The 144,179-nt window shown below is 43.0% G+C and overlaps 2 protein-coding genes across 8 annotated transcripts; one reads left to right on the plus strand and one right to left on the minus strand.

The window, feature by feature from the left end:
• Positions 1-7,618: 7,618 nt before the first annotated feature.
• Positions 7,619-55,359, plus strand: LOC126995595 (major facilitator superfamily domain-containing protein 6-like). 7 transcript variants are annotated; one of them, XR_007750447.1, is made up of 14 exons: positions 7,621-7,784; positions 8,179-8,231; positions 17,071-17,147; positions 18,509-18,892; positions 28,237-28,504; positions 28,982-29,136; positions 30,622-30,809; positions 32,169-32,305; positions 33,841-33,953; positions 35,499-35,750; positions 36,041-36,181; positions 37,006-37,153; positions 46,591-46,639; positions 54,895-55,359. XR_007750447.1 is itself a non-coding variant. In XM_050855282.1 (13 exons), the coding sequence occupies exons 3-12, from the start codon at positions 17,090-17,092 to the stop codon at positions 37,143-37,145; spliced, it is 1,836 nt and encodes a 611-aa protein (XP_050711239.1). In that variant the 5' UTR covers positions 7,622-7,784; positions 8,179-8,231; positions 17,071-17,089; the 3' UTR covers positions 37,146-37,153; positions 46,591-46,862. The 7 variants fall into 7 exon arrangements, 6 of the variants coding, with proteins under 6 accessions (XP_050711240.1, XP_050711244.1, XP_050711239.1 ...); XM_050855282.1 differs by lacking the exon at positions 54,895-55,359 and having other exon boundaries at positions 7,622-7,784; positions 46,591-46,862; XM_050855284.1 differs by lacking the exons at positions 7,621-7,784; positions 54,895-55,359 and adding an exon at positions 7,802-7,875 and having other exon boundaries at positions 46,591-46,862.
• On the minus strand, positions 42,336-103,236 carry LOC126995596 (cytoplasmic dynein 2 heavy chain 1-like). The gene is made up of 69 exons (XM_050855288.1): positions 102,820-103,236; positions 101,924-102,043; positions 101,612-101,760; positions 101,094-101,261; positions 100,155-100,293; positions 99,430-99,556; positions 98,752-98,902; positions 96,963-97,650; positions 96,483-96,639; positions 95,928-96,120; positions 95,555-95,782; positions 94,621-94,853; positions 94,174-94,270; positions 93,563-93,771; positions 93,184-93,394; positions 92,760-92,993; positions 92,030-92,229; positions 91,357-91,553; positions 88,165-88,370; positions 85,217-85,414; positions 84,835-84,969; positions 84,220-84,410; positions 82,980-83,103; positions 82,469-82,606; positions 81,831-81,947; positions 81,612-81,704; positions 80,484-80,677; positions 80,096-80,234; positions 79,497-79,799; positions 78,859-79,175; positions 78,448-78,567; positions 74,450-75,583; positions 74,038-74,143; positions 73,613-73,753; positions 73,149-73,300; positions 72,685-72,829; positions 72,317-72,448; positions 71,904-72,068; positions 71,486-71,626; positions 71,062-71,253; positions 70,086-70,199; positions 69,651-69,759; positions 69,120-69,262; positions 68,371-68,568; positions 67,969-68,183; positions 66,974-67,075; positions 66,620-66,751; positions 65,058-65,267; positions 61,307-61,520; positions 60,580-60,737; positions 60,357-60,450; positions 59,946-60,082; positions 59,611-59,696; positions 59,048-59,211; positions 58,775-58,933; positions 58,045-58,284; positions 57,712-57,867; positions 56,444-56,563; positions 54,162-54,366; positions 53,122-53,282; positions 52,252-52,488; positions 51,888-52,125; positions 51,147-51,349; positions 50,746-50,869; positions 49,337-49,434; positions 48,725-48,934; positions 44,647-44,846; positions 44,210-44,411; positions 42,336-43,817 (listed from the first exon to the last, which is right to left on the minus strand). The coding sequence occupies exons 2-69, from the start codon at positions 101,967-101,969 to the stop codon at positions 43,662-43,664; spliced, it is 12,795 nt and encodes a 4,264-aa protein (XP_050711245.1). The 5' UTR covers positions 101,970-102,043; positions 102,820-103,236; the 3' UTR covers positions 42,336-43,661.
• Positions 103,237-144,179: the final 40,943 nt, after the last annotated feature.

Consider the following 144,179-nt stretch of genomic DNA (forward strand, 5'->3'; position numbering starts at 1 on the left):
CTATACCCAGGGTTATACAGGCTGATTCACACGACCCGTTCGTTGGTTCTTGAACTGGCAGGCCGCCGACTTGACGCTTTCAAGATTTCTTACATCCATCCTAATGCAACCGTTCACACGACCGAATAAATAAAATAAAAATAAAAAAAAAAAATCCACGTGAACCAGTGGCAGAGCAATTTTCTCTACCCAGAGTTGACGTGAACCCGGACCTCATATGGACAGCTATAATGTATTTCACTGAAACTAACTCACTTAATTCAAAGCCCGCACACCTTCACCCTCCCCCATATCAGTTTACTAGCTCATTGTAGGCATGTTAAGTCACCACCAACTCTCAAATTGTGACTCACCATATATTGTGCACAAGTCGAGATGTAACTACGACTATTTATAGATATGCACATGTAAGATACAATAACACATCACCTTTAGGTCCCTTTCACACGAGCAGTTTTTGCCGCTCCGGCACATGCCGCACGGTTTAGCTTTACATTGACTCATGGGTGCATTCACACGAGGCCGGGGCGGCATTCTTGCCGCTCCGGCAGCCGCACCCTGCTGTACTGCCAGCCAGGGGCGGATCCAGAAAATCAATTTGGGGGGGGCCCGATGGTAAAATTTCATAAGTTAGCGACAGCCTCAAAACAGTGAAGACCAATGGATAGTGATGGCGGTTCTTTGCTTAAAATCCGCAGCTCCCGAGCAATCAACGTATATGTGACAAATGAAAGAAACAATTCAAAATGTACATCCGACCATTGAAAAGGCAGATCTGAACTCGACTCTGACATTGCCAGCTGCTATGAGAGGGGTAGTCCAAGCTCTATCCACTATGTCCATGTTTCGCAAGACACCAATGTCACCTACGGTAGAAAGAGTGCCTTATATGATCTTGTTGTAATGCGTCTTAGACTAGGGAATAAATACAGCTGGGAGGTGAGTGGTGCCCAACCCGAGTCTTGTGCTGTGTGCGCCAGGCCGGGAGGTCACACTCTACATTATGTCCTTGAGTGTCCTGCCATAGCCTGTTACCGTCCACAGGGTATAAGTGATGTGCCTTCCCTTGTCGCCTGGTTCATTAATCAAAACATTGTTCCTGACATAATTAAGGAGTAGGCTACCCAAAGTTTGCTGCCAGGTGGTAATTTAGGTAATTGCATGTGTACCTACTCAGGAATATTATCAGTATTTACATTCTAATTCCTTTTTCTGTTAACTAACCTCAACATGTTTTTATTTTTGTTCAATGAAGATTTTTATTTTTTGTAACTAGCCTAGTCAGGGGTTTGTCTGCAAGACCAGCCATTCCCCTTTGTTGTATTTTACAACAATAAATATTTCAATTCAATTCAATCATCACCATACGAGCATTCGAAGAAAACTAAACGTTTATTTCGATATGTAAGCAGCAAGAGTGATCATAATAAAGGTCATATATAAATTACAAACCAAACCTTTACAAAAAAGTTAATATGTAAAATTAGACATAGCTGAAGATCAAAAAGAATTCTTATAGGGCTTCTTTTACATGGGACTGAGGTAACACATTTGCGAATATTGGCTGATCTAAAGAAATATATTAAAAAATTCCCAAGTATTCAACAAGTGACTCATTAAGCAAAGAGTAGTCGGCGTTTTTTTTTTCGCCGAATTTGCCGAACTCTCGACTGAAATGGGGATATCATAGTGGACACAGAGGAGGGCAAGTCCGTTCAGGCGCTCTTGGCCGACGGTACTCCTCAGATAGGTTTTCAGCCTTTTCAATGCTGAGAAAAACCTCTCGGCTTCCGCGTTGGAGACTGGAAGCGTCTACAGAGTTTTCAAGAGAATGGCGAGATTGGGGAACATGCTGGTGATGGCGTGTGCCTGGGCTTCTTTGATAGTTTGGAAGACCAGAACAGATAATGCCCAGAGCCTTCACGAGTGTCAGGGATTCGATGTCGAGCTCGTAGAGCTTCGCCGCTTGAAGCACAGACGCAACATCCGTTTCGGGGCCTTTGAGTTGCTTGAGCTAAAGTGCGACAGACACTGTGTCGTCGCCGAACCGACTCTTCAATTCAGTCAAGACGTGGTTCACGAACGGAATATACACCGCCCGGCGGTAGTACTCCTCAGCATTCTCGCACGGAACATTTGGTCGCTGGGTCTGTCGTCCACAGAGTCGTGGCACAGGGATGGTGTCATGCGATGACCCCACCTCGACCAAAAGCTCTTCCGCTTTCATGAACACGTCGTGGAAATGATTCTCTGTATTTGCTCTGAAATTGGCAAAAATGGTCTTGATGCCACAAATCATGGCATAGGCTGACACCAGGTCGCCATCATTTCTCTGAAGAGTTCGGCTCGGCTCGAGAGTATGCGCCAATATACACTCCACTACAACCAGTCCAACGAGAAAGCGGGGAACACGTATGGCGATGAGGAGCCCAGCGGTGGCGTCAAATTCTACCTAGAGAAAAACAGCGATGACAGGCAGAAATTCAACGAAAACCAGCACTGCGTCATGCCTCTCAATCCACCTGGTCGACTTGAACACAGCGCACGGGTATCAGGTGCAGTCGGTGTTTTGACCGTCAGAACGTTGAGATGAACCAAACAAGGAACATTGTTACCAATTAAATTTTCTCGCGCCGCCAGTGTTACCAAATCCCACCCGACAAATCCGAGTGTTTAAGAATATGCAAAGTGTGACAACCCGAACATTAGTGTGCGTGGGGACTGTCGTTGTCATTGCCGATTTCGTGAGATTTAAGAATATGGCCGTTAGTGCAAGCCACTATCATCATTCGGCACTTCGAAGAGGAAATAAGGGAAGACTTCCTTGCCTTTGTGCACGCCCAAGACCTCACCGGTAAAGGTTTACGGCCGTATTCTTAAATCTCACGAAATCGGCAACGACAACGAGTCCCCACGCACACTGATGTTAGAGTTGTCACACTACATATTCTTAAACACTCGGATATGTCTGGTGGGATTTGGTAACACTGGCGGCGTGAGAAAATTTAATTGGTGACAATGTCCCTTGTCGTTTGGTTCATCTCAACGTTTTGACGGTCAAAACGCCGACTGCACCTGATACCCTGCGCGCTGTGTTCAAGTCAACAATGGAGGAAACTAAGCGATATTCTTCCCAAAATGAAGTTGCTCTACTTCTGGAGCTTGATAGAGACACCGAGGAGAAGTACTTGACAGAAGAACAGATCATGCAATGATAAAAAAGAAAAAGGAGGATTGGGAAACTATAGCATCACTCTACAATGCCACTGGCTGATGAGGCCGCGGCCACATAGGGAGCGAGAAAGCTAGGGAGAGCGAGAGCGCCAAGGGGAGCTTCTGTGGCTATACGAAAAACAAGGCGAGGCGAGGGTTGTCACGGCAACGAGGTCCGCAAACTGCCGCAAACCAGTATAGCCTCGCACCCATCCCCGTCTGCTCGTCGGAGCAAACGAGGGATGTGAAATGTTTTTATAAATAGTTCCGTGCTTGAATTATTTGACGTTTTATGAAAAATCTGTATACACCATCGTGTTCAGGAGGCTTTTCTGTACCCTCAAAGACGTTGTGAACATGCAAATCAGGCACAAATTAACACGCCCCACAATATTTGTGAGAAGGGATGACGGACCCGACAAAGTCTCCCGACAATTTGGTGCCTTGATCGGTACCAAGTACGTACGGTCCCAGAGAATACACCCTTCGTGACTGTCGGAACTGGTAGCCACGGGCACGATGGTTGTTTAAGAATATCATTATCGGATGTGTGGGGACTGTGGTTACATAAGTTTGATTTAAGAATACGGCCCTTAAATTCACTTTCTGCTAAATCTTGTGCTATAATATTCAATATACGATTCCGTAACTTAAATACTGAAAATAAATATAGAAAATCCTGAGTTCTCCAGAAATGCAACAGAAAGGTACCAGTTTTCGTTTTGACTCTCAGAAAGTGGACATTTTAGCAGATGGGGGGGGGGGGGGTCGTCCGACACCCCCGGTCCCTCTCTCCCCTGGGTACGGCATACTACGGCCCTATACGAGTATATAGATTGTTAGATGAGTACAGGGCCCATAAGAGCGCGGGGCCCTGGGCACGTGCCCGTTGTGCCCTGGCCCTGCAGCAGAGTGAAAAATGACATCCAAAGCAAGTATAGACGGTGGCTGAGTGGACAGAGTAACAGCACCACGTTCAGAAGGACGCGAGTTCAATCCCCGACCGGTGCCACCAAGCTGGGATTTTACAGCCGCCGCCGAGTGGCTCAAAACAACCCACATGCTGTCCAGAAGGCCACCTATCAACCCGGACTCTAGATTCTAGGATTAAAGATGAGCTCCGGGAGGGCAGCATGAGCCAATGCAGGATGGCGCCACTATAAACACTCGCTTGCGCCAGAACGGACTGGGCTGACCATCAGGTCCCACCGGGAAGAAGCCTTGGGCCGACCATCACTCCCCACCGGGAAGAAGCCTACCGGCGCTATAGGCCGCGACGTAAAAAAAAGAAAAAAAAATATAGAGGTTATCGTCACTCATAGAACGTGAAGAACCAAATTTTGAAATGAGCTTTTTTATTTGGACCTCTCGGATGTTTTGTATGTTATTAACTACTACAATAAAATAAAATAAGATGTGGATTTTTTGTTATATACCCTATGAAGCAATTGTTGGTGAATAAAAAATATAAATAGAAATGTTCACGGCATCTCATCCTGGACGTCTCGATAAGCTCCGCCCCTTCCTCGAGCCTGATTAAGCCCCGCCCCATCCTCGTTGTCTGCCCAAATCAACGACTTCACACACCTCATTCCCACCCTGTTTCCTGACCCCAACATTCATTTTTACGAAAAACTGAGACCACCATCATCTTCCTGAGAAAATTCTGCATCACACTAGAATAAAATTGTAACCATAATGTAAAATTACACATACGAAAATCAGAGTTAAGTGAACTATGGAGTAAACATTTTCTTGCACATATTTCCCTTCAACTCCTTAGTACTCAGCTAGTTTTCGTCGCATCACTTTTTTAAGCACAGATCCTAAATCTGCATGCTTTTCTGCTTCTGATGATATATGGTACGTCCCGAGGTAAAAAATATGCATAGGGTCAAAATCGCCTTCGAACATAAGCCGCGCCGTGACAGCGTTCAAGCACATTGGCATATTTTGTTTACTCAAGTCAGACTCGCCGCTCACGCACAGCCCCAAGGCCACGGCTTGAGGTGCGCGGCGAACCTGACTTGAGTAAACAAAAGCCGATGCGAATGAAGGCCGTCACGGCGCGGCTTATGTTCGGAGGTGATTTTGACCCTATGTATATTTTTACCTCGGAACGTACCCTACACCATCAGAAGCAGAAAAGCATGCAGATTGAGGATATGTGCTTGAAAAAGTGATGCGACGAAAACCAGCTGAGTACTAAGGAGTTGAAGGAAAATAAGTGCAAGAAAATATATATTCCCTACTTCATTTAACTCTGATTTTCGTATGTATAATTTTACATCATTGTTACAATTTTATGCAAGTGTGATGCAGAATTTCTCAGGAAGATGATGGTGGTCTCACTTTTTCGTAAAAATGAATGTTGGTGTCAGGAAACAGGGTGGGAGTGAGGTGTGTGAAGTCGTCGGTTTGGGCAGACAACGAGGATGGGGCGGGGCCAAGCGTGAAGGCTATAGGAGTTGCCAACGAGTGATTTCCTCCCGCCTGTATGACGATACCTTCTCTATACTTGCCTTGATTACATCAGACACCGAAAAAATTTCAATCTTGCCTGAGGATCCCGTCCACCTCCGCATAGTAAAACCCAAGGAACCATGGAGGATTTTTTTTAAAGTTTGGAGGACAGCGTCCAGAGCTATCTAGCGGCGGCCAGCTTCGCTCCCCAGCTCTCTAGCTTTTTAGGGGTACATAAGAACATAAGAACATAAGAACGCAGGAGTCTGCAAGAGGCCGGTAGGCCTGTACGAGGCAGCTCCTTTGACCATAAGCTCCCGTGTATCTAACCCCACCTAATATCGCTGTCCATGAATTTATCTAGTCTATTTTTGAATGTGACAATTGTATTGGCACTCACCACATGACTGCTAAGCCTATTCCACTCATCCACCACCCTGTTAGTAAACCAATTTTTGCCTATGTCCCTGTTGAATCTGAATTTATCCAGTTTAAACCCGTTACTTCGTGTCCTACCCGGTTCTCTTACCAACAAAACCTTATGAATGTCTCCCTTATTAAAGCCCTTCATCCATTTATAAACCTCGATCATGTCTCCACGCACCCTTCGCCTTTCTAGAGAATGCAAGTTTAACTGTTTGAGTCTTTCCTCTTATGGCAAGTTTCTCAACCCCTGAATCATCTTAGTCATCCTCCTCTGCACCGATTCTAACATTTTGATATCCATTCTATAGTAGGGTGACCAGAACTGAACCGCATAGTCAAGATGAGGTCTAACTAATGCTAAATATAGTTTAAGGAAGACTTCGGGGCTTCTGTTGCTTACGCTCCTTGAAATAAATCCCAGTACCCTATTAGCTCGATTTCTAGCTTGAATGCATTGTGCCCTTGGACGGAGATCAGAGCTCACTAAGACCCCTAAATCCCTCTCGCACCCAGACCTACTTATGAGAGTGTCATTTAAGCATGGGTATCTTAAATATATTTTATGTTTTCTCAATTCATGGGTATTTCATATATTTTAGTTATCATATTTTTTTTGGGGGGCCCGGGCCATCTAGCTCCCCACCCCCGTATCCGCCCCTGCATATGCCTACGGCCGACGACACATTCCGTATTATAGTTGTAGCACATTATAAGCGAGTCAGTTTTGTACCCACTATCCGTATACACTCGAGATTTTCTGGGGGGGGGGCGGAGATTTTTTTTGGGGCTCGGGCCCCCTGGGCCCTCCCCCCTGTATCCGCCCCTGCTGCCAGCAAGACCGCAGCGGCAGAAATGCCGCACCATGCCGCCACACAACGGTTTCGGTGGATGTGTTGCTATGGCCGGGCGCCTTCAGACATGCGGTGTTTGCCGCGTGCGGCGAAGTTGCCTGTCAACACTGGGAGGAGGGGCACGTACGCGATTGTCTGCATCTTTGGAAAAGCTGGTATGCACTATATTTTCCATCTTATGAACTTTCAATTAATATATATTGAAAATGTAGGTGTCTTACATATTAATTCTGTAAACCTCTGTACAACAAACATCTGCATTTAAATTTCAGGGTAATGGCTAATTTAAATTATTATGACACGAAACTGCTGATCTCCGAGACTGCAAGACGGCCTTGTTTGTGGGATCCCTCAAGAGAAGATTACAAATATGACTGAAGGAGATACCGAAGCAGATGCGGCAGACACCGTACTTGACCGTGGATATCCAGGTGCCATGCGGCTGCCGTCCGGCATGTGCCGGAGCGGCAAAAAACGCTCGTGTGAAAGGGGCCTTAGATTATACATAGCTAGGCTACATGTCTATCTATCTATCTATATACAGATAGACTGATGGACAGATAGATAGTTTGATAGCTAAATAGATCCACATTAAATTTGACTACTATTTCAAAGAGGTAATGAATTTTTTTTAGTGTGTCGGCGCCTCGTCCGAAGCCTTGGTGTGGCACAAGGGGCCCCTCCCGAGTCTCCCCGTCTGGCAACACTCGCCCAGCTGGTGAGGGGTCGGGGGCGGGGCCTGGCGGGCGGCGCCGCAACAGTTCAAGTTGCAACAATTTAGCAGCAGAATCTGGCGGCGCAGCTCATCAACCCTCAGCGGCGCGGGGCCAGGTCAGTCACCGTCAGTGTGCCGGCGGTACCCTTTATTTTACTGTTATTGAGGCGTTTTACGGTGTCATTTGAAGCGTGCAGGTTCTTGGAGGTAATAGTGGCTCGAAGAGAGCACAGAGGGAATGTTGATAGAATCTTAAGTGTAAATATATGCGTTGGTGTCAGGATAACATAACAACCCCTCGGCCCCAAGTCTGCGGGTTAAGATATCCGCCTAGTTTGGAGAAAGGGTCGCCCAACCATGTGTCAATGACGAGAATAATAAAACTGGATAGGGTGCAAAGCTCCCAACGCGGCGCCCCCAAGGCAACGAGGAGCTGGCCGTACAGGGGGCGAGGGGAGGGCGGGCACTCGATATGCTGACTCACTATGTTTTTGCCACTTGGCCTTACAGACTCACGCACAACTCTGCTTGGGGCGTTGATTAATTGGCTACGCCTCCCGAAGGTAAGATGTGTGCTTGAGTTGTGATGAGGCAGTGGGAGTCAAGTGTGTCAATTCAGGGGAAATATGATTGAGGCATTTAAAATCTTGAAAGGCTTTGACCATGTTGGGGGAGATGAAGATTACCTTAAGCTGGCTGCCCCTAGGCACTCCAATCTTTTGACCCGAGGTCATTCCCTCAAACTGGAAAAAGCAGGACATAGAACGCACAAAAGAAATATGTTCTCGAGAGTGGTGAATCGGTGGAGGAGGTTGTGAGTAGTGAAAGTGTTAATGCATTTAAAAACAAATATAACCGGCATGTTCATTGCCAGTTGAGAAGAGGCAACCCTTATGAGTGACACTAGCTCCCTTGCCTCTTATGCCATCACTAGGTAAGCAATTACTAGGTAAGGTGAGAAGTGGACTGATATCCCATAGGGTGGCAGCAGGGTGTGAATCTTTGTGTGTGTGTGTTGAGGGGGGAATGTTCATTGCCTCTACAACAGAGGGAACAACACTGAGGCAATATTTGCCCATGTGGGCTTGGATAGCCAGTAGGGTGTTTGATGTCTGGTGGTAGGAGGGGGAAGGGAGAGCGGCAGCAGGTGTTGACAGGGCCAGACTATCCTATACGCCAACTATGCCATGGCGTAGGGCCCCGGACATTGATAGGCCCAAAGACAGTATTAACCTCTTAGTGACAGGATGGGTCTTTCCAGCTGCCAGGTAAAGGATGGGTGTTTTTTTTCCAGCCTGTCTTTCATGGGTGATATTTGAACTTATGGTAGGGATTGATGGGTGAGCCTGCCTCTCTGGCTGACACTGAAACTCATCCCCTAAGCATATGATAATTTAAAGTATAATGTAAAATAAACTTCAATTATATTACTGTCATGTAATTGTATATATATTCGAGGGCTTATGAACTTATTGAACAAATAAGAGATGATGTATAATGATATGTCTGCAGAAAAGCTTAGGTGGGGAAGGCTTCAGTTAGATTAACTGACAGCGAGGATAGGGGATAGTGAGAGGGAAAACTTGTAGAAATGGTATATGCGTTACATGACATGATGTGATATCTTCATCTCTGATCCCACTGTTTCAGCACTTTTCCTAGGCATATGTATGAAAAAAATTGACCATATGCCACAACTTCTTTGAATTTTAGTCTGAATAGTTGCCTCAGAACACCTGAATAGTTGATCAATGTGAAGCAAGTGATATCTCAAGATCACCCCCCGTGTTGCTTACCTCATTTCAGCAGGGAGCGCCACAATAGTTTTTTTGTAAAATTTAATATAAAGTCACTGGTACCCCTGTAATCTTATCTGATTAATGTTATGAGCACCCCAAACATCTGTAGCACCAGACCCTCGCAGCTGGACAAAGAATGTCCGGGGCATAGAAAATCTGAATTACTTTGAAAGACTGAAATCACTGAATTAGTTTTCAATTTAAGCTTGTCTGCTCTGTTATGATATGTTAGAATAATGGCGGATCTTTCATAAGTGTGCAATTTTTCCAACAGACCTTTATGTTAGACTTTTCAATTCCTCTGCTAGAGGTCATCAATATGAAATAGCTCATGTTAGAAATCAATTGGAACTGAGGAAGAGGCATTACTCTTCCCAGATTCACTAGTTGCTTTCCATTGTCCGTCTTCATTCAAATCAGCACCTGCTAACCACCTTGGGGACAAACTCTTTGGGTATCATTGTTTGGACTTAAGCTTAGGTTTTATCAATATATTAAATTCTGTTATTATTTTACAATCTGGCGCCACTAAACACTCACCTGCGCCGCAACGGGCTGGTCCATACCATCAGGCCCCTCCAAAACAAGCCTACAGGCGCCGTTGGTGAAGATATAAAAAAAAATAAGTATTTAGTCAATATATATGATGTTGCACATGCTTTCTAAGCTGGCACATTAGCATTGTGTTGGCTTCCTTGTACCCTCACTGACTGTGTGGATTGAGGGGCCAGGAAGCCCACCAGGTAAGAATACCAGATAAGCAGTCCCCAACAACTTATTTGGTGATGGTGGTGGGTTCTGGCTCTCAGCACTCATGTCAAGCCACTCATGTTTGTATTACTTTGGGTTGTTTGCCAATATGTACTCACCATGACAATCATTACTTGCATCAGGAAAATAAATACTCAGGAAAATTGAGCCAGACTATGAAAATTGACTCTGCTTTGAAAATTGTGCCAGGGTATGAGAATTACATACCTTTTTGCCATTGTTTCATTGTTAATTTGTGTTTTAGCAATACTATATAATTTTCACACCCCATTTCAATTTCAAGATTAGGTAATAGTGTATTTCCTGTTATGAATGTTGTGCTGCACGCAAAATTGCTAACATACTCTCGAGAAAAACGTTCATGCTTGTAATTCAAAGAGAAGTTTTAAATCAGCAACTTCTTATTTATATAAAAGTATGTGAACTGTCTGGATCTGTGTTGAAAAAGCTGTTGATGAGGTGTAGTAATCAGTAAATTTATTGTAAAATTATTAGAGAGAGAGAGAGAGAGAGAGAGAGAGAGAGAGAGAGAGAGAGAGAGAGAGAGAGAGAGAGAGAGTATCTTGGTAAGTTTCTTGTCTTCTCTCTTGTCATCTTGTCCTTGTAAAGAATTACTCTCAATTGAATGCTCCTTAATATCAGTTGTCCCTCTTGAATCAGATTCTTAGCAAAGTCCAAAAACATGCGGTAGCACATCTTCAGGGACGGTCAAATAGTTCAACATTTGTTTCTGGAAAAAAAAAGTTTTGTAGGAAACTCTTTCTAGAACCTCAGATAATACAATATTCATGTATTTAGTTACAAAGTTTTGATACTTTATTTTATGCCCTTGAAACTTTTTTTGACGTGTTTTGTCACTGACTCGCACGGTAGATGACTAGTACAGAAACAACATTTTCTTGTGTATCTTCATATACAGAAAAATCTTCAGGGGCATAGAAAATTATTTTTATACTTTTCTTGAAGCTAATTAAGCCATGTAATGCACCTCCATTGGATCCCTGTTATACTCTGACCATTTTACAGTCATATTATACAAAGAGGATTTGGAGAGAATAAGGTCGGTATTACAAGACACTTTCGCTTCTCACATCATCTTTTTCTAACGGTCAAAGAGGGGGTCAGTTGGGTTCTCATGTGTGTTTCTTCAGGTTCAAAGTACAGAGGAAGTGTCAAACTACCACCAGGGTCCTAAAACTACTACTGGTAATGCCCACAACTCCTGCGAAAGCCTTGTCAAATAGGTGTTCTTGGGTGACGAAATGTCTTATAATACGACCCTAACAGTCTTGTGTTGAGAGTTGCCCACAATTGAACAAAGCCAGTGAAGTGCATGTAGGAAGATGTCATGTTGAGCTTAGAGCTTAAATAAGGTAATGAGGAACTTAGGACCAAGCTAAAGAATCTAGAGTTTCTAGGCTATAGGGTGCAGTTGGCCAAACCTAGATCACCCTAACAAAATATGAAAGATCAAGTTATACAGGAAATGAGTGAGCAATATGAAAGAGAATCGGAAAACAACAACAACCTGACATATAACCTGCCATAGCCATATCAAGTAAATGAAGGAAAGAAGGGATTGGGACATTGCAGTCTGTATCAACCGCTTGTAATGAGGAACTGCAGGTCATAGAGGAGGCAGTCACAGAAACCATAAGATTAGGAAAGTCAAGGGAAGGGGACAACCCCAGACCCTGACCACTACTGCTTAAGGTAACAAACACCAGGGCAAGCAGCATGTGCTAAAGCAGAAAAAAACACAAATCAAAAATGTTTTAAGCATTTCTCCAAAGCACCAGACATGACATCGAAAACATAGAGAAGCTGATGACTGCTGAGTCTACAGCTAAAAACCAAGAGTGAAGCTGGTGAACATGGCAGGTACATATACAGAATATTACCCAAAAGAAAAGGGTAAATTTTCAAATACGATATACAAATATATGTAAGAAAGCCTTCTATATACAGTACCCTTTCGAGTATCGCGCTATCCGAGTTTCGTGGTTAGTCCTAAATTCTTACCATCCCGACTTTCGCGCATTATCACCCCGAGTTTCGCGCTGCTTTGACACGTACGGGTCACGTCTACTTACCATCGGTGTCACGCACGCTACCTTTAAAGGTAGTATCACACAGGACGTTTTCCTCCTAACATTGTGGCTATGGCAAGAGAGAGAGAGAGAGAGAGAGAGAGAGAATGGGTCGTTTTGAAGCCGCAGTTGAAGGCGCTACCTTAATTACGATTGGCTGACAGTTATGAAAACACGTTTGTGATTCGCTGGGATTCCGATGACGTCATCGCAGACGCTCACCCAATCAGCGGCTTCACTGCCTTGAGGCGGTGTCACAGTGGCCGTTTTCGTCCAACCGTTGGGCCCGTACGCCCAACCGGGAGCGAGTTCACGGTTATCCGTAAGCTTGTGTCACACAGGGCTTTTTCCTTCCCACCGAGTTGGCGCCAGCTAGGGCAACCGGCAACTCCAACTTTTCCGGGTGTGCGTCACACACGGCCAAGGTCTGTAGCCTATCAACTTGGCGTCGTCTGCTAAGGTAAGGGCTGGCGCGGCTTGTGCTGCCATTACCCAAGTTATGGACTTGTTGCTGCAGTTAAAAGGAAGGAAGAAACAGTTTGGGTGTGGCATGCCTGTGTTTCCTCCATGCCAGTTCTCATTGTCACCACTGTGCATGCGTGGCCAACCCACCCATCTTGAATCAACCACATAAACACATGGATCTAATAACAACACACACACACACACACACACACACACCATTGCAGATGTTTCTGACAAACAGAAACGACTTCACCATTACTTGTGTGTGTTAGAACGTATTTGGTGAGTGGCTCACATGAACCAAACCTAGCTCTTGGCAAGAAGAGAGCAGTCATCTTTAAACTACTTTCTTCTTGCCATCGGGTATGTTTGGTTTATATGAACCACTCACCAAATAAGTTCTAACACACTCTAGGAAATGGCAAAGCCATTTTTGTTTGTGAGAAACATCTGCCATGGTTCATGATGAGTCTGGTGTGTGTGTGTGTGTGTGTGTTGTTACTCGATCCACGTGTTTATGTGGTCGGAGTCTAGATGGGTGGGTTGGCCGCTCATGCGCAGTGGTGACAATAAGAACTGGCACGGAAGAACCACAGACACGCCACACCCACAACAGCTTCTTCCTTCCATTTAATTGCAGCAACAAGTCCATAACTTGGGTAATGACAACACAAGCTGCAAGAGCCCTTACTTTAGCAGACCACACCATGTCGATACGGGGCAAGTGCTTTGTTTACGTTGTGGATGTGGAGATGGGCAACCGACCTTGGCCGTGTGTGACGCACACCCGGAAAAGTTGGATTTGGCGACTGCCCAAGCTGCCGCCAACGCGGTGGGAAGAAAAGGGCCCAGTATGCCATCAGGTTACGGACAACCGACAACTCGCTCCCGGATGGGCGCACGGGCGTTGCCAATAGCCACGACGGTTAGAGGAAAATGGCCAGTGTGACACTGCCTTAAGGCACTCAACGAGGTCAAAGTGTCATATTACTCCAATCGTCATGAAATTTTTATGGTTTGAGTGCAGTACTTTACTGATCATTCACCTACAATATCAAGATGATATCTTAAAAAAAAAAAAAACAATAACTTTTTTTGTAAATTTACTACCCATTTAAAATGGGGTGAGTTTCTGTGTTTTTAATCCGATTTTAGTTTTCTTTATATTCAATTAAAAAATGAACATTCCTCTACTTCTCCAAGTTAGGTAATCCATGGATTCGAAAAGTAATAGTACTTATTAATTTTTTATTAATGTACTCATTTTCCACTATTTTTAATGTTTACATCCTCCTTGTGACCAACCAATACAGTCTAGAAGGAAAATTTAACTACTAAATGTTGCTGTTTTACTACACTATCCAAAACTGCAAACAGATTTAAGATCGGTTAAAAACTTTCAGATCTCAGGAATTTTGAAGGAAGGCAATGCACGTTTGAGATACGGGCATTTAAAGTTTTCCTTACTTTGCCGCCCTTTAATCTTTTTGTGTGCAGTTTTTTTGGCCAACAAATCTCGCTCTTTCATAACTCATTGTATTCTACATTAGTATGTGGTACAATGTTTCATTCTGATGGCCACTGGTCCCCTTCTTTTGAAAAAAAATATTATCCACACATGGTGGGGGTGTCATGAGGAGCCACCTCACTCGTTGTTGCCAGCTTTTCAGTGTGCACCTGCCTCGTACTCTTCACCTGCTTCTCTCTTTCTCTTCTTGCTTTTACTCTTGCATACTGCATTTCTCTGCATTTCCTTGTCTTTATTCATCAGTGTATGTAGTGTGTGGGAAATCCGAGGTGGAGTAAGAGACTTGATGCCAGGTATCCAAAGTTGTGTTCCAACATGGTAGCTTGACAGGCAAACCGCGCTCTGAATAATCCACAGAACTTGTCCTTTGACACTTTCCTCCACACTTTTGAATGAAGCATTTCGTTGGGATTCTGTGTCCTTCCCTTCAGGCGCTTCTGTAAGAGGTCAGGATTTGCGAGGTCCCTGTAGACCATCTTGATGAGGTTTAGTGATTCCTGTGGTATCTTAGTGAGTTTACAGTACCAATGTATTGTAAAAAGTATGATTTGAGTTACGGGGCTTTAAAGTTACGTAAGTACATATTGATGTTCCTCGTCCATGAATGGCCACACTGTGCTGAATATTGTTAGAACCAGGTATTGTAATGTTGCTGTCTTGCTATTTAGGTGATCTTGAGTCATGAACATGGCACCTGAACCCACTTCATGTTGAAGTATTACTCACTCAAAGGTGAGGGTGTCAGGGAGCCACCGCCTCCCTCATTGTTGCCAGTTTTTGTTTGCATCACTTGGTGTTAGAAACTATCTGGCTGGTAGGATTTGCTTCCTTCCTTTTCTGTTTTAATCTTCTTTCTTGGTTATGATGATCTGTCAGAAGCTCTGTCTTTCCTTGTCTTGTATTTGTTTTCATATTTTTTGTTTTTATATTGTATGATGAGATGGGCTCTTCTCTCTTGAAACTGAAGTAGAAGGCTGTGGTAATGGTGGTGTTGATGCAGAAGCATCAGGAACAGCAGTCGTGGCAGCAGGGAGCGAGTGAGAGGTGGTGGCGAGTCAGGCCTCGCTGCTCCATGTGGAACACCTGTCTGTCTCTCTTCATTATCTACTCGACCATGGCGTGCCTTCTTCAAGCAGGCAATCCTCTTGACAATGGCAGCCTCTCTTCTTGGCATTTGAACTGGATGAAGCCAGCATCATCAGCAGTTTTGTCATAAGAGGCAAAAAAGGCAGTGTGGATATAGAGCGTACACACCTATGTCCATCCTCAGCGTGACAAGGACACGCACTGATGAATTCTGGTGAGAGCTACGGGACAGTATTGCCCCGCGCGCACAGGAGAAAGTATCAGACACCACCACAGAGAAAACTATTCGTGTCTAAATACTACAGTGTTTTTCCTACAAATTTTTTTCTAAAGGTATCTTCTGCCTCACGTGACCTTGACTGAGTGTGCGGGGTGATTTAAACAGTGATTTAACCCGTAAGCTGCGGGACTGAGATTCTGAGTGCGTCGCCTAGTGCGGCTATATCAGCGAGAGATTGACCTTCAATAAATGATATCTAAGTTACATAAACGTGTCATAAATATTACAATACACATATCTGTAGCTCGAAATGTGTTGTATCCTGCATATTTCTTAGATTTTTCTATCACAAAAATGTTTTTCTGGTAGTATCTGAAGCCGCGGCGGAAACTTTTTGGCGCCTGTTTGAAAAGCCCGCTTCCAGAAGGCTTACAGCAGCTTACCGCTCAGCCGCCCAGAAGGCGTACAGCAGTTTGCGGGTTAAATGCTCATTTAAACTCGGTCGGTAAAAATTCTTCCTGTAATGTTTTCTGTATGCCTTTAGGGTGATCATTGACGAAGTTTCTCATTTTTGATAATTTTTGCATTTTTCACCTTGGTCGGTCTCCTTAAGGCAGCGAGGCTGCTGACTGGGTGAGCGCTGGCAATGACGTTGTCGGACTCCCAGCGAATCACAAGCGTGTTTTTGAAGCTCAGCCAATCGTAAGGCTTCATCTGTGGCTTTAAAATGACCCGTTCTCTCTTCCTGTTTTCTTCCTTTTTCCAATGTACGTATTTTGAGATAACAAGGGAGTATAGGAGGAAAAAAAGTAAGCTCCAGGGGGCAGCATGAGCCAATTAAAATGGCACCACTATAAACAGTTGCCTGCGCCATAACAGGCTTGGACTGACCATCAGGCCTGGATGGATAGTCCACCGGTGCCACAGCCCACATGAAAAAAAAGAAGAAAAAAAAAATTCCATGGGTCGGAACAGATAAGCACTTTTTCAGTGTTTTCAATACCTCGAGTTTCGTGATCCTCGAGTTTAGCGCTATACCTTCGGAACGAAGCGAGCGCGAAACTTGAGAGGGTACTGTAGGGAAAAGTAATTATAAGCCATGATCATTTTCTTTTTTATGGGCAGGCTACTGTGAAGTGCAAAATATATTTACTAGGTACACCAGCCATATGCAGAGAACATAATTTACCTGATAACTATGCTACATATGAACACTAACAGCCTTGAAAAAGATGTTATTGATGTAAATCTGGAATGTTAGAAGAAAAATCTAGTCCGTAAAACCTATCTCCAGACTAGCTCGGGAGCTTCTATAAAGGCTTGTTCCACCCACCTATCATGTCAATTCATACATTCATACATAACTACTTCTCATGTATACTCGGTCTTTGAAACTAAAATTACATTAGTACAAAAATATAGCTTTGATTTTTTTTTCCACAGAGCTTTAGAAGTGACAGAAATGAAGGTGAACAAGAAACTGCTGCCTTTGAAGGCCCATTACTTTTGCTTCTTAGGATGTAAGTAATAAGTATTTTTTTACTTATAGTTGTATTTACCTAGTTGTGTTATGCAGAAAATCAACTCTGCTCATGGAGTTTTATCAGTCTTGATTAGTCAAATTTAGGTTTGAACTCATGTAAGGTTTTGGACTGGATGATCTCCTTGCTCAGGGTATTTCACAGTTTAGTAACCCCCCCTCCCCCTAATTCATTCTCTCTCTCTCTCTCTCACCCAAGCACTTGTAGTCTATAATTTCCTTCCATGTCCTTTTATTGCTCATGCACCCACCTCATACAAATAGCTTTTTTCTGTTATGCTGTATTTGCTGGCATTGAAGATGAACCCCAGTTTCAAGTGCTATATTTTGAAAAAAAAGAAAAAAAGAAAAAAAAGATGACCTTCAGCAATTTTAAGGATAGGTTGTGTGTGTTTCATGACATGTGTACCATATACAACTGGATCAGCACCACATTGCGATATATATACCATACAATACACACATATACCATACCATAATAACAGCACCATATGGAAGGTGACTTGGAAGCTCTGAATGTTTGTTTACCATTGGTGAGGTCTTTGTTTTGACTGGTAGCACCAGCTGATGACCAAAGCCAGGACATGTAGAGAGTGTGGTTAAATCCCCTGCCATCATTAGAATATACCGAATGTGTTACTGGTTTTACTACAACATTTTTATTACCTCATGAACATGACAAACTACATACATATGGCAATAAAATGATACCCTGTAGTCAGCAACTCCCACACCATCACCAACACTAAAAATATAACACTGGCTCTTGAGAGTTTTCTGCAAAGGTGTATAGGGTCTGTCAGACTGTCACAGCCTTTTAACATCTATTTGATCTGTACACTTCCTATAAAGGCCTTGGTTATGCCTACAGGTAATGCAGTATTTGGCATCTAAGATACATGCTTATTTTTTTGTTTTATTTTGAGAAAAAAAATGTATCTGCAATGCTGGCAAATACAGTAATTGTGTAGTACCATCATTACCCTGAACATTGCATTATATCACTTCTCTTTTTGCTTTTCCCCCAATGATGGCAGTGCCTACTTTTTCAGTCTTTCTTTGAACAGTAAATCTCTTATATTGGGGACCATCTTTGTTGGTGCTCCTGTGTCTTCTTCCTTGTTCACTTTTGTGTTTTGCTCATTCCTGTCTTGCCACCTATATACATATCTGCTTCATGCTCTGCACTGTAACAGAGGCAGTGCAGACAAATTCTTCTTGCTCAGTTTCCTCAGCCCTTAATGCTATGTCCATTGAAGGTCTATGATTTAGTACCATATTTTTTGTTGTTGTCTAATGTTGTGATAAAATTATATAATGCACTCTGCTCCTGTGCTGCAGGTGTTTCTCCAATCCTGCCGTTCGTAGTTGTGGTGGGGCAGCATCTTGGCATCCCTGTCTCCGTCATGGGTATTGTCATGGCAGTGTACTACGTCATGGTGGTGTTGATGAAGCCTGTAGTGGCTGCCCTTGCTGACACATACCCCTCCTACAGGCGTCTCATCTTCCTCGCTAACCTTGGAGTCATGGTGATCAGTTTCAGCTCCATTTACTTTGTGCCCCCATTGAAGGGTCTCCCGAGGGTGCAGGGCCGCCTTGTGCAGCCACAAAACATGAGTGGACCCTCTCCTGCCACTGCCCTGGTGCCTTTGATGGAGGAGGACAGTCTGCTTGGTGATGGTAGTGGTGCAGGGCCATCCTTGCTTCTGGCAGCTCCTGATAATGGTGAGTATGTGAAAATTACTGTCGTCTGACCATGCAATAGCTTCATAATTGCCAGCCAGTACCCTCCCTGAATGAACATTGAGCTCGCAAGTGATGGATCTTTGAGTACGGCTGAAACCTCAAAACCACACACAACCGCCGACTAACACCTGGTACACATTCACTGCTGGGTAAAGAGGGGGTACAGGTTAAATGAGACAGCCCATCCATCTCCACTTCGCCCGGGAATAGACTGCATTGGCTATTAGTTTGCAATGGGGATGCATTACCCTTTGTTACCAACTTTTTACAGTTTTTGTTTCACCTACCACAGTACTGTGTATGTAAAGCACTTATTTTAAGACCAGAAGTAGAAATAGCCACACCTTCAGCAATAATACCCATCTAACATCAATTTAAATTATACTAGAGATGCTAGAAGGCATACTACACCCATGAACAAAATATTCAGGAAACAAACTCTCAAATATTGCTTTTACTCAGTATGGGGCTATTCATGGGGTAGATACAGGCCCGCATACATTTGGCACTCAGTAGTCGTAATATACCATAAATAGACACAAACCATAAAATCTACAAGCAATGGGTAAAATATATTTTTTCTTGGCCAGTAGGCACCGTGTATGAACGTTTTATTTGGCTATAAACAATAGCCTGTATTCTGGAATCCCAAAATGCGTAGAAAAAATCCCGAGTTCACTTAAAAAAGTACCTATTTAACAGTTCTGTGGGTGGCAGAGTGTAGTGCTGCGTGCATAGCCAATACTGTCTCTTGACCCTGGGACCTCTTGGTTGTGAGCCAAACCACTGCACTATATATGTGGGTGTGGGTGTAGGTGTGGGCGTGCATGTGCGTGCGTGTGTGTGTGCCTGTACATCTTGTCTTATGGTGTTACAATCCTCTCTATTGTTTGGAACTCAAACTGTGGCTGAGTGGTTAGTGTGCGGGCCCCGCATTCACTGCGTGCTGGACGACGCGGGTTTGAATCCGTATGCTACCACCTGGGATTTTTCAGTCACCATCGAGTGGCTTAAGACTACCCACATGCTGTCCTGCAGACCACCCATCAACCTGGACTCTAGAACAAACCATCCAAGTGAATCAAGAATGAGTTCTGGGGGGCAGCATGAGCCAAGAATAAATGGCGCCACTATAAAAATTGCCTGCACCATGATGGGCTTGGGCCAACCACCAGGCCCCTGAAGAAAGCCTAGTGCTATAGGTGAACACGTAAAAAAAAAAAAAAAAAAAAAAAAAAACCCTACAAGATTGCTCTTGCCAGTGGGTCATGGATCATTCAAGGAGTCAGTGACATTTTGGTCTTTGGTCCATACCTTTTCATCTTTGATCCAATAGATAATTGCATTATTTGTTGATATATGTGGGGAGGCAGTGGCTGAGTGGTCAGCGTCCTCGGGTGGTGTCTTGCCCACTGCGACAAATAAGCTAGAAATTTTTCAGCCAAATCTGGCGAGCACGAGCTTTTGCTGGCACGGGATGGCTTGCTCATGAGCTTTTGCTCCTGGGTTTAGCTCACTGTTTGGACGGGGAGCAGCTTGGCGAGCCACGAGCAGGCAGTCAAATGAGCTCTTTGGTGCACTGATATGTGAATAATATATATTGCCTAGTGTATTGGATCCGTATACCCATAATATTAGAGAACTTATTCACATACTCGTTTTATGTTTGATGGTATTGTGAAAAGTAGTGTTGGTTCTTATTTTGATTTCTGGATTCCTAACCAAGACCAAGACCGCCCAGCTGAAATAAATACTCGCCATGGCCACCTTCGCTCATTGGTCCTCCGGTATTGTGCACTCTTTAATGTCTTCCTTCTTCATTCTGTAGTAGTTGTAGAAAGAAGTCTCATCCTCCAGCCTCATCTCCTTCACGAGATTGTTGTACACACCATGGGTCTCCCTTCTCTTCAGCCATGACCGAACCCAGACTCGTCTTTTCTTCTACGCTCGTTGAATAACGGCAAGTAATGGCGTCACAGCTGCACACTTAGCCGTAATGTGAAGTGTAGATGTAGTAGGCGTCATGGCTGAGGCTCTGTTTACAATGTTGCTCGTCGCTCGCCGCTCATCGCTCGTCGGTGTGAGGACACCAGTGACTTGCTTGCGAGCAAAAGCTGCCAGCAAGAGCTCGTGCTCGCCAGATTTGGGTCCAGTGTGATGCTTCTGAAGACCACCAATCAACCCGGAGTCTAGATTCTCTCAAAGAAGATAAAAAATGAGCTCCAGGGGACAGCATGAGCCAAGCAAGAGGGTGCCATTGTAAACACTTGCCTGTGCCATAATAGGCTGGGGCCGACCACCGGGTCCCACCAAGAAAGCCTATTGGCGCCAGTGGTGGGCATCGCTAACCGAAAAGTTAGTTTCGCTAACTGGTAATCCACTAACTAAGAAGTTAGCTTTGCTTATGCTAAACTGCTAAAATTATAAAGAAATTAATGGAAACTAATGTTAACTGCTAACTTTTTCATATGGATTTAGCTTCAGTTTAGTATTTTGGCTCTAAAACCCTTAAAAACAGACCTAGTGTCCTGAAATTTCAATATGTTGTAGCTTAAACAAAAAAGTTTTCCTAATAATTGTCCAATTACCCTACTTTAAGGCGTAATTTACCCAAAAGTGGAAGCCTTGGAATTATTGCGCCATGTGGCTCAACTGGTGCTATATCTGCCCACAATGGACAAGAACAAAACTGTTAGCGGAGAAGGAACTACATTTAGTGGAAGCTAATTGGTCTGCTAACAGTTTCCAAAGTTAGCGAGAACGCTATTCAGATGATGAAAAAGTTAGCTTCGCTAATTAGCGGTTAGCAGCGTAGCGAAACCGGGCCCACCACCGATTGGCACCATAGGCCAAAACAAGAAAAGCAAAAAGTTGCCCCATAAGTTTTCACTTCCTCCTACATCCCTCAATTGCTTTCATGGTGAAGGGTTTAGCATTAGCATGCCAAGCTTTGAATTCATGGGCCTTGGTTTGAATCTCAGCTCAGGCACTCGGCTCACAGCTCACCCAGCTGTTCATTCTCCCCTTATAAATAGGTAGCCTACTGGGGAAGGTAAACTGTGGTAACCTGTATGTTGTATTGGCTGTGTCCTGGGGTGGTGGGCTATTTCCTGCCCCAAGCTCAAGGGTCAGTGAGAGGAAGATTAGACTACAGCGCATGCCTGACTTGGTCTCTACAGAGCACATAATGTCTAGCTCCTTTCCCTTTAAGAAATTACTGATTTCTAGCCTTGCTGAGGTTTTGCCATTTACATTCACATATGATGCTTTCAATCCTTTTACACTGTTGTCTGTCGTGTGTATGTGTTTGTATTAGTGTTCATATCTGTGTGTAAGAGAGAAGGTTGGAATGAAGGCTTTTTTTGCCTTGTTTACTTTTGATTTTTGCTTGCCAAAGTACATATTTTAGCCACTAAAATTTGAAGTGACAGCTTTTGTTCCTCAGCTCTGCCCAGAGAAAGACTTCTGTCATCCACAGCCTGGTAGGAAGCAAGAGGCCATTCATTTATCAAGTCTTTAATGATATCCATCTAGCTTTATACTAAACATACTAGAGTGGGGTATGCTAGGATAAATGTAATTGGTTTTAGAACTTCATATACGTAATAGCCTTCATTCATTTCCTCGTGCATTGAAGTACATCTATATATTATGGGCAATTCGTTGCAGGACCCTGACCAAGACCCAAATTACCACCCAGTATGGTAAAGATCGGTTTTATTAACGTTCCCATATTGTTTCTTACTTTTTAACGTACTTGTCGGCGCTTCAATTGGTCCACTTCCTTGTGGTGATAGTATCAGTTCCAGGAAAGTGGAGTGTTGAAGGGAGGGCATCTGTCAAAGAGATAATATTTGTTGTAACATTGCTGTCATTCAGATTTATTTTGATCTTCCCACTCACTTCACAAAAAATTTCTTATAATCCAATCACTGCATGAAGTAGAACTCTCACCCATCAGCTAACTATGTCCTGTGATATGACTCAGGAGACTATTTGTGGCAGATGATGATGGATGAACTTTCCGAGGGAGACTTAACAGATTATATTGCGCTTATTTTTCCAGCCTTTAGTCAGAAAACTAATATGGTAATTAGCATGGTTACACTAACAGAACTCTCCCCATGGCCTTTATTGTAGTCACTGAAGTAATGTGATCATAGTAAGGAAAGGTAACCAATTGTGTGAAGAAAATAACTACAGCTAAAGTAAAAGTAAAATTGCTTATCCACCCCACTCTCATGGTTTTGACCAAGTGATTGGGAGAGAACTGAGGGTACATTATCCCTCAGAGCCCCCCTTCCCAACCCTGGGGTTGCGACCCCACTTCCAAGTGGGGTCACCAAGCGTTTTTCCTGGGATCTTCAAGACCTCAAAATATCAAACATGGTGTTATATTATAATAACGCATATACAACTAAACTAGTGGGGTCGCAGTCATGTCTAGAGATGCATGATTTGGGTCGCCTGAAAAAAAGGTTGGGAACCACTGCCTCAGAGGAACCCCAAAGCAGGAGTCACATAAAAACAAGAAAACAGTGCCATTGAAGAGAAGGCATTTGTTACATAGGGCATTGCAAATTTTTACCTGTTTAGTCATATTTACATATATGCTCTACATATGCTATATGTATGGATAGTATATATTAGCATCATACCATGAAGTTTGTGTGAACAAGGTCCTAGTGAGGAGGCTGGTATGAGGCTTCAGGGCAGCTGATAACTAATCTAAAGTATTCATGTTCTCATGCACCAACTTCAAGGTACTTTGTGCATTATAGTTAAATTTAAATATAATCATAAGCTTGATTTCCCTTTACCTTTGTTAGCTTCTTTTTGAAGAAATAATTGCAATTTTTATTGTGTTTTATTATAATATAGTTTGGTGTTAGTAATTGATTTATATATTTTCAGCATTATGTGTTGACACGAGTTAATGCAATGGTGTGTATGTATTTTTTTACATGATTTTTGTTTGTTTGTTTGCCAGCACTTCTGTGAATGTGGCACCACATTGTTTTTTGAATCACGGACTCCTTGAAGTTTACTGTTGCAAGATGCTCTTTGTCATGGCATCCCCACATAATATTTTGTCTAGGTATGACACTAGGGTGTTAGCTTGGATGTAGAATAAACTGAGTTGCATGTACCTGGCAACACCATGCAGTATGCTGAGGCTGAATGTCAAGGGAAACATCATTGGTCAACATGGCATGATTCATCAATGTGTCAGCTGAGGCATATTGTCTTGTCAGGTTTACAGTCTTGTGCTTAGATAGTTTGCATTTTATGTTAACCCTTGCATGGCCTAACATTGGCATTCTTCTTGATTATAGGAATGTCTAAGACTCGCATGGAAATTTATGGGGAGCAAATGTTTGGCCTGGGGAAATGAACTACATACTTGCAACTTGAGTTTGTGTTACATATGTAAGCAGGATAGGTGTTGTGTGTGTGTGTGTGTGTGTGTGCGTGTGTGTGTGTGTGTGTGTGTGTGTGTGTGTGTGTGTGTGTGTGTGTATTTACCTAGTTGTATTTACCTGGTTGTAATTTTACAGGGCCTGTGCTTACGCTCGTGTGCTCCCGTCTCTGTATCTGTACTTGTCTGCTTTTTCCTTAAAGTTGTGCACACTCTTTGCCGATACTACTTCCTCACTTAGTTTATTCCAAATCTGTATGTTTCTTTGCGGGAAGCTATATTTTTTTTGTCTCAAGCATTTTCCTTTTTTCAATTTTTTAATGTGTCCTCGTGTGTTGCTGGTGTTTCTTACTACTCTTAGTAGTAACTCCTCATTATCTACTTCCTTCATTTTATTCCACAATTTGTAAATTAGTATTAGGTCTCCCCTTTCTCTTCTTTGTTCCAATGTTGGCAGGTCCATTTCCTTTAACCTTTCTTCATATGACAGTCCCTCCAGTTCTGGAACCATCTTCGTTGCCATCCTTTGTATTCTATCTAGTTTTTTCACGTGTTTCTTCTTATGGGGAGACCTCACCGTTCCTGCATATTCCAACTTTAGTGTAATCATAGTGGTAATCATCTTTTTCATCATATCTTTATTCATGTAGTGATATGCTATTCCTATATTTTTTACCATTCTATACGTATCACCGAATATCCTATTTACATGACTCTCAGACTGTTGGTTATCTTGTATTGTCACTCCCAGATCTCTCTCTTCTTGAACTTTTAATATTTCTCCCTCTCCCATTCTATATGTCCACTTTGGTCTCCCTTCACTCTTTCCCATTTCTATTACATGACATTTCTTCACATTAAACTCCATCTCCCATTTTTTACTCCAATCCCAAATCTTATTTAGGTCCTCTTGCAGAATTTCACAGTCTTTACTATTTCTTATGTCTCAGCAATTTCGCATCATCTGCAAACAAACTCAGGTAACTATTTACGTTCTCCGGCATATCATTTATGTACTAGGAAAAGTATTGGTGCCGGTACCGATCCTTGAGGCACCCCACTATCTACATTTCTCCATTCTGATTTCATGTCCTTTACCACTGTTCTCATTTCTCTTCCCTTTAGGTAACTTTCCATCCAGTTTTTCGTTTTCCCTTTCAATCCTCTATTTTCCAGCTGCCATAATAGTCTTGTATGTGGAACTCTGTCAAAAGCCTTCTTCAAGTCCAAATACACGCAGTCTACCCATCCATCCCTCTCCTGTGTTATGTCTGTCACTTTTGAGTAAAAGCTTAATAAGTTTGTTACACATGAATGCCCTTGTCTAAAGCCATACTGTTTTTCTGTAATTATATTCTAGTAATTTTGTCCATTGTTTCTTTATCACTTTTTCACATATTTTACAAACTATACTGGTCAATGATACTGGTCTATAGTTCAGAGGTTCTTCCTTTTTCCCGCTTTTATATATACGGACCACCTCAGCCCTTTGCCATTCCTTCGGTACTTTACCAGTTGATATTGAGCACTTAAAATATCATATACTGGTCCGACCAGCTGATTTCTGCATTCTTTCAAAATAAAACCTGAAACTCCATCCGGTCCTATTGCTTTCCTCTCTTCCAGCTCCTCCATAATTTTATATATCTCTTTTTTAGTTACTATTACTTCCTCCATTTGAACATTCATCTTGTCATCTTGTGGTTCATTAAATTTTGATTCTTTTGTAAAAACTTGTTGAAACTTCTTGTTTAGTTGCTCAGTTATGTCTTTAGGATCTTCAGTTATTTTATTTCCATCTTTCAGTCTTTCTACTTTTTCCTTTGGTTTGATTTTTCCATTTATAAATCTATAAAACAATTTAGGTGTGTGTGTTTGCGCTCATGCAGTACCTCCTAATCTACATTCCACTTATAAAAAGGGAAAACTTGATCTCTGAGTATATATCAAGGGTGTAGGGGTCAACAGGTATGCCAGTTTCTAGTCCAAGAATGAAAGCTGGAGTTTGGAAAGTCAAGAGTTAGTGCAGCTTTTGGTTTCTTGTTGCAACAGCCATATGCTTGCCACAAAAGGGTGTGTTTTATTCTGATTTGAGAGTGTGTTATGTGTACGGTTTGTTAATGATGGATTCTTGATGGCAGTAAACCTCCAGCTGTTATGTAATGAATGTAGTTAAATGGGCCTTGAAAAGAGTTATCAGTTGCTGGCATTAGGGAAGCATCAGCCCGTACCAAGCACTCCCAACATGTGACTGATAAGAGGAGTTATTATTGCCATTGTTTGTGATGCTGTCCTTGAGATATGACCAGTTCATGCCTCCAAGCATTATCAATTAAGTGCTGTATATATCTCTTAATATCTGATCATTTATCCTACTGCCACAGACATAAGAGGCTTTTGGGATTTTGTTGAATTGAAATACATACCTATATATGTTCAATCCATGATTGTTTGACACACACACACCACACCACACAACACAACACAACAAACAAACACAACACAACATGCACAGCTCAGTACAGCACAGCACAGCACAGCACAGCACAACACAACACAACACAACACAACACAATACAACACAACACAATACAACACAACACAACACAACACAACACAATACAACACAATACAATACAACACAACACAACACAATACAACAAACACAACACAACACAATACAACATCAACACAACATGCTCAGCACAGCACAACACAACAAACACAACACAACACAACACAATACAGTACAGTACAACAAACACAGCACAACATGCACAGCTCAGCACAGCACAGCACAACACAATATAATGCAACACAATCCAACACACACAGCACAACACACTACACAACATGCACAGCACAACACAACACAGCACAGCACAGCACAGCATAACACAGCACACAACAGAACATGCACAGCATAACACAACACAACAATCACAGCACAACACAACACAATACAACACAACACATAACAACACATTACAACACAACACATTACAACACAACACATCACAATACAGCACAACACATTACAACACAATACAGCACAACACAACACAACACAATGCAACACATTAGAACATAACACAATACAATACAATACAACACACCACAGTGCAACACAATACAACATAATGCAACACAATGCAACACATCACAATGCAGCACAATACAGCACAACACAATGACATGCAATACAACACAACTCAACACAATGCAGCATAATATAACACAACACAATGCAACACAATACAATGCAATACAACACAACACAATGAAATACAACACAATATAATGGAATACAACACAACACAATACAACACAACAACACAACACAATGGAATGCAACACAATATAATGGAATACAACACAACACAACACACTACAATACAACACAACACAACACATTACAACACAACACAACACTTTACAACACAACTCAACAGAACACAACACAACACAACACAACTCAACACAACACATTACAATACAAAACGACACAACACAACACATTACAACACAACATAACACAATACAGCACATTATAACACAACATAACACAATACAGCACAACACAACACATTACAACACAACACAATACAGCACAACACAACACAACACATTAAAACACAACAACACAATACAACACAACTCAATGCAACTCAAAACAATACAACAACAACACAATGCAACACAACACAATACAATGCATCATAATACTACACAATACAACACGACACAATGCAGCACAGCACAATGCCATACCATACAACTCAACATAATGTAATGCAATATGACAACACAACACATCACAATATGACAACACAACACAATGCAACGGCAACACAACACAAACATTAACTACACCACTAATAATTCCTTTTCTCTATGTATCAAGGTGGCGAGTGTTATGTGGCTGTGGCCTGGGACTGTGTGGCTCGCTGCGGTGAGCCATGGAGCTGCCTCAACTCCACTACCACCACCACGCCAACCATCACCGTGACTCTCCGCTCCCATGACCAAGATCTCCACTTCAGGGGAGGAGAAGCAGCACCTCCCTTCCCTTCCTCACCAGAGCTAGGGCAAGAGGAACAGCTGGGTCCTCACAGGGTGTACATGTTGGAGGGGACAGGGGTGTCAGATGCCCTGTTCCCTGGTAACTTGAGGTGTGTGTGTGTGCTCTACATGGTAGTTTTGTTGTAGTGTCATGCTTTTCTTTGAGTTTTGAAGAGGTCTGCACCATTATGACACACAACCCATCTGCTTAGTGGTAGGAGTCTGGGTTTTCTGAACTCTGTAGTGATGTATTCTTGTAACGTGTTTTGTTTATGATGGGTGGGTTTTCCCTCCCATGACAGTATGTGATTTTGGTAAGGTTACTTTCTACAAGTCTTCAAGTTTTAGTAAAACATTCTCATTTTTGTAAAAGTAGATTGTTTGGCTGCAAATTTAGTACATAATAGAATTTTTCTTCCATCCTCAATTTGATTCATGTAGTGACCCCCTTTACCTCCTCTGATTTATAAAGTAACTTTATTTTCATTTCATTGTAAATGTCAAAACTAACATTTCTACCTGATGTTAAATGTAACCTTTCCTTTTCTTTTCTCACATTTCATATTTTTTTTCTCACATTCTGGCAGCCTGGAGTGTGGGAGTGGGAAGTGGAAGGGTCCAGGATGCTCAGGGGTGTGGAGTCACTGGCAGTTCTGGGTGTTTTTCCTGCTCCTCATCATTGGACAGATTTGCTTCAACGTCTCCATCTCTGTTACTGATGCCATCATTGTGGACACGATTGGTGCGTCATGGTCAAAGAGGCAGAATGGAGGGTAGTGCTTGGGTAGTGTTACATGAAAAAGGGTAAAAGAGAATAGAGTTCTAGAGTGATGAGGGATCAGGAAAACAAAATTAAACTTGTCTTGGTGGGCAGGGTAGGATTGGAAGGACAATACGAGGAAGGATGGAATAGGATAGTGTTGAGGGAGTGGTGAGGCTTGAAATTTTTAATTTTTTTATTTTTAGGCCAATTTTTATTATTTAATTATATGTTAATTGTGGTTGCTCCGAGATGGGTCTGTGCAATTTTTAGCGGAATTCAAAGAATAGTTTTTCAGTTTTTACATTTTTTGCAGTTTTTCCACCCTTAAAAAAATTGGAACTAGTCGTAAAGTTTTATCCAATTTACATGATTTTTTAACACCGTATACAACATTGTATTTCTTGCATTTGTAACTAATGTTCGAAGATATATAGAGGAAAAAATTTGGCCCAGAAATTTACATCTTTTTACGCTCTTTCCTTTGGTCAAAAAACTTTTTAGATACGTTCAAAACTTTTTAAGTTATTTCGCTTTATGTGCGAGTAACTTTAGAATCGAGAAGAAGCCACTTTTCTAAATCGTGATCTATATCACTTTGTATCAACGGTGCTGGAGGCTGTATAGGTCTCGGAGAGTTTTCTGCATAAAGTATTACTCCCAGGCATCTGGTCCCCTTCTTTTACAAGGATATTATCCATTCTTGATGGGGGTATCAGGAGGATAGTTCTCTCTCTCTCTCTCTCTCTCTCTCTCTCTGGATGGGCAGTAACAGTGGTAGTGGCAGTAGTAGTAGTAGTTGTAATGATGGCAATACAGTAAACCCCGTGATATCGCGGTCCCGGTATTTCACGTTTTTCTCTTGTAAGATCTATTAATTTTGATATCACGTATATTTTCTCCATTTTGCCGCATTCCACGGCATTGTTTATGAGTTTAAATCTCGCCCGTCACGATAGAATGGCCGTACGTACCGATTCAGCCAGTCAGAGCGTCGGTATTGTTTTCTAGGCCGGTGATTGGCTGTTGTGATCTAGAAGCATCTCGCTGCTTCGCATCTCGCTGCTTTGCGTCTCGCTGCTTCGCATCTCGCTGCTTTGCATCTCGCAGGGAGAGAAGCTGTTCACCTTGTTCTGTCTCAGTTCTGCGTGTCTCCCTACAGTGTATGGTGTGTTTCTTTTGTTTTAAAACTGTGTTCTAAGACCTTAAAATCTTTTTAAAAGTACCGTAAAAGTTATAAAAACATGCCTAGGGTGTATTTAAATAGTATTTCTATTTCACGGATTTTCACTTATTACAAGTGGGTCTGGAACATAACCCCTGCGATGGAGGGGGGATTACTGTAGTGATAACTTGGTATATTTTGTCGTGCATGGTAAAAAAAGCATATCTTCGTATTTTGTATTATTTGTAGCTAGGAACATGTCATTGCATAGTATTATTAATGACATTTGTTGGATCCTACAGGTGAGGATGGAGACTATGGCATTCAGCGGGCATGGGGCACCGTGGGCTGGGGACTGATGGGACTTATGAGTGGGCTGCTGGTAGACTTGTGGTCAGGCACCAGTGTTACCAAGGACTACTTGCCAGCCTTCCTCCTCTGCCTTGGTCTGGGATCTTTTGATGTGCTCTTCTCAGCAGCCACTATTAAGGTAAAGCTTAGTGTGGCAAGGCTTTGATCATCTGTTATGTTTTTTCTGTTACTATTCAGGGAAGACTTTGATGGGGTGGTTCTTTGACCCTATGACTTCTGTTATTTGTGTTGTGCATCAGTGGGTTCAGTACATAGCCCTATGTGATTAGTAGGGTCCATTATATACACCTCTATGAGTTTCAGAGGCCGTGTTATTTAATTTTTTTTTGGGAAATAACTATTTAACAAAGTGTCACATAAGGATGATAATTTGGCAGAATATGTTCTGGACCATGCCCTGTTTTTGTCAGTATGCTCTATTAACAAGACGTGGATAATGGACTGTATTGGCTATACAGGCAGCACCACATGTGGCCACTCAACTCTAAGCTGTCCTTTCCATAGAGTTCAAGTTATAGACTGGAGTGTGTCCGAGGCTGTCTCAGGGATACACGGCCATGGTGCTGCCATCGCTCCAAGCCGATGATTGCACACACTTCACTCCTTCCCGATTTAATTTTTTCTCCATGTCAAATAATAGTCAGGAAACTGGGTAGGAGTTTAGTGTGTGCAGTCATTGGCTTGGAGCGGTGGCAGTACCAAGGCCTTGTATCCTGGAGGCAACCTCAGATGCACTCTAGTACAGAACTTGAATTCTATGGAAAGTACTGCTTTGACAATTCACCGACTGGCCACGTGTGGCGCTGCCTATATAGCCAATACGGTCCATTAAGGCGCTTATAAGAGGCAGGTAATAATCAAACTTGCAGATTAAGTATTTCCTGCAGTGAGCTGATAAACATTGCTGTGGAGACATCATTGTGCATCTGTGCTGGTGGCCAGCAAGATGTCATTATTTTTAATTGTATTTATATATTATTTTGGGTTTACATTCTGCTTATGGTGCTGATAAGCTTTCTTGGTGGGGCCTGGTTGAGGCCCAGCACCTTTGGTGTTGTGTTCACAGCTGGGGAGCTTGGGCATTAATATTGGAAGAAGTATATGTTGGCCTCCCAGTGAATGCCCACAAATGCCTTCTTCACAGCAACGTTTGTTAGCTTTGCAACAGGAAACACTTAATCTGCTGGGTTTTATCATTACATGCCTCCTATACGTGCCTTGATTATCCACATCTTGTTAGTGATTCATATTGATGAAATTAAGGCAAAATGAAACATGCTCTGCCATATTATCATCTTTGTTAAAAAGTTATTCCAGAAAAATTATATAACATAAAAGTAAAATTCTGTACAAAGTTTTATGGTTTTGGGGCTTGAGGTATTCACTGTTTCCACTAACTTAGTGGTCTTGTGCCCCTAGCAGCTGGGGAATTGGAGGGTTCACTGTACAGGCACTCCATTGTACCGCCATATTTCAGGTTCCCAAGATGACTACAGAACACAATGTACTTAAGAAGGTGTGGCCCATCGTCGGACAGCCTTGTTTCTTTGTCTTCTGCATCTTTGTCATCTTTGGTGGGATGTTTGATGGGACCGTGGCCATGTATATCTTCACGTGAGTATGTATGTTCTGTTGCCAATCAGTCTTAAGCCCAGGAGATGGTGTGTCACGTGCAGTGTGGATCGAGTGGGATGTAACAGTAACCTTTAAGAATTGCCAGTGCATCTCAGTGTGTCCAGAAGGGTGGAAGGGGATGGTGAAGTGTCAACTTACTATTGGTCCATGTGGCACCTAGCCTCACCCCCCGGCCCATACTCCCCCATGGAGCTGGATAATGGTTAGTTTGATTTAAGCTCATTTATATGGATGTATATCTGTTGATTGTCTCCCTCCTCCCTCATGTTCTAAGTGTTTTAAGTTGACAGTGTGGCTCATAAGTGATGGCTAAGCCATATATAAATCATGACAGTATTATAAGTTATTGAGTGTCAAAATTAATTTAAATACCTGTGAAATAATTGAACAAACATATGTTCTTGAACGTACGGTTTGCTGATTGGTGACAGTTCAAGACCTCAGGAGGAGCAAAGCTACCCTTCCACAAATATGGTGGGGATTTGACTCCCAAGATCACCAAGCGCCGCCTAACAATCTTAGAAGTTTCGGTCAGCTTGTCTTGTAACTCCACAGTATACTGGAAAGCAGACCGGTCATCGTTCTAAAGGTTATGGTCCTCCCAAAAATCTTTAAGCACCAATAGGGGGTCACATTCAGAGGTTGAAGAGTCTGTTTTACCTGTTTCCTCAGTGTATTTGGAGGATACTTGCGTTGTAGGAGACCGTCTGAGTTCAGGTAGATGAACAGAGATCCGTACTTGCAGTGCTCTTCCTCCCCAGAGTTTGCCTTGGCCCTAAGACCACTAAGAGTGTGGCAACCCCCTTGAAGGTGGCCAAAATCTTCTGGGGTCACATTCAGAGGTTGAAGAGTCGGTAGTACCAACAACAGGTGGACTCGCTTCATCTGGCTACTGCGAGTTTGCACCACATTGACTTGAAAAGACCTGGGGTCTGGTGTGAGAGATGGAGCTGATCTGCCATCAAGCGAGGATGACGTTGCTTGCTGTTCTTGGCGGGTGCACCATCTGTGGCAGGCTCATTGGGGACGTTGGGAGGCTCACTGCAAAGAGAGATTGGGTTCATAGGGTCCTGAGTACCTGGGATGTTACCATTGAGCATGCTGGAACACTTCATGGGTCCCCTTACAGCATTAACCCAACCCTCGTAGTAAGGACAGATTTTTCATTAATGGCTGCTCCACATAATTTATGCAGTTTAGCAACACAACTGCCCACTCCTGCTCTCATCTCACATACACTCATCCATTTATATATCAAAGAGCCAAGGAGGCATCATACATCCCAGTCTCATTGCCAAACTAATCCCAAAGCTCTTATTCACTGCACTACCTACTAACATACATGCAGTTGCTTATTTGTGGAAGGCCCTTATATATTTTGATAAGCTACTTTACATGAGGTTCTTCTGTCCTTTCCTTTTTTTTTTTCAGATCCATAAATGCAATCTACAACTTTCTACTATTCCCAAGTTACTTGCTACTGTCATTTTTATATCTGTCCCCCTTGAACTCAGGCTGCAGGAGAGCATGGCAAAGGGGACCAGCACCGTGAAGTACTTGAAGTTGCTGCAAGGGTTGACCGTGTTTGTGCAGTGTAGCGTCGAAGCACCCTTCATGTTTATCAATAGTGAGTGGTGTGGGTTGCCCTCTTGCTAGCACTGTACTAGTATATGTTGACCTCCATCCTTTGCATGTTTGCTGGTGCCTTCCAAAATTCCCAGTAACCTTGGTGACATGTCCAACATTCTTACCTCAGCAGCTAACTTCTGGCTTGTTCCCCTTTGTGTTCATGTGAATACAATCTTATTTCTGTATTCTGTCAAATCACTCCGGAGTCTCAGATGATTACCGGCTGGCTTACCTATTGAAAGAGCTCAGAAGGCTGGTTAATGAGTGTATCAAGTGAGTAAGGTTGAAACACACCTTGGGCTCCATGCCTTTTTACACAATTTATCTCCTACTGAGATAATGAAACTATCTGGATAGAAAGGAAGGAATGTCTGGATATAGAGAGATGGAAACTCTTCTGCTGTGGCCATCCCCTGGTGGGAGCTCCTAGGAGCAGGCATCAAAGATGAATGAATGAATGAGATTGTGAAACTAAAAAGGTGATATTTTATGTCATCTTAGCCTAACCTTAATCTTCGTAGGTGGGCAAGGCTGACTTGGGCTCCAGGCCTGGGATACATGTGACTAGCATGAATAGCTTGACATAGCTACTGCACTGTAAGCTCACAAGATCCAGTCTGTCAGGAAAAAATAAATGCAGTTTTTTTTTTCCATCCAGATTACTCGTAAAAATTCCTTCCTTATCATCCACATTTCTCATTTATCTGAAAGGGCTGAATTAGACTAGGTTGATGTAAAACATTGCTTTGGCTGGCCACAAAAGTGCTCAAGAAAACTCACAGATACCCAAATCTTTAACTTGATAATATCTACAGGCTACTCCACGGATAATCAATTAGTATGTTGATGTTAAATCTGTGAATGTTGAGGTTTGACTGTATATGGCTCCATCAATTACATTTAAGCAGGTGGGACCAAAATATCACATCAGGGTGGATGTGGAGACTGGTGTGTGCACAATAGCCAAACCTGTCCAGTCTGACACCTCTGCTGTATGACCCTCACTTTCAAGCAGTGATTGAACAATAGGCCATGGCCACAGTCAGACCTGTTCCAGAGCAGAGGGTGCTAAAACTCTTTGGGTACAATCAGGCCACCTTTGAAATTTGACCTTGGCAACGTACAACGTTGGTTCCATTTGATACAGTGTACCTTAAAGGTACACTGTGCAAACATTGGGGTGGACAAACCACCTGTCTGCAAAGGGGTAGGCCTGCTGCTAAGTACTTTTCTGTTTGACTATGTGATAAAGACTGATTGGTTATGATACTGCGACTGTGCAGAGTTTCATATTGCAGCCTATAATTGAACCATCTTGCTTTACAACTAACAAAAAAATACTATCATGAACAGAAAACATATAATTCCTTACAAACTTTAATTCTTTTGACTTAGTATCTGGTAAAAAAAGTCCTCATCTATCTCCTTTTCTACATCACTTCAGCTGTTAACTTTTTACTCAAAATTATGAAATATTTTTTTGCTAGTGCTAGTTTAGAAAGAAAATCAAGAGATTGTATATTACTTAAGTTTCCTTTTCCAGAATATTTCATGGATGCAGTGGGGCCCCAATACGTCCTATCGCTGGTCTTCTTCCTCTACACATTCCGGCTGCTGGGCCTGGCCATGGCTGGGGCATATGGTCCTGTGTGGGCCACGTTGGTTGTTGAGCTACTTAATGGGCCTTGCTATGGTCTTGGCTACACTGCCATTATAATCTATGCATCCAAGTTGTCTCCACCAGGCACCAGCAACACTGTTCAGGGTTTTGTTAGTATCTGCTATGAGACCGTAGGTAAGCATTGCCTGGCAGTATATAAAGTTTGTTGCTGAATATTTTCCAGAATGGTTTGATTTGTTTTTATGGTCTCCTCCACATATGGCCTCATAACAAAGAGGGGAGTAGAGAAGGGCTTCTATGCAGAGTTGTGTTACTTTCAGTTAGTCCTCTCGGGGGCTTAGCAATAACTTTTGTTTTAATTATAGATTGTTGTTCCCAGTGACGAGCTAAATACAGTTTTGTAATATGCAAGCAAATAAAGTTTCCTGTGCATGGATCAATGCAGCTCCTTTTTGATCTTACAGGTTATGGAACAGCATCTCTCTTTGGTGGGTTGCTGTTGTCTAGCCTTGGCGGCCCTGGGATGTACTTGGTGATGGGCAGTGTCTCCGTTGCTGTCTTCCTCCTTCATGTGCTATCCCTCAAAGTGTTACCTCCACCTGATGGTAAGATGATAGAGTGAAGGAGTAGTTTCATAATTAAATAAACAAAAACATTCTTGACAACAGGGGTCTGTCAAACATTCCACAGGCATTACTATATTTACCTCTGTTCAGTAATGTGTAGGGCACCAGGGTTGGTGCATAACGTATCTTAACTGTGCGTAACTGTGTCAAATTATTTTACTATCCATGAATGCGGAATGTGTCATGTTATCCTTTGTATACATCTAACTAGTCTTTAAAAAAAAAGGTTGGTGCATAACACGTATCATAACTGCACAGAACTGTATCAAATTTTTTACTATCCATGAATGCAGAATGTGTTGTGTTACTTTTTGCATATATCTAGCTAGTCAGTTGGAGGAAGAAAAAAGAAAAAAAAGAAAAAAAAAAAAATTATATACCCTTATGAAAGGAGCTCCTCTATCAAAATTTCCAATGTCTTACTTCTGATGCATTGTGTGACATATGGGACAAGCATGGACATTGTAATCATGAAGGATTAATGTTGGGATTAGTAGTAATTAGCAGGAGTATCATTCATTTTGTGACTGGGATTCTATAAACAATTGGTCTAAGTTGCTCACAGCTGCCCACATTCAGTTATGTACAGAAGTGGTCATGAGCTCCCCTAATAGCTCTGTATCCTACCAAATAACCCTCCCTGTGCTTGAATTACAACCTGTTCCTGTATCCAAGCATGGGAACGGTTTGATATTTTTGGTGTGGTGGAGAGGCCAGTCCCTTAAATTGTCAATTTGGTAAGTTGGTAAGGCTTTTACCCCAATTGTGCTGACTTGAGAGATTTTACTGTACTATGTTTTCAGAAAATAGTGAGGAAAAAAAATCCATTGAAAATGAAGCAGAGGAGGAGCTGAGCCCAGACCCGGTGGCCGAGGGAGTGCATGAGGGCAGTCCACTCGCTTTCAAGATGGAGGGGGAGCAGGAGTGTGTCCCGATGACTTAAGGAACACAGTGAGTCTGGTGCATTATGTGTACTTAGCTGAGACAGGGCAGGATGTCGGAGAGAGGTATACAGAGGATGGAGGTAAGCAGTTTGCAAGTTCTGAAGAGCAGTCAACTTAAAAATATCGATAGAAGATAGAAAGCAACATTGGGTGAAGGAGGGGGGGTAACCCCCCCACCCAAAATACATACTTCATATGAGGGAAGACAAGGCCCTTGTATATGGATAGCATCTGGGAGGAGGACAAAATTGGTTGAGGCAATGTAGATTGTAGAATGCCTAACCTCAAGGAAACTGATTTAGCAAGAGATAAATATGAAGTTTTCAGTAAAGATTTTGAGTTAAGCTTAGGTTGAGAATGTTTATTGTGGAAGAAGGGGATAGTGTTATTGAAAAATGAGAGATAGTAGTTTGGGAGATTGTGTCGAGTTAACAGGTGAAGAAATTGTGTTTTTGAGGCATTGAAGGACACTTAGCTCCTTCTGCTCCATTCAAAAATGATAGCAAGGTTTGAGTTTAAGTATTCTGTAGCATGCAATCTTGAGTCCTGTAATTGCTGTTGAGAAAACATTCTGTTAACACATCTACCGTGTTTGAACTTCCTGCCGCCTCCTCCCTGTTGTGTTTGGTTCAACTCGGTGCAGACTCAGTACCACGTGAGCCACTGACTCGATAGGAGGTGTGTAGCTTCACTCTGATTGTGAGCTGCCACTGAGACAGTAAAATTCGTGCTCCTCCTGTGGTACACTACGCCATAGTCTTGTTCTTCATTCTTTCAAAACACTTAGTCTTCACTACTTGTTGACTCATTACAAGATATAGCCTATCTTATGAGATCTTGTGACACTTTATTCTTAGTATTACTTTATCCTACAAAATCTTCTTTCTTCTTCCTTTCCTTGCGTCATCCCTCTCTATACCTTTCTTTTTCCGTCATGCTAATATTTTTACATTTTTCTTTTCCCTTTTTTTGGCTGTACTGACTGACTAACTGACTAATTAATTTTCTTAATGACTAATTACCTAAGTGATTAACTTACTGTCTTGCTACTGCCTGAATAAACAGTTAACTTTCTGATTGACTGACTGACTCGCTTATTTACTAACTGATTGACTGACTGACTGAATAAATGAGTGACTGACTTCCCAGTGAACTGACTCAATAAATTATAGACTGAATTCTAGATGTAGGCTGATGCTTACTAACTGACTAACTGAAGAAAAAGCTGTTGAGTGACTAACATTTTAACTTTATATGTTGAGTGACTGACTAGCTGACAGACTGACTGACTGACAAACTGATTGACTGACTGAATGACTCACTGAATGACTGATTGACTCACTAAAGGTATATATAGCTGAACAATAAGACAACTAAATTATTAGGTTATTCTCTAACTCAATGAATGACTTACTGACCGGATGACTGACTGAGTATCAGAAAGTCTACCTAAAAAAGCGAAAAGATAAAGATTCTGAATTATTTACTGACTGAACCGTTGACTAACTGATTGACTGAATGCCTAATTCATCTGTGACTCAGCAGCTCCGCCTCCATGTGTTAGCATCAGGCAGTTCAAGGTGATGGCTAGTAGATACAGTAAAGAGTCAACTAATCTGAAAGCAGTGGCTCTATGTTTGTTTGGATGAGTGCTTTTCTTATCTACTGGCACCCCAAACTACCAGACACGTATATGTACAGGGTACATAATATCAGATATTATTATGGGTAGCTTATGGCTATTTTACCTTCCATAAATGCATAGAATTGCCTTTTGGCAACTTTAAATGTTGATCTAGTAGGCTTAAATCTATTACATCTCATCCCAGACTCATGCCATTTTGCGACTGGTTTACAATTTCAGTTTATTGCATTGTGACAGTGTCATGCATTTTTCACTCATCACTTTTCACAGTTCTTTTGTTGTTTTGGGGTGGCATATTGGGTTGCCAAGTCACTTTGCAAGGCAGAATCCATGCAAAAGAACATCTCCCTTGTGTGATCTTTTTCTTGAAGGAGATTCTAGTGACAATCCTATCTACAGGATAATGAAAAATGCAGAATAAAATAAAAATGGATAATTTATAATTTATTATTTAACATATGATAATGGTGTAATAGATGTTAACAACTCATATGCTTAGACTATGTATATTCTGTATACTCGTTGCTATATTGAGGTGATGTTTAGTAAAATCAGATTCATGGTGTAAAAATTTCCTGAAATTATCTTTTTCTGTGTTAGATATTACATAAACCCTCATACATTTGCAGAGGCTGCTCAGTATTGAAGAAGCTGACAAACTGCTTGTGTGCACTAGGTAGGGTGACATTGTATTTAGATGACCTGGAAATGTAGTTAGTGGTGGTGGTAGTAGTGGTCTACTACTATAGTCGGTGTCATGTAACTTGGCGTAGAAAAATTAGCAAAGGTAGTACCGTATTTCCCACCACACACTTTTTTTCCAAAAAGAAGAGTAACAAAATCACCTTGCGTCTTATACCCCGATGGTTAGGTTTTGGTTGGCCACGGGGTTATTGTTACCCAAAACACTTCCGTTTGACACAATAGTTCTCAGATGTCCCCGGAATGAAATATTCCATATTTTGTGGCGTGTAACACGCACTTTTTTCACTAAGAAAATGCCAAAAAGTTACCCCTGCATGGTATATGCTGAAAGTACAAATTCTGATTACTTTTAATAATGACCTGACCTGAGTCAGGTCATGCTCTGACCAAAGCCCTGACCTGACTCTTCTTTCTAACCCTCCCTCCCCACACCCTTATTTCATCCTCTCTATCTCACCTTTCATGAGAGGGGCTCATAACCAGAGTGAAGCTACACACCTCCTCTCGAGTCGGGGGCTCGCGTGGTATTGAGGCTGCGCTGAGTTGAATCAAATGCGTCAGGGAGGAGGCGGCGAGAAGTTCAACCGCTATTTCACAGTTTAGTAACCCCCCCGCCCCCCCCCCCCAATTCTCTCTCTCTCTCTCTCTCTCTTGCTATAGCCACAATGTTTGGAGGAAAACGTCCAGTGTGATACTGCCTTTTAAGGTAGCGTGCGGACGCCGATGGTAAGTAGACGTGACCCGTACATGTCAAAGCAGCGTGAAACTAAGCGTCAGATATCTTATTCACAATTTTTTTGAAGATGACAATGATCCAAGATTCAGGAGCGTTTCTTAGGTAAGAAGGTAGCGTTATAATTGTATCAAAAGATCCTTATAACCAAAAACTAACTAAAATTATTACAGTGTCCCCCTCAAAATACGGTTTTCCAATAGTTGGGTTTTTTTTTATGTGGATTTTCATTAAAAATTTCCGACACGAGCAGGAAATTAAAACTTAAAAAATCTTCTATGAAAATCAGTATAAACGAAATGGAAACCGTATTTATTTGAAGGATGACTACATTTGAAGGATGACTATATTCTTTTCTTGAACACAACATTGAATAATATTTACCTGTTTCTGACACCTAACTATTGCCAAGAAACATCAGAATCTAACGCAACGTTGGTCTGTAGCCTCAAGGCCCGAGGCAGTAGCGCCAGCCATTTTGAGGGTATCAGATACCTTAAATAGCATATTTTTACTGCGCAAAGCAGGTGATGTCACTTACTGTGACTTTGTGAGCTTTCATATTTATCTATTTGTTTATATTTCATGGTGGCAAAACTTAAATTATTAGTTTAATTTTTACCAGTGACACGAATTTGTGACTTTTTCACAATAGAATTTCACTCTAATAAGTGAATCAGACCCCACAAAAATATTACCAAGATAAGCACATACTTTGATTTAACTCTAGGATGTCTCATGGATCATTAATAAATAAAAACAAAATATCCAGATAGGCCACTCTTTAGCCTGTTACCTTCAATGGCCCCCCAAAATAGTCCCTGCGCCAGGTTTGTACCCCACATTTTGGTGATGTTAGGTGCGCCTATTACAGTATGACAAATAGATACGTCACTGGATTAGAGTGATAGACCATATTTGTTTGCATAGTACAAGAGGTGACTAGAGGGGCTTCTATCCATACATGCATACAGCATATATGCAAGCAAAAACACAATAATATGGTCCTTTAAATATGTCAGGGCTTTCCTGATTGGCTAGATTCCTCTTTTGCCCTCATGAAGGCAGTCTTATTAATCACGCATGCTCTGGTGCTACAATGTTTCTATATTATTTGATTAATGCTCACGTTGAATGTAAAAGACAATGTCTGATGACACCATTAGGCTAAAGAGGGATTGTAGGTTCCATACATATAAAAATTTCTCTTAACCCCTTTACTATGGTCGGGCCAAAACAGTGCCCCACGCCGCATCAGAGATCGCTGCACGCGCCAAATTTCAAATGTCGCTATTGAATATAACAAGTTTTCAGCCATAAATGTGACATAATCATCATGTATCATATATGAAAACATGCAGAATTAAATGGTGCACATAAGGAAACTCACTGCTGCTGGGCCAAAACAGCGCCCTGCACCGTATCCGAGATCGCCGCGCGCATCAAATTTCAAATGTCGCTATTGAATATAACAAGTTTTCAGCCATAAACTCAACACAAACATCATTTATTATATATGAAAACATGCAGAATTAAATGGTGCACATAGAGAAACATAAATTAATTGATAATTTTGAGATGTAAGCATAAATATAGATAAAATAACTCGTATATTGGCTAAAGCGAGCTAGGACGCATTATGAGCGTCCTCAGATATGGTACGGGGCACACAAGGACGCAGTATACGCGGCCTCGTGTTGAAGGGGTTAAAACAATGAGTAAAGAATTATGACATATAATTACAGAGCAGCTCTGAAATGCTATTCCATTTTGTACATATTGTCATTTCCAATATATTGAGTCACTATTATCACTATTATTACTATAGTCTATCGACTCTAACTTGAGCCCTGTGGCTTGGCCCGGGGAACCCCCATTGTTTACACATTTAGCGGTGATCTGCGCATGGCGATCTGTCTCACTGTTAGTCTGTACGTTATCTATTTATGTAATGTATATATATATATATATATATATATATATATATATATATATATATATATATATATATATATATATATATATATATATATATATATATATATATATATATATATATATATATATATATATATATATATATATATATATATAATATGACTGCATGGTGTTATAAATGGCTTGGGATTTGAGGGAATGACAACGACTCTGTAAACCTTCCATTTCACTTGGCAATGTGGCTCATGCGACGTTGCCGCCTGAAGGACCTTGGCAACAGGCGCCAGGCCGCACCATTCACCCTTTCGCCACCTTGGAAGTCTCACGTAAGTCTCACTCTCGCATCCTGCACAGCCAAGCAAAAGATATTATATATAACATAAATAAGAGAGAAAGAGAGAGAGAGAGAGAGAGGGGTGGGGGGTTAGCAAGCTCCTCTGAGGAGAGTCATGGGGTAATGTGGCAGTAGCGTGGCTCAAGGGAGCTGTGCCTAAAGGCTCAAGTTACAAGTTAGAGTTGATAGACTATTACTGTTTCACCACGTAAAGATAAGTCCTGAACACGATGGTAAAACCAGATTATAGATAAAATGAAAAGTATGTAATTTAAGTGATGAATTTCTATGAATGTTGCACACTCCTGCTGATATGGGCAAAAGTACTACACTATACCTTCCTCATAACAAATGCTTGACTTCCTCACCTCTCATTCTTTGTTCCTCATGTGATTTAAAAAAAATTCTGATCATTCTTTTACCAACTAAGAACTGCAGAAATAATGTGGTGAAGGCAAATTCACATTTATAGCAGGGGAGCGGGATGGAATGAGTGGTTGTGAAGGAAAAGCTCATTATTACAGGATATGAAGAATGAGTAGCATGCACATTGCTTGTCCTGCTGACAAGACTAATATTGGTATGTAGAAAAAATCTGTGGTAGGTGCAGCAAAGGAAAGAATCAGAAATAAACATGTACACTGATTATGTCACAGTGACGGGACATAGAGTAAGCTTTTGTAATTCGTGTCATTACTGAATGCTATTTTGCCAGTGACTGACTAATATATATGCACTGCCACACAATATCCACACTATTCTTTTCTACTTGGGAACTTCTCTCGTCACTGGTATCCATTTTCACAATTAGGTTTTAAATTAAATGTTATCTTTCTATATCTTTTCCTATGTATTTTCTCTGCATTCATGGTAGAAGATGCAATTGAAAAGTGCATATATTTTAGTTAGCCATTGGCACAATAACCATTCAGTGGCTACAGAAAATTGTAGAAGCTTCTAATTAATGTACATGATTAGTTCATCCCCTTGCTGTATCCACCAAAGATTTATTCCACATCACAATATTGGTTATATATTACCAGGATGAGCAATGTGCATGCTAATTATTGTTCATGTAAAATTTTACACCTAGATATCATTGTTCTGCATCATCTCTGGAAAACCTAATATTTAGAGTTTAAAAGCAAGTAGGTGTTCTCTTATGTGGTGAGGAAAAGTGCGATGCCAGCTTGTCGCCACTCATAGTGTGGAGTAGGGCAAGGGATATCCACACTGCCCACCAGCTGCTCCCTCTTGATGGAGGAATACACTGGCACTGACAGAAGCTCCTCATGGTAGACTCGTATTGGCTGGTCCTGCAGAGGGACTTATCTTAGTTGTGATATAGGGATTGGACTGTGCTGATTACTGTTCTATTATACCTGATCAAGCTTCATCTCACACAGTGGATGTTGGTGTTGACATCCACTGGATGACAGATGAAGCAAAATCAATATTGTTCAGGGAGGAAAAAAAAATCCACTAAATGACCTTGAAATGAATGGGACCTGATTTATTTATATACAGAATCTCAAAAGTGTATCTCAAGAGTATCTCAGTAAGCTGCAGTGCATTTAAACTTGCAATTAATATACTTAAAATAATCACAGCTAACTATCCTACATGAACACAATAAAGAGAATTTGTGATGTTAATGCAGCAAAAATTGTGTATATGCTGCAGTGAGTTGCAGAGCAGGAGTACTTGCCTTGGGGATCCAAGCAATGGTGCACACTGGGGTTACTGTGATGCTGGGGGAATCGTGAGAGTTGTGAAGGAGTCTTGAGCCGTCAAAGGCGGCACCCTCTATCTGTAGGCCAGACCACTTCATGGCCACCTTTGCATTGGGGATGCCACTGCGCAGCCAGGCCGTCACAAACTCCAAGTTATCCATGGAAGTCTTGTACTCTCTGGAAAGAGGAGGGACAATGTTGCTAAGATGTCTCCTGCTACAAAAGGATGTGTTAATTGCCTTTAAAGTATCAATGAAGAATAGAAATCCTCTTCAAGATATCAATAAAAAATGGGGAAGGAAATATTTCTAAATTAACTGTTTTCAGTATGAAATATCTGGGTCAAGTGGATTTGCTTTCATATTGAATGCATCATCACCAGACCATTTGGTGACTAACAGAGTCATCTGACCTGGCTGTCTGCTGGCGAAGAGCATTGAGGAAGGTGGCTGGGTGAAGGAGCTCTGAGAGATCTAGGGCCTCCCGCAGAAGGCTGCCTTGGTCGCTCTTAGCTACCCAGCGACCAATCCCCAAGGCTCTCCGCACCAAGCTGCGCAGGAACTCCAGAGGATCTTCAGGGCCATCCCACAGCTTCAACCAGCTGCTTGGAGTCTACAAAAAACAAAATATTACTAATTATTGCCACAACTATAAAACCCACATTCCAGACTAAAAAGGGGAAATGATTCATGCAGAATAATTTGGAGGTCAGCTAATCAGATGCTTTCTCCCAATGATGCCATCAATTAAATACTGAACTTGCCTGCATATTTTCAAGGCTATTGTTGAATACTTTCACAGGCAAAGCAACTATCGATCCAATTTCATGATTCCAAGGTTTTAATTATGTGAGGAAAATGTTATTGCATGAGCACCTGGCTTACGTAGCATTGTGGGAAAAGAAAGGCACTCTGCAGTTTACTTAAGCTGTGTCAGTACCAACACTCACAAACATTTGGCTATTTTCCATTACATTTATGCCCTGGATTGATGCATAAGACTTTCTTGTGGTGTAAACACATTCTTCATTTGAATGGAAACCACAAGGAGGAAAATATTTCATCATGTGGGCTGAAAAATACTACAGTAACCAAAGGATGGGACAGCAGATTAAGGGAGGAGGGTGAGGTGGCTAGCAAATGTAATTGTACTTAACGGACGCGGTTGGTTAAAAAATTATTCTCGGTCGGTCCCCGTGGATTTCTGACTGTCTGACCTTGTCTGTTATTCAAAATCCAGGTTTACTGTGTTTGGTGTATTACTCTAAGTGATAGTGTCAAAAAGTCTGGTAAGAATGAAGTCTCATTATGTTGCTGGTTGTGAATTTAGTTGATTTAGTATGATAGTCATTGACTTAACCCTTTCGTTGCTAAATGCTCGTAGCGAGCACTAGTGTAACTTGCTGGTGGTGCTAAACGCTCGCTGCGAGCTCCAGTTGCACTCAAGTTTGCCGCATATGAGAGTGTTCCAACACTATTTCTCACCCCACAGCATTGCCAATTCAGTGGGTTTTCCAGTAAATTTGGTGGAAAATCATATCAGCCTAGCGCGGAAAATCTACGGACGAGCAACTGGTGGATGTTCTTGTTCAATATGGTGGCATTTTTGCATAGCTTCACCTATCACATGACTGATATTTTGACCAAATAGTTGTAAATTTTGCAGTTGGCAATACTGCCCTGCCAGAACCCCATCATCAAGAGATCTGCTCAGTAGTTGCCTTACAGCTGACCGTTGCGCATGTATAAATGTATGTCTTCACAGGCAACACCCCCTGAACGTGCCTGTACATTCGCAGGAGAGGATTACATTACCAAATCTTATAGATCTTGGCTTCCTCTTTCCAATGGTGTTTTTGTTTTTTAACTGTGATGAATAGTTTTTGAGATACAGAGGTTAAAAGAGCGAGCACTAGCGTCACTTGCTGGTGGTGCTAAAAGCTCGCTGCGAGCGCCAGTCGCACTTGCAGCAAAAGACACCCCCTGAACGTGCCTGTACATTTGCAGCTTACATAACCGAATCTTATAGATCTTGGCTTCCTCTTTCCAATGGTGTTTTTGTTTTGTAGCTATGATGAATAGTTTTTGAGATACAGCATTTAAAAGAGATCCCCTTCCCCCGCTGGGGTGCCCGAGCGCGCCTGGGGGGATAGTCTCGTTGCGAGCGCTTAGCAAGGAAAGGGTTAAAGCAGCAGCCATCATACCACAGGTATGGTTGCATGCTCTTGTAAGCTCAGTGATCAAGGGTTATATAAATATTTAAGTTTGATTTCAATTTTCTTCTTATTTATGGCTCAGTCATTATGCATGAAATTTAATCTTAGCTGTTTAATGATACTGGTTCTCTATTGTTGCAGCTTCTGGCTACTTCAGTCTCACTCCTTGCAAGTTTCTCTCAGTGCAATGGTAAGTTTCTCCCAAATTGTAAGTGATGCAGGCAAATTTAGGAAAATATCTGCAAGTTCTCATACATATTACGATATATACAGCCCTGGAATGCACAATGTTGTGCCATTCACAGATGGCAGAATGTTGGAGCTTTTGGGTCTCCAGTTGCTGACTAAATACTTCTACTGTACCCTTTTTTGTTACAATCTTTCTACTTGCAAATAAATGATTAGTTTTTGAATTTTTTTGCCATGCCGACTTAAAATATATATTTTTTACTTAACCCTTTCCTGCACCAAAGGTTTAATAAGTTTCTCTTTCCACTGCGACATCTGTCTGGGGCTCCCTAGGGGGCCACGTGGATTCCAACGCTATCATTGGAATTTTCATACGACCAGTAGTTCTTGTGAAAATGGAGGAAAACTATATTTTTCTATCTATTCTGTTCTCTCCAGTAGATGAAACAGATCAAGGGCAGCAAACAAAACACAATGAGCAGGTCAAGGCGGTCAAAATAGAAGTCAATTTTGTCTGGAATAGAGTTTTGATAATACAGGTAACTCTCGATTGACGCGAGTATTGCGTCCATGAAGAGATTGCGTAAATCAAAAACAACGTAAATCAAACAAGAGGTATGTTTCTGTCGAAAAATAAATATTCACTTCATTCAGTGGAGAGAGAGAGAGAGAGAGAGAGAGAGAGAGAGAGAGTATCCATATCACCGAGATATCGACTCAGGCACTCAGTCTCATCCTCACTCGTGTGAGGAAGAAATGAGGGACACCATGAGTGAGTGGCTAGTATTGGTAACGGTATCGAGTAGTCTGGTACCGGTACCGTAGTACCGGTATTGATACCGGTACCTGCCCACCCTTATTGTTGAGTAGCGTGGCAGCGTGGGTACTGTATTGTTGTTCAAGTGGCGCCCGGGAAGAACTGAGCTCAGCTGTGTGGCCGCGGCAACGTGTGAGTCCAGTTGCGTGAGACATATGGTGGCCAATCCATAATATATCGCGTATAAGTGGAAAAAACATGCAAATTAAACATTTATTTGGATTTCGGACCCCGCGTTATTTCAAAAACGCGTAAACCAAACTCGTGTAAATCGAGAGTTACCTGTAATAACAAACATGACTATTAGCACACCTATTTGCTGTCTGGAAAAACTTCGCCAGACGCAATAATAATCATAATAAATACCACCAAGTCTCTCTCCCTAACACTCTGCTGGAGTTTTATTTTACTTTTTCCATCATCATCATCACTTTCATGAGAATCAGCATCATGCTCTGTACAAATGGATTTCAAAATCTCTTCACTTGATAATTTCTTAGCCATATTTTCTAATAGTAACAGTTACTGGTTCCTGTGAATATAAAACAAAATATTGTATAATGGCACGATCACTTTACATCGGAAGTGAGAATAAATTTCACCAATTTCGTCTGACGACTGTAATCTAGGCTTACCAGGCTCTGGACACAATTTAAAGGGACGACAGTCCGTGCTCACAGGCTGCCTGCTGAGAGGCAACTAAGCCAGGGGCAATTATCACTTCAAATCTAATGGCATGAGAGAGTTGACGATTATTTTATTTTATAGGTCTAGCTTGGATCTTTGATGCAAAAACTTTTGACACGATTCTGAAAGACTCAGACGAATATATCGCAGGTCCTTTGCTATATTGCTCATACTTGTAGGATAATAATTTACATGATGAAGGTTTTAATCTTATAATATGATAAAAAATAGCTTCATTATGCCCAAGTATGAACAAATTAAAATATATGAACATGTCGTTAATATTATCTTACATTGCTAAGGGGATTAATGGCAAATTCTCTTTGCAAAGTGGCACTGAAAAATAGCTAAGTTATCCCTGTGCCCCTTGAAGTTGCGAGCAAATTAAATGTCTGGTGATAATAGGCATCTAAAAGCCCTACTGTGAACTTACATAAGGAGTAATTATTTCTCCTTAGATACGAGGTCTTACTGTACGTACAAACTTGTCACTGCTACTGATTGAAGTAGTAAATTCTATAACATTGTAGATGTATGCAGTACTTATATGGACATGCTTTACATAACACATGCTGCACTCACCTCTTGCCTGAGGAGGCTCTCTGCAAGCTTCTGCACCTCAGTGGTGAGCAGCAGTGTGCCTCGGATCACTTTGGAGAGTGCAGCTAAGGAGCGGTGGACTGACTGCACCGCCAGCACTGCTGTGTACTGTTCCAGCTGTACAAATGCCTTCACAGGACACTCTACTGTAGGGCCAGGCACTGCCACCTTAGCCTGAATCAAGTTGGCACCCTAGGGAAAGAAACAGTAATAACAAATGAAAGCTATCAAACACTGACATATATAAGGCCACTAGAATTAATTAACCTAAGTTAGTGATTAAAAGTTAATATAGGTTAGTAAACCTACTAAATACTAATTAGACTAAGATAGGTGGACCAGTAGAGTGAATATGTGTGAGAATATTTATCTATACCTATCTCAGATGCCCTTTTCCCTCACGGAATGGTGAGATGAAGTTGTGGAGTGGATGGTGTGGTTGAGTAATTTAGCTTTGAAGCAAGGTGAGGTTCCAGAAAACTGGAGTTAAGTCAACATTGTGGTGCTCTACAAGGAAAAGGGAGTAGTGATGACTAATAATCATAGAGGAATAAGCTTCCTCATTGTTTTAAATAAGAACTTGGCATTCATTACCTGGTTTAGCTTCTTCCATAAGTTAAGGACTGGAGAGAGCTGGGAGTGCCACTTCTCACGGTCAAAGCGACTTGCAAGTTCTGGTGATCTCATGAGAACTGTGAAGGAAACACAGGACTTTAATGCAACATATTCATCCTAAACTGACAGGGCGAAGGTTATGAATAGCTTGAAGGAGAATAAAAAGGTCAAAAATGGATGAATTACCTAGTAGTAAATGCCACAAGACACATTCACACACTTGCTTATGCCATTTCTTACTTAAACAAGGTGATGAAGTTAGAAGCTTAAAGTGGGCCACAATATACATTCATGTAGCCAATGGATCAGTCCCTGAAACTGCCTTATTACTACATCCAGTGTTCTATGGTCACTTTCTGAAATTGTTTTGTTGGTCAGCTTCCAGCTTTAGCATGCTTCACTTTCATTTAAAGATCCAATTCAATCTTCCACTACAGTAAAACCTCACCATTTGCGCCCTCGCCATTTGCGGCCATCGTCCCACCATTTGCGCAGGTGATCTTGCCATTTGCGTACCTCGCCTCCCCCCACCACTGACTATGGGTCGGTTCCCCCTAGTGCCGTCTCCCGCGTAAATTTAAATTTCTACGTAGTATTGGTAAACATGTCCATGGTAGTGATGAAGTTGATGGTGGTGATGAAGGTGGTGGTGGTGACGAAGGTGATGGTGGTGACTGGGGTGCATTTGAGAGAGTGACTCGGGTCGCCCGGACGGCTCCGGGTGCTCTCAAACAAAGTCTATATATACCAAGTCAAGTCACTTTGCCTTCAAAACTGCGACCAGCACACGCAGGGGGTGGTTTGGGGATGGCGTCACTTGAAGCCAGTTCACGGGTGACTAAAGTTGCGGCCGTGTGTGCACTTTGGATGTGCATTCTCGCCTTCTTTCACCACGCATTCAGGCAAGCAGCAAGCCACTGACGAAAAAATATATCTGGGTGGTCTGGGCGCCTGGGGCGGCCCGAGTAGCTCTCTCAAACGCACCCCCTGGTCTCTTGGTTACTGCGATTATTTGATGTTTTGCCTCACCTTTGCACCACCATCATACTAATCCATTAATCTGTTGTACAGTTAATTATTAATTTAACGTGTTTCCTGCCAGGATGGGGGGTTTTGGGTCGTGACCGCCCATATGTATTTTCCCCAAAGTTATTAAGTTAGCCATTCAGACCGCCCATATGTACGCAAATGGTGAGGTTTGACTGTATATCTATCTATATTGCAGAGCTTAATCATCTTTTTTTCCCCCTTGAGCTGCTTCGTCTGCTGGGGAAAAAAAAAAAAAAAAAAAAAAAAAAAAAAAAAAAAAAATAAATGCTCATGTTGCATAAAAACTTTTACTATAAGATTCCTCCCACAATGGGCAGACAAGAGCACAGCACACCCACCTTTGAGCTGGCCAATCACTTCTGAGCTAACAATGCGTTGCCAAGACCTCTCAATGTTGGATGGCAGGCCAAAGTAAGATGGATTCTCCTCTTCCGGCAGACCCTTAATGAGGCCCATGTAGTCCTGCAACATAAACCATTTCACTACCTTGGCAATGTATGTATCCAAAGCAATTAAATTCTACTGTATGTGAAGTAACATCTGCAGGACTTTCTTCCTCAGCAATCTTATTTTGTAGTAAAATGGAAAAGAACATTTCCATTTTTTCAAGCTTCTTTCTATCTGGTCAATCTTTCATACAGGCAATTCTGTTCCAAACAATTTGCATGACTCACCAACCACAGACATGTTCCATGTTAATATAGACTACCAGAATGCTGGTCACTGGCTGGGACTCTACCTGATAGTTGACAGTGGTAGGCAGGGCGAGATTCTTAACCAGATGGGTTGCTGTGGGCTTGCGTCCGCCCACCACATCACTATTAAAGAAAATCTGCAGGTACGCCGAGAGAACTTTGCCGTCCCAAATATTGTCCACACGACCCCCATAGATGGCATTCTCAAACAGGCCATGCACAAAATTCCATTTCACATCACTAGAGCCTGAAAAGAATATGGTGGCTAAATGTGTCTACACTTTTCATATAGTTCTTTGTCCTCTAAAATCTTATATTTTTTCAAATTTTGTTCCTGTGGAATTGTCTCATGAAAATGGGTATCTTGATTATTACAGTTTCCACTCATCCCTTTCACAAATATCCTTCAAATCATGCACATGACAGTATATAGGAAACTACAACACTAACCATTGGGCTTTAAGACAGAAAGTCATGTAAATGTATGTAAAGTAACAGCTCAATTTTTGTCACGAACACATTAACCCAGTAGCAGCGGGGGTCATGTTTCTTAATGGTCCCTCTAAGCGAGAAAAATGAGAAAAAATCACCCCTCACACAAACCATTTCATTATATATATCAAAGCATTTGTGATCAGTTTATGTATCATTTATTTTGGGGGGGTTAAATCATGGCACAAATTTGGCCCGTCGCTGCTACACGGTAAAGCCACAAATTTGGCCTGTCGCTGCTACCGGGTTAAGTTCTGCAGAAACCACAGAAATCAAAACATTGAAATACCAACCTTCATCTTTGAAAAGCCTGTCCAGGATGTCACATCCTGCTTTTAGATCTGCCAAAGAGAACTCATAGAACTTAGACCACCCCTGAGGGATGTATGTCCTGCGCTCTTGCACCACAGCATGGAACCATGCCAGCACGAAGAGTGCCTGTGCCCGGCCCACGTTGTTCCCTCGTGCCACCAACTCAGGAGACCAGGAGTCATATGTCCGCTGCAGATTCTTCTTGACTCCAGCTGGTGCCTGGTGGGGTGTGAGAACGTATGACCTGAACCTTCATACACTTCACCCATTTCTTTTGTAACCCTGATATGGCTCGCCTATGTAGATTTACCTTGACTCTTTTACTGTAATGATACTGTGGCTCACCTCATATGTGACCTTCAAGCTAGTCTGCAGGATTATTGGGGTGAACTTGATATGTGGCTCAGCTGTCAGCCAGAGTCGGAAGTCCTTGTGGGGTTCCATACCATTAAGCTCTTTCTCAAGGGATGGCAACCAAGCAGTCACCAAATGCAGGTTCTTGAGACACAGCCAGTGACCTGAGGCAGCACACTCCTTCAGCAGCATGATTGCCCTCTCACTCTGTCCCTGGCCCATGGCCACCTGAGGAAACAAGGCTTACTTTTCATAGGGTTACAAAATGTGCTATCTGATGTGAAAAGGTGAATCATCTGATGTGAAAAGGCACATCATAAAACACAGTCAGCTGGATTTGTATCCCAGATCTAACCACCCACTACAGAATTTTTTATTACATATGTCAGATGAAATCTTATCTTGTAAAGTGCAGAGGCAGCATCAGTACTTTCTAATGAAGAGGCTTAGGAGGATTGTTATGGTGCAAGGGGATGCTGTTATGCTAAGAGAATGGAACAATAATGTTTCAAAATGAAAGGAAGGATTATGAGAGGAGCAGGCTTAAATCCTCCATGCCTCCTATGGTGCTCCATTCCCTGTCATCTCATGGCTGAAGAAACTGATATTTTTCTATTCTGACAACAGCCAATAATTAATACATGTGTGATGTGGATGAATCATCATAAAAGAACATTAATCAAGTGATCAAGGTAAGTAGATAACCCTTGGTTGAAGGAAGAATAGGCTATAGGAGAACAGTGTAGCCACAGCACACATCTGAAGCCCAACCCTCTCAATGTTCACTCTGAGTTGACGTGAGAAGGGCTGATCCACACTACAGTTTCTCATCTTTCAATAACAGTCTAAGTAAAGCCATACCTCATGATAATTGTTGGGCCCCACAGTGCTGCGAACCAAGTCCAGCAGCTCTTGAGAGGGGTCAGCTCCTGGAGAGATGATGATCAGGATTGGCTCAATAGCTGTCATCTCAGGCAACAGCCGTCGCAGGTTGAGTGCTGGTGGTGACAACTCTTTCATGCCTGCAAAATAGTGGTCTGTTATTTAACCCCTAAAGGACCGGAGGTGGCTATAGCCACTGTACCGGGCGAGGACCAGAGGCGGTTATAACAGCCTTGATATTTTTATGCCAATTTTAGCTACTTTTTGCTAATTTTTGTAAATCACTCATTGGGAACTCTGCCTGAGAGTTAGTTCGGCTACTCTGTCAGTCTCTGGCTCTGCTCTCACCATGGCTGCAAGCAACGACACTGACTCCGACGAGTCCGATTTTCTGCTCACACCCTCTCGCCCTCGGACCTGAACACCACAAATACTACCTGCCTGCTAACCACACATAATAGGGGCTGTATTGCATGGAGGGAGCTTATATAATAGTCTAGCTTGCATAAATAGAGCTCGGGGCACCCATTTTCATTACGACCTAGCCATGGCCAAGCAGCCAAAACGGACGCTTGGAAGGCAAGAGGCCGTTCCCGCCAAAATTCTCTTTTCAACTCAATGTCTCTCCATAACCACGGCATGTAGACTTCTGGATGGCATCATTAGAAAGAGGAAGACTTAATAGTGAGGACAAAGTCTGTTTCATTTGCTCATTCATTGTAGATTAAGAGTAAGGAGTGTGCGAATACAGGCTATTTTTGGTGTTTAGCGCTGGAGGGCCGGTCCTGGCAGCAACAGGATTACCACTTCTGCCGGTCCTGGAGGGGTTAATGTGCAAAGTTCAAAGCCAAAAAATGCCAGGTTTTCTTCTATCAGCATATATATCCTTGTAATGTGTAAAACTTGGTACAACTGTGGTTACAGAATATATGGTAGGGGGTAAGTAGAGTCTAATGTCAAGGTTCTAACTGCATGCCATTTCAAGTAAAAGGTATAAACAGTAGAGATGAAAGACTAACCAAGGGCCCTTGATGCAAAATTGACCATAGCAGACTGAAGGCGGTCGGGTCTGATGGCCTGGATGAGGAGAAGCTGCTGGAAGGGTGAAGTCTTCTGTCCCATCTGCACAGGGACATCTGTCTCACAGTGGCTGGAGCGGGCAAAGCCAGACCAGAGGGAGAGGTCATCCAGCTGAAGAGTCTCATAGAGGGTTGGGAAGGTTTGCTGGGGAAGGCAAAGGTTTTGTCATTTTATGATCCCCACCCCTTTTTTTTGTGTGTTACTGTGAGGGAAAACGGGAGGCCACGATCTCTCGCCCTCAATATTAAGATTTAATAGCCAGGAATGCCCTAATAGCCCTTTGGAGAGGAAAACAGCACAAAATAAGGGTGAGTGTATTGGAGCAGTCCTTCTGCAGTACTATAGCGACTGTCCACATCCCGTCGCCTATGCCAGTCAGAAGTTACTCGACCGTGAAACAAGGTACTCCACGATTGAACGAGAGTGCCTTGCAGTCATCTTCACCATCAACAGGTTTGACTTCTACCTACGCGGTAAGGAGTTTATTTTAGAGGTAGATCACAAGCCTCTTTTGTACCTGTCAACATTCAAAGGAAAGAATGATAGACTGCTTCGTTGGGCTTTGTCTCTTCAAGCCTACAAGTTCAGAGTCGTTCATGTGGCAGGCAAAGATAATTTGGGTGCTGACCTACTGAGCAGGTCTTGTTAACTTTTGGTGTAATCTACTTCCAGCAGATTCTTGTTTGGGGGGCCGTGTGAGGGGTAACTACGCCCTGCCGGCCTTGTTAAGTCTGCCGGCCTTTTTAAACTGCCGGCCTCGTTCCGCCCTGGCTCCTACTTCCGAGCGGACGTCATAGCCTGGCTAGCGGGCTAAGGCAGACACCAGCTCACCACCACAGAGTGCACACCTCGCCTTCTCAACCTCACGCTGGTCCTTCGTCTCGCTGGGAAAGCTGCGTGTCTGGGCTCCCTGCTGCTGCTCCCCTGGCTGTACCGCCCGACCAAGTCACCACTGCTGTCTCCCACTGCACTCCAGCCTATGGACTTCACTTCCCTGGCCTTTAGCTGAGAGGATTACAACCGGTGCTCCCAACCCCGGTGACTCAGCAGGCCAACCCCTTTTGTACACTACAGTGGTTTGATTACCTTGTGGTCGTTTTGTTGTCTTTGTTTGTGTTAATACAGTCACCCTTATTTTGTGCTGTTTTCTTCTCCAAAGGGCTATTAGGGCATTCCTGGCTATTAAATCTTAATATTGAGGGCGAGAGATCGTGGCCTCCCGTTTTCCCTCACAGTTACCTTGATTTTCCTTTTCTCTGATTCTGACATCACTTGGTGCAACCATCATGCCTTCACACTTGCCCACACAGCAAACACTTCTAAGCATGATAATAATGTATACAAATATAATATAATTGCATAGCAATATAGTCTGTAAGCTAGTGATATATTAGACAGAGTTGTGGACTAAAGTCATTTGGATAATCTATTAGCAATACCAGGATCACTGATGTTTTGGTCTGTGATCAGTCATCTAGGGATGATCAAAGTCAGAAGTCACACCAATGTGTTGGGCTTGACCTTTGATTATGCACCTCCTCCAATATAAATATCTACATCTCTGATGCCGTTCTATAACAGGAACTTTCCTCAGGGGGGTGACCGTGGAAACAATGTCTCCAACTCTCCCTGCTCTTGCACTCCTTCTCAGTATCCTGCTATACTTTCTGCCCCCATCACAAGTTCTAAAGTGGTAGTATATGCATATTTTTAAAGATTTTTTGAGGTGGTGGCTGAGTGGTTAGCGTGCGGGCCCCGCATTCATCGCGTGCTGGGCAACAAAGGTTCAAATCCGCTGCTACCACCTGGGATTTTTCAGTCACCGCCAAGTGGCTGAAGACTACCCACATGCTGTCCTGACCAACCATCAACCCAGACTCTGAAGGAAATCGTCCAAGTGAATCAAGAATGAGCTCCATGGGGCAGCATGACCCAAGAATAGATGGCGCCACTATAAACACTTGTCTGTGCCATGACGGGCTGGGGCCGACCATTAGGCCCCTGATTGAAGAAAAAAAGTTTTTGGAAAATGCCAGTTCTGGTTGTGAAAAGGGGATAGGGCACAGAAAACCCAGCCAAGGGTTTAAGCCTGAAACTGTGCACCACTGTACCTCACATATCTGGAAACTGTGTATCTGACCTGCCTTTATTCCAATTAGGCTAGTTTGGAATCAAATTAATATTGCACATACACTGAAATAAACGCAGTATCTCAACACACCTTCAATAACTGAACAGAAGTTGCCCGCTCCTCATCAATCCATTTGGGCAGTGTGTCCTTCATCTCTGTGGCTTCCGTGCGAACGTCTGTCACCAGCTGACCAGTCAGGGCTTCCCACTCCTGCATGGTCATCATTATCACTATCATCATCATCCTTACTATTATAATCATCCAATTGGTATGAGAAGTTAAAGCTACATACATTCCTTCACTGCAATATATTTACATCTCTTTATAGGTTACTGCTATAATATAAATATTTACACTAAGATATTTTACACATATACAGAAACTTTTAAAGGGTTTCTTAAAAACTTTACTGGCAGGATGCAGTTCTTCCTTATACTCTGCAAGAATAAACACATCATACCGTCTTGCAAAGTACAAAATTGCAGTATGAATCAATGAAAAGCATGAATTAGAGGGAATATGGCAATAAATTTTCCTGGTTTACACAGTTCCGTCTCTCCCAAACAATCCCTCATTTTACAAATTTACTTCACACACATACACACCCACACCCACACAGGCACACATACATACATGTATACTTATGTTTCTGTTAGAAGGATAGAAATGATAAGCAATTAGTAAAATAATGCATTTATCATTTGAGAAACTCGGTAGGATTGGAAGTGTAGCAAAAACAGCTATGCTTACGAGCAACAATACTGAAAATGTGTAATAAATCCAAATTATGACAAAGCAATCCTTGCTAAGTATTCTTTTAGGCTATTATGAGCCCTAGAATCTTCTCTTGACTGGGTTGATGTTGGCTGGCCATGTTTGAGGCGAGGGCTTTGACTGCTGCTCTCTGACTGTCTATGCATGCACCAGAAACAGCTGATCTTGACATGGAAACAAGGCTGAGCTCTGTATTATGAGCTAGGCAGATGTGGGTACTATGCAAGACATACTCAAAGCTGAATTTTTTATTAGGCTTGGCTACCATGAACTTAACCACCAGACCGAGCGTGATTGGTACAGCACTTGACTTTCATTAACATGCTGTTTTTGGCATTGCACAAATGAGGTAACTAATGGCTTTGGTCAAGCCTGAATGCCAAAGTGTCATACCTGTGAGTTAAACCAATTTTCATCCATTAGTCATGCCTCTGCCTCACATGTGTAGTGGTCATCATAGCTTCGTAAATAAAGTTTGCAGTAATCCAGTACTTTTAAAATGCAAATGAAAAGTAGATGTTTTCCTCAGATGAATCTCCAAACATGAATTTACTAAGTATGAAGACAAATTATACAGAACTCACATTCTCTTGGAAGAGGTCTGGGTACATCCCGTGGACAAGGTGGAGGGCGAACATGAGTCGGTCGGCCTTGAAGAGTGAGCGGCTGACGTAGCTGTACACCAGGTCCACCAAGGCACGCTGCAGGGAGCTGATGCGCTGCTCTGTGCTGCTTCCATCCTGTGGCAAAACATTCTTGTTGGCTAATTTTTTTACTGGCAAACAGCTATTTGTACCTAGGAGTGGAAAATCTCAGCCAGAGAGGAGGCTCATCATATGGAGACAAGTACCACAATCATCTTTTACATTTTTATAGTTTTACTTAGTCTTCAGCAAGGAAGAAGTAAGCATTCCTACCTGTGGAATCTGCAGAGCCTTGTGGAAGAGGTTCTGGAAAGCATTGAGGCTGAAACGATACATGTTGTTGAGCTTAGCAAGGTCTGAGATGACAAAGTATAAGTTAGCAGCAGCCTCAGAGAGGGGCAAGTAAGCCTTGCGCTCATTCTCCAGGGACTTCTGCAGTGAGCTTGATTCCTTAAGTGAGGACTCGATGGTGGCAGCGCTGGACTTTGCCTGTTCCAGGGAAGCAAGCAGCTCCTAGAAGAATCACAAGTCTAAATTACCACTTTGCTATGTTGGATTTAAGTATTAAGTGACTAATTTCCTAATAGTTACCTACTCTGCAGTTTAAGTAATAGGGATATGGTAATAACTGTTGAATGATTAAATCACTTTGATGGATATAAATTTCATGTTCATAGATAGCATGAACTTTCTCTGAGATACAATTATGTGCAAGTTTGTCTGAGGTGGCATATGGGATTTCCTTTCATTGTTGTGGTTACTCTCATTTGCAGGAAACCCAGCATGGTACATAGAAAAATAGACAAAAACTCAAAAAATAGTTATTCCCATTTCCCATACTACCCAAAGTTCATGAGAAAATTTTTTTTTAAAAACTAGTAAAATGACCCACAAAAGCTGATTTTATTACAATTAAGAGTGAACAAAGGTCTTGGTATTTTCTGATCATGATAAAAACTTCTCTGCTATCTCAGCCAGTGGTAACAAGGTAATGGACTGTCACCTTGTTCTCCAGGATGTTGCCTTGAGACTCAGCCAAGGAGGTGAGCAGCTGATCCTCCAGAGTCACCAGCTGAATCTTGAGGTCCTCCTCCTGCCTCAACAAATCTGTCCTTCTCACCTCAAGTTCAGGCTTTTCCACCTGAAGTGTGGCTGCCAGAAGCTGTGTGAAAAAAAAAAAAAAAAAAAAAAAAAAATCATAAGCCACTGAAAGGCTTAAACTTTTTTTTTTTATCACTGTAAGGCAAATGTCTGGTGGAGAGGAGCCTGAACCCACCTGTCCTGTGAGTCCAGCACGGGTGGTGGTGAAGTTGATGATAGCCAGGATGGAGGCCACGTTGGGGGGCAGCTGGGACTCAGGGCTGCGGGTGGCCAAGAACAGTCGGAACTTTTCGTTGTAGTCAAGGACCTTCTCCCCAAGTTCCACCACATACCGAGGACCTTTTAGATCATTATGCAGTGTAAACTTAATCTCTTCATATTTTTTCAGGTTAAATCATTAATTTCCCATCTATGTATCTATATATCAAATTCCTTGTCCCCTTATGGAAACTTTTCCCAAAGGAGCAGAAAAAGCAGAAGGGTCTCTAATTTTCTCTATTTCTGCACTCACTCTTCTTTTATCCTTTACTACTTCTTTTATCTCATCTTTTAACTATGCACTCTCTTTCTTTCTTCTTCTACTCACTTTGTATCCAAGTACTTTCTCAGTTGCCCAAGGGCCTAACCACCTATCTCAAAAATTTTGATATTGTCTTTCCTGTACCACCCCTCAGCAGGGAAATCCAGCAGAGGATAACTTTATTATTGAGGAGGTAAGGGACAGACAAACATGTTTACCTTGGCTGACAAGGTCACCCCGGAGCAGCGGGAAGAGTATGGGCTCCACCTCATCCACATCCTGAATGATGAGGGTCTTGCCAAACCTGATGGCATGAACAGTGTCAACACAAACTGAAACACCTGTGTAGTGTCAGGGCCTAAATATGGAGAACTATACATTACTTCAATTCTCATTATATATCATATGAGGATCAAAGCTTTAGATGGAAGAGGATCTTTTATAAGAACCACTATTTTCATCTTAAATTTGCCTTTACCAATAATGATGTTTCCTGAACTTGATTGTAAACACTTTAGCTGACGTATTACTAACATGGCCTCATCATACCCACCTGACGGCCAGCTCCAGGGTGGTGACAAACTTGGCGTCCTGCTGCGTGGTGACCTCAACAGTGGAGTCCTTCAGGTGATCGCGTACCCAAGTGGTGGCTCGAGATGAAGGGTCAATCAGGAAGGGACACATTCCACTCTGACAGAGTTAATAAAAAAAGCAATGGATTTATCTACTATTTGTCACTGATCCTTGGCATTCAGAATGGGTGCATGAGTGTGATTTTACGAGGGTATCTAAGTAGTATTTAAAATTTTCTATGCCACTTTCAACAAAACCAAAGGCAAAAAAAGGTGAGCCTCAAAGGGCCAAATTTATACACAATGTTAACTGAAAGTGCAACACATTAAATAAAGTATGTAGGCAATGTGTTGCCACATAAATTTCAACTAAAAAGACCTCACTGTATTACCTGAAGGATAACTAAAGCATTTTCAATGGAGAGCTGGTCTGATGGGAGACCCTCAGCCTTCCATTGAAGTTGCTCTCTCTCACTGCTCAGGAACCTGCATGAGGAAAAGGAAGAATGAAGAAACTGACTGGAAGACAAGTTTAAGATTGTATTTTGATGAACATGCACATTAGATTAATTTAACAATGTGGTACTATTTTACTAAATCTCAAAGCTTTCTAACCTTCTCAGATCAAAGTCGTTGACCTTAAGCATACGGCCCCAGTGTGCCAGCGTGGCCTTGCGGATGTCCTCGGGCGCCTCGCTGAGGTAGGTGATGAAGGAGGCTGCCAAGAGGGCCTCTTGGGGCAGACCCTTCAACCCTGCCTCTAGCTCTGACATCTGAATAGGGAGGAATGGGTATTTATGGGGCTAATGCCTTATTTCATGAGCTGTAAAATGTCTATAACTTTGATCTTCCAATAACTAATAGGATCAATTGTGCCTAAAAACATGAGAAGGCTGCAAGAGGCATGAGGCAGCTCCTGTAAATCTATCACAATGTATACTCTCTTTCAATGAAGTTATCTAACTTTTTCTACTTTTCTAAGAATAGTTATATAACTTACAAGTACAGTAAAAGATCAATATATTAGTTAACCATTGTTCCACCTGCAAAATTACAAGCTTGGTGGTGGACAAACTATATGAGGGAATTTACAATAGATGGAATAAGAGGCTATGGTTAAACATTTCTTTAGTGCAATGACTTCAGTTGTGGGAGAAGTGCTGTAAAGAGTAGGGAACAAAAGACTACTTGAAGCAGTTTTCATATTTAATTCAGCTATATGAGACACAGGGCCAGGTTATCACAATTACTCACTTCTCTTAACATATATTTACAAACCAGTCTTTGTGAGAAACTGAACTCAGCACGGGGAGTTACCAGACGATAACCGTGAAAGCCTCACCTGGCGACTCCATCGTTTGTACTCTCCTTCCAACTTAGTCACCAGACTCTCAGCAGCAGTGATGGTCTCCTGGGCCTTGTTGAGGTGGAACTCCACTTCGGCTGCCTCCTTGGTGGAACGGTTCAGCTTCTGCCTCAGCTGTGCCACCTCCTTGTCTACGTCCTCAAGGCCAGCTGACAGCTCTCCTATCTGTGCCTCAGCTCTTTCCAGGTTTCTGTTGGTGATGATGTAGGGATTTTATGACCTGTTCACATTCACTGGAAAAACATGCCCCATCTTCTCCTCCTTTAGATCACATCAACAATGGCAGTTATTGCTTGTCTGGAAATTTGTGCTTTCTTTTAATGAGTAACTCATTACAATGTAAAATTTATACTCTATTCCACCTCAAGTGACACCAAATATGAAGAAACTTTAGTAAAATATGGAAGTTCTGTTTGTTGAGTCCCCACTCTTAAATAGGTTTTGTCCAACCCCCATTGGGTTAGCTGTAACCAATCACCAGCAACAGAGCAGCTATGCTCATCCTACATCGTCTATAGGAAGGGACTTCTCGCCTGATTTGTTGTCACCTGAGGTGGAATAGAGTAAAGTACAATAAGGCTTGAGTAATGCAGAACTTCTGGATAGGACACGGCTAATGTTACTCAAGACTGCATTATTTAGACAATGTGTTTTCATCATAAAGGTACTACTAGGTCATTTTCCAAAAGCAACATCCTGGTTCTACATAAAGGCATGGTCACATAAGTACTTTTTAAGGTAAAGTGAAGTTGGGGGCATATGCTATAGCTATGTATTACGTCAACACTCTAACTCCTTTGCAATTTTGTACTGCTGAGTGTTGACAAAAGAGCACCGATTATTGGTGTCTGAGGATCATCTGGCATGAATGAAGAGAGAAATATCCTTTGGTTACAGAAAAAGATGTTCACATTGATGCAGTCATGACTGTGTAGGATGCAGAGAGTGGACTGTGAGTGCTTGGTGGTGAACAGGATGAAACTTGAGGGAAGAGCTAATGAGAGGTGACCCGAGCAGGGGGGATATGACATTGGGAGCTGAACTGAGTGTGGTGTTGCCTGGCCAATGACAGTGGCATTGTTAGCTACAATTTTTAATTTGTATTAGGTGACACTGACTACCTATTTTTGTAAAATGGGTTTATATATATATATATATATATATATATATATATATATATATATCTATATATATATATATATATATATATATATATATATATATATATATATATATACATACATACATACATACATACAGTGAAGACTCAATACTCGAACGTCTTGGAAGTCAAACTTTTTGATACTCGAACGCAAAAGTTTGACTTGGTACTCGAAAAAATATCTGGTACTCGAACGTCCGCACACGTGGTTGTAAACAAAGGCTCCTGGCCTCTCCCTCCCCGCCGCCGCCAGTTGTCCCGCCGCGGTCGTGAGAACAACAACATTCTCCTGCGTTCTGTCTGTGGTTTTTCATTTAGAAACTTACAATGGCACCAAAGAGGCTTATTAGTGGTGAAAATAAGCCTAAAAGGAAGAATGTAGTGACGACCATTGAACGGAAAAAGGAGATTATTGATAAATATGAGAAAGGAGCAAGAATCACCGATCTTGCAGCTGAGTATTGTATGGCGAAATCTACAGTAGCCACCATACTGAAGAACAAGGAGGCCATTAAGGGAGCTGATGTGGCGATGGGTGTGAAAAAGCAACTTAAGCGACCTGCGGCAGTGGAAGAAATGGAAAAATTGTTGATGGTGTAGATAAACGAAAGGCAGATGGCTGGTGATTCTATGTCAGAGGGCATTATTTGTGCGAAGGCTAGGCGGCTCCATGGTGATCTTATTTGTGATACTACCTCTGACTCCAGTGAAGATTTTAAAGCTAGTAAGGGGTGGTTTGGGAATTTCAAGAAGAGAACTGGAATTAATTCTGTTGTGAGGCATGGCGAGGCCGCAAGTGCTGACAAAGTTGCCGCCGAGAAGTTTGTGCCTGAATTTAAGAAATTTGTGGATAAGGAGCGCTTAAGCCCACAACAGGTCTTTGATTGTGATGAGACAGGCCTGTTTTGGAAAAAACTACCAAACAGGACCTATATAACAAAGGAAGAGAAGTGTTTGCCAGGACACTAGTTCATGAAAGACAGGCTAACCCTGCTTCTGTGCACCAATGCTAGCGGCGACTGCAAAATTAAACCGCTGCTGGTGTACCATTCGGAAAACCCCAGGCCATTCAAGAAGAACAGTGTGCAAAAGAGCAAATTCAGTGTGATGTGGAGGGCAAACAAGAAAGCCTGGACAACCAGGCAGTTCTTCACGGAGTGGTTTGTGGAGATGTTTGCACCTGCAGTGAAGACATACCTAATAGAGAAGAATCTACCACTCAAGGCCCTCCTGTTGATGGACAATGCCCCTGCACACCCTCCAGGCGTGGAAGAAGAATTGGGTAAGGGGTATAAATTCATCGAAGTGATGTTCCTCCCCCCCAACACCACGCCACTGATCCAACCCATGGACCAGAATGTCATCGCCAGCTTTAAGAAGCTGTACACAAAGGCACTTTTTGAGGTGCTTTGAGGTGACTTCTGAAACAGAGCTCACTCTGAGGGAGTTTTGGAAGAATCACTTCAATATCCTCCACTGCCTAAGGCTTATAGATAAAGCCTGGGGTCAAGTTTCTGTGAGGTCCTTGCAGTCTGCCTGGAAAAATCTGTGGCCGACCTGTGTGACAGCCAAGGATTTTGAGGGATTTGAGCCTTCAGTCCAGGAGTCTGCTGTGGCGGAGGACATTGTGTCTCTGGGGAGGGCCATAGGCATTGAGGTGGACAGTGATGATGTGGAGGAGCTGGTGCAAGCACACTCTGAAGACCTCACCACTGACGAGCTGCGTCAACTTCACCAGGAACAGCTGCAGGAGGTAACTGAGGAGCTGTCTTCAGGGGAGGAGGAGGGGAACAGCAAGGAAAGAGTCTCCACTGCAGAGATCAAGAAATATTTGCAGCAGTGGACAGAGTTGGGAAACTTTTTGGAGGTGCCACCCTGATATTGCTGCCGTACACAGAAACATAAACCAGTTTGATGAAAATCTGATGCAGCATTTCAGAGACATTTTGAAAAAAAGGCAAAGGCAGATCACATTAGACAGATTCTTGTTGAAAAAGGAATCTAGTGAGAGTGCAAGTGTTAGTGAGCCACAGCCCTCCACTAGTGGGTTCACAGGAATCACACCAGGAGACGAGTTACCAGACGGTGACTCGTCCTCTGACGAATAACCTCCCTCCTCCTCCCCACCCTTCTCCCCTCCTCTTCTACGTCATCCATCACCAGCCTTCACTTACGGTAAGTACAAATCAAAATTATAAAAAAATTTACATTGAAATTTTTGTAAACTTAAGGTTTTGCTAAGGTTAAAACGAATTACCTGATTTATAGGTATTGGTAGTTGAACTTTTTGATACTAGAACAGCCATTTGGAACGAATTAAGTTCGAATATTGAGTCTCCACTGTATCTCTCTCTCTCTCTCTCTCTCTCTCTATATCTCTCTCTCTCTCTCTCTCTCTCTCTCTGTGGTCTGATTTTCTATGTAAATCTATCTATGTAAATCTCTCTCTCTCTCTCTCTCTCTCTCTAAACCAGTGGTATCACTTATACAAAACCATGTCACTCAAACCTGCATTACTTGAAACATGACTACTATGTATCTTCACACAACTCAGTAGCAACACACCTTTGTAGCTTGTTCTGCTCCTGCTCTAGAGGCTTGACCTTTTCCAGGACATATGAAAAGCGTACGTTGGCCTTGACCCAAACAGCAAGGGGCGCAGCGGCTGCTGAGGCGCGCTTGGCAATGGCCGGGGTGAAGGAGTCTGCACGCTCTTTCAGCAGCTTCTCAACAGAGCGTCGGTTGTCACTCGTTACATCTCTTGGGTCATAGTTCCTGTAAAAGGGGAATGAATGCTGTATATACATTTGTTTTAGTTCTTTTTATATGGGACTAAATCAGCTTTAACACAAATAGTTTCATATCAAAGACCATATATAAAAAGAATAAAAAACTTACTACCTGTCAATGAGTGATGAATGCAATTCAGATCATTTTGGTGACTTTCTTTAAATATGAATTTATATAAATACAAACAGCAGAATAAATGTAATGACAGAGTCACACACAAATATATTTTGATATTAACACTTTCGCGCACGTGGACGCGACATACGTGTCACTATAATTGTCTGGTCAAAAAACACGGCTTAAGATTGACGTGACTGTCGCGTCACGGGGACAAAATAATTCACCCAAATTTCTGTAATTCTCATTGACGCGTGATACTTGGTCTGTAGACAGGCTAGCACATGTCAGCTCAAAGTAAGCTGATAGACCCTTCTTGCCAGGAAATTTTCCAGGGTGACAAAACAGAAAATCTCTAAAGTTGACTCTCTCTAGCAGTCACGGACTGGTTAGTGTGTGGCGGGGGGCAGGGTTCAATATTTTTTTATTTCAAGCCTAGCTCATCAACTATACATCATAAAATTATAAGAAATCTGAAACTACCATTGTATAGGTAATGATCTGTTCTTTAAGATGAAACCATAAAAAATGAAAATAAAAATATAACAGTTATGGAGAAAGTGGAAAAAAGTGACTATTTTTTAAAAAGAATTTTTTCGTTTTTTTCAAATTTATGACCGTTATAATAGGTATCAAAATTCCATTTGTTGCGCTAATTAGCTCATAAATGTCCGCTTTTTTTGCTATAGAACACAATTTGTTATATTTTTACTCCTTCTATGTGAAAATGTGAATTTTTTATTTCAGAAATCGGTTCGCGTCACTTCAACTCACGATATCTCAATAAAATATAAAACAAACATTATTTTTTTTTCTTTCTATATGAAAGACCTTACAATTTACAGTGGAATGTATGTTGTTTCATAAAAGTGAACCGAGCAAAAGATTCGATGAGCGTGTTTTGAAAAAATTTAGACCGTGCGCTCAAGGTAGTCAGTTAGGTGTGCGTTTTGGATGAGAAAATCAGATGGGAGGGTGTGCACAAAAGTGTTAATATGTCACTCAGGTTGGGAGCTAAGTGTTTTACTTGTAAGATTATAACCTCTGCTCAATGCCAATAATATGAGGTAGCAAAAATACCTCTGGGATTCTTCGAAACCCAGAATTTTCTGCTTTATTGATTAATAGTATTTCACCCCCACAAAAATTGTTTAGTATATTTTCTGATTGTCACCAGAGAGGTCTAAGGTGGTGGACTGGTGGGTGATGTGTTGTTGTACCGTATTTCCTCCTTGATGCCTCTCTTGGCCAGGAAGGTCTTCATGGAGTTCCAGGATGTGTCCTGGACGCCCATCAGACGCAGGACTCCCTCCAGGATGTCCCGAATCACCTCAGGTGGAGCTCGCAGGGATCTAATAAACAAGGAATGCGATAAATATTCGTAAACTCACACAAAGTCATCAAAATAATGCCAGTTCCCAGGATGAGCAGAAGCATGGAGTCATCATACAGGGAATGACTGCAACCATAAAGAAGTCTAAATAAGTATATTTTTATCACTCCCTTCACTGTTCTCACCTCACCCAGAAAAAGACTCATAAAACATACAATGGCCCAGCATGAACCCTCCGCACCTGATCTCTGTGAGTGCCTCAGACTTGATGTTGCTCACAGCCTCCTTGGCCTCCCTCACCAGTGGCTCAATTTCTGCCAACTCCTCATCTATGTCCTTCTTCCTGTTGGGACAAAATTAATGGTTGGTGTATTTTTATAAAAGATGCCACTGATGACAGCCAAGATAAACACTTCTAAATATTTCTTTATTCTATGACACTACAGCCATATCATCCAAAGTGCATGGTGCAAAAAAAAAAAAAAAAAAAAAAAACGAGCCCGCTACCCCCCCCACACACAGCTCTTTTGCACAGGGTGGAGTCAAAGTCTCTTAGTCTCATCCTCCTCTTACTGAGTTTTCTGCCTCTTAAACTCTGTCTTTCTATCTTCTATCAATATTTTCATGCCAATTTCTCGTCTGAATTTGCTAAATGCATACCTCCACCTCTCCCGTGACCCCACTGCATACGACTTTCTACTCTAGCTCACCCCTATGCTATCCAAATCTCTTATGCGAGAGTTAACCAGCATCTTAATTTTTTCATATCTTTCAATCTTGCACAGCATTGCCTTTCTATCTTCTATTGATATTTTCTTGCTGACTACTCTTCTGAACTTGTTTACTGCATGCCTCCCCCTTCCTGCGGCCCTGCTGCACACGACTCTCTACTCTAGCTCACCCCAGTGCTATCCAAATTCATTATGCAAGAGTTAACCAGCATCTTCATTCTTTCATGACTTTTGTTGGTAAACTCTGGAACAGCCTTCCTTTCTCTGTATTTCCTCCTGCCAATGACAAACTGTTTCAGAGAAGAGAGTATCAAAACACCTTTCCATCTGAAAGTGACATCTCTTCTGCTCACCCTATTCTCTTTTTTAGTAGCAGTGGTAAGTGGGCTTTTTTTGTTTATCTTGATTTTGCCCTTTAGCAGATTCCTTTGCTGTAAAATAAAAAGTCATCACTAAGACCAAAACAGAGGCAAGAATATGTAGTGAGCCTTGTACTGGCACTGACCTCTCAGCAATCTTCTTGTTCTCATTGAGTGTCTGTTCCTTGAGGGCCTCCATCTGTACCTTCTGGTCATTGGCATTCTTCATGGTGTCAGTGATGAGCTGGAGGGCACGGTTGGCCTCCTCCTGCTTCTCTGCTAGGACGGTCTCCTTTTTGGCGGCCTCAGCCTTCAGGCGGCTCACCACCTCTCTTGCCTCATTCATCTTGGCCACACCTGCCTGAGATTCACATAAATTCACATGAAATAATCTTTGTTTATCAATAAGGGGCATGGTAATATATAAAAGACTGAATTTTTTAAGAGACTGCATAGTGACAAAAGAAACATTGATGTAACATGAGGCAATGATTTTACATTCATCAAAATGGTGAAGTTCCAATACTGGCTGGCAAAATAAGCCTTGCCTTGAGATGGCGCTGCCGCTGGGTGACGCCTTCCTTCTTGGTGTTGTGGATGGTGCGGTAGGTGTTCAGGAGGGCCAGGTAGCGGCGTGGCGTGGACAGGTGGGAGGGGAGGCTCTCATGCACCGCCAGGAAGGAACTCAAAAACTCCTTGCCCTTCTTGGCATCTTTCTCATTCTCAGTCAGGAGCATGTTGGGTATCTGCAGGAGGTTAGAATCTTTGTATCACACTCATCTTTGAAACACCTAACTTTTATGATGTGTCTGTGTGAATGGTGATCATAAGAAATAAAACAAATGGGTTTATATAATTCTATGAGAAACTTAAGAAATGTAAAATATATATTTTCCAAAATGAATTAGACCCCACTTTGCATTAGTAGGAAAGGGTATTCTGTTTTAAATTCAGAAAGCAGAAAGGAATGCCGAACTGGGATAAGGATGAAAGTAGTTTAGTTTTGTTGCAGGAAGCAACTACTTATTAGGTGAAATACTTCAGATCAAGTACTTACCTTCTGCTTAATGAGACACAGTAAATCATTCACCCATTCCTTTAAATAATAATTACCTCTCTTTTTTTAGAATGTGGAAACCCACTACTATCTGTTTGTGCAAGTATCTCTTTCTACTCACTAAAGTATTTTTAGTTACCCTTTCTCTAAGACAAGGTGTGTATGCCCATTTTCTTTTTTAGACGAAAGATGGAGTCTGGCAAGTGAATCTGGGAGAGGAATGGGAGGTACACTGCCTACCTGAATCATAGTGTCCCTGGCCCAGCCTTCCATCCACAGGACTGAACACTTCTTGTAGAGTGCAGGGTTACTCTCACACTGCACTGAGAATTCCTGGTTGCTTGAGTCCATGATGAGAGCAATGTGAAGGTTTCTCATCACACCTGCAGGGAAATGCATACATCCGCTCTTGTAGATGCTTGAAAGATATGACCTAGAGGTGGTCATGCACAACTTTTTTTTGTGGTGCTGCAAGTACAACTACAACTTGACTGAAAAGTTGTACCACAAGTACAAGTTTAACAATCTTGAAAATGATGTGCCACAAGCACAACCACAACTTAAAATACCATAATTTTTGACTCAGCCTCTAGTCGTGTGAAATCACATTCACGTTCTCTACAGAGCATGTATTGGCAAATCATTACTTGTACAATAGGAAAGCGATTCAATGCGAGAGGTAGTATGGGAACTCATTCACTATTATTACCACAAGCTACTACTTCCACTACCTTAAATACCATCTTTAACAATAACAAAATAAACACTCACGCAAAGCAAAATAGGTGAACTGTGAGCCTCTGAAGTCCTCGTGGGCTGCCTGCTCCCTGAGGGGCATCAGCAGGGGGTCCAGCTCCTCAGGGGTGTATAGGCCTGGCACCTGCCAACCACATCATAAGATCTGTACCTTTTTTTTCCAGTCAATCTTCACTTTTGGGCAAGAATTGTTTCCCATGACCTGTTCCTGTTAGTTTTTTTCCATCACAGACAACTACAATATAACTCCTTCACTCTCTTTGTTTAGGACAATCTCTATAATTCAAGATAAACTTCCAAATTCCCTATTTTTTTCTGTTTGTTATTTCTGCAACCCTTGGGTGGATCATAATACCATTAATCTGTATACTAATAATCTATGTTCATACTTACCTGTGTATTCACATACACATGCACATGAGAATGCACACAACATAAATGTTTGCTCACCTCACCGGACATGAGAAGGGAGTTGATGGTCTCAAGGAATTCTTCAGAAACCAGATGGTGGTCCTCTAAAAGAAGGACAACCTGCTCTCCATCCACCCCGGCACTCTGGATCACCTGGTGGACAGATTTGGAAAGTGATGAGGAGTAGTAATAGACAGACCCAATGAGGAAGAACTAGGCAGATATAAGTTGCATCTTAATTTGTAAATGCATGGAAAGGGTGACTGAAAAGGAAAGAAGAATTAAACTGATTAACTCTTTCATTGCTAAACGCTTGCAGCGGGCGTTAGGCGTATTTGCTGGTGGTGCTAAACGCTCGCTGCGACCTCCACCCGCACTCAAATCTCCCGCATATGAGAGTGTTCCAACAGTAATTCTCACAACACAGGATTGCCAATTGAGTGGATTCTTCACTAAATTTGGTGGAAAATCATATCAGCCCAGCGCGGCAAATGTACGGACAAGTAACTGGTGGATGTTCTTGCCCAATATAGCGGCATTTTTGCATAGCTTCACCTATCACCTGACTGATTCTTTGACCAAATAGTTGTAAATATTGCAGTTGGCAATACTCCCTTCCCAGAATCTGAAGAAAAGATGTCCGCGGTTCTCTCAATATGGCTGATCATCCTGCATGCACCGACGTAAGCTTTAACATTCAACACTCCCTGAACGTGCATGTATGTTCGCAAGAGAGGCATATATAACTGACTCCTATAGATCTGGACCTCCGCTTTCCAATGGTGTTTTGGGTTTTTAGCTGTGGTGAATAGTTTTTGAGATACAAAGGTAAAAAGAGACTCCCCATTGGGCTCCCCGACTGCGCCTGAGGGGATAGTCGCGTCCGCACTGCGTGCAAGGAAAGGGTTAAGACGAGAAAACTGGATTAAAAATAAATTCCACAGTACTAGTCATTTTCATCAGCATATCTGAATAACCCTTGCTTAAGACAGAATAATGCAAGACCTTTGCATACCTGCTTTAGATCATTCCTGAAGTTCTTAATATTGTAGCCAAGACTCATGGGAGGAGAGACGACCTTGATGCCGTGCAGGTTGGCCACCACGGAGATGGCTGTGCGCCGGCCGACACCAGACCTGCCAGCCATAAGCACTGAGCCCCCGGGAGATGTAAGGATGCGGTCCACCCTTGCCATAGACTCCAGCACCTGAGGTAACCAGTGGTATGGTAGAAAAAGATGATGAGTGAGGTGTTAGGTAAGCTCTTGGGGCATAACCATTAATATGTGAGTGAAAGTTAGCTTACGGACATAAAAACATTTAGTTAAGTGAAGAAATGCTGCGAGGTTGTTTCGTATGTACTGTGACTTGGCTAGGGAACTGTGTTAAAGTATAAACAAAACAACCTCAAATACTAATATAGTCAGAGCCTCATCCTACCTCAGTGAAGATGAGAAGGTCCAGCTCTTTCTTCTCCCTGCTGTACTGGGTGACTGCCTTCTCCACCACCTTCTGCCAATCCTCTCCTTCCATCAGGCCCAGCGGGTGGCCGTGGCGTGGCAGTGGGGCACCTGGAGTCACCTGGGGACAAGATGCTGGGTGAGTTATAAGCATTATATCACACTGTAGTTTCCAAAATAAGTGCATGAAAGTTATGATGGAAAATTAAATATTGATAAGAAAGAACTGGATTATCTGTATGGCTTCTCAAATTTATGCCCATAGACCTCTCCAAAAATACATGAAGTGGGTTTCAAAAGTATAATCTAAAAATAATAAATAAACATGTCAAACCAACATGTGATAATTCCAAGAGAATGGAAAATAAATGAATAAATAAAAGCTTCTTATCACCTACAGTGGCAATGGCAGCAGTGACATAGAAGGTGTTTAGGAGCAAGTCTCTCATATCCACTCCCCAGTCTGACTGGATGCTGGACAGGAGGAAACCATCAAACTTCTGGATGTCCTCCTCCTCCACCAGCTTGTCCCGGAACAGCCTGCAGGCCTCGTACATCCACACCTGCACACACACAATATCAATACAATCACACAATCTCAGTTATTTGTAAGTTTTACTGATCTTTAACTTTTTATATAATAAATAAGCCAAATCACTGATGATGTAACTATAACCTCAGTTACTACATAAACAAAGCAATGCTGATTTTAATGATATACATATACCAGAGTCTAGTTGCTGGGGTAAAACAAAGAACTATGCCTCTGAAAAAAAGGACAAGTGAGGAACGCCACTCTGCTGAGAATCACCTGGAGCAGCGGGGTGAGGGAGGCATCCTCTGAAGGGACTTGGTAGCGCAGGAGGCCCAAGACCCAGTATGTCAGGTCCCGGGGGGTGAACAGGTAGTGGCTGTAATCATCCACACTGAATGTGTCTCGCACCTGGCAACAAAAATTATTAACATGGACATTTTGTAACCTGCATCTTTGACCCTAAAATAATTTGATCTAATCATAAACTGGCAGGCTCACCTAAGCTACCTACTTCTTGGCACTTCCTTTGGATGTCTTCAACATGACACTGTCTGGTGCATAACTACCTCTCTCGAAGAAGTGATATATGCACTGCAGACACCCTTCCTTAACCTCCAGCAAAAACAAGGGTATTCCAACTTCACCTCATGATAGATGTTGACCATGGAGATGGCCAGCTGTTGGGCTTTGCCAGGGTTGGCCCATGCTGGGTGGTCAGCACACACTGTCCCCAGCACGGACTGCAGGAAGGAACCGTACACACTCACTAACTGCTCACGCTCAGGATACCTGTGGTGTTGGCAAAAAACAAGGTTACACTATGTGAGTACAGTTTCCAATTCCAGTACACTATCTCCTAAGTGGCTGTAGATCTCAAAATGATTTAGGTGAAAGTTTATGTTCAGCTGCACTTTGCCACAACACTCATTTGTGTTTTCTTTGTCAGTGTGCTATATGACGGAGCATTAACCTTATTTAATACAAGACAATGGGAAGGTTGGTACATCAAGTTCATCATTTCCCTTCCTTAGTGATTTAACTAATCACTTTGTCTAGTAGAACTATCAACACAGCTGCGGCAACCACCCTCCCCCTGCCACCCACTCACCCAATGGAGGCAATCCTGACAACAGAGGTGAAGCGAGTGGAGAGCTGGTGGCGGCCAAGAGCTGAGCCGCCAGTCATTGAAGCCACCACCTGTACCCCCTCCAGCCCCACCCACTCCAGGTTGTGGTCGTAAAAGCCTTGGTATGTCACCACCTAAAATAATATAATAATTAGATAAATAAATAAACAGGCTGTGGAGCCTCTTTTACATATCTGCACATTACTTTATTAGAGAAATATTACTGGTTGGTGCAAGCAAAGATAAGGACATTCTGTGTACTAAATCTGAGAAAAGATGATGGATATGACAAGTGAGATGCTTCACTAGGGACCCATATGCTGTTCTGGTTATGTATCATTTGCCATCATGATGAGAGACTAGAAAACACTAATACTGAAAATGAATTATGTTGCTTGTCCCAAGATTCTGGGTCTGAGAGCAAAGCCTCTTAGTGGGTAACTGGCCTGCTGGAGGAAGGTGATGAGCTGACATGTCCCCCATTTGTCTGGCTTGGGTAGGTTAAGGTCTTTGAGGTACACTATAAGCCGCTCACAGTCCTTGGGGCGATACACTCTGCCTGTGTTGGTGGAGAGCACCATGCACATCTGTTAGAAAAAGGAAATGTTAATTTTATCATCATCTAGTTGGGGAATGGTTCTTAGCATATCAAAATAACGAAGAAATGAATGACATTTATTTTTTCCTCATCTTTATATTAAATGGATAACATGTTAAAGTTTGAAATGAATGAAAAGTATCTGCCTTCAGCCTCTTAGTGTGGTAAAGATTAATACTACATATAAAAAATCAAAATTTTCACTATATTATCTTTTATTTTTATTGTGTCATGTTGGCTATGATCTTGAGTACTCTTATATGTAAAGCTAACCTGAGAGAGCTTCTGCAGGATGTGGTGAGGAGCTGTGTATGCACTGCAGTGGATCATGGTCACCTGGGTGCTGCGCAGCTGTGAGAAGCAGTGCTGCAGCAGCATGCTGTTCATGAGTAAGATAACATTATGTATACTCTTCCTGTCCTCTTTCCTCCTTAGTGTTAGGTTCTTCATTACTATTTGTCATGAAGGAAGGGGTTAAAAAGGCTAATGATGACAATGGCAGTGATAATAATGGTGAATAATGATATCATGAAGAAAAGCAGATTCTGTTTAGAAAACAGCCATTCAACAATAATGGTGGCAGTAATGATGAGCATAATCTAATGAAGAAAAACAGCATTACTATCCTATCTTGGCACTGCCCCAAGATAGAAATGGTAATACTGCCCATGTCATATTAGCCCACCTCTTGCCGCAGCCCTCAGGCCCCACCAGGATGAAGGGCTGCTGGGTCTCCATTTGCAGCCAAGGTGAGAAATAGTCCAGGGAGCACTTGGCATCTGCTGTGAGTATGAGAGACACTTCTGCAGGATCTACTTTTGCTGCTTCCTCCATTGCCTCAGCTGTGTAGGGCTCCAAGCGGTCTCGAGAGGGGTCGTAGTAGACATTGAGGGGCTTGCGCTGATCTGGCAGGTGTTCCCCAACCCATGAATACACTTCCCTGGCAAAGTCCATTCTTATGTCCTCAGGTAGGTTGCCTCCAAGTCCTCTTACAAGTGCCAGAGCAAAGTGTGCCTTGCTGGTGACATCCTGGAGGTGTGAGAGGCCATTGAGCACCCAACCAACCAAGGTTGTCTCCACCTGAGCCTCGCCAGCCTTCAGCACCCATTCAAGGGCCTTGAAAAAGTATTGTTCGATGTAAGGCTCAAGGCTATGCCTTGATGCTTCACTCTGAGAGGCCAGCCATGAGTTGACGACAGCTTGGATGTTGGTGTCCTCGTCGCTGAGAAAGATCATGCCCATGCGGGAGATGGTGGCGGGAGAGGCTGAGGAGAGATCATGTGTCTCAAAGAGGAAGTTAACATTGGGGCCAAATTGTATCCTCTCTCCAGATGGCATGGTTAGAAGGCGGTTGTCATCCAGAACGGAGTTAAGGGACTCAATCCACTCTGGATCAATGTCTCCATCACAGATAATCCATGAAGTGATATCAGGTGGCTCCTTTACCACCTGTCGGGCTGAGGCAGTCAGCACGCCGTCCGACCACTCCCGTGTGTCGTGATCAATGTGGCCGAGCAGCTGCTGGCGGGGCATGGCCTTGGGGTTCATGACGTACTTTTTAACTGTCCTCCCAATCTTGATGAGAGCCTTGCGGAGTGTCTGCCAGAGTGTAGTCTTGCCCGAGCCTGAAGGACCCACCACCACCACACCCATGCGCTGCTGCAGTTGCTCGTAGAGTTCTAAGCACTTTTTGATCTGCCGCTCGTTGGGTATGAGGCTCAGCTCCCCAAAGGTCTCCTCTAGCACCTGTGCCAGGCTTTCGTAGCCAACACCGCGGAATTTTATATCTGGGAACACATCCTTCACCAGCTCATCAAATCTGGGGAGAAAGTGAAAAAAAATTGAGGTAAAGCAATATTATAATAAGTGAAAAAAATACTGAATAATTTAGAAGTAAGGTCTTGGTAGTGTATTAAATTATTTGTAGATAAAAATACTATGATGAAAAATATTAATAGTGTAATTCATATACAGACAGCACCACCCCCAGCCACCCAGACAACTTTCAAGTTTGGTTGGTGAAGACAATGCTGATTTGTCTGGTTATCACTCATGATATTGGCATTTTCACTTTTTCCCCAAAGCAACAAAAGAGGCAGCTCAACGGCAAAACAGAGAAAAATGCAGCTATAGCAGTGCTCCTGCAAAAAATAGGGAATTCCAAAAAAGGAGGTTAGATTCAGTTTGAGGGATTTCTTGATGCTGATGTCTTATGAAGAAGGAAATGCAGACAAAAAAGGCTACTCCAAAGTTTACCAGTGAAAGGGATGACAGTGATGATACTGGCTAACTTTTGCATTAGGAATTTGGATGGCATAGGGGTGAGCTAGAGTAGAAAGTCTCGTACAATTATGTCACAGGATGGGTGGAAGCACGCAGTTATCAAGTTCAGAATAGAAGTTAGCATCAACAAGAGACAGAAAGGGAAGCACCATTGTGGAGGAATGTAAAATGTAGAAAACAGTCCAATAAAAGTCTCAAAACTACATACCGTACTTCCCACCACATTAGACGCCCTTTTTTTCAAAAAAGATTTGAAAAATCAGCCTGCGTCTTATATGCCGATGATTAGGTTTTGGTGGGCCTAGGGGTTATTGTTACTGGTACAAAACCAACACCCAAAACACTTCCGTTTGACACAATAGTTCCCAGATGTCCCCAGAATGGAATATACTGTATTTTGCGGCATGTAATGCGCACTTTTCTCACTCAGAAAATGCCAAAAAGTTACCCCTGCATGGTATACACCGAAGGTACAAATATTGATTGATTTAAATAATGAATGGTGTGATGCAATAGGAAAGGAAAGTGTGAATAGGCATTGCTTCATATGTCCTCCTTTGAAAGGAGGAGGATATGTGAAGCGATAAAACCATACAGGTCACACGTGGGAGCCAAGGTGCGGTGTGAACACGAAACACAACACCGCCGCGGCACGCCAGTCACCAGTGTGCTGCGTACCTTGGCGGTGATGGCTAAAGTGGCTATTACATGGGAACAATATTGGTGGAGCAGGGTGCTGCTTGACATGACTCTGCTCAGCAATCGTGGGGCGGACTTGGGTGAATTAGTCTGGAGGTATGTCTGCTGTGCAGTGGCCCAGTCAGCTGATGTTTTCTGTGATACACGTTTGAAGGAACGGATATCTGTGGATGACTAAAGTGTTTATTGTAAACACATTTTTTGTTTCTCATTGTAAAAATACCTATAGTAAAACATAATATGATTGAAAGAAATTAATCAACATCTATTTCTGCTTGAAAGTAGATATACGGTCCCTGAAAGTCAAGATCAAGACCAAGATTGCCCATTGAACGTAGCATTCCCGTGTGATTATTTCCCTCAGTAGCTTGGCGAAAGTTACCATCTGCACACTGCACAGTGAGTGAATCTACCAACCAACCCTTTTGTTTACCATTTCAAAGTCACAGGGGTAAGAGCACTGTAATTCTTCAACCAACAGTGGAACACTTTGAACACAGAGAAGGGCACAAAGCAACATACGATATCATAGTCATAATTGTAAGTAAGGTGGCCAAATGTAATACTGCATTTACATTAAGTTCAGGGAAAATCTGGAGTTTTTTTATTTTTTTCTAAATATATCTTGCCCAATTATATGTGTGTCTTATACTCCGGTGCATCTTATATGGCGGGAAATACGGTATGTCCTATACACCAAAGATAAAGATTTCATGCCTCCCTAAGAACACCATTCTAGATTTAATCAGCTCATCATGGCTCCCAAGTGTACGTTATCCACTGCTAATGTTGAAAGACCACCCCATCAAGTGAATTAACCAAGAAACAAACCATGCTGAGTGGCAGTGCTCAGATGGGCAGGCAGATGAGGGGGAGGCGGGTGAGGGCTGGCCTGGTTGGTGGCGCTCAAAAGGGAAGACAGGAGAGGGGCGGGCTGGGTGCAGGGATAACTGGGCTGGTGTTCAGATGGGGAGGCCAATTCACTGAATTTTTTTTGTGTATATTATACACCAAAAAATATGGCACTGTCTGGATTTCCAGAAGGAATATTGCTCAATTTGTTCATTGTTTCCTCATCAGGACTTTTCCAGTCCACTTACTCTTTGTTCTTTTCTAGAAAAAATGTGTAAAACTAAGCTTCTTTATGTACATATTTTTCCACAAAAGAGCAATAATAATGCCAAGGAAACAATGCCATTTTATTGTTTGCTTTAATAATAGTAAGGTAAAGGTAAAGTTGGGAGCACACACTACAGCTGGATGTGGCTGCAGAGCTCATCTCCATTGCATTGGCCCTTTGAGCCTGTGGTGGGAAGAACCCATTACCCTGGGATGCAGGGCCAGTGTGAAGTCTGGGATTGCCAGTTTACCTTCCCAATTTTTTCAAAGGTACCTATTTATCGACAAGCCCGAAAGGGAGGATGAACAGGTGAGTGATGTGTACGCCGTCTGCCCAGTTTGGGATTTAAACCTGGGCCTGTGGATATGACAGAAATACAAGAAAGCAGGTGAATCTTTCCTGAATATTAACATCTATCCAGGCAGATGAGGTGAAGCATTCATAAAGCCAGGGATGAACTGATATAGAATAAGGTCTGTTACCGTAGTGACAGTATTTTTCATATACGGAGACCAATTTGTTTCTAAATTTATATGAAAAGTCATTTTAAAATGACAAGTCTTCAGGATGAAGGTTTGTACCTGGAGCTATCTGTAAAGGTCAGCTTGGAGAGGGTGTTGAGGCGCAAGGCTTGCACCACCAGCTCAGCCTCTACTCCTTGTTCCACTTCACCTCCTCCTCCTTCCTTTGTCAATGTCTTCCTGCAAAACACATTTAAGTTGTTAGTCACCTTTCTCACATATCAACACACAGATATTATCCTCACAATATTTTATGGTGAAACATTTTCAACTGACTACACCCAAAAACTTCACAGGCAAGCTTAAGTAACCTATTCCAGTATATTAAAAACTCTTATGTACTTTAAATCTAATAAAATCCATGGCATCCAAATTAGACTTTGATGACTGCGGTGAAAGTTCTAGAGTCTGAGGCAACATATTGATAACTACATCTTCAGTTGCAGTCTTGGCAAAGTTGTCTGAACTAACCTATGTTCCTGCAGCAGGTTGCCTGAGCCTTTCAGCACAGTCTTGAGGGCCCGCAGACCCCAGTCATAGTGTTGCTGTGGGGTCAACAACTCCTTTGACATACTGAAGATTGCCACAAGCTTCCGGCCCAGACTCTTAGCATCCTTGAAGCCCTCACTGAACAGGATGACTTCAGCGATGAGTTCATTGTCAGGCTGGGACATGGCAACAGGACGGAACAGCTGTTTCAGGTTGTCTGGCAGCTTCTGGCGGCCTCCATAGCCCTTGCCAGCAGGGTTCAAGGTAATGAAGATTCCAGCATTCAAGTCAACAGGCACCTGGGAAGAAGGTGTATTACAATGATATGAAATCAATTTCTTTTACAAATAGTCCTTGAGTTACGAAGTATGCAACTTAAGACTGCTTGGACTTACAACCAAGACAACAATATTTGGAATACTCGGTTAAATACTGAGGTGACATTTCAAATACCCCACCATGGGTAGAGCAGCCCTGCTCAATTGGGCAGCCACACAAGCAGATATCAGAATAGATAAAGAGTATGGTTATATGAATGGGATTATATACTTTGCTATGTACACACAATAAAAACATTACATTTATAAATACACACCATCAAACATCCTCCTCCTCCTAACCTCTTTCTCCAACAGTGTAGTGGTAGCAGCCTGGGACTTGAGGGCAGCCTGGATAGTCTGGATCTGCATGGACACAGCAGACAACACAGCCTCCTCCAGCCTATTGAACTCGTCAAAGCAGCCCCACGCACCGCACTTCACCAGCCCCACGAAGATGCGCCCCATGGACTTGACGTCAATGCCTTCGTCACAGTTGAACACGAGCACCTGCCGCCCGAACAGCCCTCCAAGAGCCTTGACGGACTCGGTCTTCCCGGTGCCGGCTGGTCCGTATGGGTTGCCACCCAGCCCCATGTACATACCCTGGTAATGCATATTGGCAATGTAGGTAACTCTCATGCTGATGTGTGTTTCTAAACTTAGTACAAAAATCACATTGAAACACACCAACTTCATAAGAAGACTAATAAAAATGTGTAACAATTCACTGACATACAATATGAAAATATTTTTTACATCGCAATTGAATTGTTGAATATTTTACATTTATGAAATGTTCATGCATTGGCAAGTCTTAGGTAATACTTGTAACAGATAAATACCTTCTCATGAATGGAACAAGATTACATCTCATTGAAAACTTAGATTCCTTTGATTACCTGTGTGAGTGTGAGGTAACACTTGTCAGTGAGGGGGGTGTGCACCAGCTTGGGGGCATTGCCCTGGTATTCATAGGTGTAGGCAAATTGAGCATCTACCATCTTCATGTATGCCAGCTGGTCCTCACCCACATAAAACCTAAAGAAATATTAAAAAAGTCTTTGAGGTTAGCAATAATTAGCAAACTTTTGTGCAATTTTTGGCAGTTAAACTTAAATCTTCCAAGTTCAGCAAATTTGAGTCTGAATTTGAAATTATTATTTTTTTGACATACTGATAGGGCTTGACACCCATGTAATTGATTTGGTATTCTGAAGGTGTTTCAACACCTCAGGCCTGCACATACAGAGAAGAGGAGGAGGGAAAACATGAGGAAAAATTACTAACCTTAGCTGCTTCTGCCATTCCCAGTCTGAGGGTGAGGTGGTGTTGACCCGGATAAGTGAACTGACCACATCAATATTGTGTATAGTGTCCAGGATGAGGGCCTTCAGCTTGAGCTCCAAGATGTGGCTGTCTGTCTGGCTCTCTTTCGACTCATCTGAGCTGAGGTCGACACTTGTGTATGACTCTAACTTTGCCTGTGGGTGGTGATGGTGGTGGTGGCAGTGGTGGTGGTTAATACAGAAACTAAAGAATGAGAGGCATATCTTCACAATAGCATAGTAGAAGTAATTAACAATGATAAATGATGACAATATACTTCCAGTTTTTACAAAAGCTATACTATTATAATTCTAGTCATTTTACTATGACAAGAGATATGTAGTGTTGTCTTTCCTGCATGCAGTTATTGTAGTTATACAGACAAGTGTATTGAAAGGTTAGGTTGTGGTGAAGGTTATTCAAAGGGCTAAATGGTAATGGTCATTGGTAAAGCTATCGTACCATCACATTTCAGTGGATTTCCATTGCATTATAAGAGTTAAATAACATTCCATGAAAATAGGTGTTCAAGGTGACCCCTGCCTGTGAGGCAAGACAAAACTTATCCCTGTTTGCATTCCCCAGCTTCACCATGCACTCCATCTGTCAAGATGCTGCTCAGGAAGGCAGTTTCAAAGAGTTGAAATTTCCACTCACAAATATACTTGCATTCCCAGATTATACAACCCCATACATATTATGTACAGATAATAGGCAGATACTGGTGCAGTAATCATGCAATAAGGTGAGGCAGAAACCATGTGATTGTATATGCAAGTCACATGCTTCATTAAGCAAAAACTAACTATTTGAAACTCTAGCAGTATTATGGGCTTTACAGTATGTCTGGGAGAGTGTCCAGGGCTACCCAATTACTATCCACACTGATCATGAAGCTGTAACTGGGCTGTATGGGCAGTGCGTAACAGTTGGTATACTCAACTTAGTAGTAGTGTTTACTTTGGTATATTAGATAGAATCCTGTGAATTTTGCCAATCCTATCCCTGGTCATTCCCACTAATTGAATGTCCCTCACAGATCAGATTCCCTATGCTACAAAGAAAGGTTGTTTGAGTGGGTCCTAGTACCTCAAGCTCCTTCTTGAAATTAGTAAGTCTTCCCTCTCTGATGGACTCCTCACAACGCTCGGTGAAGAGGATGGCATCCGCCAGACACAGAATCTGTAGGCACAGTGTACCATGACAATATTTATTATGGTGTTTCATGAGTCAATATTAATATCATTCCCTGCCAAATAAGACACTGTGGCTTATACTTGAAAGCATCCACCAGTACACTTCTCAGACCTGTGATGGTGAGTTGAGAGGGTCCATGCCTGACTCTGAGCGGCCCTCTGCCAGGCACTGGTTGAGGTTCTGCTGCAGGGTGACCTTCATCTCCTCACTCAGCAGGGCCAACCAGTCCTGTAGGGCACAACCATCAGTATCATCACCTCCCACCACCATCTTGACATTTATTTTACTACTTTATAAATAGTATGATTAAAGGATATAAATGAGGGGTAAAAAAGGATGATATGTCTATGAAATACTGCTCAGAGAAGAAAGGAGGAAAGTAAAAGGTTTCTTATTTGCCACTTAGACAAATGTTTCACTGCAAACTTGAGTTTTTAAGACTATGATTTGTTAATTTGGATAAAAAAAAAAAAAAAAAAAAAAAAAAAAAAACTCACTAATGCTATATATCTTTAGGATTCAACCATTAAAATAGTATTCTAATATTATGGCTTGAGGATAAATTACTGATGGTCAATTAGATATATTTGTATGGTGTGTACGACCAAATTACTGCATTACATCTCTCACTTAGTCCATTATATCAGATGATTTGTATATATGTCATATGTTGCAAGTTGCAGTAGTACCTCACTCAGCCAGCTACTGTCCCATCATGAATATAGCTATGAAAGTAAATTTAAACTCACCTCAACTTTTGTGGTGATCTCAATGGAATTCTTCAGAGGAACCATTTCTCCTTCTAAGCTCTTCATGGCTACAATGTGAGTGTTCTCCTCATTGAACTTGACAAAGTGGATGCCCCCAAACAACTTCTTGAGGTGTGACTGTGTGGGAAAAGGTAAAAGTAAATGACAAATCTCATTATCAATTGCATACTTTGCATCACCTTCTCAGGTCTTCTGTTGATAGCTCTGCAGTGCAGGACTTGACCTAATTTTCATGCCTTCCCTTCCCAGACCAATTCTCAGGTCTTGTGCTGTCTATCCTTCTAACTCACCTATTCTACCAACATCCTTATTTCTTTGTCCCTCTGAGTAACTCTGAAGGAGGCTGAATCTCCCTAAGTTTTAGCCCTTTCCTTGACTTACTAACTAGGCTAAATTCCTTTATAAGTTTTTATCCATCATCCTTGTGAAATGATATCTCACAAAAATGATGATAAAAGTCCACTGAGCATTACTGTGGGAAAACACACACCTGTATCACTTCTGGGTTCGTGGCCTGCCCAAGGATCTCCAACAGGTCGTCATCTCCGATAAAGTAGAACCGAGGGAAGGCTGACCTCTTCTCCTCCAAGTATTCATTGAGGCTCTTCTGACACCTGTCAATAAATTAACAATGATCATGCTGTGATTGGCGTTGGTGCTCATCCCTGTCTCATTTGCCCTCAAGTCAGTGGTGGGTAAGAACCCAATCCTCTGGGACACAACAGAAATTTAACATTTGAGTTACCATAGTTAGCCTTCCTCAGGTTTTCCCAGGTACTCATTTACTGATTAGCCCAAAAGGAAGAATGAACAGCTGGGTGGGCCCATGGATTCACAGCTAGGTGTGGTAACCATTACACCAGGGAGAGAGAGGGTTAAAATTAACTACAGATAATGATTTCAGATATAAAATATAGTCGACTTACTGTGACATGAGGAATGGAGTATTTACTTTCGTTAAATGAACTAGATGAACCAACATGTTAATTTGTTCATAGTGAAAGGTGAAAGCCTTCTTTATCTTTTCTTGGGTGGGAAGTCATAAGTAATCCTTACATGCAATAATACATTCAGGTGGGCCAGCATGAAATGACAGCTTATTAGGTGTACTGATCCCTCTGGTGCATTTTTGTTTCCTACTTTGTCTGGCTCTCCTGTCACAGCTTAACTAATCATAATGTTAATCTTCCTGGCTGTTCCTTCTGAGTCTCATCACTACCTCTTCTGCTGCTGACTAATTGTCCTCTTTTTCCTTAAACTGTTCCTTTAGTTCCCTTACATGTTTTATTTCTCTTCCCTCCTCCCCATCATGCTGTTTTCCTTTCTTCATTCTCCACAAGGGAGGCAGTGGCTGAGCGGTCACCATGCGGGCGCGGTGTCCTGGAAGACCCAGATTCAAGTACCTCCCGCTGCTACAAGTTGACAATTTTTAATCATTGCTGAGTGGCTTAAAACTACCTACATGCTGTCCTGAAGACCACCTTTCAACTTGGACTACAGTGAAATTCTCTACAGGGGAGCAAAGATGAGTTCTGGGGGCAGCATGAGCCAAAACAAGATGGCGCCACTATAAACACTTGTCTGCACCACAAACGAACTGGGGCCGACCAGCAGCCCCCATCAAGACAGCATATTGGCGCAACAGGCTGAATGTAAAAAAAATAAAACAAACAATAAAAATCTATCATCAACTCTCAGTGATCACAAATGGTTACAGTTCTCTGACGCACCAAGCCAGCTGGTCGAGGAGGGTGGAGAGGGTGTTCCTAAAGCCGTTGATGCGACAGAGGGACACCACCTTGTTGTCTCTTGCCACGTCCATCATGATGGCCTTGAAGTCGTCATCCACTCTTCTAAAGCGCCCCTGCTCCTTGGGCAGTGCGCCTCGCCCAAAGATTGGTTCTAAGTACACCCACTTCCGCTATCAATGGACAGAACATGTCAGCTCCTTTCACTAAGGTGCTAATAAATGTCTCTTTCATGATATACCTCATAATACTTTTCTATGCAGCTATGTGATTTTCAGGCCACAGGTTTTATATGTTCCATTTGCACATTAAGATCAGGGGGAATTTATAGGATGAAGAAGGATGGAGGACACTTACTTTTATTAACAACAGAATGGGGTGAACTATATCAAGATTGACTTCATCCCAAAAAAAAAACAAATAACCAAGGGACATATAAAAAGCATGGCCCAAGGACTTTGTAGATGATACAAATAAGTTACCCATAGCTTGGGAGGTGTTATCCTGTATAACATGACTGCATGAAAATGGTAACAAAATTATAATAATGATGGTGATGAGCTGCACAAGGGACCGAGAATACCTAGCTCTCTCTACCTGGATCTGGTTGAGGCTGCCGAGGTACTCATCCAGGTCTGCCAGCCGCTGCTCCCACACCCTTGCCCGGTCAGCAAACGCCGCAAAGTAGGAGGAGTCCTTGAGTGACTGCAGCAGACTCTGGTGGTCCCCAACCTGAAGAACAATGTATTTGTCTGCTTGAGAATATGTTGAACAAATAGTTTGATAGGTTAAACAATTGGGATTTATAATTGTCTGTCTGTGTCAGTCTCTCTCTTTCCCCTTTCTTTCATCTAGTCTTTTTTCACAGTAAAAGAGGCAGTTCAAGAGCACACACACACACACACACACACACACACACACACACACACACACACACACACAAACCCTCATCCCTCCAAATGTATGCTCAGTAGCTCACCTTATTAATCACATCCTTCCACTCCTTGATGAGCATGACTTGGTTTCCTGAGGAGTCTGTGTGGGGGACGAGGGTGAAGCGAGCATCCACCTCCCATACATCCAGCTCTCCAAGGGCTTGTCGGATGACAACCTCTCCAGCAGCCTTGGAGTTCATTTCCTTGAGGGCATCAACATGTTTCACCAGTTCCTCTCGTACCTAAGGGAGAAAGGATGATGGAATTTTACTACTGTGCAGGCATGTGGTGGATTACTAATTAGCAAACAATTGATTAGGTAAGCTTATCACATTCCAGTTTGCAAAAGAGAGAAAGGGAAAGACAGCACATTCCTTCTGCCTACTTCCAATCTAGCGCAAAAGTGAAGAAAATTAAAAAGAGCATCCCATTTTTATAGGAGAGTATTAAGTTGAGCCCATTAGTTGTAAAATGAATAGACGGAAAAAAGGATGCCCCCACCAAACTTTTTTCTCATCATCATTTCATCGACGCCTGCTCCTAGGAGCTCCCACCAGGGGATGGCCACGGCAGAAGAGCTTCCAACTTTCTCTATCCAGACACTCCCTCCTTGCCTGCTCAAAGCTTCTCAAAGATCTTTCCCCACTCTCCCCAACGTACTCTTGCACCCTATCCCTCCATTTCACTGGAGGTCGTCCTCTAGCATTCCCTCCTTCTATCTCACTCACATACACCCTTCTGGTCATCTTACTCTCCTCCATTCACTCCATGTGGCCAAACGAATTTAAGGTCTGTCACTTCACTTCTTCCACCACTCCACACTTCTTCCCTTCTCCCCTGTGACACATTTCAAAATGCTCGTACACACTTTCATTACTCATTCCATCCATTCTACTCACACCACAAGCACTCCTCAAATAACTCATTTCCACTGCCTGCACTCTAGACCTCTGACTTTCATTCCAGGCCCACGTTTCACTTGGATATGTGAGGGTTGGTACTATTATTGTATTTCTCAAATCCCTCTTTACTTCCATGCTCACACTTCTGCCATTCATGATTCGTCCCAAAGACCCTACCACCCTTCTTCCTTGCAATGCCCTTTCTCTTTATCTCTCCCTCCATACCACCATGCTTACACATAACTGATCCAAGGTACTTAAACTCATTGACTTCCTCCATTTCTTCACCATTCAAAATTATTTTAAATTCTTTTTCACATTCAATTCCCACTCTATATGGGCATACAAAATCTACAACCTCACTTCTACTTCGCTCACAAACTATCACTTTACTTTTGTTGACATTTACTTTCAGCTTTCTCCTATTACAGACGCTATCAAAAACACTGACCAAATTTTGTAGATCTCTTTCATTTTCTGCAATGAGCACCGTGTCATCAGCAAACAGTATCGAATTCAGTACCCACTTCCTTCCCTCATCGAACAGTCTTACTCCAATTTCTCCAACTTTGCCCTTCATTTCTCTAATGACACCATCCATATAAATATTGAATAACCATGGTGACATGACGCACCCTTGTCTTAAGCCCACTTTTATCTCAAAATGTTCACTTGTTTCTCCAGTAATTTTGACACATGCAGATGCATCCTCATAGAAAGACTTTATTGCACTGAGCAGTTTTCCTCCCACACCATAAATCTTTAAAACATCCCACAATGCAATCCAATCGACTCTGTCATAAGCTTTTTCCAAATCCATGAAGGCAGTGTATAGCTTCTTTCCTTTTGCTATTATTTTTTTTCTACTACCATCCTGAAGGCAAATATTTGATCCACACATCCCCTTCCCTTCCTGAACCCTCCTTGCTCTTCACTAATTTTCTCTTCTGTAAGTCTTTGCACCCTCTCTATTATGACTTTTCCATATACCTTTCCGGGTATACTCAGGAGACTTATACCTCTATAGCTCCCACAATCCCCTCTCCTGCCCTTCCCCTTGTAAACTGGGACAATGATGGCTTTCATCCAGTCTGCTGGCACCACCCCCCCTCCCATGCTACTTCACATATCTTGACCATCCATTTCACGACTTCATCTCCTCCACACTTCAACATCTCTGCTGTGATTCCATCAATTCCTGCTGCCTTTCCATTTTTTAATCTTTTTATTGCCTGATTTACTTCTTCATATGTTTTACTTTTCTTTGTATACTCCTCCTCTACCTCTACTCAAAACTGCTGCTGTTACAGCTGCTGGACGTCCATCCTCAAAATTCATTAAGTTTTTGAAATATTCTCTCCATCTCTCTTTCACAGCTTCCCCGTCTTTCAACATCTTTTCATTCTCATCCATAACTTCATTTATTTTACTTGAGGAGATATTTTCTGCATTTCTTTCATTTTTTACTTCTTTCCAATATGATTTCCTGTTCCCTTTATATTTTTCACTTTGTCTTTTTCCAAAGTCTTCATCAACTCTCTTCTTACTTTCTTTTATTGCTTGTTTTAATTTCATTTTGCATTCTCTATATTTCTTTTTCCTTTCCCTTTTTACTTGTTCAGACACATTTCTTTCTTGAGTTTTCGTAAAAAGTTCCCTTTTCTCTTTTACTATCCTCCTTATCTCTTCTGTCCACCATGAATTTAATTTTCTTTTTCCATCTCAAATAACTTTCATCCCTAACATTTTTTTTGTTGTAGTTATCATTATTTCTTTAAATGTTCCAAAACCTTTTTCAATATTTGTATTTTTTCTGACTTACAAAATTCATTAATACTTAGCTTGGGGTATTCAATTGGTGCAGGGAATGTCAAGGGAGCTGTGCAACAAGCTTCTTAGTCCACCAAAAGCCTTCTGATATGTCCTTTCAACAGCTTATGTGTGGTATTAAGTAACTGTTCATAGGTAGCCTTTTCTGGTAGTCACAAAGGGAGTTTTGAGGTTGTGTACTATTTTCCCCTAAGCATTCCTAATCTTATCTTCCACTGTAATATAAGGATTAAAAAGAAGAAAACTCCATCCATCCTGACCTGGAGGAAGTTTCCGAAGGTGAGCTTGTCAATGGTGGTGGAGGATGGGATGCCCAGCAGGTTGTACATCTCGATCCAGTGTTTGTCGGAGAATGACTCGCCACGCACATACTTCAGCACCGGCACCATCCCCCGGTACTTCTCCAGCTCATGGATCAGACGCACAGTGACTGGCGTTGTCTCCCCAGAGTTGTTCAGCTTCTCCCCTGTGAGAGGATGAGGAACAGTATCAGGATATAACATTTACATCGAATATCAGCCTGGGGTGATATAATGCAAGAGTCTCAAAGTGTAGCATACCAATATGAGCTGCCCCTTCCTATTAAAAATTGAAGAATCGACTTATTCAAACTGTCCTGTACATGGAATATATTTGGAGGTAAAATTTTCAGATAATTGAGAACCCCTAGAAGTCCAGGTGCTTGAATGACTGGAGAGAGAAAGAGTTGAAGTGAAATAGTTAACAGCAGCAATCAGTAGGAAAGGCTGCTGAGGCTATGTAGGCCCTGATGAATGAAAGGAGTGTGTGTGAATGATACAGGCTCTGGAATGATGATGATGACAGCCTAGCTAAAGAGGAAAATGGAACACATTAAAGATACCAGTAATTTACCTTAAGAAAAGACAATTATGTATACAATAAACCTCCACAATTACTTCATTTTGTTTGAAAACTTTGAAGTAGAAAATTGCCAGCCACCAAAATAAGAAGAAAAGGCATTCAAGGCACATTTTTGTTCTTTTATATAACAGGAAGCAGTCAAAAAAAAAAAAAAAAAAAAAAAAAAAAAAAAAATCCCAGAGATGCAGGTCCCAAAAAGAGGACAAGAGTAGTTTTGAAATAAATGTTCAAAACCGGTTGGATACTCCCCTCTCGAGTGTTCAAGTCGCAGGTATGAGGAAATACAGATGAAGGAAGACTATTTCAAAGTTTACCAGCAAAAAATATGAAAGAATGAAGATGCTGGATAACTCTTGCAGGAGGGATCTGGCCAGCATGGGGGCGAGGTAGAGTAGAAATTCATGTGCAGCGGGCCACAGGAGGGGTTGAGGCATGCAGTAAGCAAGTTCAGAAGAGCAGTAGCATGTAGTAATCGAAAATTTTCAGCAGAATTTAAAAGGTAGAAAACTGTCAGTATGAGGAGGGGAACTGATGAGGAAAAAGGTCTTTGACTTTACTCTGTCCATAAGGGCTGTGAGAGTGGAGCCAATCACACACACATGGGATGCTTACTTCATACAGGGGCCATGTATTTAGTTAGCATCTGGAAAGGGGAAAAGAATTGCTGGAGGTGATACAAAATGCCTAACCTTGATAAAGTTGACTTAGCAAGAGATAAGATAAGATGTTTCCAGCTGAAATTTTGAGTTAAAAAAGACAAAGAATGTTTAATGTACAAGTGATGTTATCAAAGAAAATGGGGTAGATGTTTGGAAGGTTGTGTAGAGTTGTCATGTGGAGATATTGTTTTTTTGAGGTATGGAAGGACATTAACCCGGTAGCAACGGGGATCATGTTTCTTAATGGTCCCTCTAGCAAGAAAAATTAGAAAAAAATCATCACTCACACAAACCATTTCAAAATATATATCAAAGCATTTGTGATCAGTTTATGTATCATCTATTTTAGGGGGTTTATATCATGTCACAAATTTGGCCCGTTGCTGCTACACAGTAAAGCCACAAATTTGACCCGTCGCTGCTACCAGGTTAAGTTCCTTCTGCCCCATTCAGAAACAGGAGTAATGCCAGGGGGTAGGTAGGCATTTTATAGCCCTTAGCCTCAAGCTGTATAATTCCTTTTGAGTTGGTCTATTATTAAAGTATGTGTAGTCATTGGCATAAGAATGGATAGAATGATTTGCTTTTGAAATGTCATTAATGAACACTCCAAGAAGGGAATGGGAGATGAAACCAGGGGTGTGGAGTCAAAAAAAAAAAAAAAAAAAAAAAACTCTGACTCTGACTTCAGGAAATTTGAAGGTTGCGACTCCGACTCTGACTCCACCCCCTTCCCCCTTCTCTCTTATGTAGTAAAGTGGTAGGCAAACCAAACCCTACCACACCACACCTAGCCACACAACATCACACGTACAGTAGAGCCCCATTTAGCGCGAGAATTAGGTGGATGAACGCAATCGCGCTAACTGAATTCGCGCTAATTGAATAAAGTAACCAATATGAAAAAAATTATTTGGTGCACACATGGGTCTGATTTTTGGGTTTGATAATTACTCAAAATAATCACTCACATTAAAAAAAAACCTACGATTCAGCAGCCTCACTGTCTTAACCCGTCCGCTGCGGGCGACGACACAGTGTCGTCGGTAAACAAATACTCAAACAAATTAAAATATTCATAGAATATTCCCAATGCGTTCCCGAGCGCTCAAATTTTGACAGAGTCATCCCTGAAGGCTGCCTGTGCTTTGTGTATGTGGATGCCATCTGGCGAGGCCTATCTCGTGACTCACGCCGCGGGCCACGTGTCCAGTGTTGCCAGGTCAGCCAATTTCTTTTGCTCAGAGACGTTTTCGCTTATAGCACAAAACTTTACATATACAACAGGTACTCAGAACCCATTTTCCTTTGGTTTTGGACCACAAGGATTCCATTTCCGCAATAAAAAAAAATAGCTCAAACCCCGCCGCACTGGCGGTACATGTTTTAAAAAACTATGCCGCAGCGGACGGGTTAAGGCAGTATCACACTTGGACAACTGGCAAATCCAAATTTTCCGGGTGTGTGTCACACACGGCCAAGGTCAGTTGCCCGTATCCACATCCACAACGTAAACAAAGCACTTGCCCTGTATCAACATGGCGTCGTCTGCTAAAGTAAGGGCTCTCGTGGCTTGTGCCGTGCATCATGGCGGCTTGGCGCAATTTTCAAAATTCAGTCGTGGTGGCTGCTCGCGCTAACTGAGGCTTTCACGCTAATTATTTTTTTTCTTGGTAGATGATAGTTCGCACTAATTGCAGTTCGCGCTAATTGATCTTGCGCTAAGTGGGCTCTACTGTATCATAATGGAGTTGGAGTTGGTATCGGAGTCGGAGATTCTTTTACCGAATCCGACTCCGGTCAAAAGTAGGTGACTCCGGTGACCCCGACTCCACACCCCTGGATAGAACACAGTGCAGCAAGTCACCACTGCTTATAGGTTTAGGGGTAGAAGAATGAATCTCTACTCACCCCACTGGTTGAGGAACTCTTCGAACTTGAAAGTCTTGCTCCTGAAGACTATCCACTCCTCATCAGCAAACTGTTGCATGCTGGTATTGAACTCTTCAAAGAGGCCCCATACCTGTTCATGGCTATTGAGATCAGCCTCAATATCATCCACCTCGGGGAACACTGGCTCTCCCATGTTGAAGTGCTCATAGTCCTTCCTGAGGAATGAAAGCAAGATATACCCACTCCCATTACTTTAGTCTAATTACTTTACTTTTTCCTGAAGCATCACAAGCATGATACATACTCCTACTACTTTAGTCCTTCCTGATGCATCACTGATATGCACATGTTCTTATTAGTCTTGTCTTGGGGGAGCAAGGTCAGGATACACACACTTCTCTGACTTTAATCCTTCCAGACATATCACAAGTATACTTATGCCCCTTTAGCCTTAGCCTTATTACTTTAATCTTTGCTGGGGCAACACAAGCAGGACAAGAACTCTGTTACTTTAGTTTTATATGAGTTGCTTCTGATACAGATAAGAATAAGGAGCATGAGCAAGGGCAACAGGAGGAGGAGTGGGAGCTGGAGCAAGAGGAGCAGGAGCAGGAGCAGGAGCTGCAGCAACCCAAATTCTGTTGGTGATGCAATATATTCAATAGATACACAGAAGGCAGCTCAAGGTCACCTCAGTTTGTCCCGCATCTCCATCAGTTGGTCCCACTCCTGACGCTTCTCCGTTATGAAGGCGACAGAGGCCTGAATGTCCATGTCACCATCCAGCTGGTCTTCCTTTGGCCTCAGCTGGTACCACCGCATCCCAAACTTCTCCACCTCACTGTTGAAGTTATTTGTCTGGCTCTCTAGGCTGCTCATAATCACTTCCATCTGTTGAGTATTTTAGGGATGCATTTGTGTTGAAAGAGACCCTAATGTACTGACTGATGCAGGTTTTAATTTACTTTACTTATTAACCCGGTAGCAGCGGGAATCATGTTTCTTAATGGTCCCTCTAAGCGAGAAAAATGAGAAAAAATCATCACTCACACAAACCATTTCATAATATATATCAAAGCATTTGTGATCAGTTTATGTATCATCTATTTGGGGGGGGGTTAAATCATGGCACAAATTTGGCCGGTCGCTGGTACACGGTAAAGCCACAAATTTGGCCCGTCGCTGCTACCGGGTTAAGGTAATAGATGGTGCATATGGAGGCTTGATACAAATTCTATCTCTAAGACAGAAGGTGATCATATGGTCAGGTATCAATCTGTCTTTCACTCCTATCATCTGCCTCCAATCAAATGGTTTCTCAGAGAATATACTTAAGTATATTCTCCAAGCACATAAGTTTCCCCAGACCAGCCAACTCATGACACCATCCCTTACCACCACTGCTGACAACCACAACTGACCTGCCTGGCCACAATCTGCTCATGGTTGTCCATCAGAGACTTGTAGTTGTCCCATTGCATGGTGACTCGGGACAGCTGCTCCACTCTCTCCTTGGTCCACGAGGCCAACGTCTTGTTCTTGCGCTCTGCCTCACCGAACATCTCCACCATCTGCTCAGTCTGCTTCATGTACTCATTGTGTTTGCTGCTGGCATTAGCGATTTCCTCTACTGTCTGGGGCTGTTTTTTTAATACCTGGAAATGGAGGGATATGTATAGTGTCACTGTCTTTAACAGTCACTCTTATAATTTGATTCTGAATATCTCAAACCACCCTCATAATACTGGTGGCTGTGTGAAATTGCATGATGTATTATTCAATCGCTAGTGTTTTCTTCTTTCATTGGCTCCTCCCTTTAACAAGTAGTAGCAATATTTTCCTCACTTCCACAGCTTCTTCTGTGAACATCTCGATGGTGTTGATGTCCTTGATGATCGCGTTGTGAAGGGACTGCACCAGCATGTCCCAGTAGCGGCGGTTCATGATCTCCAGCTCTACTCTCAGGGGCTGGAAGCTGATGGTGAAGCAGTCAATCTTCTCCTGACTCGGCAGCCGCCCTATCTCCTGACCCTTCGCCTTAGAGGCTCGGAAGTTTCTGCAGGGAAAGAAGTTAAGTAGTTAACAATTTAGTTTTGACTCTCAAGTAAAGGCCTACTAATAATGATATAAATATATGTGAAAAAAAAAAAAAGACTCCACATGATTCTGCCTTTCTATATTAATAAAAGAAAGCCAGACTTAAGTGCTCGTTATGCCTCCTCACCTGTCCCAGTCCTCAGCCGTCTTGCAGTGTTGCTCCACCAGCTGTTCCATGTCGCTGCCGCCAATGGCACACAGGTCATGGAAGCGGTCCTTTATGTTTTCTAGCCGTTGGAAGAGTTCTTCAGCCCTCTGGAACAGCTGGCCAAAGCGGTGGGCATTGCGGTCCACAATGGCGGGGAATACTGGGTGTTCATTTACCTCATTCACACCCTATCGTGAGGATGTTCATTAAGTTAATAATAATGAAGGAAATAGCAAAGGCCTCCTCGCAACCAAGGACAACACAGAACAACTCACCCACACATCATACCAATGGAATAGTTTTTTTGGGGTGTATTTCTTTATTATTACACATTGTATTTTCTGGCATATAAGGTGACTCTTGGACCTTAAAAAAACAAAATTAGGGTTTTTAAATGCCACAAAAAATCATAACCCCATTTCTAAATGGATTGCTGTGAACTAGATCTACAGATACTCATTTATCTCATTCATAAAGTGTCCAATAAAATTACACAAGACACAGCATGAGAGATGAACTATTTTTCTTGACAAGTTAAAAAAGGAGCAGCAACATAATGAAGTGTGATGCAAACATTAAGGAAAAGTTACCTTGAAGTGGTGAGGGATGGCGAGGAACCTCTTCAGCTGGCCGTAGTACTTCATGCGAATCTCCTCCATTGGGGGAAGGAACTGCAACCGCTGCTGCCTGTTGGTGTTGTGGTGAAAACAAAACTATGTGTAGCATCAACATTGAATAACATATTCATGACCAAACCACTAGCCACACATGTAAACCTGAGTTGTCATAACCATCATATTGATTACGAAACAAAGAAAAAGCTAGTGCATGAAGAGGAAAAGATGGACTCAATTCTCTCCAACAGGCAGTTTCAGGAAGCATCAGGGACAGACAAGTGGTGGTAAGGGCTATTCTCTCATAATTCTGGCAGATTTAGGAGTAAGAGTATGGAAACCAAAAATGGAGAGTTTTCTGCCACTGTTCTTAGGAGGAAATTAAATTATGGAGATATAGAAGAAAGGTGTCAAATGTATCACCTGTATGTGAGCTCCACCCTGAACTCAGACAGGTTTTGGTTAAGTGCTTCTATGCCCAGCTGATACTGGTGCTCCAAAGCCTTGTACAGCTGCCGGTCCCAGTGGGAGCACCAAGACTTCTGGTCAGCAAATCCCTTCTCCTCCAGTTGATGCATGATTGATCGCATCTCCTTCAGAAGCTCCTTCCACCTACTCTGGTGTTTTAGCAGGTCTGTGTTCATCAGTGTCAGCACCTGAGGCAGGGATACATTATCAGCATCATTCAAATCCTTGTACTGAGTCTAAGATGATGAATCAATCAAGCTCTCCAAATCCCTTTCCCAATCTATATCAACATTTCTTATACTATCTTGTCATGTTATGCATGGAAATAAAGGATGCCATCGGTGTTGCCCTTCACTGAGAAAAGAAATAGGTTTTGAAAATACATACTGCTACTACTACTACTACTACTACCAATATGCTACTTTTCTTGGTGGAGGGCAGAGCTAGGTCTGTTTAATAACTATGATGAGAAATATTATAATATAAATTATGAAAACAGTGGTTGACAGAATTAATAGTTTGAGACTCAAAATCGTTTGTAATTAATTGACAGTATTCTTCATTGTTCCCTGCATATTATTGACAATGATAACTGTCTTCTGTGTGTAGGACATCATATATTATCCACGAAATTGGGCACACTGCGTGACAGCAGGTTGCCAGAGCACGATAATGCACATCTCAGACTCATGTGCTGTGACTATAGTTCCCATCTCCAGTGCAACAATAAAAACAAATTTGCTTGCCACTTTCTTCACCTTAACATTTGCTAAGGCAAAGATCAATAATTTCAAGAGCTGTTTGTTATCATTACACTTATCTTTAGGACCAGATCACTTGGTCTAGACTATAGGGTCTGCAAGGTTGGAGCATCTACATAACTACCCACCCTCTCTTTGATCATGAGGTGACACTGGGCGAGTTGCTTGTTCTCCCGGGCAAGCCTATGTGTGGCGGCCTTCAGCTTAGCAATATATGTATCAAGCTGCTGCGTGTTAGACCAGGTGATGGTGGTCTGCTCCTGCACCAGGCCAGAGAGAGCCAGCGCTGCCTCCAGCATCATGGGCCGCTGCGAAGGTATCATCTGGTCCCCGATGGTGTTGTGGAAGTTGGCAATCTGAAGGGAGTTCGGACAAAGAGAAAAGGTCATAGAATACAGCTACCCTGGAATTAGGAAGTACGAAATTCATTAGTTGGAAATGGCAGTTAGAAATGAACCCATGAATACAGATAAAAACATCATAGGGTACTCTAAAACTCACCTCTTCCAGGGCCTTGGCTTGCTTCATAAACTTGTGTGCCAGTTGGGCCATCTTGACGATCTTTGGGTGTATGTTGTGGCCCAGGATGGACAGCTGACTCACCTCCCGTGCCAGGCCCACAAGCCGAGGATTGTAGTTGACGCGCAGCAGCCGCCCTCTACTGAATGACAGCACCGGGGAGTCTGTGGCCAGGCTGTGATGGAGACAGGGAAGCTGGTATGTATTGATGTCTCTGAAGAATGATATACAGTTTTCTTTTTTTGTGAGGTTACATATATTTCCTTAAGATGTTGTTCAATTACAATTGGATGCGTTCCTTTTTTTTACCATTGAATTTTCTGTAAATTCTCATGTTTCCTTAATACCTTTCTTAATACTGATTATAATTTTTAGGTAACATATCATAAATCCATTATGCTACTGCCCTATCCTAAATTTAAGATTATTCTCCATATACATGTTGAATGGAGTAGCTGGAAATAAAGAAGTTCATCATCAACATTAATTCATATATTAATTTACATGAATCTGCTGATTTTAAATTCATAATCATACCTTAACTCTTCATTGTCAATCATATGCAGCATTTCTCTGGACCAGGAGTCAAACTGGTCTGTGTGGTATTCTTCAAGCTCTTCACAGAACTCCTTAATATTTTTCTTCAGCTCCTCATAACCATTCAAGTCAGTCAACAGAGCATCAGCTGTCTTGCCTGCATGACAGAAAACACTTCAATGTTACTCCTCAGTCAATTGATTAACTACGAAGTTCAGATCTTTAAGAGGAGGGGAAGGAAAATAGTGTTCTAGTGATTCACAATATACAAGAAAAATTTATAAATATATTAGAAAAAGCTGTACCCTTGAAATCTAAGCTGAGTCATCAAGCAGAAAGTTGACTAACTCAAGATATTCTTCTTTGGCTTAAAGTGGATACTTTGAAGTTTAAACTCAAAGATACAAGAAGAACTTTGGTGAAATGCATTATAATAATGTTTTGCATGACACAGCTTAGTCCCACCCCACTGCCACTCACCAATGTCCTGGACCTTGGCATGGATGGGCTTCACCCAGTAGATGTTGCTCACCACCTCTGGAACATTGGCCAGGCGTCTAGGACCATTGACTGAGGTGTTGCTGAAGTCTGAGCGCAGCGTCCTGATGTAGCTGTTAAGTTCGCTCAGCAGCATCTCCCTCTCGGCCACAAGCTCTGTCTGGATGCTGTCCCTCTTGATGAGTTCCTTGTAGCGCTTGAATTCCTGCATCAGCTGGTAGGCACTGGAGTTCATGTTCCTTAGCTGTGCTCGTAGCTTGCCGGCGATGCGCTGCTCTGCTGGCTTGAGGAAGCTTTCAAACTGACGCATAGCTGCCTGCCATAAGGGTTCAGTGTATGGGTTGTACTGCACTGGCTTGAGTCCTGTGAATGGCTTGAAGGCATCGGCTGTCTTGAGGTCCTCCTGCTCGCTGAGGGACAACAGCCTGGTGAGCTGCTTGTGAAGCGTTCTAAGACTCAGGATTTCAGACAGGCGCTTGGACACATTCTTGCAGTAGTCAGGAACAAAGGGCTTCCCCTCCCACATCTGATCTGCTCCACTCTTCCAGAACATAGAGGTGAGGTTGTGGCAAATCTCCACCCAGTGTTCACATACATTGATGCCTTCAGTGAGGTTTTTCTCAATCTGGTTGTATTGCCCACCCCAAAGGTCCTCTGATGACAACTTTCCCTGCAACAAACCCCGTGACCTTTAGGAGGACCAAACTGGAAATGGCTATGGTGTTAAGATGATTATAAATGACAATATAGATAAAGGATGAAGAATAAAAAAAAGTCACTTAAGATTATACAGAAAAAAGATTGTTGAAAGTCAGCAGAGGAAAGAAAAAGAAGACAGTTTGGTGGACAGAAGTTAAAGAAGCTGTCAATAAGTGTTTTTTAGAAAGTGTATGAAGAGAAGAAACCTGCAGAAGAGAATATGAAGCAGCAAGAAATGCAACAGAGTAAAATCGAGCAAAGACAGAGCCTTGGAAAAGAATAGGAAAAGGGCTGAATGATGATGTACAGGGCACAAAGAAGCTTAAAATATTGAGAAAAGCTAAAAGTTGCAGAAGGAAAGGTGGGGCCAGTGGCCAGACCTAGAAATAGATGGAAGGATGGAGTGAAGGAAGGAATTGAGGCAAGAGGGAAAGTAGCTGGAAAGTTTCGTTTAGTCGGCGCAACATCTGTGGTCATGTGCCGGAGAGAGACAGGAGGGGAAGGAATTATAGAAGGGAACAGATCCCAGGAGACGGGACACAACCCCCGATTAATACCTGGTACCCATTCACTGCTGGGTGGACAGGGGCGCAGGGTATGAGGCAAGAGGACCAACAATAGAATGAGAAAAAGAAACATGAAGACCAACCTAGTAGGGGAGTTTCAGGAGGCATCACAACTGACAGGGTACATGGTGAAAACTGAGAAATAAGAAGAATGGCTGATGCAAGTGTTGTCTTGCATGAAATGTCTAACAGTTTAGGATGATTACTTTCCATTTACTTTTCATTTGCCTGCCTTATGAAGACTGACTGAGCTATTGCAGATTCCTTATTTGCTTCTGAAACCTTGAGTATAACCTTTCTCTAAGCTACTGTTTTTGTCACTCTTGTTTGCTGTGTTGTTTCCATTTCAAATTTTTACCCTTCCCCTAGGCAACCTGTTTTTGTCACTTATGTGTTGTTCCCATTTAAGTTTATACCCTTTCCCTAAGCAAGCTGTTTTTGTCACTCTTTACTCATGTGTTGTTCCCATTTTAATTGTTTCCCTTTCTCTTTCTCTTGGTCTTTACCTGTACGTAGCGGGACAGCTGGTTGGCGATGACCTCCAGCAGGTGGGCCATGCGTGCCTGAGGGTAGTCAAGACGCCACAGTTCCTCCAGAGAGTTCTGAGTGTTCTCCAGCACCTCCTCGGCATCCACTAGGGCCACAGCATCCAACCCGCTGTATGGGATTAGATGGAGTCATGCTTCAATATAGCTATACGAGGGACCCTTGATTTAGCACTGCTCTATTGGAGAATTTGTATGGCACAAAACCTAATCTTGGGCCATTTTCCATTAAAGTGGATTATTTTCTAATTAGCAAAAATCATATTAGGGAAAAAAAAAAAAAAAAAAAAAAAAAAAAAAATGCAGTAGTGAGGTCTGAAAAAAAAAGGGGGGGGGGGGGTTCTTAAGGTGACTGAGCTTCTCCATACACCTGATTGTCTGAGGGTAAGAATGATGTAAGCAACTAGTTAATGAAGTTTCAATATTTCTTGCTGTCAACATGTCAGCATTGATCTAATATTCTCTTATACCCCCATCTGTCTGCCTGCTATCAGTGCAGCTTTGACCAACTCAAGTCTTCTCTCACACACATTCATTTGCCCACAACTAAGACATTTTCTCCTTCCTTCACATGACTGCATCGAAGCTTATGTTGTCTCCTTTTCCTGGTCTAAACCTTGAGGCAGAAACTGAGTGTACCTGAACTCCTTAGTCATGGGTTCCAGGACATTGTAGAAGGCCCCAGCTATCTCCTTTTCCTCCTGGCTCATGGGGTTGTTGGCCGTGTCAGCCCAGTACTCAGTCTCATCCTTCACAGAGAGGATTCCTGTTTAGGGGAGGAGGTGGGATCAGAGTCTATACGTAATGACCTACCATTTGCAGGCTCTCTTGGAATTACTTCCAAACCTATTCATGCCACTGTTGCTGGCTGACCAATCAAAATTATCCAGATTGGTGCAGCTCTGATTAGGACCAATTAAGACATACAGTAAATTTATCCAGATTGGTGCAGTTCTGATTAGGATCAATTAAGACATACAGTAAATTTATCCAGATTGGTGCAGTTCTGATTAGGATCAATTAAGACATACAGTAAATTTATTCAGATTGGTGCAGCTCTGATTAGGACCAATTAAGACATACAGTAAACAACCACTCAAGAACAAGACCCCAAACATTACTGATTAGAAGAAAAAAACAAGTGGAGTGTGTGTTGCAAAGAGAGTATAAAAAGAGAGAAATGAAGATTCTTTTCATGTGATCACCTTCTCAAGGGCAGCTCCCACAAGGAAACTATAGGTAAGGAGATAGAATAAAACTCAGGAGCAAAAATTTATCTCAAGATTGACTGTCACTCTAAAATGAATAATTATTGAAAAGGTCAAAAAAAGGATTTCAACAGTATAACTTATAAGTTTCTTCACCTGCCAGCCTCTTGGACACATAGCCAGAGTCCCCAGACTGCTCAGGACTCTGCTTCCTGAGGAGACTGCCCAGGCCATCAGAGAGCTCTGTGACCAGCGCCTGAAGCTTGGGGTCCAGTGATCCACTCCACTCTGAGTCCTGCAGGCAGGTGAAGTGACTGAGATGTTAAGATTATAGATCACTTAAAAACAAAGTCAATCTACATCTTCAACTTCATAGATGCCATTAAAAAAATATGTAATGCTTTTATTGATGATTTTTGAACCCCACTTCTCCCTTGCCATGCCTTGTAACACATGCTATGACCCCCCCTAGTAAATATGTAACACCAGCTACTGCAGTATTTAGTGTGCCTGCCAGGGTTAGAATCCTAGCCTGGGCAGTTGATGTGCGGCTCACCCAGCTGTTAAGCTTCCCTTATGGGCTGGCAATAAATAAATGGGTACGTGGGGAAACCTGGGGAAGGTAAATTGTGGTAACCTGTATCCCGGGATAACAGGTTCTTACCCACTACAGGCTCAAGGGCCAATGTGACAAATAAACACCAAGATCATATGTGGCTACAGCATATGCCTCCAACTTTACTTAATCTTTCACAATATAAGTCTAGCCTAATACCACAAATTATCATCTTAAAGTTCTTCTAAATAATTTTGTTGATATTAAAGAATCCCAGATAAATTAGAAATAAAACTGTTCTCTTGCTATTTACTTGATTTCTATATCTCTTCAGAATAAGTGAAAAAAATCTGAAAATATTATGTAACACATGGCTGCACTCCCTTTCCCTATGTTACACTCATAGCACTTCATGATACCCCTCTCCCCCCCTTAAGTGTCACATTATTTTAGAATGGCCCCACATCCTCTACTGTAGTCATGAAAAGTCTTGATAGTTCCTTGATACATGGATGGTGTGGGTGTGGGCAGCACGTTACCTTGAGCAGTATGGGTGCATAGAGCTTCTGGAGGGAGTGGTACAGAGAGGAGACGGGCGAGTCCAGCATGGAGGAGACAAAGATATCAGCAAGGTTGTCCCCTGTGATGACGTCTGGTTTAATCTTGAAAAACACCAGCAGCTTCTCCTTCTTGAGCGAGGAGTCGACCTTTGAATGATGAATTTGATAGGTGAACCAAAATGCATGAGTGATATGTTAGAGTTTGACATAATTTTGACTTCCTAACTGGCTACAGAAAATGGGTACGGTAAGTAATTATCATGTGAGCGCAAAGTAGAAATTGTATCTGTAATTGATTTAATACACTAAAGGTGGAGTGAAGAGTAACTAGTATATAAAAAATGATGAGGTCCCCCCCTCCCTTGATATTGATAGTATATAATCATAATGTGAGCAGAAAATGGAAATTGTATCTATAATTGATTTAATACATTAAAGGTAGAGTGAGGGGTGACTATATAAAAAGATGATTAGGTATTCCCCCCCCCAACACCCACCTTAGTGCTGAGTGTTATTCCCTCCTCCCCAGACACCATGTGGGCCCCCAGCAGCTGGCAGTTCCCTGAGTCCAGGAAGGTGTTGAGGCTGGGGTCGGCATGGAGCCCCTGAATGCCAGGGTCCTCCAGGGTCACCCCAAAGTAGTTGGCTGGGCATGGAGATGGATTATTTGTACACTTTGATATACAAGGAGTTTAAGTGTTCACAAATGGATGGAAGTGGATCATAGAAAAGAGGAAATGAAAGTGGTATTGGCGATATAAGTTAATACAGCTGTCTGAGTAAATTTCACACACACACACACAGCTTACCAGTAGTTGCCAAGATGAAGTTCTTCCGTACATCTGGGGCCTCCATCTTGGGGAAAATTACTAGACCAGTGTGAATTCTGCCTCAGCTTATTCCTCCTCCTCTTGAGTCATGGTTACAAACTGAAACCATAATTATGACATGAGATAATATATTAATTAATGACTACAAACGTTTAGGAGAAGATTTGTCACTTATATGGAGGGTTTCAAGGAACTAAAATAATAATAGTAATGATAAAACATGAAAGCAGTATGAAGGAGGTCAACAGACATTCCTGGCGAGTGAATATGCTTGACACACATTTGACAAGGCTTTCATAGGAGACTTGGGGATTTTCAGAGGTATTTTCATGATCCTTCCAGTAGCTTGATCATTCTTTAGTGGCATGAACCTACGAAAACGCTCACTGGAACGCGATTGATCTCCTTTTCGGCCTATGGAATGGATGTGTCTGACAAAACATAATCTTAACTAACTTTTTCCATAGATCAAAGCTGTCAAAACGGCGCACAAGCATTAAGCATCCGTAGGCTACACATTCCTACCGATCGCTCCCTTTAATTATGGAGACAAAAAGCAGACATTGTAAGAGGATTGATACTGATTGAGTTACATGAGCTATTTTTTACTTAGGAATTCGGTCACCATAGACTAGCTCGGCCAATCCCCGCGTAAAAATACCCTCCATCCCTCCCTTCCCACACAGTTATCACCGCTTTGCAACACTGTACAAGACACACATCACTATATCCCTGCACTTGTATCATTCAACACACCCAACACTATACAGTATACAAGACATACGGTCACATACCTCTATACTGATTCGCTATACAAGATCGACACACTACTAGGCCATGCAAGATCGACACACACCAATATACAAGACACACACCATTATCTCCCTGCACTTATTCATCCAACACAGGAACAAGAACGAGTGGCGAGGAGGAAGAGTGGAGCTGAAGAGGGTCAATGCCGCTGACTGTATGCCATGTGAGCGTTGGCATGGCGACGCAACACACAACACAAATTCCCGTGTTGCATCACTACGCTCACGGAATAATTACTTAAGGCCACTTCCACAGCCCAACACAGCCATTTGTAAGCCCTTTCGTTGGTTGGTTTTCTGGTGGCTCGATCCGTATTCAGCAAGTCATTTTCGAAGCCTCTAGTAACGCCACTAAGGTCGGTATTCATGCAGACGCTCTCGCCTCACATAACTATTTATAAAGGCTGAAAAGGTCATCAGTCGTGTTCTAATGGGTGTTTTTGTAAGTTCATGGCAAAAAAGGAATGATCAAACTACCAGAAGGGCCGTAAAACTACCTCCTGTATTGTCCTCTTCTTCTGTGTACGGTTCCTGCAGCCTTACTTTCCGAGTCTTCAGTTCGCTCTGGTGTTGATGAGACAACAGTGTAAGCATTACACTGTGGATGAGACAATAGGGAAACGGATAGGGAGGACATGGGAAGGGTCTGTGGAGGGCTTCAGTACCCTCCTCGCTTCCCGTTTCGGTAGGTGTCTTAATTCCTACCTACTTTGACTGTTACATCCTCTATAAAGTCTATATAGCTTGTATGATATGTGTTTTCTTGCAAAGTACTGTTTCAGTGGATTAGGAAATAACAAATGTTAGTCATCACGAAATTAAAAAAAGGAAAATTAGGTTCGATTGATATATCTCTTTTGGACGCCGAATAGTCGGCGACATGTCACCGAATTGTCCTCGAATTATCTTGAGCATTCGCCGACATGTCGCCGAATGGTCACGAACTGTAATAATCTTGGTCATGTCGACGAACCGGTCGCCGAATTTTTCCGCGATTTGATTCGGCGACAAGTTCGTGGCCAAAATTCGGCAGTGTGTTTCTTGCTTTAAGTGTGTGTGTCCCCTTGCGGCACATATAACCCGCGTTACAACAGTGCAATATATATATATATATATATATATATATATATATATATATATATATATATATATATATATATATATATATATATATATATACGCACACACACACACACACACCTCTTTTTATTCCTTTTTTATATCCTTTTTGGAGTGAGGCCTTCACCCTCTTTTTTTATTCCTTTCTTTTTATATCCTTTTTGGAGGAAGGCCTCCCCCCTCTATTTTTATTCCTTTCTTTTTATGCCCTTTTTGGAGGAAGGCCTCCCCCCTCTATTTTTATTCCTTTCTTTTTATGCCCTTTTTGGAGGAAGGTCTGCCCCTTTCTTTTTATTCCTTTCTTTTTATATCCTTTTTGGAGGAAGGTCTCTCCCCTCTTTTTATTCCTTTCTTTTTATATCCTTTTTGAAGGAAGGTCTCCACCCTCTCTTTTTATTCCTTTCTTTTTATACCCTTTTTGGAGGAAGGTCTCCCCCCTCTCTTTTTATTCCTTTCTTTTTACCTATACCCTTTTTGGAGGAAGGTCTCCCCCCTCTTTTTTTATTCCTTTCTTTTTATACCCTTTTTGGAGGAAGGCCTCCACCCTTTCTTTTTATTCCTTTCTTTTTATACCATTTTTGGAGGAAGGTCTCCCCCCTCTCTTTTTCTCTTTTTCTTTTTATACCCTTTTTGAAGGAAGGTCTCCCCCCTCTCTTTTTATTGATTTCTTTTTATATCCTTTTTGGAGGAAGGCCTCCACCCTCTCTTTTTATTTATTTTTTTATACCCTTTTTGAAGGAAGGTCTCCCCCCTCTCTTTTTATTCCTTTTTTTATATCCTTTTTTGGAGGAAGCCCTCCACCCTCTATTTTTATTCCTTTTTGGAGGAAGGCCTCCCCTTTTTTCTTTTTATTCCCTTTTGGAGGAAGGCCTCCCCTTTTTTTCTTTTTATTCCCTTTTCAGAGGAAGGCCTCCCCTTTTTTCTTTTTATTCCCTTTTGGAGGAAGGCCTCCCCTTTTTTCTTTTTATTCCCTTTTGGAGGAAGGCCTCCCCTTTTTTCTTTTTATTCCCTTTTTGGAGGAAGGCCTCCCCTTTTTTCTTTTTATTCCCTTTTTGGAGGAAGGCCTCCCCTTTTTTCTTTTTATTCCCTTTTTGGAGGAAGGCCTCCCCTTTTTTCTTTTTATTCCCTTTTTGGAGGAAGGCCTAACCTTTTTTCTTTTATTCCTTTTGGAGGAAGGCCTCCTTTTTCTTTTATTCCTTTTGGAGGAAGGCCTCCCTTTTTCTTTTTTATTCCTTTTGGAGGAAGGCCTCCCTTTTTCTTTTATTCCCTTTTGGAAGGCCTCCCCTTTTTTCTTTTTATTCCCTTTTTGGAGGAAGGCCTCCCCTTTTTTCTTTTTATTCCCTTTTTGGAGGAAGGCCTCCCTTTTTTTCTTTTTATTCCTTTTTGGAGGAAGGCCTCCCCTTTTTTCTTTTTATTCCCTTTTTGGAGGAAGGCCTCCCCTTTTTTCTTTTTATTCCCTTTTTGGAGGAAGGCCTCCCCTTTTTTCTTTTTATTCCCTTTTGGAGGAAGGCCTCCCCTTTTTTTCTTTTTATTCCCTTTTTGGAGGAAGGCCTCCCCTTTTTTTCTTTTTATTCCCTTTTGGAGGAAGGCCTCCCCTTTTTTCTTTTTATTCCCTTTTGGAGGAAGGCCTCCCCTTTTTTTCTTTTTATTCCCTTTTGGAGGAAGGCCTCCCCTTTTTTCTTTTTATTCCCTTTTTGGAGGAAGGCCTCCCCTTTTTTCTTATTATTCCCTTTTTGGTGGAAGGCCTCCCATTTTTTTTTTTTTTTTCCTTTTTGGAGGAAGGCCTCCCCTTTTTTCTTTTTATTCCCTTTTTGGAAGGCCTCCCTTTTTCTTTTATTCCCTTTTTGGAGGAAGGCCTCCCTTTTTTTTCTTTTTATTCCCTTTTCGGAGGAAGGCCTCCCCTTTTTTCTTTTTATTCCCTTTTCGGAGGAAGGCCTCCCCTTTTTTCTTTTTATTCCCTTTTTGGAGGAAGGCCTCCCCTTTTTTCTTTTTATTCCCTTTTGGAGGAAGGCCTCCCCTTTTTTTATTTTTATTTCCTTTTTGGTTGTATGGCTTCCCTTTTTTTCTTTTTATTCCCTTTTTGGAGGAAGGCCTTCCCTTTTTTTCTTTTTATTCCCTTTTTGGAGGAAGGCCTCCCCTTTTTTCTTTTTATTCCCTTTTTGGAGGAAGGCCTCCCCTTTTTTCTTTTTATTCCCTTTTTGGAGGAAGGCCTCCCCTTTTTTTCTTTTTATTCCCTTTTCGGAGGAAGGCCTCCCTTTTTTTCTTTTTATTCCCTTTTCGGAGGAAGGCCTTCTTTTTTTTAATTTTTGTGCTTTTTGGAGGAAGGCCTCCCCTTTTTTCTTTTTATTCCTTTTGGAGGAAGGCCTCCCCTTTTTCTTTTTATTCCTTTTGGAGGCCTCCTTTTTCTTTTATTCCTTTTTTGGAAGGCCTCCCTTTTTTTCTTTTTATTCCCTTTTTGGAGGAAGGCCTCCCTTTTTTTCTTTTTATTCCTTTTTGGAGGAAGGCCTCCCCTTTTTCTTTTATTCCTTTTGGAGGCCTCCCATTTTTCTTTTTTTTACCTTTTTGGAGGAAGGCCTCCCCTTTTTTCTTTTTATTCCCTTTTGGAAGGCCTCCCCTTTTTTTTTATTCCATTTTGGAGGAAGGCCTCCCCTTTTTTTCTTTTTATTCCCTTTTTGGAGGAAGGCCTCCCCTTTTTTCTTTTTATTCCCTTTTTGGAGGAAGGCCTTCCCTTTTTTTCTTTTTATTCCCTTTTGGAGGAAGGCCTCCCCTTTTTTCTTTTTATTCCCTTTTGGAGGAAGGCCTCCCCTTTTTTCTTTTTATTCCCTTTTTGGAGGAAGGCCTCCCTTTTTTTCTTTTTATTCCTTTTTGGAGGAAGGCCTCCCCTTTTTTTCATTTTATTCCTTTTTGGAGGAAGGCCTCCCCTTTTTTTCTTTTTATTCCCTTTTCGGAGGAAGGCCTCCCCTTTTTTTCTTTTTATTCCTTTTTGGAGGAAGGCCTCCCCTTTTTTTCTTTTTATTCCTTTTTGGAGGAAGGCCTTCCTTTTTCTTTTATTCCTTTTGGAGGAAGGCCTCCCCTTTTTTCTTTTTTTTCCCTTTTGGAGGAAGGCCTCCCCTTTTTCAATTTATTAACCATTAGGAGTAAGGGCTCCCCATTTTTTCATTTTATTCCCTTTTTGGAGGAAGGCCTCCCCTTTTTTTCTTTTTATTCCTTTTGGAGGAAGGCCTCCTTTTTCTTTTTTATTCCTTTGGGAGGAAGGCCTCCCCTTTTTTCTTTTTATTCCCTTTTTGGAGGAAGGCTTCCCCTTTTTTCTTTTTATTCCCTTTTTGGAGGAAGGCCTCCCCTTTTTTCTTTTTATTCCCTTTTGGAGGAAGGCCTCCCCTTTTTTCTTTTTATTCCCTTTTTGGAGGAAGGCCTCCCCTTTTTTCTTTTTATTCCCTTTTTGGAGGAAGGCCTCCCCTTTTTTCTTTTTATTCGATTTTGGAGGCCTCCCTTTTTCTTTTATTCCATTTTGGAGGAAGGCCTCCCCTTTTTTCTTTTTATTCCCTTTTGGTTGTAGGGCGCCCCTTTTTTCTTTTTATTCCCTTTTGGAGGAAGGCCTCCCCTTTTTTCTTTTTATTCCCTTTTTGGAGGAAGGCCTCCCCTTTTTTCTTTTTATTCCCTTTTGGAGGAAGGCCTCCCCTTTTTTTCTTTTTATTCCCTTTTGGAGGAAGGCCTCCCCTTTTTTTCTTTTTATTCCCTTTAGGAGGGAGTCCTTCTTTTTATTCCTTTTCGGAGGAAGGCCTTCTTTTTATTCCCTTTAGGAGGGAGTCCTTCTTTTTATTCCCTTTAGGAGGGAGTCCTTCTTTTTATTCCTTTTCGGAGGAAGGCCTTCTTTTTATTCCTTTTCGGAGGGAGGCCTTCTTTTTATTCCTTTTCGGAGGGAGGCCTTCTTTTTATTCCTTTTCGGAGGAAGGCCTTCTTTTTATTCCTTTTCGGAGGGAGGCCTTCTTTTTATTCCTTTTCGGAGAAGGCCTCCCTTTTTCTTTTTATTCCTTTTGGAGGAAGGCCTCCCCTTTTTTTGTTTTTATTCCTTTTTGGAGGAAGGCCTGCCCTTTTTTTCTTTTTATTCCTTTTGGAAGGCCTCCTTTTTCTTTTATTCCTTTTGGAGGAAGGCCTCCTTTTTCTTTTTATTCCCTTTTTGGAGGAAGGCCTCCCCTTTTTTCTTTTTATTCCCTTTTTGGAGGAAGGCCTCCCCTTTTTTTCTTTTTATTCCTTTTTGGAGGAAGGCCTCCCTTTTTCTTTTATTCCTTTTTGGAGGAAGGCCTCCTTTTTCTTTTATTCCTTTTGGAGGAAGGCCTCCCCTTTTTTATTTTTATTCCCTTTTTGAGGAAGGCCTACCCTTTTTTTTTTTTATTCCTTTTGGAGGAAGGCCTCCTTTTTTCTTTTATTCCTTTTGGAGGAAGGCCTCCCCTTTTTCTTTTATTCCTTTTGGAGGAAGGCCTCCCCTTTTTTTCTTTTTATTCCCTTTTTGGAAGGCCTCCTTTTTCTTTTATTCCTTTTGGAGGAAGGCCTCCTTTTTTCTTTTTATTCCTTTTGGAGGAAGGCCTCCTTTTTCTTTTATTCCTTTTGAGGAAGGCCTCCTTTTTCTTTTTATTCCTTTTGGAGGCCGGCCTCCTTTTTCTTTTTATTCCCTTTTGGAGGAAGGCCTCCCCTTTTTTCTTTTTATTCCCTTTTGGAGGAAGGCCTCCCCTTTTTTCTTTTTATTCCCTTTTGGAGGAAGGCCTCCCCTTTTTTCTTTTTATTCCCTTTTGGAGGAAGGCCTTCCTCTCCTCATTTCATTCCTTTTTGGAGGAAGGCCTTCCCTTTTTTTTCTTTTTATTCCCTTTTTGGAGGAAGGCCTCCCCTTTTTTCTTTTTATTCCCTTTTGGAGGAAGGCCTCCCCTTTTTTCTTTTTATTCCCTTTTGGAGGAAGGCCTTCCCTTTTTTCTTTTTATTCCCTTTTGGAGGAAGGCCTTCCCTTTTTTTCTTTTTATTCCCTTTTTGGAGGAAGGCCTTCCCTTTTTTCTTTTTATTCCCTTTTGGAGGAAGGCCTTCCCTTTTTTTCTTTTTATTCCCTTTTTGGAGGAAGGCCTTCCCTTTTTTCTTTTTATTCCCTTTTGGAGGAAGGCCTTCCCTTTTTTTCTTTTTATTCCCTTTTCGGAGGCCTCCCTTTTTTTCTTTTATTCCTTTTTGGAGGAAGGCCTCCCCTTTTTTCTTTTTATTCCATTTTGGAGGGAGGCCTTCTTTTTATTCCTTTTCGGAGGAAGGCCTTCTTTTTATTCCTTTTCGGAGGAAGGCCTTCTTTTTATTCCTTTTCGGAGGAAGGCCTTCTTTTTATTCCTTTTCGGAGGGAGGCCTTCTTTTTATTCCTTTTCGGAGGAAGGCCTTCCCTTTTTTTCTTTTTATTCCCTTTTCGGAGGAAGGCCTCCCCTTTTTTCTTTTTATTCCCTTTTGGAGGAAGGCCTCCCCTTTTTTCTTTTTATTCCCTTTTGGAGGAAGGCCTCCCCTTTTTTTCTTTTTATTCCCTTTTCGGAGGAAGGCCTCCCCTTTTTTTCTTTTTATTCCTTTTTGGAGGAAGGCCTCCCCTTTTTTTCTTTTTATTCCTTTTTGGAGGAAGGCCTCCCCTTTTTTTCTTTTTATTCCCTTTTCGGAGGAAGGCCTCCCCTTTTTTCTTTTTATTCCCTTTTGGAGGAAGGCCTTCCTCTCCTCATTTCATTCCTTTTTGGAGGAAGGCCTCCCCTTTTTTCTTTTTATTCCTTTTTGGAGGAAGGCCTCCCTCACCTCTTTTTATTCCTTTTTGTAGGAAGGCCTCTTTCCCCTCTTCTTCTTCTTCCTTTTTGAATGGAGGCCTCCCTCTCATCTTATTTCATCCTCTTGGAGGGAGGCCTCCTCTCTTCCTGATTCTCAGAAGGAGGTCTCTCATTTATGTGCATGGCAGAGTTCACCCTCTGAAGGGCCATTCCTTCCTCGGGAGCCCCCGATTCCAGGGTACCTCGGCCATGGCGTTCGTCACCACCACGGGAGACGTCCTCCTCTAGTGGTGGGACCTTGGAGACTTCCTCCTCCTCTCGCCACCGCACACGTCGCCCCTGACCTGAACAAGCTCCTGTCGGCGTACCAGCGGGTTTCGATCGTTCCATTTGCGCCGCCGCGAGGCGGCTCCGGCAGCCCGCAGTGCTTGTTTTCGGGGGTGGACGTGACCGAGGCGCAAGTTGTTGCCGACCATCCTGCACTTCGGTTTATTAAAAAAATTATTGTTTTGCGAGTCTGAATGCGTGAATACGTCTTGTTGATGTGCGGGATAGTGTCGCCGAACGCAGCACACACACATACACACACACACACACACCACTCCGTGGCGCAGCTGGTAGAGCGCTGCGCTGCCAGGCTTCACGGTCATGGGTTCGAGCCCGCTCAGGCTGGATTCTTTCCGTTGACTAGGAGTGGTTACTGTCCCTCCTTGAGCAACGGGGATAGGGTGTGTGGTGTGTGAGGTCCTGACAGTACCCATAGATCGACGATAAAAAGCATTTGCTCATGTCGGGAGGGTACCTGCTGGCGATTACGAGTCCAACACGTGATCAGGCCGTGGTGGTGAATTTTACACACACACACACACACACACATACATACAAACGCAAATATGAGCAGTGGTTAGCGGGCTTTTTTTCATTATTGTTTCTTTTTTTTGCCCTTGAGCTTTTCCTTTGCTGTAATTTAAATTGTGATTAAGGTATTACAAATCTGTGTATTACAGTATATCAATATACCACACTCAATAATAATTATAAAGTACAGAGAATCATTCCCCCCAAAGAGGCCGATACTCCCTCTAGTGTGGGAAAAGTATGAAGTTTTTACCAGGCTTCAAGACAATTACTTGATTGCCAGATTATCATACATGGCTTCTATCTCTGAGACGCTGATTCAGTTAAATATGTCTCTTCAAGGCAATGGTGCATGGGAATATTTTTTATGAAACTGGCAAGATTAAAGCTTTCAAGTTAAAGGCTGGGTTGTGGAAAAGAAAGGAACTCGGTAGTTTCTCCTCCTTTGATAAGTTCTTGAAAGAGCGCAATGGGAAGTGCTATATCCTTCACTGGAGGAAGATATTATGGAATTTGTTATTTTCATCTGGACAGTTTGGAAAAGAAGCCAAGAATCCTTTTCCTTTATGAAGAGGCAGGAACACGTACTCGAAGTATGGATATGGATTGCGAACCAGCTGATCAGCCAATCTGGAATCATTGACAACTACTTGGCCAGAACTGTCCACTGATTTTTTAACAGAATTCATCATTCCATGAATCCTCTTCATACTATGGAGATATCTGGTGCTCACTTTATTTTAGGAATTCCAGACTGTCAAAATCTTGAACGAATGGCCATGACTTATCTAATGCGAATGGCAACAAATATATCTGTCAGAAAAGAGGTTTCTCTAATCTAAAGCAAAGATGCAAAACCAGTTACAAGATGTTGATTCTTTGATGAGGCGGGCACTGGAAAAGGAAATTAAACCTCACTTCGAATAGATTGTTGGAACAATGCAGGAGCAACGCAGCCACTGAATATGAGACCTTCTTTATTTGCTTAATTTTGTGTTATGATATACATAGAAAACATTAGGGGGCTATAGGCCCTATAGCCCCCCATATTTTACGGCCCTGGGCTTGTGAGGCTTATAATGCTAAAAGTATATAGATTGGGTGACGGGAGAACGAAATAAGACTAATCTAATTTTTTCTATTTTTTTTTATCCACATAACTTGGTTTCCTACCCAACTTTAAAAGCAAGCACACCCATGGAGTGGCCAGCAATTCAAGTAGTGTGTGATAAAATGGATTCTAATGAGATAGAAAACGAAAATATTTCTACGTAGACTAAAGCCATTAGTAGATGCCGGCCATCCTCATGTTACGTATGAGGTATGACACGATTTGCAGGGTCGTAGCCAGAGCTGTAATGGGGGGGGGGGGCTTTTTCCACTAAATTTGGACCTAGGAGCCACTTAAAGAGAGGCGTGGGGAGCAAAGAGTGGCATGGGGCGCGAAGAGATACGTGGGGGGCGAAGCGAGCCAAATCAGCTGGAGAGTTCGAAGTTTTGAAAAACTGACACTTCTGGGGGCCTTTTCCTGCTGCCTAAACGAAAATCGGGGACTTTTCGTACTTGCTTTTCGTTTTGAATTTCTCAGAAAGTGGACTTTTTAGCAGATGGGGGGTCGAATGCCGACCCGGCCCCTGGGTACGGCCCTAATTTACTAGAGATATTAGATTATTTTTTTGTGGTTATATATGTTCATCCTCGATGACTTGAAATACTGTGATTAAAATTGACCCTGAATCTTGTGAAACAAATCAGACTTTACATTCATTCGACAGTAGTGTAACAGCAATAACACCTACACACACCTTGGTAGCGTAGGCACCAGTAGTGCATAACAATGGTGAGTCTTGCCAGGAAGTCACTCGACGGATTGGCCCGGTGTTATGGAGTTGCTCAACACTTGTATAAGGCGTTGTCGGTATATATGCAGGCGGACAAATATTCGAATCTTTGAATCACTTGTGCTCCCTGTCTTACTGAACTTTTTACACGCGAAAATATGTAGTAAGAGCTCTGTCTCGACATGCCTGATTGTCTTTCTTATTTTATACTCATCCTAAGGCCGTGTGTGTGTGTGTGTGTGTGTGTGTGTGTGTGTGTGTGTGTGTGTGTGTGTGTGTGTGTGTGTGTGTGTGTGTGTGTGTTTTGTGATGTACAAATTACAGAATAAAGTTACCTCTTCTTTTTTTCGTTTTTGAAACAATAATAATAATAATAATAATAATAATAATAATAATAACAACAATAACAATAATAATAATAGTAGTTTTATTTCGCCCAGCGACACACACACACACACACACACACACACACACACACACACACACACACACACACACACACACACACACACACACACACACACACACACACTATCTATCTATCTATCTATCTATCTATCTATCTATCTATCTATCTATCTCTCTCTCTCTCTCTCTCTCTCTCTCTATATATATATATATATATATATATATATATATATATATGAGTATGCCCTCAACTTTACCTTCACCGCCCACCTACCAACACTCCCGCTGCCAGCAGCCGTACACCACCGTAGCGTCCCGATTCCCGAACAGCGCGAAGATTCGGCGGGCACAGAAATTCGCGCTGCTGTCTTACGCGCTATTCCATACATGTGACCTATGTATGGGCCACGCTGTTTGATTTTCGCCCGCACAAATGTTTCTCATCGAATCTCACTTGTTCTAGTCTGCGGCTTGAGTTATTGGGGACCTGCTCGCCCCTCCAGATAATTTTTGGTTAAAAGTTTGGCAGCAATCGCTATTGGGAACCCGACTGCAATGAATATGGAAAGCTAGACATAAAGTCCTTTCAAAACAGACGCCCGGGAGACAATATTACTCGGATTTGGTGCATGGAGAGAGAGAGAGAGAGAGAGAGAGATGAAGAGAAAGAGGGAGAGAGGAAGGTTCGAAAGACCACAATATCTATTAATTAACATTACAAGATTTACCCGACGCGCGCCATTCGCCCGCCCCGCTGCTCCGCCAAAGCTCCTCGCGCTATGAACTCGCTCAATTTAAATCACAATAAGCCGTTATCGCAGCCAACATCCGAACGCGGCCAAGTTCAAATAAGATTAAAAAGATTTAGGTCCAGCGACGCTTTCACGGAAACTACTATTAGCGCCGGAATAACACACACTCGCGAGGACTGTCTGTGTGTGTGTGTGTGTGTGTGTGTGTGTGTGTGTGCGCGCTTATAATACACCATGACAACATCCTCTTCATTGATTGGCTATAAATTCTCTTCTCTTTTCTCTTTTCTTCCCTTTTTTTTCTCTTCTCTATTAGCTTATACATAACTTATCTTTCCTCTTCCCTCCTCAACTATCCTATCATTTCCTCTTTTCACTTAGATTCGCTTTTCTTTTTTAATCTTTTCAGTTCCCCTTTCCTCATTTCCTCTCGTCTTCTCAGCTCCCCTCTCACATTCTTTCCTCCTCCTCTTCTTCTTTTTCTTTTTCTTCCTCTTCTTGTTCTCCTCAGTTCCCCTTTCCTCTTTTCCTTTCGTTTCCGTTTCCATTTTCTCTCACCCTAATTTCGTTTCCTCCTCTCCTAATTAATCTTCCTCTCATTTCATCCCTCTCCCATTCTTCCCTTTTCTCATCCTCATTCTCATATAGTTATCCTTATTTTCTCTATTCTTATTTCTCATCTTTTCAGTCTCCCTTTTTTCTTCTTCCATTCTCTTACCCTCTTTCATTTTCTTCCCTTCTTTCCTTTTCTTAATCCCCACTTCATCTTTAATCTTCCTCTTTTCTAATCTAATATCCCGGCTTTTTCTCTCCTCCTTGTTCCTCTTCGCTCGAGATCATATATTATTATTATTATTATTTTTTTTTTTTACGTGCTGTCTATAACGCCCGTAGACTTTCTTGAGGGGTTTCTTGGGTGGCCCCAGTCCGTTAATGGCGCAGGCGAATTTAATTTATAGTGACTGCATAACATAATGGAGTGACGACATTAAATTGTTTTAGGTAGACAACTCTTTTTCAGGCCAATCTGTTAATGACCGGAGGAATGGAAGGAAAGGATAGTAAAGGAAGGGAAAGGAAAGGAAAAGAAAGGAAGGGAAAAAAATAAATTATTGGAGCGGTGTGGAGCAGAGAGAAGAAAAGAGACAAGAGAAATGAGAAGATAAAGGAAGAGAAAAGAATGAACTATATTTGCTTGCTTGCTTTTTTGCTCCACGGATATATATTTTTTTCGTCCATTTTCTCTTGTTCATAACGTGCGTGATCGACAAGATTGGTGATGCTTTTGTTATGGTACCGATTTTCCCTTGGCAGTAGTTACGATCAGATATTTTTTTTTTTTCTTTGGGGAGGCGAATATTTTGAAAACGGTTTGGCGAATGCTAGGCTATTAATAGTTTAAGATGTCACTATTTTTTTTGTATTTGCGAAGTTTTATATGAGACGAGAATGTGAAAAAAGAAAATAATGAGGAAAACTAGCATGAATTTTCCTTACTTTTCAACTATCTTTTTTTTTTTTTTCGAGGTAAAAGAACAGCGTGGTGAATTTAGTAACTTTTCATAGGAGTGAGATAACAGATAGTTTATAATTCCTTTATCATTAATCTATCTATTCTCTCTCTCTCTCTCTCTCTCTCTCTCTCTCTCTCTCTCTCTCTCTCTCTCTCTCTCTCTCTCTCTCAACTCCAGTAAATAAAAATAAATTACAAATACAATGCCATAGAAAAAAAAAAACGTGTGTGTGTGTGTGTGTGTGTGTGTGTGTGTGTGTTGGACAGGGGGGCAAATAGACGGCAGACAAACAGACAAACGACCAATCGACCCTCATTTATAGGACCATCGTTTTCTCCTTCCTTCTCCGGGCCGGGCAGGGAGGAGGAGGAGGAGGAGGAAGAGGGAAGATGTACAGGAGTAGGTGGAGGTATGAGGGGGTGAGGGTAAGGGGAGAAGGGGAGGAGGAGGAGGAGGAGGAGGAGGAAGAGGGAAGATGTACAGGAGTAGGTGGATGTATGAGGGGGTGAGGGTAAGGGGAGGAGGAGGAGGAGGAGGAGGGAAGATGTACAGGGGTAGGTGGAAGTATGAGGTGGTGAGGGTATGGGGAGGAGGAGGAGGAGGAGGAGGAGGAGGAAGAGTATGAGGAAGAGGAGGAGGAGAAGGAGGAGAAGGAGGAGGAGGCTAAGTATAATAAGAAAAGAAAATGAAGAGTGAAAATTGAGTGAGGAAGAAAGGAGGACAACACACACACACACACACACACACACACACACACTCCATCTCTTCCTCCAAACAATCTTCACCATACAGGAAAAAAGAACCCATCACGTAATCAGCTAGATCTAAGTACATCATCGATACTAATTAATTTTGAACATCATACGGACAGACAGATACGACAGACAGAACAAATTGATTAACAGACATACAGACAGACCCGGAGACGGACAGACAGATAGGCAGAAAGAGAAGAGAAAAAGGAGAAAAGTAATGGAACGCAACACAAACACACACACACACAAAAAAAAAAAAAGATATTAGGATAGTTGATTAAAAAAATATAGTTTGCAACGGGAATGGAAGAAACAAGAAGCTGATAATAAATAGCAAAACTGATAATCGTAAATGTGTAACCTCTCTCTCTCTCTCTCTCTCTCTCTCTCTCTCTCTCTCTCTCTCTCTCTCTCTCTCTCTCTCTCTCTCTCTCTCTCTCTCTCTCCCCAATTCTCCTCCCTCTTCCCTAATGCTTCTCCCCGTTATCTCCCCTCCATGCTGCCACACTTTCCTTCCTTCCTTTACCTCCCTCCTCTCCCCTCCCCTTCTTGCCTCCCTCCCTCCCTCCCTTCTTCCCCCTTCCCCCCTCTCTCCCCAACCCTCCGTCAGCCTGCCGAGCCCTTGGGAAATGTAGCATCCATCAAAATTTTGTCAACATAATGTGTGATAATGGAACCAGTGTAGCAGTTTAAAACTTGACACGTCTTTTCAGAAGGGAGATCTATCATTTATGCAGCTCCGTCATGTCCTGTCTCGCTATACAGTTTGTAGATTCTTTGAAAGCTCTTTCGTAATGAAGATTTTTTAAGGGTTCGCCCCAACTTTCGGAGAGAAGAAAGTTTGGGAACGGGACGAATCTCTTTTTTTTTTTCTTTCTCTCTCGCTTTTTCTTTTTTTTTCTTTTTTCACTCTTCGTAGTCTTTCTTTTTCTCTCCTGGGCAAATTGTTATAGTGCTGTCCTGGATTGCTGTCTCCACTCCTCATTACCACTTGTTTTCCCGGTGTTTCTTATTTACACTTTCTAATTCTTCATATACGCGTCTAAGTTTTCTTTATTAATGATCATAGTTTTCTGACTGAGACATGGACTCTGAATAATGACTTGGAGAGGTGTGTCGATGCCTTTGGTTACCTCATCAGGATCATGGGATATCGCTGGAATGACTTACGTGAAACTGAATCGAGGCCTGTTACCAGCTTAGTCCGTGAACGCCAACTCCGGCTATTCGGGAACGTGGCGCGCCTCCTGGAAGTCGTCGATCTTGCTCACAGGGTTGTTTCTGTTCGAGACGACCCTAAGTGGAGGAGATCAAGGGGACACCCACGTATCTCATGGGTAAGGCAAGTCAAGAGGACGCCCACGTATCTCATGGGTAAGGCAAGTCATGGGGTAAGGCAAGTCATGGGATAAGGCAAGTCATGGGTAAGGCAAGTCATGGGTAAGGCAAATCATGGGGTTAGGCAAGTCATGGGGTTAGGCAAGTCATGGGGTTAGGCAAGTCATGGGGTTAGGCAAGTCATGGGTAAGGCAAGTCATGGGGTTAGGCAAGTCAAGGGGAGGCCCACGTATCTCATGGGTAAGGCAAGTTTTCTGAATTGCCCTTCATGCCATCTTTCATCTTTCTCTGTCCTACCCACACCCACCCACCCACCCGCTAACGGAAGGGACGGAGACGGAGAACGAAAGAAAACAAACAAACAAACAAATGAAGCAAACTAACGAGGTAAGGATGAGTGAACAAAAGAAGACGGGAGGAAGGAAGGGGAAAAAAAATGGAAATGAATGATGGAGGGAGGATGGGCGAGGGAATGGGGGCGTCATTAATTCCTCTATCAATCAATTAATTAGTTCTGTCGGTGTGGTGGAGGTGCCTTGGGGGGAGGGGGGAGGGAGGGGGGGAGAGAGGGGGTGGCTTGTAGGTATGGGGGACGCCTCACCTGTTGACACCTTCCTTAATTTGTTCGTCACTTTCTTGATCGTCTTACAGGTGTAGGTTTTGTGGCCTCGATTGGTTTAGAGGAAAAAAAATATGGGCGCTGACGTCATAGTTTTCGATGATATTATTTTTTCCGATACCGTAATTTTATCATGGTTTTTATTTTTATTTTTTATTTCATTTATGACGAGTTTGCCACACCAAGGTTTATCTCGTATGGGTGTATTTTTTTTTTCTACAGCATAGGGAGGCAGCTCAAGGGCAATAACGAAAACAACAACAAATAGGAGCCAGCCAGACGCCGCTCCGAAAAAAGCAAAAAGCACGAGAGGCGAAATGAGTTATTATATGTTACATTGTCATCTTATCATACCGTAACTGTCTATATACATACGTACATATATGTTTTGTGTTTAATATACTTGAAATAAAAAGTAGAAGGGTCACATCATCAGTTTACATGAAGTTTTTGTCACTAATGTAGAGGAAACTAAACCCAGTCCCCGAAAAAGAAAGCATTACCAACACCATTATAATTGCCACCACCACCACACTCACAAAAACACCCTCCTCCACACACCACCACCACCACCACCACAAAAAAACACTCCACCACCACAAAAAAACACTCCACCACCACCACCACTACCACCACACACACACAAAAAAAACCCTCCTCCACCACCACCACACACACAAAAACACCCTCCTCCACACACCACCACCACCACCACCACCACCATACAAAACACTCCACCATCACCACCTCAACACTACCACCACCACTACCATCACCACCACACACAAAAAAACACTCCTAAACCATCACCGCCAGTCCGCCACCACCATCACCACCACAAACCCCCCCCCACTCCACCACCACTACCACCACCACCGCTCCCCGCCTCTTCCTAGTTCAGTTCGCGCACGTCTTTGCCCATCATGTAATATGTACGCTGGCCTAACATGTTGCATCGGTTCGAACCCTCTCAGCGGGTCGCCAGGCAGCCAAAGAGTCACTCCTGGATAAGTGCCGTAAATAACTCTCCTCCCGTTTTAATCAGATTCTCTTCAGGTAATAGAGTATACCATCATGGCGGGCGTGAATGGTTTAGTAAGGATCGGATTCCCTCTTGATGCCTCCCGCTGATGCTGCTAATTCTCCGTCTGCCTCAGTGGTGTTATAGGGTGTCTCCTGTGCCAGGTAAGCATGTCTGCGTGTAAACTCGCTATTTGTTTCGTGTTGCTTCTGGGATTAAAATTCTATGCCTGCTGATGATGTGTAAGTCAATAGGTAGGTGGATAGGTAGGTAGATAGGTAGGTGGAAAGGTAGGTAGGTGGATAGGTAGGTGGATAGGTAGGTAAATAGGTAGGTTAGTATGTGTACGTTAAGTTCCTCTACTCAAATATAAATTATACAGAGCGTAGGTGTATATTGGTTGAAGGTGGAGGAGAGGTAGAATCAGGTCGGAGGAGGAGGAGGAGGAGGAGGGAGAAGACGGCGTGAAGTGAGAGATAACCAGGTCGGGGGAAAATGAGGAGGAGGGTGGAAGAAGGAGACAAGTATAAGAATAAGTCCGCCTTGCCTTAGTATATCCCCACTCGTGTTCCCCGGCGACCTGTCTTACTTACCTCTGCCCCCTGCCCCCTGCCCTCTGCCGAGCCTTTCCTCCTCCCCTCTTTCCTGGTCCCCCCCCCCCCGCCCCCATCCCCCTTGCCCTGCCTTTCCTTCTTCCTTCCCCTCGTCTCCGCGTCCCCACCCCCATTCCCATACCTCCTACACCCTGCCCTTCCTTCCTCCTCCCCCTCTTCCCAACCCCTTGCCCTGCTCTTCCTTACTTCTTCCCCTCTTCCCCTCGCCCCCACCCCCAGTCCCCCACCCCTCCTCCGAAGATCTCTTGACTCCGTGTTGACTCCGGCGGACTCCTGTTCTTCATTTGTTCAACACAATTAAGCCCGAGCACTTCTTCCTCTCGTATATTTATGGATTTTTCTCTCCCTTTCCCAAAACGATTCGGCCGCGATCAGGTCACTCTTGCCGGCGAGTCGCGATTAGAGGGCGGGCGCGAGCGATATCTTACGAGAAGCCAATAAGCTTGCGCCTAATTTACTGAGGATCTGAGACTATTTCCAAGCTGTCGATTGTCACTTGTTCCTCCCATTTATCTTGATCCAACACTCTTACGGAGAGGATCCAATACTTTTACCAGACCGTTAATTGGCGCCTCTTTTCCCCCCTCAGTTAAAGAGACACTGCCCTCCACCACCACCACCGCCACCGCCATCTCCCGAGACGACGACGCCTCCTCCTTCTTCTCCTCCTCCTCCTTCTCCTCCTTCACCTCCTCCTCCTCCGTGTGTCTTGCCTCGCCTCGCCTCGCCTTGTCTTACTTTCTTTACCGACACAGATACAGACACACAGACACACGAACACACACACAAAAGTCATCTCACGTATACAAGCTTTCTTCTTCTCCTTCGCTTCTGCTTTTTCTTCCTTCTCATCTTTACCCTTCTTGACCTCTTCTTCTTTTTCTTCTCTCTCTTCTTCTTCTTCCTCTTCCTCCTCCTCCTCGAATGCTAAGAGGAATCCCAGGCTCAAGATACTTATATTGACATTGTAGTTATGATACTCTTGTAGATTTTTTTTTTCTCTCTCTCTCTCTCTCTCTCTCTCTCTCTCTCTCTCTCTCTCTCTCATCACCACCACTACACACAACACACAAAAAAGGCAGTATCAACAACAACAACAACAACAACAACAACAACAACAACAACAAACACAATAGTAATTACCGAGCAAACTCCAACGCCGCCACTTTTCCACTCTCCTGCCTCTCCCCTCCCCCCTCCCTCCCCCTTTCCCTCTCCCAAATACCTCCTCCGACCCCCCATCACCTCTTCTTACCTTACCTTACTTACTAATTAACCGCCAATACCTGATCATATGTATACACCTCAATTCAGTTCTGAGAATTTTTTCCTATGGGGCCTACGTCTCTCTCTCTCTCTCTCTCTCTCTCTCTCTCTCTCTCTCTCTCTCTCTCTCTCTCTCTCTCTCTCTCTCTCTCTCTCTCTCTCTCTCTCTCTCTCTCTCTCTCTCTCTCTTAGTAGATGATGCTGTTGATTTACTGTTGTCATGAGGGGAAAGTTTTTTTTATTTTATTTATTTTGGTGTGTGTGCGTGTGTGTGCGTGTGTGTGTGTGTGTGTGTGTGCGTGTTTACAATAAAAAAATATAATACGCCATAATGTCATTGATCTACGTAATAACAATTAACGATTATGTGGAAGGCGTCTCTTTTTATAAATACTACTACAAAAAAACAGATTGTCATTACTACTATCTTGCATTGCTCGGAAGAGAAAGGGGAAAAGAAGGAGGAGGAAGAGGAAAAGGAGGAGGAGGAATAGGAGGAAGAGGAAGAGGAAAATGAAGAGGAAGAGGAGGAGGAGGAGGAGGAGAGAGTAAACTTAATCAATGTAAATTTTTAAAGTTAGCAATTGAAGTAATGTATGGCAAAGGCTATTGTAGTGATTGTGGTGATGTGCTCTTATTGTTGGTGTTGGTTTTGGTGCTGTGGGAGGGAGGTGGTGATGAAATGGGTGGGGGATGGTTGTGGTGATGTAGATATTAGTGGTTGTGGTGATGTAGGTAATGGTGATGGTTGTGGTGGTATAAGTAATGGTGGTGGCTGGGGTGATGTGGGTGGTGATGGTGATGATGTGGGTGGTGGTGGTGGTGGTTGGGGTGATGAGGGTGGTGGTGAAGGTGGTGATGGCGAGTCGCGTCTGTTGTATTCCTGCAGCAGTCTTCGCCATAAAGTGTTTGCAGCAAGAGGAACACACTGCTGCGTCAACGGTTATCACTACTTCAACGAATCAGTGTGTGTACGCCGAGGAGAAAAGAACATTGCGTGCGTGTTTGGGCGGGAGTCATGTATATAATTAAAGGTAAACAAAAAAGCCCACTCGGGATTGGTGGAGAGGCCACTCGTAGGGGCCAATGAAATCCATCCATCCACCAAGACCACCACCACCGCCGCCGCCGCCATCAGCCCGCCACCAGTAATGTAACATTTGCCTCCAGGAGTCAACTTGTTTTACAAATAACACACTGATTCCTGCGCATCTGTGATTAATCCCGGCATCGGGCATAGGGTCCTTAGCTATGGTGTCTCGCGGTAACCGGAAACGGAACCAAAGGCCCGGCGCCGCAAGAGTCAGTGTGTGCCGTGCGCCGCGGCGCCGCCTGCAGCCCTCACCCTCGCGGGACGCCTCCTCGACTTTTAATCCTAGTCGGTATGAAGTGGACCAAGTTAATTTTTGAGAAGTGTTTTAATAGTCAACACTCTTTCATTAAAAACTGTTTGTATGGCCCTTCACACGAAAAAACGTAGGCAACTTGCTAATTGAGTGAGCAAACTAAAGGCCGCGTCGGGGCGGGGATTGTGCCCGTGGAGGCGGCGGCGGCGGCCACACAATGCCGACGAGCCGAGGCTTTTTACATCATTAGCTTCTCGGTAGTGGGGGCAATTGTGCCGGGATGGGCGTGGTGAGAGTGGCAATGAGTGGCAATGTGCGCCGGCCGGAGTGTGAAGGTGAGAGGCGAATGTGAGAAACGCTTAATAAGGTAACACTTGAGAGTTTGTTGTCGCGTGAGAGGGCCCTTGTGCAAAGCGGCCGGGGCGCGCGAGGGGCACGGCCTCCGACGCTATGAAGCTGCTTTTACCCGGCAGACAATGCGTCATTCTGCGCCGGGGCATTCATAAGCGGCAGGAGTGTCTTCACTAATTTATCCCGGCGCGCCAGAGTATTCCTCTCCCTCCCCGAGAGTAACCCTCCGCCTTAGAAATTCTGCATTTGCATGGAACTCACCCGTGAATATGAAATTAGAACCAGACAATTGCTAAATTATTTGGGAAGGAGATGGCACTCCCGTCATTGTGTGCCTCCACGGCTTACGAACGCTTGAATTTGTATACTTTTTGCACATTTGTTTATTGTGAGCTCTCTGCATTTATTCGCGTGCATTTTACTATTCAGCGATACTCTCATTACCTCGATGTGAGTCATTCCGCTGGCGAGCATTTTAATTCGTTCACGGGCAGGAAGATAATTACAAAATACACCTGCGATGCAATTTCTAACACCACTAAGAGAATCAAACTTGCTCTAATAAAAACAAAACTGAGACGTGAATGTGTTTAGCTATAATTGATGGCATGTGTGGGAGTCTGCGATTGGCCCCCAGCACGTGCCCTGTGGAGCCTGTCAACATCCAGGTAGCTACATCTCACTTACTTGTAGTCAGGTGAACAGAGGTAGGGACAACGTTACCAGATTGTCGTACTCTTCCTCTTAAATTTACCGACTTCCCACCCAAAAACTGTCTCCTGGACCCCAATAACGAGATTCACTTATAATTAGCGTTAAAATAGTTAATTCCTGATGTTTCTTGGCAATAGTTAGGCGTCAGAAACCGATAAATACTATGCTTTGAGTACGATAATCTGCCAACGGTGGGTAGGGAGGAAGGGGCGGGATGCCGTTTAGGTGTGTAGAGGAACCTTCGTCAGCAGTAAGGGTTGACAGATGCCTCGCTGCCGCCACCACCACCACCTCCACTACTACCACCCGTCACCACCATCCGCAGACAAGATAACTGGAACGGACATCTTCACCTCCATCATCATCACCATCACCATCGCCTCAGCGCCCGCTTTGGAGGAGAACGCAGCCTTAAAAAAAAAAAAAGTAAGAAAAATATATCATGAACAAAATATAAGATTGGGAAACGTAGACTTAAAAAATAAATAAATAAATAAGTTGAAAAATATTAGATGAAAAAAAAAATATATAAGGTTGAGGGATTTGTCATTTGAATCCGTAACCTTCGCCCACACTTAACTAATTATTACAACTCCACACCACCACCCCATGCTGATATACCCACACTGTCATTTTCATCCACCTCACCTCCACCCACAACATCCAACGTCACACCACATCCCTCCACATCTACCCATCATCCCTATGCACTAACCAATCATTACACTCCCACACCAACATCCACACTAGCTCAATACATCCACACTGCCATCTTCATCCACCTCACCTTCACACGTATCCACCCTCACACCACACACCCTTAACACACTACTACTACTACTACTACTACTACTACTACTACTACTACTACTTCATTTACAGCTCTGCGTGATGCCCCCATTTACTCCCCCTCTACATCCCCCTCCCCCATTCCCCTTCTTACACCCCCCCTTCCATCTTCTAATGTTTCCCTTACACCATCACTCCCTTTGCCCTCTCCTTCTCCCCCCCCCCCCCTATGTTCTTCCCATCTCCCTCTCTCCCTCCCTCCATGTCCCCTTCCCTATCTCCCAGCCCATTTCCTGACGTCATAAATGGAAGAGAAATAAAGAAGGAAAGAGAAACGGGCGATTGTTTTATTGAATGCGGGTTTTGGGAAGGGAGGGAGGGGAAGGGAGAGGGAAGGGCCGTGATGGAGGGAGGTGAGAGAGAAGACAGAGAGAGGGAGAGAGGAGGTACTGGTGGGGGTGGTGATGCAGGAAGAAGGGGAAGTGGAAGGGGGGGGAGAGAGAAAGGGGAAAGGGCAGGAAGAGGTGGGGAGATAAAAGGGGAAGAAAGGGGAAACTGTGTTGTATTATTAGGTGGGTGGTCGGTTAGGAGCCATAAAGCTACTACTACTACTACTACTACTACTACTACTTCTACTACTACTACTACTACTACTACTACCACAACTACCACTACAACAATTTTCAGATTTAATAAGTATAATAAAAAACAATAGCATCCTCAGACCAATACCAATACAGTTACTAGACCTTCCCCCCAAAACAACAACAACAACAACAACAACAACAACAGAATGGTAGGTCGATACTGATAAGCCCATACACATACACAATTACGCGTCACCCATGGCCTATAAATAACCATGAAGACGCCCAAGGAGAAGAAGATAAAAGGGGAAACCAAAACAAACCTAATAATGACACAAACAGAGCCACTAACGGTAATAGCCACAGACAGCGGATGACGCAACACAAACTTAATAACGCAACACTATCATGGCAACACTATACACGACAATGACATTAAAGCGGTATGAAACGATAATGCCCTCAGTGTCCGACGAAGGGGAGGAGGAGGAGGAGGAGGAGACTTGAGACTTACATTACCGAACAACCTCGATCAAAGCAAAGGGATGACAGTGCTGTGTAGGCGTGTTCTTAAGGGCGTGAGTCTCCTGTATTGGGTATTGATGAGAGGCTTTACGTGTCAGGAGGAGGAGGAGGAGGAGGAGGAGGAGGAGGGGAGGTTACCCATAGATTCATTGGTCTCCTTCGCTCCACTGATCACACCACTTATCCCTCCATCTCTCTCTCTCTCTCTCTCTCTCTCTCTCTCTCTCTCTCTCTCTCTCTCTCTCTCTCTCTCTCTCTCTCTCTCTCTCTCTCTCTCTCTCTCTCTCTCTCTCCTCACTTCCTCCATTTCTGTTTCCTTTATCCTTTTTTGCTCATTCCACTCTTCTTCCTCTCTTCTTCCTCCTCCTCCTTCTCTTCCTCCCACTCCTCCTCTCTCATCTTCCTTGCTTCGTCGGCCTTTTAGGAATCGTTCTCGTGAAATGAATGAGTTTGGGAAATAAAAATAACACAATAATAAATAAATAAATAATAAAATACATGTATGTAGCCAATAAAAAAAACTGGCAACGATCAGGTGAAAAAAAAAGATAACTATAAAAAGTTAATTAGTAAGAAAATGAATACGATGAGGAGAAATAGGATAATGATGATGATGATGATGATGAAGAAAACGACGACTAAAATACTAAAATAAAAAGAAAAAAAAACACAAATAACCCACGAAATATGAAATCAAAATACGAGAGAGAGAGAGAGAGAGAGAGAGAGAGAGAGAGAGAGAGAGAGAGTCAGTCATTTAGTCATTTATGTGAACAAAAGCCAATAGCCAAAGAAAGGAAGGAAGGACCAAACGAAAAAAAAAAAGAGAGGAAGAATGAAAAAGGGAAGGAAGGAAAGAGGGAAGGAAAGATGGAAGGAACGAACGAAGGAAAGGAAGACAGCGAAAGAATATGAAGGGAAAGCAGAATGCAAGAAAACTACAAATAAAGAAAAAGAAAAAGAAACCAACAAAAGATAAAAAAAAAAATGAAGTAGGGAAAAATAAATAAAATAAAAAGAAAGGAAACATGAAAACAAAAAAGAAACAAACAAACCAAAAAATGAAAGAGAGAAGGAAGTAGTAACGAGTGTGTGTGTGTGTGTGTGTGTGTGTGTGTGTGTGTGTGTGTGTGTGTGTGTGAGATGCTATGGGTGGTGGGGAGAAGTTAAGTGCCTTGGACAACCCACATCATTATCCAGAGTATTGATCACGTGATGCACTCAGAGGAGGAGGAGGAGGAGGAGGAGGAGGAGGAGGAGGAGAAGGAAGGATGGATGCGAGGGGAGTGAGTGTAGGGCTATAGGTCGCAGTGATAGAGGGGAGAAGAGGAGGAGGAGGAGGAGGAGGAGGAGGAGGAGGAACGGAAGGAAGGAAGAGGAAGGGGAGTAAAAGGGGAGTGAGCGAGTCCAGACCACAGTGACAGGGAGGAGGAGGGAGAGAAAAGAAGAATGGAAAAGGGAAAGGAAAAGGAGGTAAGGAACTGAGTTTAGACAGCGGGAATTGGGAAGAGGAGGAGGAAAGGAAGAAAGAGGAATTAAAGAGTGGAGAGATAGGACTTACTGACTAGGAAGAAGAGGCGACGGAAAGAAAAGTAAGAAAGATGGGAAGGAAATGGAGAGGAAGAGGAGGAGGAGTAGAAGGCTGAGAGAAAGAGAGAAAAAAGGGAGGGAAGGAATGGGAGAGAGAAACAGAGGCATAAAATGAGAGAGAGAGAGAGAGAGAGAGAGAGAGAGAATGCTTACTATTACAATTATTTTTTTTCACAAACTACTATGACAATATAGATGCAATATTTATTTGTTTTTCCTTCACACGTATATACATATTTATCTTAATCTCACTTCTCAAATTTTCTGCTCTCTCTCTCTCTCTCTCTCTCTGTCGCTGAAATTTTTTTATCTAATATGGATAGAATTATTTCAAATTTCGCACGCTTTTCAACCTATCACTTGCACGCGTCCTCCCCTTCTCTCTCTCTCTCTCTCTCTCTCTCTCTCTCTCTCTCTCTCTCTCTCTCTCTCTCTCTCTCTCTCTCTCTCTCTCTCTCTCTCTCTCTCTCTCTCCCTTAATTTTCTCTTCTTTAATTCTGTTTGTAGGACACTGAACTTTTTTTTTAACTCGTCTCTACAAAAGTTATTCTCCCTCGATTTCTTCTCCTATTCTTTTACTTTTCTTTATTATTTTCTTCTTCTATGTTCTTCTATTATTTCTCTCCTTTGTTTCTCCTTTCCTTCACTCCTTCTCCATCTATGCTTTTATTTCTACGTTTCCTCGATGTTTCTTTCTTTTCATTCCTTCTCTCGCTTTCCATTTTCCCGTCCCTCTTTCTTTTCCTTTCCCTCATCTCTTTCTCGCTCCCTTCCTCACCTTTCCCCCTTTGCTTCCTTTTATATTCCTCATCCACCTCTTCCTTCGTCTACTCTTTTCTCCCTTCCTTCTTTCAAGCTATTTATCTCCCCTCACCTACCGTTCTCTTCCCCTTATTCTCCCTTTTTTCAACCCAAACTAAGCCTCTTCTCTGCCTACCTACCTCACCAACCTTTTCTTCCTTCCTTTTTTTTTGTCCTTCCTTACTTATTTCTTCGCTTTCTCTCCTACTTTTCTCTCTCTTCTGATTCCTCTTACTCACCCTCCCTTCCTTCTCTTCTTCTTTTTTCTACTAATGTTCGCACTCGATATTTTGTCCCATTATTTTTTTTTTCTCTCTTTTTCAACCATTCTTATTTTCTTACTACTTCTGTGACTCTGATTCATTCTTTATTCCATTTTTTAATACTCGTCACTCATCATCTCTCCCTTTTCCTTTCTTCTTGCTACACTCATTCACTTGCTCGCTCAGTCCCTCCTCCTCCCCTTCCTCCTCTTCCTCTTCTTCCTTCTCCTTCTCTCTGTTTCTCTATTTTCCTATCACTCAATTTCTCCTCACCTTCCTTTCGCCTTTTCTTCCTTCTATTCATACTCTCTCTCTCTCTCTCTCTCTCTCTCTCTCTCTCTCTCTCTCTCTCTCTCTCTCTCTCTCTCTCTCTCTCTCTCTCCCTTTTCTCTCCTGGCCACTCTTAGACTCTCCCTTTTCTCTCCTTTCCCTCTCTCTACCACTATTATTCCCCCTCTCCCCCTCCTTTCCTCCCTCCTTCTCTCTCTCTCCCTCCCCACAACCTGATTTTCATCGCAAGTCAATGACGACAACAGTAGGAGGGGAGAAGGGGGGAGAAGGGGGAGAGAGGGGAGGGCATCTTATAACGTCCCTTTGTAATCACTCTCGCGCCCCGATAACAATCCTGATCTTATCGTCAGAATGGAAAATGACTCCCCATCATCTACTATTACATCTACTACTGCTGCTGCTACTACTACTACTACTACTATTGCTACAACTATTCAGCTTCCCCAAGGCTGGAAGTTCTGTATCGTCTCCGCCAGTTCTATTCCCCCTCGCACATGCTATCCATATACAGAGGCCTTGACCGCCCTCGTACTGAGCATGCATCTCATCTTGGACATAGTAAAGTAAGGCAAGTGGTTAAAGATGAGGAATTAAGTGAGAGAAAGGAAGGGAGGAAGAGAGAGAAACGCACACCCTCTCTTAACCTCCCCATCCTCCCCCTTCTCTCTCACTCCCCTCCCCTTCGATCTCCCCCACCCCCTGCACCCATCTGTCGCCTATAATGCCTGCCAAATGTTCTCAAAGGAGTCGTGATATTGATACCGTGTCCCGCCCTCGCATATACGCCACTTGACTGTTTACATTCGCATTACGCCGACGCTGTTTTCCCTGAGCCATTTTTTTTTTACAGCGAACGAAAGAAAAGAAAGAAAATATATAGATGGAGAGGGCCGTGGATGAAAGTGAGGTTAGAAATTGTTCGGTTTGGGTTAAAATTGGGGTTTGGTTGGGCGAGACTCAGGGTTCGGTTGGATTTCCGTTGTGGTTTGTTTTCTTTATGTTCATGGTGAAGAGTAAGGTCAATGGAGAGGCCCGTGGATGAAGGTGAGGTTAGAATTTGTTTGGTTTGGGTTAAAATTGGGGTTTGGTTGGGTTAGACTCAGGGTTCGGTTGGGTTTCCGTTGTGGTTTGTTTTCTTTATGTTCATGGTGAAGGTTGGTTACAGGGTTTCAGTGTTGTTTCCGTTATGGTTTGTTTTCTTTATGTTCATGGTGAAGTGTAAGGTCAATGGGAGCGTGTACTGAACAGGTAATGATGTATAGGTAATGCTGAAGTGTATAGATTCGCTTCTTTTGTCATCTCTTATGGATACGGACTAACACGCAAACAAACACACACAAACACAGACACCATAGCGATAAGGGATACGGGAGATGGGAGATACGGAAAAGAGGGGAAGGGATGAATTACAGAAAGGGGAGAAGAGAGGAGAGGGAAGGGGAAAGAAAGGAAAAAAAAAAGAAACCACGGGAGATGGAAGCGGAGAATACGGACTGACAAACAAACACACACACAAAACAACAACAACAACAACAACAACATAGTGATAGAAGATAAGAAAGAGGGACAATAAGGAAAACAAGTGGATTGGATGAAGAGAAGAAAGGAAAGTAGAGGAGAGAGGAGAGAGGGAAGAGGAAAGAAAGAGGAAAGAAATGGAACCACTGGCGGGGGAAGAAGAAGCGAGAGAGGAGGAGGGGTGGTTGGGCACAAATGAGAGTGATGGGGAAGTAATGGGAGGGGAGGAGGTGGTGAGGGGAAGGGAGGTGAGGGGAAGGAGGTGATGGGAAGGGCAGTGTGTCACCATCAGCTGCACTATCACATTAAAGGGGCGGTTCTGGGTCAGGAGAGGGCAGAAGGGGAGAGGAGGGGAGGGGATGGGAGGGCAGAGAGAGAGAGAGAGAGAGAGAGAGAGAGAGAGAGAGAGAGAGAGAGAGAGAGAGAGAGAGAGATTGTAGGAACAGTTACATTATCATCAGTACTAACAATATAATAACTTAGTAAACACGAGCTTCAATTAGCATGACATCGGATGAGTAAACAAATAACATAACACACAGATAAACAAATAGAATAGATAATAAACAAACATATATACAGATAAAAATAAACATCTGAATAAACAAATAAGTGCACTCAAATATCTGTAATAGGCAATTGGTATATAAATCAAAAGGATGAATATGCGTGTCAACCAGATGATGAGTAAGGTCAGTACTCACCCATAACTCGAGGCGGGACGCTGCGGCACCCCCAACCTCTGACCTTATATTTCTGAATGGGGGAGACGGAACTTGTGTCCTCCAATGCCCTAAAAACTCAATTTCTCCACCTGATAACTCGACACAGGCCTTCAGACGTCTATCCTCTATTCTTTCATAGTATTCAGCTGTCCCCCTTTTCTACGCTAAACATTGTCGCTTTATTCGTAGCTCAAATTCACTACTGGAAACTCCATATCCCATCTCTTGCTAAATCAACTTCCTCAGGGTTGGGCGCTCTGTATCGCCAACAGTTCCATATCTCTTCCCAGATGCTAGTTCTATACAAACGTCAAGTCCACTCTCTTATATGGACAGAGTAAAGTCAAGAGATTTTTCGCCTTTTCAGCTCCCTTCCACTTACTGACCGTCTTCTACCATTTAAATTCAGCCGCAATGTTGCTTCCCCATTCTATCGATATTTTCACGTCAACTGCTCTTCTGAACGTGTTAACTGTACGCCTCCATCTCCTCCACGCCCTCGCTGCACACAACTTTCTACTTCAGCTCATCCCTATGCAGTCCAACTTCCTAATGCAAAAATTACTCAGTATCTTTAGTCTTTCACCCCTTTTGCAGATAAGCTTTGGAAATCCTCCCTCATCTGCACCCTTTGTCAGATCACCCTGCCAATGCCCCGACCCTGCCTTTTAGCTCCCCCTGCTCCCATCTGCCCTTGATTCTCCCCTGCCCTTGAGCCTACCCTGTAAATGCCCCTACCCTGCCACTGACCCCACGGTGCCAATGCCCTCACCGTACTGAACCCCCACCCCTCCCCGCCCATGCACCCACCCTGCCCCCAGAACTCCCTGCTGCCGCCACGTCCCACCCGGCAAGCAAGCAAGCACAACGCGACACAAATAACCTTAAAACGCCCGTGTCGCCGCCTCTCCCTGACCGCCAACGCCTCGTCCAAAACACATCCATAATAGAGTGTTGTCGCTGGCTGCTACGCTCTCTTGCTAAACCACTTTCTTGTTTGGGCGACACTTTTATACGTCTCCCCATTTTCCCATTCTCACCCCTCCCTCTCCTCCCTCTCTCTCTCGCAGTGCTTTTATAGATTCACAGATTAGCGGTGTGGTGAGTTTCAGGGCTTCCTCTCATTAGTACGGTGTTAGGAGTGCTCTGGGGGGGGCGGAGGGGGCTGGGGGAAGGGGCGGTGGTGGTGGTGGTGAGGAGGAGGGATAGCGGTGGACTTATGGTGATTTGTGTGTGTGTGTGTGTGTGTGTGTGTGTGTGTGTGTGTGTGTGTGTTTGGGAGTGGTGGTATTAGGGAAGGAGTGTAAGGTGTGTGTGTGTGTGTGTGTGTGTGTGTGTGTGTGTGTGTGTGTGTGTGTGTGTGTGTGGGGTGGGGGGGTTGAGGGGGTAAGTTGTTTGTGGCTTCAAGGAGAGGGGTGGGGATGGGAGCGCTACTTAACTCTTGCACTTTACACTTTCCCACTTCACACACTTTTATTTTTACTTATTTTTTTTTTCACACCGCCGCAGCATAATCAGGAGAGGGTTATTATGTTGGCGGTGGATTTCATTCTCTTTTGTTTACTAAGTTAGAAGATTTCAGTTTATTTCTCAGCCACGATTTTTAGTATTGATCATCATCATCATCAGCGCTCGTTAATGTACAGCGTATGAACCAATGCAAGTAAGGAAAAAAAAATGTATGTGTATGTAGGTGTTCGTTCGTATACTTCCCCTCTCCCCTCCCCCCCCTCGACACCCTTTAAATACAGCCCTGCAACCACCCATTCACAGAGCAATCACACAAATAAACTGGGAAGACATCATTAACAACCACAACCACAACAACCACAACCACAACCACAACAACAACAACCGCAACCACAACCGCAACCGCAACCGCAACCGCAACAACAACAACAACAACAACAACAACAACAACAACAACAACAACAACAACAACAACAACCATCCATTCACAACACCACCATAACACCACTACCACCACCTACAAGAATAACAACAGCAAAAAAAAAAAAAAAATACTAATAACAAAAAAATCAAAACCCCAAATATAAAACAAAGACATACGAAGCAAACAAACAAGGAAACAAACAAAACAAAACAACCCGGACAGTCCATCAGTCCATCCATCATTCCTTCCTGGCTTTCCTTTCTTCCTTCCTTCCTTCTTTTCTTCCCTCCTTCCTTCCTTCCTTCCTTCCTTCCTTCCTTCCTTCCTTCCTTCCTTCCTTTTCCCCAGTAGACTCACGCACGACCTGACACACACACACACACACACACACACACACACACACACACACACACACACACACAGGCGACAAAAAAAAGAAAAAAAGGAAAAAAAGAATCCGTTAAATAAAAAAAAGTAAAAATGAAGAGGTTCGCGGGTGTCGACAAGGCCTGGAGCTCGCTGTCAGAAATCTCATGCAGAAAATTCTCGCTTGAGTAGGTTCCTGTCCCTCACCAGCGCCCGCCCGCGACTTTCTCCAGGGAACCACCACCACCACCACCACCATCTACATCTTCACTCTCACCTCCTTCTCCTCCACCGCTGCCCTCACTACCACCATTGCAGCAAACCCACGTCTCAATCACCCCCACTTCATCCTTTTCCTCTTCTTTTCCTTCTTCTTTCTCTTTACTTCCTTTTTTTTCTTCTTTCTCCTCCTCCTTCTACTTTCTCCTTTTCCTTCTCCTCTCCCTTTTCTTTCTTCTCCTCCTTTTCTTCTCTCTTCCCCTCCCTTCTTCCTTCTCGTCCCCCTTCTTCCTCTTTCTTCTTCTTTTTCCTCCTTCTTCTTTATTCTCCCGCGTCCCTCTTCTTCCTCTTCCCTTTCTCCTCCTTACCCCTCTCCTTCCTCCTTCTCCTGCCCCCATCCTTCTTCCTTTTTTCTCCTTTCTTTCTTTTTCTTCCTCCTCCTCCTCCCCTCCATCTTTTTCCTCCTCCTCCTCCTCCTCCTAGGCACCCTTTCCATCACCTCTCATGACCTCTACTATTACTACTATGACCACATCCACCTCCACTGCCACCTCCTCCTCCTCCACTGCTACCACCGTCCCTACCTCAACCATAGTACCTCCTCCTCCTCCTCCTCCTCCTCCAGCACCTTCGGGAGTATTGGCAGCGCGCGTGTTCTTGGTGTCGTGTCTCCTGGCTGTCCTGTCCGGGGTCTCGCTTCACCTCGGCTACCGCGCTCACCTCAGAACGCCGGTACGAAGGCCGCCGATGCGTCTACTCTTCTCTCCCTTCCTCCTCTCGTGTTCATCTTTTTCTTCCTCTTCCTCTTGTTGTTGTTCTGTCTATTCTCTTCTTGTATTTCTCTTCCTTTTCCTCTTGTTGTTGTTCTGTCTATTCTCTTGTATTTCTCCTCTTCCTCCTCCTCTTATTGCTGCTCTGTCTACTTTTCTCTCCTCTCGTAGTTTTCTGTTATTTCTTCTTTCTCTTGTTTTTCTGTTCTCCATTCTTCTTTTGTTTTATGTTTGTTATTCTATGGAAGGACGATTCTTCTTCTTCTCTCCTCCTCTCGTATTTCTCTTTTTATTCCTTTTGCTTTTCTGCCTCCTTCTTCTTTGCTTGCTTGTCCTTTCTTCTTCTTGTTGTTCTGTTTCCTTTTCTTCTGTGTATGTTCTTCTCCTCTTCTCTCCACATCTCGTTTTTCTCTTCTACCTCTTGTTGTTGTGTTCGGTCTCCTATTCTTCTTCTTCTTTGCCTGTTTGTCTCTTCCGCTGGGTCTTACTAATTCTTCTTTTCTGGCTTACACTATTTATTCTTATTTTTCTTTCGTTGGTTTCTACAAATTTAAAGACTATTTTCATAAGACTTGCTATTTCTGTAACTATCTGATTCTCTCTCTCTCTCTCTCTCTCTCTCTCTCTCTCTCTCTCTCTCTCTCTCTCTCTCTCTCTCTCTCTCTCTCACTACATTCTCCAGGTTATGAAGGTTCACCAGATTCCTCGCCGCTAGTCTTACAGTTGTTCATGCTTGTCCTACACTTGCAGAGGCGGCGTCAGGACAGCCTAGATTCCCAGGGCACCAGCGGCTACCAGGGGCTAATCAGGCGAGGGGAGAGGCGCCTTGAGTTGGGTCTTAGCGGCGGGCTGGTTAGGGCCTAGAGTGGAGCGGCGGTGGAGGTCTCTTGCTTACGTCTCGGAGGAAGGGGAGTTGCGGTCCACGGAGGTTTATTGAGCACCTTCGAAATAACAACATCGCGGGCTTATTTACGGAGCAGTACGGCAAATTAGCTTGAAGGATAACATGCAGCAAGGAACGCAGGAGTAGCAGGACGGGTTAGGCCCTTCCGTCCCTCGCGCCGGAGTCTGATATTCGAATACCCAACATTTCTTCACTTAATTTTGCTCAATCACTCCAAATCTCATCGAAGAGCGATCTCACTTCGACCACCTAATCCCTTCGGCTGCTTCCCGGGGCCGCCGAGCGAAGTCTGGTGAAAAGGCGACGATGGCGAGCGGGAAGGCCAGCCCCGCCGTCCTCCCGGGCTGTCTGGCTGCGCGCTGACAACTTACACGAAACTCCCATTTTCTGCCCCCAAGGCCCGCCCGGTTTTTATCCCTCGAGGCAAAACCGGCAAGGGAATATGTTCCGAGGTTCTGGGGGCCGCTCGGGTGTCGCGAAGCTGCTACCTCTCTTGCTGCTGCTGCTGCTCCTGTTGCTGTTACTGTTGTTGCTGGCGCTATATGCTGCTGTTTCTTGGGATTCTTTCTCTCGCTTTTCTTTCTTCGATCTCGCTCTCTCTCTCTCTCTCTCTCTCTCTCTCTCTCTCTCTCTCTCTCTCTCTCTCTCTCTCTCTCTCTCTCTCTCTCTCTCTTACTTACAGGTCTTCTCTTCTTCCTTTATACTTTCCTGTTGCTGTTGCTGTTGTTGTTGATGGTATACGCGGTTGTTTCTTTGATTCTTTTCTCGTTTTTCCTTCTTCGATCTCGCTTTCTCTCTTTCTCGCTCTTACTTTCAGGTCTTTTCTTCTTCTCTTATTCCTTTATACTCGTTGTTGTTGTTGTTGTTGTTGTTGTTGTTGTTGTTGTCATATCCTGCCGCTTCCTCTGGTTCTTTCTTTCCTTCTCGTTATTCTCTTCTTTCTTCTATCTCTCTTACTTCTATTTCTCTTCCTCTCTTCCTCTTCCTTCATGCTCCGTTTCCTTACCATATCCTCTTCCTTTTTTCAGTCTTCCTTCCTTTCTTCCTCCCTTCCTTCCTTCCTTCCTTCCATCTTTCCTTCCTTCCTTCCTTCTATCTTTCCTTCCTTCCTTCCTTTCTTCCTTCCTGTCTTCCTTCCTTTCTTCGTAGTCTTTCTTTTGCTCTTTACGTACCTTCCCCTTCCTCCTCCTCCTCCTCCTCCTCCTTTTCTTCTGCCCCCGCGTCTTCCTCCTCTTCCTCCTCCTTCTCTTCTGCCTCCGCGTCTTCCTCCTCTTCACCTCCATCCTACACGTCTCTTACTCCTCTTTCACCACCACCTCTTCTTCCTCGCCAAGCTTTCATTCCTTTTCCTCTTACTCTTCTTTCACTCACGTTTCCTCTTCTTCCTCGTCTTTCGTCTCCTTCTTCTTGTTGTTATTTTATTTTCCTTTTCCTCTTGCCTCTGTTTCATCTTCCTCCCTTTCAATTTACAGTATGCTCTCTTTGTTCTGTTTTCTCATTCTTCTCCTTTTGCTCCTTCTCCTTTTTTTCCTCTTCTTCCTCCTCCTCCTCTTCCTCTCTCCAACACGCTTTTCTATAGTTCTTTTGCCTTCTTTTCCTCCGTTTGCTTCCCATCTTTCTCGTCTATCTTTTCCTCATCTTCCTTGTCCATCTTCTCCTTCTCTTGACACTCCTCCTCCTCTTCCTCCTCCTTTTCTTCTTCGTTCTCCTCCTCTTTTTATTCCTCTTCCTCCTCCTCTTCCTTTAGCTCGATGGAGGGATGAAGCAGCCACTACTTCTGACTCTCCTTTTCCTCCCCATCCTCTTCCTCCTCTTCTTCTTCGTTCTTCTCTTTTTCTTCTCTTTCCTCTCCTCTTCATCAATCTTTCCTTGGCTCTCATTTCCTTTCCTCTTTCTTTTTCTCCTTCATTCTACTCCTCATTTGTTACTCCTTCTCCTTCTCTTCTTCCAGTGACGCTCTTCTTTACCCTCCTCCTCCTCCTCCTCTTTTTCTTCTTCGTTCTCCCCTTGACTATCTTCCTTCCTCTCCTCCTCTTCGTCTTCTTCCTCCTTTTCTCCTTCGTTCTCCTCTTCCAGCTCCCCTTGATTCTCTTCTTTCCCCTCCACCTCTTCTTCATCGCTCTCGTTCTCCTTTTCCTCTTCGTTCTCCCCTTGACTATCTTCCTTCCCCTCCTTCTCTTCGCCTTCTTCCTCCTTTTTCTCCTTCGTTCTCCTCTTCCAGCTCCCCTTGACTCTCTTCTTTCCCCTCCACCTCTTCTTCTTCTCTCTTGTTCTCGTTTTCTTCTTCGTTTTCCATGTCTTTTTTCTCCTCTTCCTCCTCCTCCTCTACCTCAACGCCGCCACTCACGCATTTGCTGTTATTCCGTTGCGCTTTTGTTTTTTCTCTCCTCGACTTGCCGTGTGATCGTGTCCTTGCAAGAGGCGACGCTGTGCTGCTGCTGTGTCTTTGTTGCCCTGATGCTGTGTCTTTGTCGCCCTGCTGCTGTGTTGGTTGCCCTGCCGCTGTGTCGCCTGCTCGCCCACTCCTGCTGCGAGGCTCAAAAAGGGAGGACTCGCTTCTTTCTCTCCCTCGCTCTCTCTCTCTCACTCGCTGCTCTCTGGCTGTTTCTTTCTCACTCTCTCTTTCTTTCTTTTCAGTCCGATGCTAATCCTTGCTGGCACAGTGATCTCTCTGTCTCCGTCTGTTTCTGTGTGTATATGTTTCTATTTATGTGTGTCTGTTTCTGTCTGTCTTTGTCTGTCTTTCTGTCTTTGTCTGTCTTTCTGTGTTTGTCTCTGTGTGTGTGTGTGTGTGTGTGTGTGTGTGTGTGTGTGTGTGTGTGTGTGTGTGTGTGTCAGTCTCTAAATAAATGACAGGTATGTAGATGCGTAACTTTGACCAAACCAATATAATAATAATAATAATAATAATAATAATAATAATAATAATAATAATAATAATAATAATAATAATGGTGATAAAAATGGATATAGAGGAGTAGAATGAAGGTAGCAATGGTAGGGAGGAAGGGGAGTGGGGAGAAGAGGAGGAGGAGGAGGAGGAGGAGGAGGAGGAGGAGTGATGATGTTGGAGGGAGGAGGGAGTTGAGGGGTGAACACACACACACACACACACACACACACACACACACACGCTAATATTCACCTCCCAAATCCATATTTTTTCCGACAAAAAGAAAATAAGAAAGAAGGACAAAACACGGGAAAAGAAAATTGACGTGGGAATTAAATAAAAAAAAGAAATGGATAACGAAATATTAGAAATGGAGAGGAAAACGAGGGATAAAAGAAGTAAATAAAGGAAGAGGAGGATTGGAAAGAAGGAAGAGGTGGAGGAAGTGTAGGAAAATAAGACGGAAGACGAAGACCAATAGTAGAAGAAGAAAAAAGAAAAAGAAGAAAACGGAAAAGAAAAAGAAAAAGAATAAAAAAGAAGAATAAAAAGAAGAATAAGAAGAAAAAGAAGAAACTTAAAAATAAAAATAAATATAAAAAGAAAAGGAAGAAGAAAAAGAAGAAAAAGAAAAAGAAAAGACCTGATCATTTTCCTCTATTCTCTCTCTCCTTCTCTCCCTCCTCCTCAGAGGAGAACTTAAGAACATAAGGAGTCTGCAAGAGGCCGGTTGGCCTTTTCAAGGCAGCTCCTGTACTCTTAACCCCACCTTACCTCACTATCCATGACTTTATCCAACCTCTTCTTGAATGCAGCTATGGTATTAACACCCACAACATGGCTACCAAGCCTGTTTCATTCATCCACCACTCTATTGGTAAACCAATTCTTGCCTATGTCTTTGTTGAATCTAAATTTATCTAACTTAAAACCATTGCTGCGTGTCCTACTTGCTTCTTTTAAAACCAAAACCCTATTGACATCCCCTTTATTGAAGCCCTTCATCCATTTATAGACTTCGATCAGGTCTCCTCGCAACCTTCGCCTTTCTAGAGAGTGTAGATTTAAATGCTTCAGTCTGTCTTCATAAGGCAAGTTTCTCACCCCCTGGAGACCACTTTTCCCCTCTTCCCTTTTCCCCTCTCTCCACTTAGATACTCTCCTCCACCTCCCTCCTTTCACCTCTTCTCCTCACTCCACATAACTACTCTCCAATCATTTTTAATTTCATCCTCATTTTCCTTCACCTTCTTACTGGATTTCATCTTCCCTTCACTTTCTATTTCCCCTTCCTCTTCCCTCTCATCCTCTAATTCCATCTTCCCTTCTTTTTCTATCCTCCCTCTTCCCCCCTCTCCCCTCACTTCCTCTCTCCATTCCACCTACTTCACACTCTATTCCCCTTACCCCTCTCCCCCTCTTCCCCTCTCCTTCCCTCCACGCATTCTCTATCCCCTTCAACCCTTTGCCTTCTCCCTCCTACCCTTTCACCTCCATACCCTTTCCTCCTAACCTCCTCACACCACCTTCTTCCTTTCACTTTGTCCCCTCTTCCCCTCTCCTTTCCCTCTCACTCCACCTTTGCTTCACTTTCTCCTTCACCTTCCCCTTCTTCCCCCCTTCCCTTCCCCCCCTTCCCCCACTCTTCCCGCACTCTCCCCCGCCGTCACACGCCCGCAACTCGTGTTTATGCCGCGGACCAGAGGTAATGCTGTTGGCAAGTGGTTCAACCAATAAAAATGACATGTAAGTTTGGTTTATAGAGCTACAATTCAGATCCCGTAGCGCGCAGCCTGTACGTCTAATGCTGCGAGGAGGAGGAAGAGGAAGAGGAGGAGGAGGAGGAGGAGGAGGAGGGGATGGAGAGTTGTTGGGGGGATCTGAAGTGGTGCCTTGTGACATTAGAATATTAAGAGTAACGCATGGAGAGAAAATCGACGGAGGAAAAGAAGGAGAGGAAGAGGAGGAAGATGAGAAAGAAGAAGAGGAGGAGGAAGGAGAGAAGGAAGACGTGGTAGTGTCGATACTATGTGATGGTTGGTTAGTAGTGGTTATGAGGGAGGGGTGTAAGGGGAGGGGAGGTGAGGCAAGTGAGGTTTCTGGGAGGGAACTGAAAAAGGAAAGGAGAAGAGAGATGGAAGAGTACCAGAAGGGGGAGAGAGGAGAAAAGAAGTTCGAAATATGACATTATTATTCTGGAAAGGGAGCAAGAGGGAAGAAGGGGCTAAGGAGGAGGGATGGATAAAGATGGGAGGTGAAAATGGGAAAGGAACGAACGAACGGGATTGCAAGAAGAGATGAGAATTGAAAGAAAAAGGGGACACAAGATGAGGAAGAAGACTAAATAAAAATAAATAAAAAACTGGAGAAGGAGGAAGAGGAGGAGGAGGAGGAAGAGAACTTTGAAAGAGGAGTGGTAGTAAAAGGAGAATAAAAAAGATCAAATATAAAAAAAAGGAAATAGAGAAAATGAGACGAAATCAAGGAATATAGTAGTAAGTGGGGGAAGAGAAAGAGAGAAAAAGAGGGGTGACGAAAGGAAAACTTGGAGGAGGAGGAGGAGGAGGAGGAGGAGGAGGAGGACTAAAGAGGAAGAGGAACGGTAAAGATCTTCTCGGCTTACGTAACTCGGTCGTTCGGTGTTCTGTGGAGGTTTTGTGGAGGCGGTGTAGCAGCGAGTGGTGGTGGTGGTGGTGGTGGTGAGGAGTGGAGGGGTGATGAGAAGAGAGGAAGGATGGGATGGGGGGGGGAGGCTGGTGGTGGTGGTGAGGGAGGAGGAGGGGTAGGAAGAGGAGAGGATGGAAGGGAAGGGAAGGGAAGGGAAGGGGAGGGGAGGGGAGGGGAGGGTAAGCGAGGGGAGGGGAGAGGCGGGGAAGGGAGGGAAGGGAAGGGAAATGGAGGGTAAGGGAGAGAAGCAAGGGAAGGGAAGGGGGCGGGAAGGTAAGGGGGAGAAGGGAAAGGGAAGGGAGGGGAAGGGAGAGAAAGGCAGGGAAGGGAAGAGGTAAATAACAATAATGAGACAAATACTAATAAAAACAGCATTAGTAATTATTGTGTACATCAACATCCAATAATAATAATAATAATAATAATAATAATAATAATAAATAGGGCAGAGTTCACCCCCTGCGAGACTCGAACGCGCGACCCCTTGGTTTTCAGGAGACTATATGGTGCTCTGCCACTAAGCCAAGAGGGTAAAGACTTAAGGTGGAGCCGAGGCCTTAAGACACCGAGGAATGGAGACTCGCGAAGGAACGGGCGGCGAGGAGAAGTGAAGGGTGGAGGGAAACTGCGTAGACTTTACCGGACTCCCTCTATCCAGTATTCAATCCTCCATCAATTCATTCATCCCACTGTTCATCTCTCCACCTCATATGATGCTAAAAACAGCAACACATAGCTACATTCAACCATCAATGCAATCAACCATCCAGCCATCCACTCATCCATCTTGCTATCCTCTCAACCCTATTCTAAGGCTTCTTTATGTAGCTCAAAACAACAGCACATTCATTTTACCGTCAATAAGTTTAACCATCCACTCGACCACTCATCCAGTCATCCACTCACTCACTCACTCACTCATCCACCTTACCATCCACTTAACCATATTTTCAACCTCCTTATGCTGCTAGAATACCCAATACATCCAATTCAACCATCAATACAGTCAACCCTTCATTCACTCATCCAGTCATCCATTCACTCAGTCATCCTCTTAGATTTCTTATGGACTTAAAAACAACAACACATACATTCAACCATCAGCACAATCAACCATTTACTCACGCAACCACTCATCCAGTCACTCAATCATCCACTCACCCACTCATCCATCCTCAGCCTCCTTATGTCGATAAAATACCCAACACATCCATTTCACCATCCATCTCTCAATCAGTTATCCAGTCAGCCACTCATCCAGTCAACCTGTCATCCCCTCAACCATTCATCCAATCATCCACTTACCCACTCATCCATCCTCTTAGCCTCCTTATATCGTTGAAATATCCAACACATCCATTTCACCATCCATCTCTCAATCAGTCATCCAGTCAACTAGTCGTCCAGTCAAGCAGTCATCCAGTCACCCACTCATCCAATCATCCACTCATCCATCCTCTTAGCCTCCTTATGTCGTTAAAATACCCAACACATCCATTTCACCATCTATCTCTCAATCAGTCATCCAGTCATCCAGTCAAGCAATCATTCAGTCATCCACTCATCCAATCATCCAGTCATCCCGTCACCCACTCATCCATCCTCTTAGCCTCCTTATGTCGATAAAATACCCAACACATCCATTTCACCATCCATCTCTCAATCAGTCATCCAGTCAAGCAGTCATCCATTCACTCAATCACCCAATCATCCCGTCACCCAATCATCCATCCTCTCAGCCTCCTTATGTCGTTAAAATACCCAACACATCCATTTCACCATCCATCTCTCAATCAGCCATCCAGTCAAGCAGTCATCCAGTCACCCACTCCTCATCCAATCACCCAGTCATCCCGTCACCCACTCATCCATCCTTTCAGCCTCTTTGCCGCGCTAAGACCCAACAAGGCCCGGCTTTTGATATCTCCTCGGTACAAGGTGGCCGGGCCCTGCTGGAGGCGAAAAAACAGAGAGGGGTGCAGAATAAAACTTTGGGAACGCTTGTTGGGTTTCGCCACGCAACGTCACCCAGAGAAAGGGGAGAGAAAGGGGAGAGAGAGGAGAAGGGGCAGGGGAAGGGGGTGAGAAGGAAGGGAGACTGGGGATAAAGGTGCGTGTAATAACCGAGAGTGTGAGAGGGAGTGTGAGTGAGAGGAAGGAAGGAGAGGGGAACAAGATGAAAGTGAGGAGGCTGTGAAAGAGAGAAAGTAAAAGGGATAGTAGGGCGGTAGCGAATGAAAGAGAGGGATATATAGAGTACAGGAAATAGAGAGCTGAAGGTAGTGATTGATAAAAAGGACTGAGGAAGAGGGAAAAAAAGAATGAAACAAGGTAGTAAGATAGAGAAAAGAAAACAAGAAGAAAAAACGAATTAATAGTAAAATAAAGGGAAGAAAACACAGGAAAACTAAATAGTCAGGAGATAGGGAAAAGATAAAACGGAAAAAGAAACAAAATAAAATAAAAGGGAGTGCGTAAGGGAGTGTGTAAGGGAGTGAGTAAGGTAGCGTAAGGGAGTTTGTAAGGGAGTGTGTAAGGGAGTGTGTAAGGTAGCGTAAGAGAGTGTGTAAGGGAGTGTGTAAGGGAGTGTGTAAGGGAGTGTGCAAGGTAGCGTAAGGGAGTGGATAAGGGAGTTTGTAAGGGAGTGTGTAAGGTAACGTAAGGGAGTGGGTAAGGGAGTGTGTAAGGGAGTGTGTAAGGTAGCGTAAGGGAGTGTGTAAGGTAGCGTAAGAGAGTGTGTAAGGGAGTGTGTAAGGGAGTGTGTAAGGTAGCGTAAGGGAGTGGGTAAGGGAGTGTGTAAGGGAGTGTGTAAGGTAGCGTAAGGGAGTGGGTAAGGGAGTTTGTAAGGGAGTGTAAGGGAGTGTGTAAGGTAGCGTAAGGGAGTTTGTAAGGGAGTGGGTAAGGGAGTTTAAGGGAGTGTAAGGGAGTGTGTAAGGTAGCGTAAGGGAGTGTGTAAGGGAGTTTGTAAGGGAGTGGGTAAGGGAGTTTAAGGGAGTGTGTAAGGGAGTGTAAGGGAGTGTGTAAGGTAGCGTAAGGGAGCGTAAGGGAGTGTGTAAGGTAGCGTAAGGGAGTGTGTAAGGGAGTTTGTAAGGGAGTGTAAGGGGGTGTCAAAGGGGGTGTAAGGGGTAGAGCAGCGTGGCCCTTCACTCATGACTCGTCCTGTCAGTCATCGTAATTGCTGTTTAATATCGCAGGGCTGTCACGGCGCCCCGGTGATAGGCGTGGCCGAGGCGAAGGGAGGAGGAGGAGGAGGAGGTGGAGGAGGAGGAGAGGGAGAGAGAGGTGTGTCCAAAAGGGTTGTATGGGTGTAAAGGCAGAGGATGAAGAGGGGAGGAAGAGAAAGGGACGGGAATCAAGGGAAGAATTGGGAGATGAAGAGATGGGGAGAAAGGGAGGAGGAAGAGGAGGAGGAGGAGGAGGAGGAGGGAGAGAAGAGATTTAATAAACATGTTGCTATCTAACAATATCTCACTTCTTTCCCTCCCTCATTTCTTCATACTCCCTCCTCCTCCTCCTCCTCCTCCTCCTCATTTCTCTTAACCAACACACCACTACCAACACCACCACCACCACCACTGCCTTTCTTTCTTCCTAAAACTCCCCCCCCAAAAAAAGAAAAAAAAGACAAAGAAGAAAACGAAAACTTATTCAGATCAACAAAACAAAACAAATAAAAAATATACATAACCAACTTCCTCACTCTCTTTCCCCACGCTGTCCAACCACTCCCCCTCCTCCTCCTCCTCCTCCTCCTCCTCCTCGCGGCACAAAGACAAAAGTTTAAATCATATGCTTACAACTCGCCGCCCCAAGTTCGAACCCGACACAGAGCTTCGCCGAGTTGGTAAACCGAATGTAGAGCAGAGGAAGAAGGAGAAGAAGAAGAAGAAGAGGAGGAGGAGGAGGAGGATGTGGGAAAGAAGGAAAAAATGGTAGATGTATAGATTTACTTTTAGTCTCTCAGAACATGACTTTTTCCATTTTTTTTCCGGATAAAGAGGAGGAGGAGGAGGAGGAAGAGGAAGAGGAGAATGCAGAGGAGAAGGAGGAGGAGGTCTTCTTTACTCCATCTTCTTCCTTCTGTTGTAGTTTTATATGTTGGGGGTGGGGAAAAAAAGAATAGGAAGGATAGGAGGCCACGAAGGGGTGTGAGAAGAGAAAGAAAGGGCAGAATCAACCTTTCTTTTGTTCTCCTTCTTCGTCCTTATTCTTTTCTTCTTCTATGGGATCTACAATGACAAAAGGATGAAAGCGAGAGAAAGAGAGGAGGAAGGAAAGGCTAAGTGAAGGGAAGAGGATTGAGAGAGGGAAGAAATGCGACGAAGAGGTAAGGTAAG

Source organism: Eriocheir sinensis, chromosome 8 (assembly GCF_024679095.1).
Source record: "Eriocheir sinensis breed Jianghai 21 chromosome 8, ASM2467909v1, whole genome shotgun sequence".
In the NCBI taxonomy this organism is placed as follows: domain Eukaryota; kingdom Metazoa; phylum Arthropoda; class Malacostraca; order Decapoda; family Varunidae; genus Eriocheir; species Eriocheir sinensis.

What these genes read in the sequence shown, in the direction of transcription:
- LOC126995595 (XM_050855283.1), top strand. Translation starts at nt 17,090, where the DNA reads ATGAAGGTGAACAAGAAACTGCTGCCTTTGAAGGCCCATTACTTTTGC. An exon ending in GTGGCCATGTATATCTTCAC is followed by an intron (nt 32,306 to 33,840) that starts GTGAGTATGTAT and finishes CCTTGAACTCAG; the next exon opens with GCTGCAGGAGAGCATGGCAA. An exon ending in AGTGTTACCTCCACCTGATG is followed by an intron (nt 36,182 to 37,005) that starts GTAAGATGATAG and finishes CTATGTTTTCAG; the next exon opens with AAAATAGTGAGGAAAAAAAA.
- LOC126995596 (XM_050855288.1), bottom strand. Translation starts at nt 101,969, where the DNA reads ATGGAGGCCCCAGATGTACGGAAGAACTTCATCTTGGCAACTACTG. An exon ending in ACCCTGGAGCTGGCCGTCAG is followed by an intron (nt 59,697 to 59,945) that starts GTGGGTATGATG and finishes TCATGCCATCAG; the next exon opens with GTTTGGCAAGACCCTCATCA. An exon ending in TATGGAAGAAGCTAAACCAG is followed by an intron (nt 48,935 to 49,336) that starts GTAATGAATGCC and finishes TTCTTTCCCTAG; the next exon opens with GGTGCCAACTTGATTCAGGC.